This window comes from Lethenteron reissneri, chromosome 2 (genome assembly GCF_015708825.2).
Source record: "Lethenteron reissneri isolate LAM-NWPU_2019-01 chromosome 2, ASM1570882v1, whole genome shotgun sequence".
Lineage (NCBI taxonomy): Eukaryota > Metazoa > Chordata > Hyperoartia > Petromyzontiformes > Petromyzontidae > Lethenteron > Lethenteron reissneri.
Window position 1 is genome coordinate 11380166 of NC_083780.1, and position 121896 is coordinate 11502061.

Below are 121896 nucleotides of genomic sequence, written 5' to 3' on the forward strand. Positions count from 1 at the left end.
GAGGGGGGGGGGCAGTTGAGGGGGGGCAGTTGGGAGGGAGGCAGTTGAGGGGGGTAGTTGGGAAGGAGGCAGTTGGGAGGGAGGCAGTTGGGAGGGAGGCAGTTGGGAGGGAGGCAGTTGGGGGGGTGGCAGTTATGGCGGTTATTGGTGGTTGGTGGTTGATGGCTGGTGGCGGTGGGGGACCTATGAATATTGACGAGTCGAGTCGTCAACCTTTGGCAGGAGTGGTGGCCTGGGGCTCTCCGGGTGGATGGGGGCCCCTGGGTGGTTTGGGGCCCTCGAGTGACAAACAAAGCAGCGGCTGCTGGCACTGTTCCGTGGCGCCCATTCCCCTCTCTGCCACCTGAATAGCGCCAATACGCAAATCAGCTGCGCACTGTGTCCACCAGACAACGCGCCACGGGCACAAACAACACCAAGGCAAAGATCCCCCGCGCAGCCTTAACAGGCTGTGCGGGGCAAGTGCCGTTAGCGAGTAGCACCTACGAAGGCCGGCATCGCACATTAGCGGGCGGGTTGTGTATATGCACATTCACACACGCAGCGACGCACACACACACATGCACACAGACACACAAAAACACACACACGCACACACGCACACGCACACACGCACACACACACGCACACACGCGCACATACACACGCACGCACACACACACACAGCGACGCACACACACAGCGACGGACGCACGCACGCACACACACACGCACACACACGCACACACACACGCACACACGCACACACGCACACACGCACACACGCACGCACACGCACACACGCACACATACACACACACGCACACACACACGCACACACGCACACACACCGCATATGGCATCGGTTAATACAGAGCACATACATCAGGATTTTCATTAAGAGCCAAACGGGGTCATGTGATTTGAGATGAGGTCCTGGCGTGCTGATGAGTGAGGGGGTTCGGGGATGTGGCGAGGAGGAGGAGGAGGAAGGGAAGGAGAGAGGTAGGTGGGTTTTTTTCTTTGCTAAACGTGTGCGTGTGTTGGGTGCAGATTTTCGCGGTCGTCGTTTGCCCAAGGACGAGATAAATCCCCCCCCCCCAACCTGCTCCCCCCATCCACCCCCCCCCCCAGACGGATGCCAACTCCTCCATGGGTTTTTATACTGCGGACGTACTGGTCCCCGTCACAGGAATGTGGAATTGCCCGACCAGGCCTATGGAGGTGTACAAGTCAGAGGCGTCACAGCCAGCGCCGCAAGAGATCCCGGGTTTTGAATCCAGACTCCCTAGATCATCATCATCATCGTCGTCGTCGTCGTCACCACGGCCATCGCACTCATCATCCACTGTGGTCGATCCACTGCTGGATGAAGGCCTCTCACACACGCCGTCACCATCCCTCACGGTCCTGTGATGCCACAAGCTGCCGCTGCTCCTGTGCATTTATTTGAGCTCATCAGCATCTTCATCACTCAATCATCAACATCATCACCACTACTCCATCATCATCGTTGTTCCATCATTATGAACATCATCACCATCACCATCGGAACCTCCTTTGCCAGTAAAAAAATATAATATTGGTTTTTTACCCTTTTATCTGGCAACAAAACTGACACCTTTTTTTACAAGGAGTCATGCTTGCATTGACCACAATACCTGCGGTCGGAATGCAAACAAAAAACACAACTCTGATAATGTATGCACTGTCAGTGAAATTGATTGGTCCACACCCGAGACAGCTTTTCTTAGAGCCAAGTCTCACACGGTGTTGGACCAAACATGGCTCCTTCTAAGAAGGTGTCAGATTTGTTGCCAGATAAAAGGGTAAAAAAACAATTATCATCACCATCGTTCCATCATCAACATCCTCATCGTTCCATCATCATCAACATCATCAGCATCATCATCATGGCTCCATCATCAACAATATTGCTCTATCATCAACATTGCCATTCCTCCATCATCAACATCATCATCATCGCCCTATCATCATAAACAACATCGCATCGCTCTATCATCAACATCGCTATAGCTCCATCGACATCAACATAATCGCCCCATCATCATAAACAACTAAGTCATCGCTCCATCACCATCAACAATCATAGCTCCATCTCCGCGGCAAAGATGCTCCTCTCTCGTGCGCTGCGCGTTCGATATTTCTCAGCGATCCGTGGTTTCTGATCGCCACGCCCAGTCAGCCGGCACGATGTCCTCCGCGGGGCCACATCGCTACGCCAACTTCAACATCACAAATTCGGGGGTTCCACTCACCGCGCGCTCTCGCGAGCTGTGCGTTCTAAGACTTTTTAAATCCTTTATATTAAGTTCGCTTGCTTGCTTAGGACCGTGCAAATCTTTCGGTCGTTTTTTAACCCACTTCCCGTGATCCAATCGAGCTGACATTTTCCACACAGACTCGTTGTGCATGACAATTAATGTTCGTGAAAAAATTTTTCCCAAATTTTACACTTTTCAGGACAAAAATATAATATTTAATTACCAATTGCTTAATGGTGCAATGCAATCATCTGACCCATAGGTGGCAGCCATCTCAAGCCAGAGGACGAGAGGACTCTAGCCGCCACGCATATAAAGGATTTAGAGTGAAAAACTTTGTTTTTACGGGTTATACTTATTTTTTGGTTTTCTCTTCATACCTCGCCAGTGGTTTGGCGCTTAAGAGTACAGGCCCGCTCCTGCTGCTGCCAACAGCATTAGGGTAATGCCTTTCTATCGCATCACAGCCCCATCGCTCGGCGGCTTGACAGGCGAACGCGGAATCGGATTATTGTTTCGCTGCGGAAAACCGATTGGCGGTCGACGGCGCCACGATACCGCACAAAAGGCGAGTGTCATTAGTCGCTCTCAGAATAATGTCCGATTACATTTTTTTGTTTTGCTTCATTTTCGTAAAATTGTGTCCGTCCGTCTTTTTATTTATTTATTTATTTTGGTGCTCCGACCGCGCTTTCGTCTCCGCGGGTCCCGTCGCGTCGCGAGGTTGGGAGCGGCGGCGCGCGGAGCGCTTCGGAGAGGAGCGTCGATGCATTGAAGACGAGGTTTCAGGAGTGCGACTGTGGCACCTGCAACCCAACTGCTGGTCATATAGTAAACTCAGAGATCCACAGAGATACATAGAGACCCATGGAGACCCATAGAGATACATAGAGACACACAGAGATACATAGACACCCCTATGGATGTCCAGAGATACATTGAAGACAAGGTTTCAGGAGTGCGACTGTGGCCCCTGCAACCCAACTGCTGGTCATATAGTGAACTCAGAGATCCACAGAGATACATAGAGACCCATAGAGATACATAGAGATACATACAGATGCATAGAGATACATAGAGACCCATAGAGATACATAGAGAGACATAGAGACCCATAGGAATACATAGAGACCCATAGAAATACATAGAGACACATAGAGATACATAGAGACCCATAGAGACCCATACAGATGCATAGAGATACATAGAGACACATAGAGATACATAGAGACCCATAGAGATACATAGAGATACAGAGACCCATAGAGATACATAGAGATACATAGAGACCCATAGAGATACATAGAGATACATAGAGACCCATACAGATGCATAGAGATACATGGAGATACATAGAGACCCACAGAGATACATAGACACCCCTATGGATGCACAGAGATACATTAAAGACAAGGTGCAGGAATGTGACTGTGGCCCCTGCAACCCAACTACAGATCATATAGTAATCCCATAGAGATACATAGAGACCCATAGAGATACATAGAGACCCATAGAGATACATTGAGACACATAGTTACATAGAGACATAAAGAGATACATAGAGACCTATAGAGATACATAGATAGACATAGAGACCCATGGAAGACACATTTTCTTATCATAAGGTGAGAAGAGAAATTAACTCCGGAGATGAACTTTTCGAGATTTTTTTTTGCGTTGCAAAAATGAGTAAAAACATCTTCAAACGGTGTTTGTCGCACAATCACGCGAACGACAGCGGCCGAGGTAGTGACTTTGGGCAAACAGCGGTGCCAACTGTAGAACGTCATCACTGAAGGCCTACGAAACAGAAGTTCCATAGGCACCTACAAGAACCTTAATCCGGCCGCGGCGGCTGCTGCAATCGTACGCGAGGAAGAAATCGCCCAGAACGTTCGATGTGCCGAAGTCTTCGCGTGCGAAATATTACGCGTGGCCGTCGTTTCAACTCCATAGAGATACACAGAGACCCATAGAGATACATAACAAAGGCTACACGTGGCCGTCGTTTCAACTCCATAGAGATACAGAGACCCATACAGATACATAACAAAGGCTCAGTTCTTTGTTATGTAGACTAGCCGTAGTCTCAAGCCGCACCAACCTTACCATAATAATACAAAATTAACCCGTAAAAACAAAGTTTTTCACTATAAATCCTTTATATGCGTGGCATCGGGGCGGCTAGAGTCCTCTCGTCCTCTGGCTTGAGATGGCTGCCACCTATGGGTCAGATGATTGTCTGCCACCATTAAGCAATTGGTAATTAAATATTTTTAAAAAATTCCCTAAACAGTGTAAAATTTTGGAATTTTTTTTTTTCACGAAAATTAATTGTCACGCACAACGAGTCTGTGTGCAAAATGTCAGCTCGATTGGATCACGGGAAGTGGGCTAAAAAACGACCGAAAGATTTGCACGGTCATAAGCAAGCAAGCGCGCAAGTGAACTTAATATAAAGGATTTAAAAAGGGGGCCTGTCCTGGCTCCTCCCCCCTCAACCACTATATATACGGGGTAGTAGCTCTTGGAATTTCTCATTTACTTGATACAGCAAGCGTGCTGTGACGGTTCCACCTGAAGACGAAAGCTTGTGTTGCCTCCGAAACGTCGTGATTTTTATTTTATTTTTATTTTATTTTATTAATTTTTATTTTATTTTTTTACCTACGTGACTTTACCGAAAAAACCTAAGAATATTTCAACTTCCCTCCTCGGCACCCCTTTTCATCCACGGTTGGTCAGCGATCGTTTCCCCCCAGCGTCCCGTCGCACTCCGAGATGAGACGGCGATTATGACCGCGCCTCGACAATTCACTTTCGGGTCACGGGCGAAGTTTCGTGCGTGGATTTGACCACTCAGTCGGGGTCATTGTTGTTGTTACCATTGTCACCATCGCCGTGGTCTTTAAATGTCAGCAGGTGTTTGCTTTGTTTATTGTCCGTTAAAGACACACAAGCAGTGCCCGAGCCACCGAGCTGGGAAAGTCGCCCTCCAAAACGCCTCAATGATTCTAGATTTGAAGCTTTCGTGACTGCAAGGATTCATACTCTTAGTTCTTTCGGTAAAGTCACGTAGGAAAAAAATGAAATTAAAATTAATAAAAATAAAACAATGAAAATCACGACGTTTCGGAGGCAACACAAGTCTCCGTCATCAGGTGGGACCGTCACAGCCAGATTAGCTCCGAAACGTCGTGATTTTCATTGTTTTATTTCTATTAATTTTAATTTCATTTTCTACCTACGTGACTTTACCGAAAGAACTAAGAGTACGCCTCAATCATGTCTCGCTGCCGTATTCTCCCTATCGCCGGTCGGCCCGCGTCGGTGACACGTGGCGACTAATTAGCGTCAGCCCTGACGAGAGGAAGGAGCGGGAGGAGGGATTGACAGAGACGTGGTCTGCCGGGTGATGTTGTTGTTGTTGGGGGGGGAGGGGGTGGGAATGAAATCCAAGGTGGTAGCCGCTGCCACAGCGATGCAACCATCCACCACCCACAGCGCCCGGCACAAGAAACGATTTCCATCGCTCCATCTCCGCTGTGGCGGAAGGTCCTCTGGGACGCGTTTCCACTCCCCTGGCCGCCACTCCGTTAGCAGTCTCGGCCAGGGGTTGGCTCCCACCGGCTCTGGAGCCGTATGGAGGCTCTTTGGACACTCCCTTGCGGCTCTTTGCCTGCCCCTCTCTCGGGCAGCCGGTTTTTAAATCCTTTATATTAAGTTCACTTGCTTGCTTGCGCGCTTACGACCATGCAAATCTTTCGGGCGTTTTTTTAACCCACTTCCCGTGATCCAATCGAGCTGACATTTTGCACACAGACTCGTTGTGCGTGACAATTTATTTTCGTGAAATTTTTTTTCCATAACTTTACACTTTTTTAGGAATTTTTTTTATATTTAATGACCAATTGCTTAATGGTGGCAGGCAATCATCTCACCCATAGGTGGCCGCCATCTCAAGCCAGAAGACGAGAGGACTCTAGCCGCCACGCATATAAAGGATTTATAGTGAAAAACTTTGTTTTTACGGGTTAATTTTTTTTTGTTTGACTGAATTCGCTCAATTCGCTTCTTCACACTCTAAAGCAGGGGTTCTGCAATCGGCGGCTCTTTAATGACTCCGCGACGTTATTGACGAAGGATCACCCGCCGTCTCGTATTCACCGCGTTGCAACTGCGGCTCTTTAAAATATTGCGTTTTGTTTTAAATGTATTGACCAAATTCGAAAAAAAATCGATGCAAAAAATTCGTTTTTCTTGTTATTTTGGTTGCCTGTCGACCCCCTAGGACTCAACCATCGCCTTTTGTCCCTGCTAGGCCGTGTCACCGTGACGCATCCTGCTCTAAAGACCCACTCGAACACTCTCAAAGCAGGAAGAAAAAATGGAGCCGTCACCCGACTGCGTTGCGTCTTCCAAACCACGTGCTCCTCTCTCCGTCGTCTCTCTCTCTCCGTCTCTCTCCGTCTCTCTCTCTCCACGTGCCCCCCAGCGTGCCTCTCTCCACGCTTCCTCCCCCCTTCTCCTTCTTTACCCACTTTTGTGTCGCCGAGCCGAGCCACACAGCCCGACTTTGTACCACGCCAAGCGCGCACACACACAGGGTCAGGGTTTATGGCAGGGCTGGTCCTAACCTGATATAAATTTGAGTATCATCAGCATAGCAATGGTATGATAAGCCAAGAATAATTTGAAGCTTTCGTGACGGCAGGAATCCATACTCTTTGGGTTCTTTCGGTAAAGTCACGTAGGTAGAGAAATTATAGATCACGACGTTTCGATCGCAACACAAGCAATCATCATCGGGCGGGACAACCACAGCATGAAAAAACTGCTGAAGCAGCAAGAAAAAACTGCTGAAGCAGCAAGAAAAAACTGCTGAAGCAGCAAGAAAAAACTGCTGAAGCAGCAGTTGTTTCTTGCTGTTGTCCCACCTGATGACGATTGCTTGTGTTGCGATCGAAACGTCGTCATCTATTATTGTTCTACCTACGTGACTTTACCGAAAGAACCAAAGAGTATAAGCCAAAATGTTGGAGCAGAATACCCAATGGTGCCATGTAAATGCTAAAAAATGACGGGCCAAGCACACATCCCTGCGGAACACCGCAGAGAACCGGTCTAATTGGTGACTTGAAGTCATCCCTCCTGACGAAGTACCTACGATTCTTTAAGTAAGAGTCTTGACCGGTCAAACGGAACACCACAAGGTTTCTGACCTCCCGTGGGGGACTGACATCGTTGACCATCAATCAACAAGCAAGGCGGACTAATTTTAGAAAGATGCAGAGGTGGAGCTCATGAATAGCGCTTCGATCTTGTCGGCATTTCTTAGGCACGGTGCATTAGGGGGTCTAAGAAAATTAAAAGGGCCTACGAAAAAAATGTGACCATGTTTTAGTTTTGTTTGTATGATAACAAATGCAACCAAGATATATTCTTGAATAAATAAATATATTTACATCACACGAATAGGCACGTTGTAGATACAAAGAGGCAGAGTCATGTCAATCGGTTTTTGTTCCCCCATACGGCGAGAGAAAATTTTACACCAGAATGAACATTTCGAGATTGTTTTTTTCATTGCAAAATTATCACGTAACTTCTTCAAATGGCGTTTTTTCGCACAATCTCATTCTCGAGAGGGAGCAGAGCTAAGGGAAGACGAGGCGCTGTTGTGCTCCGCGTGAAGCAAGCAGAGTGACAGCGACGGTAGAGCCACGGGGTAGCAGCAGCAGCAGCAGCACCAACTATAGAAAGTCATCACTGAAGGCTCACGAAACAGAATGGCCTAGAGCCTACGAAAACCTTAATCCGGCCCTGGTTTACGGGGGAGTGGGGGAGAGTAGGAGGAGAAGGAGGGGGAGGGCAGCACTAACGGAGTGCGTTTGGCAAAAAAATAAAAATCGCTCGACAATTAATCACCGCGGCTACCGATCCGAATGGTTAACAGCGCCTCGAATGACGGAAGCTCCGATTGATACGGGCACAACAAATCCATATTGGCCCGCGCTCTGTCCGGCTTCGCGAGCCCCGGCGTGGCGTACACAGCGGCGCGGCGCGGCCGCACCGAAGGAACCCGTGAGTTGGACGGAGGAGGAGGGCCAGAGCGGGGGGGGGGGGGGGGTGCCAACCTGTGGGTGTTGGTCTCGAACTAGGGGGGGGGGGGGGAGTCGGCAAATCTTCGGCTCCGGAACCGCACGCGGTGGCTCTTTTAAGGACTGCGCTTCGTGACCGTCACGTATTGAGGGCCGCCACCGTCTCTCTTGTTCACCGCGGTGCAACTGCGCGGGCTCGTGAAACGTTGGGGGTTTGGTTTTTTTTTTAAACAGAATTACAATAACAACAACAACAAAATGGCTCTTCTTGTGACAGTAATTTGGTTTGCCGACCCCTTGTGCTGTGGACCAACACCGGTTGTAATTATCTATCTCGATCGGAAGGCGGTCTGTTGTCGAAACGCGCGCAGGAGTTGCACTGCGATGGAGTTCCACGCAAGGCTGTTGGGGACTCGATCTGGGTACAAATCAACTGCTGCTGCTGCCACCCGAATTCGCAGACGCCGATTGCCGGGGCTGCCTGGGTTAAACCTGAACAGGTGGCAACCCTAGTGGCTGGATGAGAGATTGGGCGAGAGAGAGGGTGAGTAGGTTGGCTACTGAGTGACTTTGCAAATCAATGACTGAATGAATGGGTGGGTGAGCGAGTGGGCGAGCAGGTGGTGTTACTGAGTGACTTTAGGAATCAATGACTAAATGAATGGCTCAGTGGGTGAGTGAATGGGTGAGTGCATGGGTGAGTGAGAGAGTGGGCAAATAGGTGAGTCACTGAGCCCCTTGGCAAACCAATGAATGAATGGTTGAGTCAGTGGGTGAGCGAGTTGGTATGGCTACCAGCTTTTCCACTATAGTCCAAACCTAGATATCGGTTTAAATTGCAGTGGTTAGCGCCGTGCTACGAAACCAGCTGCCCGAGTTCGAGTCCCGCTCACGGCCACCAACACCCAGTGACGATTATCAGTACCGGTCCTGAGCACTCCTCTAGGTCGACTCGACCTCAAATGAGTAACCGGTGGGATGTGTAAAGCATCGCCACTGGGGAGACAAAGGCGGCCGGGTGTGGGCTGCCGTCGCGATATTTCTGGACCTTCGGGACATCCGTCGCGATATTTCTGAATCTAAAGACAAAAAAAAACCACTGCACGTTCCGTGCTGTGTCCCAAACTGCATACGGTTTATGAACGGATTGCGATGCATAATGCAAACACACACACACATAATGGCGGGGGGGGGGGGGGGCATGAATAATTGACGTTGTTGCGCGCACAGCACAACTACGTTCGACGTCTGCCCCATCGTCATCCGCTCATCGCCCATGACGATGGGCGATGAGCGGCGCGCCGGACGCAGGAGAAGAAGATCCTTCTAGATTTGAAGCTTTCGTGACTGCAAGGATTCATATTCTTAGGTTTTTTCGGTAAAGTCACGTAGGTAAAAAAAAATAATTAATAAAAGTAAAATAAAAAATAAAATAAAAATCACGACGTTTCGGAGGCAAGATCCTTGCGCATTTCTCAGGCAGGCCGCGGGGCCATAGGAACGTGGGAATTTCCCACAGCCGTTGCTGCTGTGGTTGTTGTCGTTGTTGTTGTTGCTGCTGCGGGCACAACCGTCGCTCAAATGCAGGAGGTTGTTTTTAAATCCTTTATATTAAGTTCACTTGCTTGCGTGCTTGCGCGCTTACGACAGTGCAAATCTTTCGGTCGTTTTTTAACCCACTTCCCGTGATCCAATCGAGCGGACATTTTGCACACAGACCTCGTTGTGTGTGACAATTAATTTTCGTGAAAATTTTTTTCCAAACTTTTACACTGTTTAGGGAAAAAAAAAATACTTAATTACTAATTGCTTAATGGTGGCAGACAATCATCTGACCCATAGGTGGCAGCCATCTCAAGCCAGAGGACGAGAGGACTCTAGCCGCCACGCATATAAAGGATTTATAGTGAAAAACTTTGTTTTTACGGGTTAATTTTTTTTCTGCTGCTGCTGCTGCTCGAATCGCGATCATCGCTAGCGAGCGTCACCGTGACCTCTGTGACCCCGACGGGCGCGAGCCGACGGAGCAAAGGGGCGCGTCTCGGGTGGTCCTGGGGGAGAGTCGCTAAGAGCAACGCAGCCGCTACGCTACACGGGAAAGAGTACGGTTCCACGTTGCGTCATCTTCACGAGCATTTGCCGTGACCCCCCCACCACCCACCCACCCCCCACCCAAGCCCCTCCACGTTACGGACAGACAGGAGACACCTGGGCAGACAGAGTTAATCGATTCACGTTTTAACGGCCTTATTTGGAAAGCGTTAAAGTAGCGAATAGTAATAAAAAATACAATTCAAATCACTTGAGCAATCTTCCTGTACTGGGAGGGGTCGTGATCCCCCTCCACGTTTCAGGCGGCCGGGCAGACAGACGGGCCAGACGTTAATAACGCGAATGCTTTATAGCTCTCAGCATCGCCGTGGTCGGCGTCAACAAAAAACAAACGAGGTTGCCGACCCCGACAAACATGCCAAGTTGGGCCAAAGTTTGCCTGGCTGGGTAGCTAGGCTGGCCGGCTGGGCTGGCTGGCTGGCTTGCTAGCTAGCTAGCAAGGAGATATAGTGTCAGACGGTCACGTCTAAAGGACGTGTGCGCTTCTAGTAAACGGCAAAACTGTTCAACTAAAATTGGCAGAACGTTGCCGCGTGGTCGCGACAGTCGGACTCACGTTGGCCTGATGTGGCATGCGGTCAGAACTGTTAGACCAACATTGGCCTGATGTGGCATGCGGTCAGAACTGTTAGACCAACGTTGGCCTGATGTTGACATGCGGTCGGAACTGTTAGACCAACATTGGCCTGATGTGGCATGCGGTCAGAACTGTTAGACCAACGTTGGCCTGATGTTGACATGCAGTCGGAACTGTTAGACCAACATTGGCCTGATGTTGACATGCGGTCAGAACTGTTAGACCAACGTTGGCCTGATGTTGACATGCGGTCGGAACTGTTAGACCAACATTGGCCTGATGTTGACATGCGGTCAGAACTGTTAGACCAACATTGGCCTGATGTTGACATGCGGTCAGAACTGTTAGACCAACATTGGCCTGATGTTGACATGCGGTCAGAACTGTTAGACCAACATTGGCCTGATGTTGACATGCGGTCGGAACTGTTAGACCAACATTGGCCTGATGTTGACATGCGGTTGGAACTGTTAGACCAACATTGGCCTGATGTTGACATGCGGTCAGAACTGTTAGACCAACATTGGCCTGATGTTGACATGCGGTTGGAACTGTTAGACCAACATTGGCCTGATGTTGACATGCGGTCGGAACTGTTAGACCAACATTGGCCTGATGTTGACATGCGGTCAGAACTGTTAGACCAACATTGGCCTGATGTTGACATGCGGTCAGAACTGTTAGACCAACATTGGCCTGATGTTGACATGCGGTCAGAACTGTTAGACCAACATTGGCCTGATGTTGACATGCGGTCAGAACTGTTAGACCAACATTGGCCTGATGTTGACATGCGGTCAGAACTGTTAGACCAACATTGGCCTGATGTTGACATGCGGTCAGAACTGTTAGACCAACATTGGCCTGATGTTGACATGCGGTCAGAACTGTTAGACCAACATTGGCCTGATGTTGACATGCGGTCAGAACTGTTAGACCAACGTTGGCCTGATGTTGACATGCGGTCAGAACTGTTAGACCAACGTTGGCCTGATGTTGACATGCGGTCAGAACTGTTAGACCAACGTTGGCCTGATGTTGACATGCGGTCAGAACTGTTAGACCAACGTTGGCCTGATGTTGACATGCGGTCAGAACTGTTAGACCAACATTGGCCTGATGTTGACATGCGGTCGGAACTGTTAGACCAACATTGGCCTGATGTTGACATGCGGTCGGAACTGTTAGACCAACATTGGCCTGATGTTGACATGCGGTCGGAACTGTTAGACCAACGTTGGCCTGATGTTGACATGCGGTCGGAACTGTTAGACCAACATTGGCCTGATGTTGACATGCGGTCAGAACTGTTAGACCAACGTTGGCCTGATGTTGACATGCGGTCGGAACTGTTAGACCAACATTGGCCTGATGTTGACATGCGGTCGGAACTGTTAGACCAACGTTGGCCTGATGTTGACATGCGGTCAGAACTGTTAGACCAACATTGGCCTGATGTTGACATGCGGTCGGAACTGTTAGACCAACATTGGCCTGATGTTGACATGCGGTCAGAACTGTTAGACCAACGTTGGCCTGATGTTGACATGCGGTCGGAACTGTTAGACCAACATTGGCCTGATGTTGACATGCGGTCAGAACTGTTAGACCAACGTTGGCCTGATGTTGACATGCGGTCAGAACTGTTAGACCAACATTGGCCTGATGTTGACATGCGGTCGGAACTGTTAGACCAACATTGGCCTGATGTTGACATGCGGTCAGAACTGTTAGACCAACATTGGCCTGATGTTGACATGCGGTCAGAACTGTTAGACCAACGTTGGCCTGATGTTGACATGCGGTCAGAACTGTTAGACCAACATTGGCCTGATGTTGACATGCGGTCAGAACTGTTAGACCAACATTGGCCTGATGTTGACATGCGGTCGGAACTGTTAGACCAACATTGGCCTGATGTTGACATGCGGTCAGAACTGTTAGACCAACATTGGCCTGATGTTGACATGCGGTCAGAACTGTTAGACCAACGTTGGCCTGATGTTGACATGCGGTCGGAACTGTTAGACCAACATTGGCCTGATGTTGACATGCGGTCGGAACTGTTAGACCAACGTTGGCCTGATGTTGACATGCGGTCGGAACTGTTAGACCAACATTGGCCTGATGTTGACATGCGGTCGGAACTGTTAGACCAACATTGGCCTGATGTTGACATGCGGTCAGAACTGTTAGACCAACGTTGGCCTGATGTTGACATGCGGTCAGAACTGTTAGACCAACATTGGCCTGATGTTGACATGCGGTCGGAACTGTTAGACCAACATTGGCCTGATGTTGACATGCGGTCAGAACTGTTAGACCAACGTTGGCCTGATGTTGACATGCGGTCAGAACTGTTAGACCAACGTTGGCCTGATGTTGACATGCGGTCAGAACTGTTAGACCAACGTTGGCCTGATGTTGACATGCGGTCGGAACTGTTAGACCAACATTGGCCTGATGTTGACATGCGGTCAGAACTGTTAGACCAACGTTGGCCTGATGTTGACATGCGGTCAGAACTGTTAGACCAACATTGGCCTGATGTTGGCATGCGGTCGGAACTGTTAGACCAACATTGGCCTGATGTTGACATGCGGTCAGAACTGTTAGACCAACATTGGCCTGATGTTGACATGCGGTCAGAACTGTTAGACCAACGTTGGCCTGATGTTGGCATGCGGTTGGAACTGTTAGTCCAACATTGGCCTGATGTTGACATGCGGTCAGAACTGTTAGACCAACGTTGGCCTGATGTTGACATGCGGTTGGGACTGTTAGACCAACGTTGGCCTGATGTTGGCATGCGGTTGGAACTGTTAGTCCAACATTGGCCTGATGTTGGCATGCGGTCAGAACTGTTAGACCAACGTTGGCCTGATGTTGACATGCGGTCAGAACTGTTAGACCAACGTTGGCCTGATGTTGGCATGCGGTTGGAACTGTTAGACCAACGTTGGCCTGATGTTGGCATGCGGTTGGAACTGTTAGTCCAACATTGGCCTGATGTTGACATGCGGTCAGAACTGTTAGACCAACGTTGGCCTGATGTTGACATGCGGTTGGGACTGTTAGACCAACGTTGGCCTGATGTTGGCATGCGGTTGGAACTGTTAGTCCAACATTGGCCTGATGTTGGCATGCGGTCGGAACTGTTAGACCAACATTGGCCTGATGTTGGCATGCGGTCAGAACTGTTAGACCAACGTTGGCCTGATGTTGGCATGCGGTTGGAACTGTTAGTCCAACATTGGCCTGATGTTGACATGCGGTCGGAACTGTTAGACCAAAGTTGGCGTGATGTTGGCATGCGGTTGGGACTGTTAGACCAACATTGGCCTGATGTTGACATGCGGTTGGAAGTGTCGTACCAACGTTGGCCCGACGTTCGCCCAACGTTCACCTCTGAGCCATCGTCGAGTTTGACGACGGCGGTACAGTGTACGGACGTAAGGCGCGTGGGGGTGGAGGAGGAGGAGGAGGAGGGGGGAGGGAGGGGGGGGGCCCCGCACACCGGGCAGCGTTACGGAAGTGCAAAAATACTCGGTGAGCGTCCGCGGGTATCAATAATTCAATACGACACCGCCACTGCAGATTCTATCCCGGCCGTACTGATGGAGCCGCACGAACGCATTGGCGGTAAAATAATAACACAAAGTAGCATAGAAAAATAACAAAAAAATCCACTTATTGTTTTCCACCATCCCCTGGCCAGACGCCACCCGTATCAACCCCCCCCCCCCGTCCACCCCCTCCCCACTGTCACTGTGTCAATACTAGCGACTGGTGCAGTTGCCGCTTCGCTGAACCTCGCGCCACGGCGATAAGTAAATAATAGCAGGTTACTTTGTCGAGAGAGAGAGAGAGCGATATTGCAGCGGGGCATTTTGACGTTATTGGGCTGACGGCGCGCTGACCGGGCTCGGCAAATCCCAAACGTTGCCCCCTTCGATTCCATCTCCACCGCCGCGCTATTTGCTATTTTATTTCGAATCATTTCCCCGCCCCCCCCTGCCCCCCCGGACCGATGGGCAGATGTGATGCGCACACACACAGGGGTGCACGTGGCATCGGCCGCGTACGCGGGTCTCTACGCATTACCTGTGCCCATCAGCGACGTGTTTCATCATCGGGTAGCAGCATTTGCGAGTTGTGGTTGATCATCATATTGGTTCTTTCGGTAAAGTCACGTAGAAGGGAAATAATAAAATAATAAAAATTAAGCATAATAAAATAATTATTTTATAATTATGTTTTAAATAATAAATTAATAAAAATACAACATAAGAAAGTTTATATTTTATAATTACTTTAGTATTTTTTATTTTTTTTATTTATAACTTTATTATTCTATAATTCTTTTATTATGCTTTATTTTTATTATTTTATTATTTCCCTTCTACGTGACTTTACCGAAAGAACCAAGAAGATGAATCCCTGCAGTCACGAAAGCTTTAAATCGAAATTATTATTTTCTCTTTCTACGTGACTTTGCCGAATGAACCAGGTGAAGAACAGGTCTTTCCGACAGGACGGCTGCTTGCGTTGTGGCCGAAACGTCGTGAGAATTATTTTATCATGTTTTATTATTTATTATTTTGTTATTTCCCTTCTACGTGACTTTACCGAAAGAACCAAGAAGATGATCAACCACAACTCGCAAATGCTGCCACCCTGCAGTCACGAAAGCTTTAAATCCAAATTTAAGGACTTTCAGAGTTTTTTTTGATCGTTTTTCGCAACGTGCCTCTGAAAGGAAACTGTGACTCGGCGTTGGCCACGTAAGATCCGCGTAACAGGCTTGCGCACGGCGCGGGCGAAGATCCAAGCCGATTGCCATTTCCGCCCGTCGGTGCCCTCGTTCTCCTATCTCTGCAGCCGAGCCAACTTGGAAATGCGTTCACGGCTCTCGCAGGCAATGTGACGCGCACACACACACAAAGATCCCCCGTATAGCCTTAACAGACTGTAGGGGCAAGTGCTGTTAGCGAGCACCTATGAAGGCCGGAACGGTACACGAACGAGGGGGTGGGTGGCCAGCACCACGCCCGACCGCCTTTGTTTCCCCAGTGGCGATGTTTACACATCGCACCAGATACTCATTTAAGGCTGAGTCGACCTAGGGGAGGTCCAGGACCGGTTCAGATAGCCGTGAGCGGGAATCGAACCCGGGTCGCCAGGTTCATAGCGCAGCGCGCTAACCGCTACACTACCGCTCCCCACACACATACACACATATATACACACACACATATACACACACACCGACAGACACGGCAGGTTGTGCAGGCGGTAGCGTAGTGGTCAGCGCGCTGCGCTAGAAACCCGGCAAACCCTGGATCGATTCCCTTCTCTACGGCCAACACCAGTGACGATTACTTGAGCCGGTCCTGGGCCTCCCCTAGGTCGACTCGGCCTCAATTGAGTACCTGGTACGGTGTGTAAAATTATCGCCACTAGGGAGACAAAGGCGGTCTGGGCATGGTGCTGGTAACCCACCCCCTCGTGTGCTGTGCCGGCCTTCATAGTTGCTCGCTAACAGGACTTGCCCCAACAGTCGGCTAAGGCTATACGGGGGATCTTTGTCTTGATTATAGAGAGAGAGTAGAAGCAGAACTCTATCCTGCGTGCACGCTTCTGCCCCTTCTCCCCCCCTGTAAAAGTAAAGAAGGAACGTCGGCGCCAACGTTGAGCCGACGTTCAGCCGACGTTCGCAAGCGCGGTCACGAGGGTCAGCTGGCGGCGCTGGGAGTGAGCAAAACAAGGCAAAAGCTCAGGCCCCCGCCCCCCCAAGTAGCTCAAGGGGGTGGGGCTCCCGGGATTCACGCCAGAAAACAAAACTAAACGGAGGTGAGCCAAATGTCAGCTGCAATTCGTGATCCCGTTAAACATAACGAGCGATATAAAAAACATAAACAAGCTCTCTCGTGTCGCTATCTTGTCTGAATCTTTCACCTCTCATCTCATTACGCCCATGTCTCTCTCTATCTCTCGTCTCGCCGTAACCCCCCCTCCCCCCCGCCTTGTCTGCATCTCTTCTGTCATCTCGCATCATCTCCCATCTCGTGTCCACGACTTTTCTGCCACCTCACGGGGTGAGTTTATAATCTAAAAGGGCCCCCCCCCCCCACCCCTCCCCCAACATTTTAAAATTTCTGCTTAGGGCACTCTCAACCAGAGGTCGCAATCGGGTTTTGATTCCTTACCCGCACCCGGCCGCACCAGGGTCGCAAACGGGTACCCGTACCCGTACCTGGCCGGGTACGGGTAGCCGAGTATCGGGTAGGGTACGGGTATCGGGTACCCGGTTGCGACCTCTGCTCTCAACCCCTATGGACCAGCACCACCACTGGTGACGACTGCGCAGGCTCTGTCTGCGAGCGCCTATTAACCGTGGCGGAACGTTCGTGCGGTGTGGACCAATCAACTTCAAGGACAGCGCATACATTATCAGAGTTGTGTTTTTTTTGTTTTCATTCCGACTGCAGGTATTGTGGTCAATTAAAACATGACTCCGTGTAAAAAAGATGTTAGCTTTGTTGCTAGATAGAAGGGTAAAATCTCAATTATCATATTTTTCTACTGTCAAAGGAGGTTCCAATGGTGTGAATGCTTACCCCGAGCTCGCATACTCTGATGGTGCATTGTCTTTGAGTTGTACACCTTTTGGCGTCATCTGGTCCAACACCATGTGAGACTAGGCTCTAAGAAAAGCTGTCTCGTGTGTGGACCAATCAATTTCAAGGACAGTGCATACATTATCAGAGTTGTGTTTTTTTTTGTTTGCATTCCGACCGCAGGTATTGTGGTCAATGCAAATATGACTCCTTGTAAAAAAAAGCTTTCAGTTTTGTTGCCAGATAAAAGGGTAAAAAAACAATTATCAGAGCATATTGTGTTTGCGTGTTCACCACAAGCACCGCGTGTGTGGTTAACGCAGTCACTTGGTTTCCTATTTGATGTTCGAACATCTTAACAACTCCCGTTTGATTGCCAGAAGAGAGTAAAAACCTATTCTTAGTTTGTTTGTCCACACGGCAAATTCTGTGCGCATCATCTCGCCGGCCTGTCTTGGGCACGGGGTGCGGCGCTGGTCGCTGATGAATTTCCAAACGGAGAGTTCCTTCATCTTGCAAAATAATATTTATAATTTTTTTAAAGTTTGGCTGGCTGGGTGGCTTAGCTGGCTGGCTGGGCTGGGCTGGCTTGCTTGCTAGCTAGCAAGGAGATATAGTGTCAGACGGTGTCACGTCTAAAGGACGTGTGCGCTTCTAGTAAACGGCACACAAAAAAAATTTCCTTCCCATTACACGACAGAATATATTACAACGAAACTTCATTCGCCAATAACACTGGTGCCACAGTGACCTTTCAATTTCCAATAATCTCAAGACGGCCGTGTAGAATTACGAGGCTGTGTGCTTCCAATGCCCCCGCGATCGCGTGGCAGGCGGAGTCCACACGAGGCTGTATTTTTATCCCGGAATACTGTCCGTTCCGTTGGGAGCGGTGGCGCAGTGCGGTTAGAACACCGCGCTGTGAATTTGGCGAGCCGAGTTCAATTCCCGGCCACCGCTGCGATGCCATCAGTGGCTCAGAGCGACATCTTACGCCGCGCCCTTAGGGGTCATCCATTTAGTAGGTACGCAAAAATCTGTCAAAACTTGACCCCTGTTTTTTTTCACCCCCCCCCCCCCACCTGCGTACATACGCTTGACGTACCCCCCCCCCCACCCCGAATCCTATAGAACGGCCGCTATCACTGCTGAGCTGCGTGATAGCTACAGTCAGGGGCACGGTGGCACACCAGTGACACCTCTCCCACAGTCCCACTTCTCCCGGCAGTACTTGCTGTCCGACAGCTGAATTGACCTGTGGCTCATTTGAAGGCCAATGTAGACTAATTATTATGGAGGCTGCATCCCCCCCGCGCCCCCTTTCCTATGCGCACATTGTCAGTAGACACCCCATACACAAGCGAACGCATATGGGTCAACCGCCCCCCTCTCCACTCCCTGCGTACGTACTCAACGGATGGCCCCTTAGGCGGCTGCCGCTCATTGGCCGGGCCCCGCATTGACCATCGCGGTGAAGTATGGTCAAACGCACCACAACCCCCGTGACCGACACGGGGTGATGTTTGCATTGCGGGGCGAGCGAGGGCACGGTGACGCTTGCGAGCGGTACCGTCTAAAACAGCGGTCGGGAACCTATGGCTCGCGAGCCATGTATGGCTCTTCCAGTGACGGCATATGGCTCCGAGACAATTTTGAATTGGAAAAAAAAAATCAGTTTGGAACCGATTTTAAAATACTTGTGATATTGCTTAATAATACCGTGTCGTTTTCAAGTAAACAGAAATTAGTTTTGAAGATAAATTTCACGGGTCACGCCTGCATGAAGCTCAACCTCACCACGTCGTATGAACCAGACTACAAGGCCATCAGCAAAACCATGCAGCACCAGAAGTCGCGTTAAAAGTAAGACATATTTAATTTATTATACGTTAAAAATACTATATGGCTCTCAATGAAATATATTTAGAAATATTTGGCTTTTATGGCTCTCCCAGTCAAAAAGGTTCCCGACCCCTGGTCTAAAACATCCGCTCGCTCCAAAGCTAAGAGGAAGAGCCGTTTTAAATTCTTGTTCTTCTTGTTCGGCAACAACAACAACAACAAAAACCCCTAAAATATTTCAAGCGCCGCAATGCATCGTGCACGCGCGAGACGGTGGCGGTTCCTTCTCGATGGATCGTGGACACGGCCACGAAGCAGTTCTCGTAAAGAGCTCGCGTCCCCCCCCCCGCCCCCCCCGGATCCGCAGGTTGCAGACCCACCCCCCGCTCGCAAAAAAAAATCTTGTCCTGAAATGTTTCGCAGTAGGGGGTGTGACGTTGCTGTGTATCCACCCCCCCACGCCCCGATCGGAGTAAACTGCAAGAGGGTTGGGCGGGTGGGGTGAGGACAGCATGACGTCACCACGCACGGACCCGGCTCAATGCTGTGGGGTGCGGGTGACGTCATCACGCACGCCAGCCAGGCAGACAGGAATCCAAGCGTGGATTGTTTTTATTTCCATTTGGACCGTGGGCCCTGCGCGTTCTCTTTTTAAATCCTTTATATTAAGTTCACTTGCTTGCTTGCTTGCGCGCTTACGACCGTGCAAATCTTTCGGTCGTTTTTTTAACCCACTTCCCGTGATCCAATCGAGCTGACATTTTGCACACAGACTCGTTGTGCGTGACAATTTATTTTCGTGAAAAATTTTTCCCAAAATTTTACACTTTTTAGGAAAAAATAAATTATATTTAATTACCAATTGCTTAATGGTGGCAGGCAATCATCTGACCCATAGGTGGCAGCCATCTCAAGCCAGAGGACGAGAGGACTCGAGCCGCCACGCATATAAAGGATTTATAGTGAAAAACTTTGTTTTTACGGGTTCATTTTTCTTTTTGAACGCGTGGACTCTCATCGCCCCTGGGTTCGGGTGCCACGGCTGACCCAGTTGCGATGAACTTGAATGCCGCACGGTCGGAGCTCCACGTAGCGGAGCGTGCGTCTCAAGAGGTTACGCCACGGCGCTTGATTTCAGGTTGAGCAGCCCTGAACACTGTTCCAGGATTTCAAGCTTTCGTGACTGCAAGGATTCATATTCATAAGTTGTTTCGGTAAAGTCACGTAGGTGTAAAATAAAATTTAAATTAATGAAAGTAAAATTATAAATAATAAATCACGACGTTTCGGAGGCAACACAAGCTGCTTGTGTTGCCTCCGAAACGTCGTGATTTTTTATTTTACTTTTATTAATTTTAATTTTTTTACCTACGTGACTTTACCAGAAAAAAACCTAGGTAATACTGTTCCAGGACTCATTTTAGCCACGCCCCATACATCTCGCCCCTATTTATAAACCTGTTCACAGCATTGTAGGAATATATCCGGGTCCAATAACATTTAATTTAGTGTACCCCCTGCCTCCGTGCCTCCGATTAGCACGGTTGGCTACGTACTTTGCCAAAGATGTTCAGCATACATACGTATTATCAACAGGCATACTTTGTACTCTAGTGGTAGTGCCTTACGCCAATATATCTCTATTCCAAGCCAGCCTTGACGGAAGCTATTGAGCGAGATGTATAGCCCTGAGTGCAACGCCCAAGACGATAGATGTTGGATGCGGGTCTCGCTTCTTCCGTTGTTGCCCGGCGGTTCTTATTGGCGCAACTCGCACGCGGCTGGGACTGATCGTCTCTACGAGTTGGCAACCTCGGTGCTAGAGGCACGCTTCAGGCCTAGCCAGGAACGCGACCCAGTTCCGAAATAAGTAATATTTAAAAATACTTTTTTTTTAAAACACGCTTTAATGAAATGTACCGTACGAGTAATGGCAGAACTCCACGACTCCAGGAAGTGGCCCCGAGGCTTGCCACAACGTAAGGGGCCGTGGTGATTTACAGACAACGTGAGTTGAGCGTGGACAATTAGACCCAAGCCGAAACATAAGATAGAAAAAATATTGCTTAAACCTTTTTTAATTTAATGATGGAATATAGTATTGTCATCAGTGTGACAAACGTATACCAAGTTTGTAGTCAATGCCACATTGGGAAGTGGGTTAAAATTGAGTTGCAAGATTTGAGGATACGACAACAGACATAGTTCAGACGCCGTCTTTCCGACAGACCTGTTCTTCACCTGAGGACGGCTGCTTGCGTTGTGGCCGAAACGTCGTGAGAATTGTATTTTTATATGTTTTATTTTTATTATTTTATTATTTCCCTTCTACGTGACTTTTACCGAAAGAACCAAGAAGATGAATCCCTGCAGCCACGAAAGCTTTAAATCGAAAAAGACAGAGTGAGTTCAATAAAAGCGTGTAAATAAAACAACGCGCACAGAGAAGCGATGCCCTAAGCAGGAGGCACAACCCAGGAGGTGACAATTCGACCCCAAAGGCCCCACCACGGCCTTGGGTCCCGAACAGGATGTGGGTGGACCGCTATTGACGCCGCTGTCCTCAAGCCCTTGAATGTGTAAAGGAATATTAAAACCGGTTTAGTGCAATCGATGTGACTAAGCTGCCGACTTTAACAAACAAAAAAAACCGGTGGGGAATTATTTGTCCGTTTCTGGAGAATGATGTAACATATAACCCATCTCAATTAGCTCCCCCTTTTTTTTTATTTGTAAGTGAGATGATGCGAGTCGGTCTAACCGGTGCGATGCCGCTACTGAGTGTGCAGGCGGTTAGACTGCGCCGGGGGTCCACGGGTCACAGGGCCACAGGCGTGTAGGAGAGTGTGCGTTGGTGTGTGGATGCGAATTGCGGGTGTGTGTGTGCACGTATGGGGAGCGGTGGCGTGATGGTTAGCGCACTGCGCCACGAAGCCGGTCACCCGGGTTCAATTCCCGCTCACGGCCAACACCAGTTACGATAGTGATCTGAACCATGTTCTTGGCCTGTCCCACCCTCCCCCCCCCCTGGGTCGACTCAGCCGTAAAATGAGTACTCGGTGTGGTGTGTATAAACATCAGCACTGGGGAGACAAAGGAAGTCGAGTGGACGTGGTCCTGCCGGCCACCCCAACCGCTCGGGGCAAGCGCCGCTCGCGAATTCGCGAGCGCCGCTCGCGAACTCGCGAACGCCGCTATGGGGGTTAGGGACATCACCTTTGTGTGCAGATATTTCCGGGCAATTCAAGTTGGGGAGTTTGTGGGGTGGCCGCTACGAGCGTGGGTTCTACGACTGCGCTTCTTCTTCTTCTTGTTTGTCCATCAAAGTTGATGATGACCATGGCACGTTTGTCATTTTGTTGGGTTTTGATGAGTGCGCAGATGGCTGAACAGGTCAACCTGTGCCCGGAGTTCTCTGTGGCGCACTGGACAGGTCAGGGAGGATGTAGAGCTCTGAGGTGCAGCCACACGTCCTTCCTTGGTAGATTTGCGCTGCTGCCTCTTCAAGATAGCACAGGAGCTTCTCCTACTCTCACGGAGGACTGCGCTACAAACCCAGTGACCTACCAACGGGGGTTTGGTGGTGAGGGGGGGTTTGGTGGTGAGGGGGGGTGGGTGGGTGCTCAGTTCCTCGGTGCGATTCGCAATCAACGCCGCCGGTGCACGGGGAGTTCGTCAGAGTGGCGGCGCGTCGAGAGGGTCTCGCGTTTCGCTGCGTTCGCTCGCTCGGTCGTTTATTTATTTATTTATTATTATTATTCGGCCGAGATATTTAGAAAAAAAAAGTTACGTGTAAGTTTCCGGCAGATCGAGACCGGTTGCTTTCAGGCCATTTCTCTGAAAATTTGCGGCACGTCACACAGATGCTGTAATCGGGCGGGTGGCAATCCTCGTGGATTTCGACATCGCAGACCGGGGGCTTTGGTTGGTGCCCTTGGCGGGCGCCTTCCAACGACTCAACGACCTTTCAGAATGTTACTTTTAATTCAGAATATTTATCTAGACCGGAGAAATCCGATGAGCTATAAAGCTCTTTCTCACTCATCCTCCTCCTCCTATTCCCCACCCAATGCCCCCCCCCCCCCCACGTCTGACTATCTGCGTATCACATCTCCCCCAGCGTGAGCTTCGTCGGAGATGTGCCACGGTTACCACCTAGCTCCCTTCTCAACAAAATCATCGTGATCGTGATCATCACACAGACTTCCTCAATCCGTTCCCTCTCAGCAGCGACGACTCGCACGCCCGTAATGGAACCACAAAAATGAATTTGTTCGTGAATAAAAATTTTTTTTATTTCATCTGCCACTCGAGCTACGATGGAACTTCCACCTCCACCCCCCCCCCCCCCCTTCTTGTGTCCCGACTTAACCTGCCCTGGAATTCCAGGCAGAGCCAGCCGGACTTAGACTTGGTGTGGACTCAAATCCCTTTTAGCCTCAGCCCCAGATTGAAGGTCGTAAACTCAGTGTGGAAAAAAATCTTTTAGGAAGGATTTTTTTATATTAAATAAAAAAAGGGGTATGAAGTTTAAAGAAAAAATCCGCGTGGGTTGCACCGCGAGCAACGCAAAGACAAAGATCCCCCGTGTAGCCTGAATCGAATTTTAAGGCAAGTGCTGTTAGCGAGCAGCACCTATGAAGGCCGGCACGGCTGACGAGTGGGGGTGGGGGGTGGCCAGCATCACGCCCGGCCGCCTTCGTCTCCCGAGTAGCGATGTTGACAACACACCGCACCAGGTACTCATTTAAGGCTGGCGCTTCAAACTGTATGACAGCCACGTGTTAAAGCATTCGCTAAATGCATAATTTTTTTTAAGGCTGAGTCGACGTAGGGGAAGCCTGGGACAGGCGTCATTGCAACGTCAGCGCCACTCAGTGCGTGTGTAAGATGTGGGGAGCGGTGGTGCAGCGGTTAGCGCTACACTGCGCTACAAACCCAGTGACCCGAGTTCGATTCCAGCTCACGGCCACACACACCGGTGACGATTATCTGAACCGGTCCTGGGCCTCGCCTAGGTCGACTCGGCCTCAAATGAGTACCTGGTGTGGTGTGTAAACATCGCCACTGGGGAGACAAAGGCGGTTGGACGTCGTGTTGGCCACCCATCCCCTAATGCCACCGTTCAGGCACTCCCTAATGTATACCTGGTTAGGGGCCGTCCATAAATGACGTCACGCGATTTTGGAGGATTTTTGACTCCCCCCCCCATTCGTCACACGGCGTCACAAAAAGTCAGACCCCCCCCCTCAAATATGACGTCACAAAGCTCTGCCCCCTCCCCCCCCAAAAAAACCATATTTACATTTTTAAAATAAAACATGCTTCAAATCGCTTTAACCTATTGTCATCGTAGTGCGTATTTAATGTGGCGCTGCACTCTGATGTTGTAGGCGAAAACATTTATCAAAAAGTCTATTTAATTAAGTAGAACGTGTTGTCTATATTTATTTAAAGTTGCGCATGTTGATGTGACGTCACATTTCTAACCCCCCCCCCCCACCTCGTCACACATCGTCACAAATGTCTGACCCCCCCCCCCCACCTCGTGCGTGACGTCATTTATGGAAAGCCCCATACGAGTTTGAATATTGAGTTTGTGCGCGTGCACTTGGTATGTCTTGTACCGAAGAGTATTGCCTACTTTCGTTTGATTTCTATTTAAAGCTTTCGTGACTGCAGGGATTCGTCTTCTTGGTTCTTTCGGTAAAGTCACGTAGAAGGAGAATAATAAAATAATAAAAATAAAACATAATAAAATAATTCTCACGACGTTTCGGCCACAACGCAAGCAGCCGTCTTCAGGTGAAGAATGAGACACTGCCAAGCTTGGAGCTTATATATAAGCTGGGTTGGAGGTGGAAGAAGAGCTCCTTAACAAAATAATGTGCATATCAAGAGGAATTTAGCATATTCGTGGGAATTGCGTAGGAGGTGGGCGGGGGGGGTTTCAGAGTCATATTATGCCCATGCATTATGCAGGATCAGCAGCATCAAAGGGAGGGGGTAGGGGTAGCACCAACAAAGGGAGGGAATGTCAATAGTATGTAGAAGCAATGAAACATGTCAATGGGAGAGCGGTGAAAGGAGACCCACAGCGGAGCAAATAATGCATTCCCCGTGGAGAACACAAGATACACAGTCAATGCCAGTGAGTGGACTGCGGTCTGAAAGTCACCGTAAACGTGAACAACAATCAGTTAAGATCCGAAATGGTTTATTACGTCCTTCCAATGATTGCGGAGCCAGAATCAATCTTCTCGGTTGAAATTGTCTTTGTGTTTGTATATGTGGATCGCCTCATGAACGAATCTCTCATGGTAGCCAGATGGCTTGCAGAGAACCTCTGTCTTGGAGAAGTCAATGTCATGTGAGCCCACTGAATTGTAACAGTGATCTGCCACGGCTGAGGTGTTTGTCCTACCGTGTTTCAGGTCTGCTTTATGTTCACGGATGCGGTCCGAGACATGTCGTTTGGTTTCTCCAATGTAATTGCTACTACAGAGGCATCTTAGTTTGTAGACGCCAGGGTACTGTATGTCTGGAACCATGTCTTTTACAGACGGGACCAGATCACGGATTTTATGTACTGTGTTGAATCGGACCTGAATCTTGTGTTTAATCAGGATTTTGGAGATCTTTTTTGTGACCCCAGCAATGTAGGGTAAGGTGATGGTTTTGAAAGGCTCCTCAACAGGATCTTTCTTGATGGTTGGAGTGATGGCTTTTCGGATTGTGTAGTCGGAGTAACCATTAGCCTTAAGAGCTTGGCGTATGTGTTTGAGTTCACTGGCAATGTGTTCCTGGTCGGAGATGCATTGGGCTCTATGGTATAGAGTCTTGATGAGGGAGTTCTTCTGGGATGGATGGTGGTGGGAATCCGGTTTTAGGTAGGCATCCGTAAGGGTGGCTTTCCTGTAGACAGAATGGCTCATTGAAACATCAGGTCTCCTTTTAATTAGGACATCCAAAAAGGGTAGCTTGCCATCTTTTTCGACTTCCATGGTGAATCTGATGGCTGGGTGTATGGAATTGATGTGGTCGAGAAATTGGTCTAGAGCAGGCCGGCCATGTGGCCAGATGACAAAAGTGTCATCTACGTACCTCTTCCATAAGGTCGGGTGTAGAGTGGCAGTCTGGATGGCGTCAGTCTCAAATTTCTCCATGAAAATGTTGGCTACAACCGGAGATAGGGGGGAGCCCATTGGGGTGCCCTCAGTTTGCTTGTAGAAAGTTCCATTCCAGGTGAAATATGTATTGGTTAAGCAGTGTCTCACCAGGGGGGGTACCCCAGTATTCAGTCCCTGATTAACCAAGTCTTCAATGATTGCGATGGTGTCAGGTACAGGAACTTTGGTGAATAAGGAAACCACATCAAAACTGACAAGCAGGTCGTCTGGGGACAGGGAAATCCCCTTGATTGTCGATACCAGGTCAGTAGAGTTTAGTACCGCAGAGGTGGTTTTTCCTCCCTTTGATGCTGCTGATCCTGCATAATGCATGGGCATAATATGACTCTGAAACCCCCCCCGCCCACCTCCTACGCAATTCCCACGAATATGCTAAATTCCTCTTGATATGCACATTATTTTGTTAAGGAGCTCTTCTTCCACCTCCAACCCAGCTTATATATAAGCTCCAAGCTTGGCAGTGTCTCATTCTTCACCTGAAGACGGCTGCTTGCATTGTAGCCGAAACGTCGTGAGAATTATTTTGTTATGTTTATTTTTATTATTTTATTACTTCCCTTCTACGTGACTTTACCGAAAGAACCAAGAAGATGAATCCCTGCAGTCACGAAAGCTTTAAATCGATACTATACACTACACTATGTACTACACTACACACTACTATACACTATACTACTATACACTACACTATACTACTATACACTACACTATACACTGTACTACACACTACACGTTGGGCTTAATGGAGGCCCGTCGTTAAGTGATTAGTCGCTAAGAGGGGTGGTCGTTAAGAGGGGTTCTACTCTATAGGCACTTAGGGGGTATGTTATTGCACGCGGACACTCGCAATATGCCTCGTCTGGCGAACCCACAGACAGCCCGACCCCGACGAAACCCGACATCACGAAACCTTCACCCGCGCTGAATCCGCGACGCATTCGGATCGCGACCTAAAGGCTCCGTTTGTTTTTTTAAATCCTTTATATTAAGTTCACTTGCTTGCTTGCGCGCTTACGACCGTGCAAATCTTTCGGTCGTTTTTAACCCATTTCCCGTGATCCAATCGAGCTGACATTTTGCACACAGACTCGTTGTGCGTGACAATTTATTTTAGTGAAAAAAAAATTTCATAACTTTACACTTTTTAGGGATTTTTTTTTATATTTTATTACCAATTGCTTAATGGTGGCAGGCAATCATTTGACCCATAGGTGGCAGCCATCTCAAGCCAAAGGACGAGAGGACTCTAGCCGCCACGCATATAAAGGATTTTATAGTGAAAAACTTTGTTTTTACGGGTTAATTTTTTTGTTTTTGAGGTCTCCGCGATAAGCCCCAACAGAACGCGATCGCCACGGCGCTGGTGCCATCACCGGTGCGGTGCCATCGCCGGTGCGCGGGAGGTGCCTCCGATCGCTCACTCAGCGGTGCTGGCAGTCGGCCGGTCGCTCGCGATTGGAAACGCACCAGCAAGCCTCGGCGATTCCACGCAAACGTGTGGAATGAATCTTGACTTGAAGCTTTCGTGACTGCAGGAATTAATATTCTTTGGGTCTTGCGGTAAAGTCACGTAGATAGGTTCAAATTAATAAAACATTATATTTATAAAATAAACAATAAAAACTATGACGTTCCGATCACAACACAAGCGATTGTCATCAGGAGGACATACGTGTTGTGATCGTTCAGAGGGGGTTCTCCTGTACCGAGCCGACGCGTCGTTGTTAAATCGCGATGTCGTAACCTTATGACGGCTACTGGGTGCACTTGAAGGTGGTGGCGTCGACTATTGGAGAGTTTATCATGAAGATCGCGCGTCGCGTTGTGCCAACAAGACGACACACGCACCACCGGCACTCGGTCGTGTGACGATGCTGGAAGATTTACAACCCAATTTGTTGAGTTGTTCTTCTTGTTTCTGCTTTGATCAAAGCATCCACCGCGGACAAATATCCACCATGGCCAAATATCCCCCGTAGCCAAATATCCACCGTAGCCAAATATCCACGGTGACCAAATATCCACCGTAGCCAAATATCCATCGGGGCCAAATATCCGCTAGGGACAAATATCCACCGTGATCAAAATATCCCACCTTGTCCGTCCGGTGCTCGCCGGAGCCGCATTGGCTTCCGATTCTGCCGAGCGCCATACCGTACGCGTTATGAGGTCGCACCCGTTACACACACACAAAGTGCTCGCCACAAATGAACCGCAATATCTCGCTGAACTCGTCAAGGAGCATAAACCTTGCACGCGAACTCCGGGCATCCTTGCAGCCAGCGGACAAAGACGGTCACCGCAGCGGCCGTCTGGAACGTTCTTCGTCCATTCCTACATCAGCAATACCACCGGGAGCGATGATGCGCTTTCGAATCTAAATTGAAAAATCATTTCTTTAGAGCCGCTTTTTGTGTTCAGTTTGCTGTCCCCCCCCGCCCCCCGCCCCCCGCACGGCCGATTAGCACGGTTAGCTACGTACGGTGCGAAAGAAGTTCAATATACGTACAATTCATCCCAGACTCGAGCCCGATATCGTGACATCTCAGAAGCTAAAAGGCTCTTAGCCTTGCACGAGCGACCCCCACCCACCCCTCCGTCGCGCATAAAACAGATGCTGCGATCAGCGCCGACATAACGACGTTAATTGTGCTATCCTCCAACGCCCACCACCGCCGCCACTGTCCAGAATGAGAACATCTGTTGTTTATTCTGGAGGAATCCGATGAGCTAAAAAGCGGCGGTCAAGTACGCTCCGAATAACTCCCACGACCCGCAAGACGCAGTGGGAGTGGGGGGGGGACCCGAGAAACGTCGGGCCGATGTTGGTTTTACGTTGAGCACACGTCAATCTCAACGTTGGCACGATGTTTGCATGTCTACTGGGGAGGTCTTCATCCAGCAGTTGAATGACAAAATGTGGGGGGGGGGGGGGGGTTTGTAAACCAGTGGGGTGACAAAGGCGGCCTGGTGTGATACTGGCCACCCACCTCTGCCGTGTCGGCCTTCACAGAGTGCTCGCGAACAGCACTTGCCCCAACAGTCTGTTGAGGCTATATATGTGTGGGGAGGAGGGGCGTCTTTGCCTTTGCTCTACGTACAATGCAACCGAGTCCTCTCGCTACACACAACGGGTGGTATGTTTGCAAGTGATTGGCGTGTATATGGTCTCACAAAGTTAATTGTAATTGGAACGGATGAATGTGTGACATTGATGCGATTTGAATTCATTCGGCGCACACGTGCACACGATCACGCTCAATTGCTTACGTGCCCAAAGACAAAGATCCCCCGGGTAGCCTCGAGCAGACTGCTGGGGCAAGTGCTGTTAGCGAGCACCTCCGAAGGCCGTCACGGCGCACGAGGGGGTGGGTGGCCAGCAACACACCCGACCGCCTTTGTATCCCCGGTAATCATTTGAGGCCGAGTCGCCATAGGGGAGGCCCGCGACTGGTTCAGATAATCGTCGCCGATGTTGGTGGCCAAGCAAAGAGACCGAACTCGGGTCGCCGGGTTCATCGCACCCCCGTTTCTCAGTCAAAAGGCAAAAGCGCAGCCCCCGCAATTCCCGGCTCACGCCACTGCCGGCGGATGGCCCTCCGCTCGAGGCCTCTCTCACCTCGAGGGTCGTCATTTGGTGACTCCGCCTACTCTTCCACGCCGACCATGCGGACGTCTTGCAGGAGGTCTGGGTACCCCACACGTTACCACCCCCCAGCACCCGCGACCAGACGGTCTACTCACTGCTGTGAACCACGCCGGGAGATGGAATCGAACCGACAAACATCGAGGCTGCAATTGCGCTGCGCTGCGATGCCGTCAATAACACTGCAGCAGCAGTAGTAGCAGCAGCAGTAGCAGCAGCAGTGGCTGCAGTAGCAGCAGCTGGGGCAGCAGCAGTGGCAGCAGCGGCAGGGGCAGCAGCGGGAGCAGCGGCAGCAGGGGGAGCAGCAGCAGCAGGGGCAGCAGCAGCAGTAGCAGCAGCAGTGGCTGCAGCAGCAGCAGTTGGGGCTGCAGCAGCAGCGGCTGCAGCAGCAGCGGCTGCAGCAGCAGCGGCTGCAGCAGCAGCGGCTGCAGCAGCAGCGGCAGCAGCGGCAGCAGCAGGGGGAGCAGCAGCAGCAGCAGGGGGAGCAGCAGCAGCAGCAGGGGCAGCAGCAGCAGGGGCAGCAGCAGCAGGGGCAGCAGCAGCAGGGGCAGCAGCAGCAGGGGCAGCAGCAGCAGCGGCTGCAGCAGCAGCAGCTGCAGGGGGAGCAGCAGCAGCAACAGCAGGGGCAGCAGCAGGGGCAGCAACAGCAGGGGCAGCAGCAGCAGCGGCTGCAGCAGCAGCAGCTCCCTTCGTTTTCCAGCAGTTACGGAGCTGATCCGCGGGTAGATGCCGATCGCTCTTCGCATTCGCGTGCGTGCGGCAAAAACCAGGTCCGTAACCGGTTTTTTGTGTTGCTGTTGCTTCAATGCGGTTACCGGTACAGTACACACATTACAATTAATGCACATCCACGCGCACATGCAGATATACAGATGAACGCGCGTGCATTGTGCATACGCGCGCACACACACACAGTCGCACAAAGACAAAGGTTCCCCAGATAGCCTTTGCCAGACCGTTGGAGCAAGTGCTGTTAGCAATCGTCGACGAAGGCCGACACGGCAAACGAACACCGGTCGAGGGATGGATGGAGAGGGAGGGAGGGTGTGACGATCAGAACCACGCCCGGCCACCTTTGTCTCCCCAATGTTTACACACACACGCACACATCCGCCGAGTACACGTGCACACACACACACACACCATTCATAGACACGTCCGTCCATAACCGCGCAGTCACGAACTGCTCATCTGTACGGGATGCCACTGTGATTATAAATGAGTGTGTGTGTGTGTACGGCACACGCGATGCATACAGCGAGTATAGATGCCTAGTATTCCATTATGTGTATGCTACATAGCAGCATAATGTACGTATGCACGTGTGGTATGCACGATGTGTGCGCGTGTGAGTGTGTGTACACACAACGCTGTATATTCTACGCATATTCTGGTTCGGCGTGATGCTCCTACGTGCATCGGGTGGAGCGGTGGCGCAGTGGTTAGCAGCGTAACTGCGTTCTGAAAACATTAGCGGCCAGTGATGTGTAGTTTAGCCAGCTGGCTCGCAGCAAATGACCAGCGTGGTGAAGTATGGTCAAACACCCCATCCCGCAAATCCTCATGATCCAATGGTGTGTGGCGGGGATGGTACGCGTTCATCCAGCAGTGGATGGACGTATGGATGGACATTATTATTAAATAATTATACAGAGTAATAGTTGTGATATAGTGTAAGTGTGTACAGATTATATATAGTCTGTGTGTGTGTGCAAGACATCCTGTATAAATATATAATGCGTGCAAACAGCAGTCAGTGCCTATATATAGACCTGCAATTTACTGAGCGTGAGTGTGTGGTGTGGTGTGTGATGTGTGTGTGGTGTGTGTGTGTGGTGTGTGTGGTGTGTGTGTGATGTGTGTGTGTTGTGTACGTGTGGTGTGTGTGTGATGGGTGTGTGGTGTGGTGTATGGGGTGGTGTGTGTGTGTTGTGTGTGTGGTGTGTGTGTGGTTTGTGTGGTGTGTGTGTGGTGTGTGTGTGTGTGGTGGGTGTGTGGTGTGGTGGGTGTGTGGTGTGGTGGGTGTGTGGTGTGGTGTGTGTGTAGTGTGTGTGTGGTGTGTGTGTGTGGTGTGTGTGTGTGTGGTATGTGTGTGGTGTGTGTGTGTGTGGTATGTGTGTGGTGTGGTGGGTGTGGTGGGTGTGGTGTGTGGTGTGTGTGGCGTAGTTAGCGCACCGCTCTTGAGCTTCTCCCGAATATAACCTCAGTCAGTAGTGTGGGGGGATATAAACATCAACCACCGGGAAGACAAAGGCGGCCGGGAGTGGTTTGCTGGACCACGCGCACAAACACATGTCATAGGTGCTCGCTGACCGCACTTGCCCCAACAGTCTGCGGAGGCGATACGGGACATCTTTGTCCGATGTATGTGACGTGTGGTGTGTGTGTGTGTGCATACACGGTACTAAACGCAATACACGATGCATATATAAAACAATATACAAATTAGACATTTGATTTACAATACGTTGCTTCTATTTGCTGATATACTGTCCACAGTGTGCGATTGCACGCGCGTATATTATCCGATGCAATTTTGGGCCGAGTCTACCTAGGGGAGAGGGCGCGTGCACAATGTTTGTACCGTACGCAACATAGTGCTCGCTCATAGCACTTGCCCCAACAGCAGTCTGTACGTATGCCTACACGGGGCACCTTTGCCTTTGTGTGTGTGTGTGTGTGTGCAAACGTGCATTGTTTGTATGGATGTGCATATGTCAGTGTCCGCGCGTGCGCATGTCAATGTGTGTGTGCCCGTGCGTTTACACGCGTGTGAATGTGCGCGCGAGGCTGTGTGCAAGTTGTACTGTGTATCCGTGTGTGTATCCGTGTGTGTTTACACGTGTGCCTATGCTTAATAGGTGCCCCCGAGTCTGCGCAAGGCTGTATGTACGAGGGGTGATCGTAGCGCACACGCGTATCCACCCACGTACGTTCACTATGCGTGCCGACGTGTGTGCGCGTGTGCGTGTGTGTATATCTGCGTACGTATCGTGCGAGTTCTTCCGTGTGCGGACGGCGAGGCGAGAGAGTGTCGGGGTTGTGCGTCTCCTTCTACTCACGGATTGCTCGCTCCTCCGAGGAAGGCATAATTATTTCTCGCTCTCTCTCTCTCGCGCGCGCTCTCTCCTTCCGCGATGCACTCCTACTCCTCCTCCCTGCCTCTCTCTGTGTGTCTCTCCTCGTCCTCCTCTCTGCCGAGTGTGAGGAGAGCGGACGGGAGCTGCTGTGAGGAGTACGGTATTAGGGGAGGCGCCCTCCCTCCCCATCACCACCGCCCCCCCTCTCTCTCTCTCTCTCACACACACACACACCACACGCACACACCCACCTACCTATCAACCCACCCAAGCTACCCAACCAGCCACTCTCTCTCTCTCCCCCTATCTCTCCCCTCTCTCTCCTCCCTTCACCTCTCCCCACTTCTCCCCCCGCTCTATCACACGCGCACATAAATACAAAGACAAAGATCCCCCACCCCGCATAGCCTGCACGGACTGTTGGGGCAAGTGCTGTTCGCGAGCACCCATCCATGCCAGCCGGCCACGGCGCACGAGGGGGTGGGTGGCCAGCACTACGCCCGGCCGCCTTTGTCTCCCCCAGTGCTGACGTTTAGACACCGCAGCAGGTACTGATTTGAGGCTGAGTCGACCTAGGGGAGGCCCAGGACCGGCTCAGACAATCGCCACCGATGTTGGGCCGTGAGCTGGAATCGAACTCGAGTCGCCGGGTTCCGAGCGCATGACGCTAACCACTGCCCCACCGCTCCGCGTGTACACCCACACGTGCACATTGATGCATGCACATACATACATATAAGACAAAGCTCCCCCGTATAGCCATACAGATTGTTGGGGCAAGTGCTGTTTGCGAGCACCTATTAAGGCCGGCACGGCACACGAGGGGGTGGGTGGCCAGCACCACGCCCGGCCGCCTTTGTCTCCCCAGTGCAATGTTTACTGCACGCACAGTGATACGCAGGTACCCACAAACACGCACAGTACGCACACAGTACACACACAGTACACACACACAGTACACACACAGTACACACTACACACAGTACACACACACAAAGTACACACGCGCATGCACACAGTACACGCGCACACAGTACACGCACTTACACACTGCTGCACACACAGTACACACACACTACACACACAGTACACACACACACAGCAAACACACAGCACGCACACACAGCACGCACACACACAGCACACACACACTACACAGCACACACACACTACACAGCACGCACACACACAGCACACACGCACACACACACAGCACACACACACAGCACGCACACACAGCACACACACACACAGCACACACGCACACACACACAGCACGCACACACAGCACACACGCACACACAGCACACGCACGCACACACACGCACACACATACACACAGCACGCACGCACGCACACACACACACACAGCACGCACACACAGCACGCACGCACACACACAGCACACACACACAGCACACACGCACACAGCACGCACACACAGCACGCACACTACACACACGTGCACAGCACACACACAACACACACACACAGCACGCACACAGCACGCACACACAGCACACACACACACACAGCACGCACACAGACACACACACAGCACGCACACGCACGCACACACAGCACACACGCACGCGCCATACCAATGAGCCGCGTGCGGAGGCTCCGCGTCTCATCCACAGGCGACTCACGCGCACCGCCTGGACCTGCGGTGGGCGCGCAGCGAGCGAGCGAGCGAGGTGGTTTGCGAGCGCCTATTAACCAAACCACGAGGAGGAGGAGGTGGTGGTAGTGGTGGTCCTAGTGGTGGTGGTGAAACAGCCGTCACGATTTATCACACGTGCCCGGCCGCCTTTGTCTCCCTCGTGCGTGCGTGACCGCGCGTGACCACGTGCGTGCGCGTGCGTGACACCACGTGCGTGCACGCGCGTGCGTGACCACCAAACATCGATCGGGGCAGGGGGCTGCGCGGCCGTTGCAGTTTAGGGCTGAGCGGACGTAGGGGTTGGCGGCACGCTTAGTCCCCGGGTGCACATTGCCTCTGGGGATGTTTCTGGGTCGGCTGGGCGACGGTTCTCTCTGAGCGGGGTGGGGGCGGTGTGTGGGGGGTGTGTGTGTGGGGGGGAGTGTGTGGGGGGGGTGTGTGTGGGGGTGTGTGTGGGGGGGTGTGTGTGTGGGGGGGAGTGTGTGGGGGGGTGTGTGTGGGGGTGTGTGTGGGGGGGTGTGTGTGTGGGGGGGTGTGTGGGGGGGTGTGTGGGGGTGTGTGTGTTGGGGGGGTGTGTGGGAGGGTGTGTGAGGGGGGTGTGGGGGGTGTGTGTGTGGGGGGGGGTGTGTGGGGGGGTGTGTGGGGGCGGTGTGTGGGGGGGGGCGGTGAGGGGGGTCAAGTACGGCGGTGGAAGAGCGGTGGCGCAGTGGTTAGCGCAGAGCGCTACGAGCTGGAGAAAGTGGCTCTTAACCTTTGCTGCAGACGTGCACCGCTTTTGGTTTCGCGATCGTAAATATGTACTTTTTATAATGTGAATAAATACGTCGGGTTTAATGAAACAAAGTAAAATTAGATTCAAAGCTTTCGCGACTGCAGGGATTCATATTGTTGGTTCTTTCGGTAAAGTCACGCAGAAGGGAAATAATTCAATAATAAAAATTAAACAATAAAATTCGCACGACGTTTCGATTGCAACACGAGCAATCATTATCAGGTGTGAAATCCACAGCAAGAAATTTTGAAAAAAGTGATGCTGATTGCTTGTGTTGCAATCGAAACGTCGTGCGAATTTTATTGTTTTATTTTCATTATTTTATTATTTCCCTTCTACGTGACTTTACCGAAAGAATCAATAATATGAAGCAAAGTAAGTTGATTACAAGTGTACCCGTGATTGATTTGTGTTTTCGATCATTTACCTTCTAAAAGAAAATCTTGCCGCGTCTCGCACTGCCCCCCTCCCCCCCCAGAAATGTCATCTCGCATCCCCAGGGGGTGCGTGCCCCCCGGGTTAAGAAGAAGAATAACCACTCTGATCTAGACTCTCCATTCTAGAGGGGCGTTACAATCGCGTGGGTTTTTGTTGTTGTTGCTTTACCGATGACAGTACGTGTGTTAAAGAGAATAGACGGTTCAAACCGGTTTGCGTCACGTGTAGAAATATCCAGCAATAAAACATCGCAGTTCGCGTCTTTGTCCGTTTGTTGTACACGCGAGTTGCACTGAGAAACGAAGGGGAGCTGAACTGTGTACGTTGACGTCACATGTCTGTGACGCGTCTGTGACGTATCTGTCACGTGCACGTGCCGTGTCTGTGACGTGTCTGTGACGTATCTGTGACGTTGCTGTGACGTGTCTGTGACGTGTACTGGCTGGCCCACGCACTTCGATACCAAGACGCTTAATGGCCCAACTTTTATCCGCCCCACCCAAACACGTCCTTTAAATGTGTTGGCTAATTAATGCGTTGACCCGGCAAATTGAACTCACTCTGACCACCTCCCCCCTCATTAGACGCGGTTCTGTCGATGCGTGCGCACCGTGAAAGTTCACCAAAGTCGGAATGGGATGGAGTTGTTGTTGTTGTTGTTCTAAATAAAAGTGAGCACACACGAGACGAGTGTGAAGGCGTCGCGGAATATAATTGGTGAAGGCGTCGCGGCGTGTGGGCGAACGATGCGAGAGCGTTTCCTGGACAGCACAGGGTGAGCAACTTGGAGGTCGTGAATAGGGATTAGGAGGCGGTTGTGGATGGTGGGTGGGACGCGTGGAGTGCAGGGTGGGGGATGGGGCAAGCGACTTGGAGGTTGGGAATAGAAGGAGGAGGTTGTGGGGGTGGTGATGGGTGGGATGGGTGGGACGCGTGGTGTGCGGGGTGGAGGATGGGGCGAGCGACTTGGAGGCTGGGAATGAGGATGAGGTTGTGGTGATGGGTGGGATGGGTGGGACGCGTGGTGTGCGGGGTGGAGGATGGGGAAAGCGACTTGAAGGTTTGGATTGGGAGGAGGAGGTTGTGGTGGTGGTGATGGGTGCGACGCGTGGTGTGCGGGGTGGAGGATCGGGAAAGCGACTTGGATGTTGGGAATGAGGATGAGGTTGTGGGGGTGGTGGTGATGGTGGGTGGGACACGTGGTGTGCGCGGTGGAGGCCATTGCCCCCGTTGCAGTACTACCGAGCAGTGCTCTTTACAAATTCATGAACGAGGTTCCGATGATGCGGGTGATGGTTCCACCGCTGTGTCTGTGAGGAGGAGGATGATGAGGAGGAGGGAGTGATCGTGGTCAGGGTGAGCTGTTCGCCGGATGTCGTCGAACGCGTTCCGCCGTCTGCTTCCGCCGTGGACGTTCGAGACCCTGTGACGTCACTCGCATAGAGCCGGCCATTTTGTAACCGTCATCACGGGCTTCAGATTTTTTTTTTAAATGTTGGTCAACAACGAGGGTTCGATCGCACAGCGCAACGCAGATCGCTCAACTCGGGATCGCAAACACGGCAGCGGCAGCAGGAATCATTGCCCCCCCCCCCCCCCCGCATCAATGTCAAATCTTCATCCGTTCCAATTACAATTAACTTTGTGAGACCATATACACGCCAACCACTTGCAAATATACCACCCGTTGTGTGTAGCAAGAGTACTCGGTTGCATTGTACGTAGAGCAAAGACAAAGACCCCCCCCTCCCCCCACATATGTAGCCTCACCAGACTGTTGGGGCAAGTGCTGTTCGCGAGCACTCTATGAAGGCCGACACGGCAACACAGCAGAGGTGGGTGGTCACCACCACGCCCGGCCGTCTTTGTCACCCCACTGGTTTACAAGCCCCCCCCCTCCCCCCCCCCCCCCCGCCGATTGCAGCAAAAATCTTGGCAGGACCCTCTTGAAAAGAGTGGTCTTGAGACTAGGCAAGGCTCTCCTATCGCTAAAACAAGAGCGATAGCCTCTGAACGCGATTAAACTAGAAACGTATTTTTTATTTTACCAGGTAAGGTCCACTGAGCTATGTAGTAGCTCTTTTTCAGAAGCGATCAATCACAAATGATGGCTCGGCGAAGTGGCTTCCCGTATGATCACCGCGTGACAATTTATAGCAATAACCGACGACTCTAAACGCGCGACGTTGAGTCTAAATGTGGAGGGGAAAACCGGAGGGCTCGGAGAAAAATCGACGCGACCACGGGCAGAGAGAGAGAGACACGCAAACTCCAAATATACAGCAGGCATCGTCAGGGCTTGGATGGAACCCAAGACCACCTGTATACCAGGCGAGGTAGTTAACATCTCCAAGCCACCGTGATGATGATGAGAGAGACACGCAAACTGCGAATATACAGAAGGCATCGTCAGGGTTGGGATCGAACCCACGACTTCGTGAATACCAGGCGAGGTAGTTGAAATCCCCTAGCCACCGTGATGATGAGAGAGAGAGAGAGACACGCAAACTCCAAATATACAGCAGGCGTCGTCAGGGTTGGGATCGAACCCACAACTTCGTGCATACCAGGCGATGTAGTTAACATCTCCTAGCCACCGTGATGATGATGAGAGAGAGACACGCAAACTCCAAATATACAGCAGCAGGCATCGTCAGGGTCGGGATGGAACCCACGACCACCTGTATACCAGGCGAGGTAGTTAACATCTCCTAGCCACCGTCATGATGAGAAAGAGAGACACGCAAACTCCAAATATACAGCTGGTATCTTCAGGGTCGCGATGGAACCCACGACCACCTGCACACCAGGCGAGGTAGTTAACATCTCCTAGCCACCGTGATGATGAGAGAGAGACACACAAACTCTAAATATACAGCAGGCATCGTCAGGGTTGGGATCGAACCCACAACTTCGTGCATACCAGGCGATGTAGTTAACATCTCCTAGCCACCGTGATGATGATGAGAGAGAGACACGCAAACTCCAAATATACAGCAGCAGGCATCGTCAGGGTCGGGATGGAACCCACGACCACCTGTATACCAGGCGAGGTAGTTAACATCTCCTCGCCACCGTGGTCAGCCATGATCTATCCACTGCTGGGCGAGTGCCTCCCCTAAAACCGTCTCGCAATGATGGCTTTATGTCCCCTTACGCCCGCGCTGATCTCAGTCGCTCCATCTCTTTTTTTTTACGATCAGTGGAAACAAGAAGATGCTCGGTGTAGTCGGCACTTTGCTTCGTTCATCATTTCGTAATTTTTTTTTCTTTATGTAAACCCCCACCTCTCGCTCCGTCTCCGTTGCGGCCGTTTCTCAGCTACGAGGGAAGGCCCATTGCGCGAAACGTCGCCTTTGTTTTGTTATAATCCACCTGCGTATAGCAATACAAGCGTCGACTCAGAGCCACGGTGTCACTTGGCGAAGGCGTCGAGCGTTGTTTCGTGATGGCTACGGTCGTGGGTCTGCTTCAGCCTATCGCCGGCACGACGTCGTTCATCTTGCGAGCAGCGACACGAGAGAGCGAGAGAGAGAGCCGCACGCAGCTGCCTGCCAATGTGTAGGCAAATTAAACAATTAATTACGCTGATAAATAGATACTTACCTATCTATTTATCAGCGTAATTAACATTTTTTGTTCCTGGGTACTAAGTCTTGTTTTTTTAATTGCTTATGGTTAAAAAGTATAGAAAATGGGTTTTATTCTTATAAAAAACATTGCTTTTGTGACCCAGGCTTTACGTGAAGGAAAGAAACACATGCACACGTTTTCTCATTGAAAACAGGTGCATTTTAAAATATCACTGTCCTGGTCACAAAAGCAAAGTTTGTGGGGACTAATAGCCATTTTCTGTACCTTTGAGGCATAAGCAATTAAAAAACAACACTTAGTACCCAGGAACAAAAACATTCTGTTTTTGTTACACAGTGTTATTGCCCCGAGTTTGCTAGCTGACTTGCGTGTTGACATCACGTGCTCAGTCCGCCCTTCGTTACGCTGGGCAAATATACACAAACACCATCATCATCACCACCATCATCATCATCACCACCATCATCATCACAACCATCATCATCATCATCACAACCACCATCATCATCACAACCACCATCATCACCACCACCATCATCATCATCACAACCACCATCATCATCACAACCACCATCATCAACATCACAACCACCATCATCATCACAACCACCATCATCATCACCACCACCATCATCATCACCACCATCATCATCACCACCATCATCATCACAACCACCATCATCATCATCACCACCATCATCATCATCATCACCACCATCATCATCATCACAACCATCATCATCACATCACCACAACCAGCATCATCATCACCACCATCATCATCATCACCACCATCATCATCATCACCACCACCACCACCATCATCACAACCACCATCATCATCACAACCACCATCATCATCACAACCACCATCATCATCACAACCACCATCATCATCACAACCACCATCATCATCACAACCACCATCATCATCACAACCACCATCATCATCACAACCACCATCATCATCACAACCACCATCATCATCACAACCACCATCATCATCACAACCACCATCATCATCACAACCACCATCATCACACAACCATCTCATCATCACAACCACCATCATCACATCACAACCACCATCATCATCACAACCACCATCATCATCACAACCACCATCATCACATCACAACCACCATCATCATCACAACCACCATCATCATCACAACCACCATCATCATCACAACCACCATCATCATCACAACCACCATCATCATCACAACCACCATCATCATCACAACCACCATCATCATCACAACCACCATCATCATCACAACCACCATCATCATCACAACCACCATCATCATCACAACCACCATCATACATCACAACCACCATCATCATCACAACCACCATCATCATCACACCACCATCATCATCACAACCACCATCATCATCACAACCACCATCATCATCACAACCACCATCATCATCACAACCACCATCATCACATCACAACCACCATCATCATCACAACCACCATCATCACATCACAACCACCATCATCATCACAACCACCATCATCATCACAACCACCATCATCATCACAACCACCATCATCATCACATCCACATCACAACCCACCATCATCACAACCACCATCATCATCACAACCACCATCATCACATCACAACCACCATCATCATCACAACCACCATCATCACAACCACCATCATCATCACAACCACCATCATCATCACAACCACCATCATCATCACAACCACCATCATCATCACAACCACCATCATCATCACAACCACCATCATCATCACAACCACCATCATCATCACAACCACCATCATCATCACAACCACCATCATCATCACAACCACCATCATCAGCATCACAACCACCATCATCATCACAACCACCATCATCATCACAACCACCATCATCACATCACAACCACCATCATCATCACAACCACCATCATCAATCACAACCACCATCATCATCACAACCACCATCATCATCACAACCACCATCATCATCACAACCACCATCATCATCACAACCACCATCATCATCACAACCACCATCATCATCACAACCACCATCATCATCACAACCACCATCCAAGCATCACAACCACCATCATCATCACAACCACCATCATCATCACAACCACCATCATCATCACAACCACCATCATCATCACAACCACCATCATCATCACAACCACCATCATCATCACAACCACCATCATCATCACAACCACCATCATCATCACAACCACCATCATCATCACAACCACCATCATCATCACAACCCACCATCATCATCACACCACCATCATCATCACAACCACCATCATCATCACAACCACCATCATCATCACAACCACCATCATCATCACAACCACCATCATCATCACAACCACCATCATCATCACAACCACCATCATCATCACAACCACCATCATCATCACAACCACCATCATCATCACAACCACCATCATCATCACAACCACCATCATCATCACAACCACCATCATCATCACAACCACCATCATCATCACAACACCATCATCATCACAACCACCATCATCATCACAACCACCATCATCATCACACCACCATCATCATCACAACCACCATCATCATCACAACCACCATCATCATCATCACAACCACCATCATCATCACAACCACCATCATCATCACAACCACCATCATCATCACAACCACCATCATCATCACAACCACCATCATCATCACAACCACCATCATCATCACAACCACCATCAATCACAACCACCATCATCATCACAACCACCATCATCATCACAACCACCATCATCAACATCACAACCACCATCATCATCACAACCACCATCATCATCACAACCACCATCATCATCACAACCACCATCATCATCACAACCACCATCATCATCACAACCACCATCATCATCACAACCACCATCATCATCACAACCACCATCATCATCACAACCACCATCATCATCACAACCACCATCATCATCACAACCACCATCATCATCACAACCACCATCATCATCACAACCACCATCATCATCACAACCACCATCATCATCACAACCACCATCATCATCACAACCACCATCATCATCACAACCACCATCATCATCACAACCACCATCATCATCACAACCACCATCATCATCACAACCACCATCATCATCACAACCACCATCATCATCACAACCACCATCATCATCACAACCACCATCATCATCACAACCACCATCATCATCACAACCACCATCATCATCACAACCACCATCATCATCACAACCACCATCATCATCACAACCACCATCATCATCACAACCACCATCATCATCACAACCACCATCATCATCACAACCACCATCATCATCACAACCACCATCATCATCACAACACCATCATCATCACAACCACCATCATCATCACAACCACCATCATCATCACAACCACCATCATCATCACAACCACCATCATCATCACAACCACCATCATCATCACAACCACCATCATCATCACCACCATCATCATCACAAACCACCATCATCATCACAACCACCATCATCACAACCACATCATCATCACAACCACCATCATCATCACAACCACCATCATCACAACCACCATCATCATCACAACCACCATCATCATCACAACCACCATCATCATCACAACCACCATCATCATCACAACCACCATCATCATCACAACCACCATCATCATCACAACCACCATCATCATCACAACCACCATCATCATCACAACCACCATCATCATCACAACCACCATCATCATCACAACCACCATCATCATCACAACCACCATCATCATCACAACCACCATCATCATCACAACCACCATCATCATCACAACCACCATCATCATCACAACCACCATCATCATCACAACCACCATCATCATCACAACCACCATCATCATCACAACCACCATCATCATCACAACCACCATCATCATCACAACCACCATCATCATCACAACCACCATCATCATCACAACCACCATCATCATCACAACCACCATCATCATCACAACCACCATCATCATCACAACCACCATCATCATCACAACCACCATCATCATCACAACCACCATCATCATCACAACCACCATCATCATCACAACCACCATCATCATCACAACCACCATCATCATCACAACCACCATCATCATCACAACCACCATCATCATCACAACCACCATCATCATCACAACCACCATCATCATCACAACCACCATCATCATCACAACCACCATCATCATCACAACCACCATCATCATCACAACCACCATCATCATCACAACCACCATCATCATCACAACCACCATCATCATCACAACCACCATCATCATCACAACCACCATCATCATCACAACCACCATCATCATCACAACCACCATCATCATCACAACCACCATCATCATCACACCACCATCATCATCACACCACCCATCATCATCACAACCACCATCATCATCACAACCACCATCATCATCACAACCACCATCATCATCACAACCACCATCATCATCACAACCACCATCATCATCACAACCACCATCATCATCACAACCACCATCATCATCACAACCACCATCATCATCACAACCACATCATCATCACAACCACCATCATCATCACAACCACCATCATCATCACCACCATCATCATCACAACCACCATCATCATCACAACCACCATCATCATCACAACCACCATCATCATCACAACCACCATCATCATCACAACCACCATCATCATCACAACCACCATCATCATCACAACCACCATCATCATCACAACCACCATCATCATCACAACCACCATCATCATCACAACCACCATCATCATCACACCACCATCATCATCACACCACCATCATCATCACAACCACCATCATCATCACAACCACCATCATCATCACCACCATCATCATCACAACCACCATCATCATCACAACCACCATCATCATCACAACCACCATCATCATCACAACCACCATCATCATCACAACCACCATCATCATCACAACCACCATCATCATCACAACCACCATCATCATCACAACCACCATCATCATCACAACCACCATCATCATCACAACCACCAATCATCATCACAACCACCATCATCATCACAACCACCATCATCATCACAACCACCATCATCATCACAACCACCATCATCATCACAACCACCATCATCATCACAACCACCATCATCATCACAACCACCATCATCATCACAACCACCATCATCATCACAACCACCATCATCATCACAACCACCATCATCATCACAACCACCATCATCATCACAACCACCATCATCATCACAACCACCATCATCATCACAACCACCATCATCATCACAACCACCATCATCATCACAACCACCATCATCATCACAACCACCATCATCATCACAACCACCATCATCATCACAACACCATCATCATCACAACCACCATCATCATCACAACCACCATCATCATCACAACCACCATCATCATCACAACCACCATCATCATCACAACCACCATCATCATCACAACCACCATCATCATCACAACCACCATCATCATCACAACCACCATCATCATCACACCACCATCATCATCACAACCACCATCATCAATCACAACCACCATCATCATCACAACCACATCATCATCACAACCACCATCATCATCACAACCACCATCATCATCACAACCACCATCATCATCACAACCACCATCATCATCACAACCACCATCATCATCACAACCACCATCATCATCACACACCACCACCATCATCATACACCACCATCATCATCACACACCACCATCATCATCACACACCACCACCATCATCATACACCACCATCATCATCACAACCACCATCATCATCACAACCACCATCATCATCACAACCACCATCATCATCACAACCACCATCATCATCACAACCACCATCATCATCACACCACCATCATCATCACAACCATCATCATCACAACCATCATCATCATACCACCATCATCATCACAACCACCATCATCATCACAACCACCATCATCATCACAACCATCATCATCATCACAACCACCATCATCATCACAACCACCATCATCATCACAACCACCACCATCATCACAACCACCATCATCACACACCACCATCATCATCATCACCACCATCATCATCACAACCACCACCATCATCATCACCACCATCATCATCATCACCACCATCATCATCACACACCACCATCATCATCACAACCATCATCATCACCACCATCATCATCATCACCACCATCATCATCACAACCACCATCATCATCATCACAACCATCATCATCACAACCACCATCATCATCACAACCACCATCATCATCACAACCACCATCATCATCACAACCACCATCATCATCACACCACCATCATCATCACAACCACCATCATCATCACAACCACCATCATCATCACAACCACCATCATCATCACCACCATCATCATCACAACCACCATCATCATCACAACCACCATCATCATCACAACCACCATCATCATCATCACAACCACCATCAGCATCACCATCATCATCACAACCACCATCATCATCACAACCCCACCATCATCACAACCACCACCATCATCACAACCACCATCAACATCACAACCACCATCATCATCACAACCACCATCATCATCACAACCACCATCATCATCACAACCACCATCATCATCACAACCACCATCATCATCACAACCACCATCATCATCACAACCACCATCATCATCACAACCACCATCATCATCACAACCACCATCATCATCACAACCACCATCATCATCACAACCACCATCATCATCACAACCACCATCATCATCACAACCACCATCATCATCACAACCACCATCATCATCACAACCACCATCATCATCACAACCACCATCATCATCACAACCACCATCATCATCACAACCACCATCATCATCACAACCACCATCATCATCACAAACCACCATCATCATCACCACCATCATCATCACAACCACCACCATCATCATCACAACCATCATCATCAACATCACAACCATCATCAACATCACAACCACCATCATCATCAACATCACAACCACCATCTCATCATCACAACCACCATCATCATCATCACCACCATCATCATCATCACAACCACCATCATCATCACCATCATCATCATCATCACCACCATCATCATCACAACCATCATCATCATTTCCTGTCTTCGCTCAGTCGCCGTTTAAACTAAACTAGAGCAAACGTGACCGGCTGACATGTTTACAATAATAAGAACAATAAACACATTTTAAAAAAGATAGCGTCAACAACTTGTAAGACTGCCAGCACCGTAGCACCGTATTCTCTCCTCGCTATCCTAGAGAGAGAGAGAGAGATAGGGGGGGTGGGGTGAGAGGGAGGAACGGGAGGGGCTGGAGCCCGTGAAGACGTTCACACCGCGGAGTTGGGAGCGAGGCACGAATCATCTCACGCGCGGCAGGCGCTGCTTGTGGGATTTGTTTTCACGCCGTGACCGGGGAGATGGCAGCGGGGAGAGATCGTGGGAGCTGCTTGTCGGATAGCTGGCCACGATGATAATTATACTACTACTTTTCGATTTAAAGCTTTCGTGACTGCAGGGATTCATCTTCTTGGTTCTTTCGGTAAAGTCACGGAGAATGGAAATAATAAAATAGTAAAAATAAAACATAATAAAATAATTATCTATCTTGTGAGAATTATTTTATTATTTCCATTCTACGTGACTTTACCGAAAGAACCAAGAAGATATACTACTACTATTATTGTTGTTATTAGTATCACAAGTAATTGGATTGGGGATATTTTTTAAATAATTTATTTAGAACTGCTTTAGTGTTTAGTTTGTTGCCCTTTCGCCCCGCACCTCCGAACGATGTGAAATAATCTTGATTTGAAGCTTTCGTGACTGCAGGAATTCATGCTCTTTGGTTCTTTCGGTAAAGTCACGTAGGTAGAATATTTAGAGATCACGACGTTTCGATCGCAGCACAAGCAGCCGTCTTCAGGTCGCGTGTGACCGTGAAGACGTTCGCTTGTAGTTGCGATCGAAACGTCGTGATCTATTAATTTTCTATCTTTGTGACTTTACCGAAATAACCAAAGAGGATGTGAAATAAGTTCAACACACGTGCGTACGAGATACCACGCCCGACCACCTTTGTCTCCCCTAGTGGCGACGTTTACGCACCGCACCAAGTACTCATTTGAGGCCGAGTCCACCTGCGGGAGGCCCATGACCGGCTCAGATATTTGTCACTCGTCTTGGTGGCCGTGAGATGGAAAGAAACACGCGTCACCTGGTTCGTAGCGCGGTGCGCTAACCACTGCGCCACCGCTCCCCCCTCCCACCCCACCCTACACGCGCGTCACATCATCGCCGACGAGTACACAAATTTGGCAGCGTCCAAATCGCCCCTTCACCAAACGTCATAAACATATGAACCGGAGCGCTGCCGTCCGTTCAGGGTGAGGATGTCATTTGTCAACAGCGATGGGGAGGGAGGGAGGGAGGGGTGGGTGGTGATGGGAGAGGCGGGAGGAGAAAGAGAGGCGAGCGGAGAGAGTGCGGGGAGAGGTGATAGGGCAGATGGATAATGCGTGGGTGGGATGCGACGGGATGGGTGGATGGAGGTTGCTGCTGCTGATGATGATGGTTTAGGTGGTGGTAGGAGCTTGCGCCACGGAGCCGGCCACCCGGGTTCGAGTCCCAGCTCACTGTCACCACCGGTGAGGATAATATGAACCGGTCCTGGGTCTCCCCTAGGTAAACTCGGCCTCGGATGAGTGGCTGGTGTGTAAACATTGCCACTCGTAAGACAAAGGCGGAAACGTACGTGGCGTGGCGTGGCGCTGGCCCACCCCACACCTCCACAGGTCGTCTGTAAATACACAGAAGCGACGTGATTTGACTCTCAGCGCGGGATGGAATCTCGCCAAATTAAGGGCAGAAGGAAAATGTAGTGCGACGTCTTCCTGCGTGCAGCCGGTGGCCACTGGGCCGAGAACCATCGACTCGCCGCGTCCGGCAGCCCGATTTTCATCGCCCGTGGCTGCCACCTGAGGATGGTGTCGAATTCGGACTCTCAGCGGTACCGGTTCGAGCGCATCTGACCTGCGTGCGTGCGTGCGCGTGTGTGCGTGTGTGTGTGTGCGTGCGTGCGCGTGTATGCGTGTGTGTGTGTTTGTGTGCGAAGCGCCGGGTGGCTAAAGCACAGCAAGTTGGCACAGTAGGGGGCACAGGTGGTGCATCAGCCAGTCATCTCGGTCATCTCGGTCAGTCGACCCGTGGCACCTGCTGGGTCTACCCCGTGACCTCCTGCCAGCGGGCGTTCGACACTTCACGTGGTAGCCTCAAGGCGCACATGGCCTGGCACAAGCAGCGTGGTGACGTCACCGCCACTTAGTGGCGAATGGCGGTTGTTGTTGTGTGTGTGCGTGCTGACCAACACCACGCCCGGCCGCCTTTGTCTCCCGAGTGGTGACGTTGTTTTTGTTTCGTTCTATACGCATCGCTCCACGTACTCGTTTAGAGGCCGAGTCGGAGGGGAGCTAGAGGGGGGGGGGGCTGGAGGGGGGGGGGAGCTGGGGGGGGGGGGCTGGAGGGAGGGCTGAGCTGGTGGGGGCTGGGGGGCTGGAGGGGGGGCTGAGCTGGTGGGGGGGGAGCTGGTGGGGGCTGAGGGGCTGGAGGAGGGGCTGAGATGGTGGGGGGGCTGGAGGGGGGGGGGGAGCTGGTGGGGGCTGGGGGGCTGGAGGGGGGGCTGAGCTGGTGGGGGGGGGGCTGGTGGGGGCTGAGGGGCTGGAGGAGGGGCTGAGATGGTGGGGGGGCTGGATGGGCAGGAGCTGGTGGCTGGGGGGCTGGAGGTGAGGGGGCTGGGGGGGGCCCACCTACCCACCTACCCACCTACCCCGTCGTGCAGGCGACCTTCCGCGTTGTTTGTAAACAAAAGGACCGACACCCACGAGCAGCGCTGTCAAAGGACTACAAGCCGGGGAAACCAGTCCGTCGAGTGAGCCTCGGTATTGTTCGCGGAAACTACTTACGCGTTTGTGTGCGTCTGTGTTTAGCCAAATACTGACCCGTGCACTCATTGACTCACCTACTCACTCATCCACCACTCGCCTATTTACTCATCCACTCACCCATCCACTCGCCCACTCACCCACACACATTTGCCCACTCATCCATCCACTCGCTCACTCATCAACTCGCCCACTCACCCACCCACTCGCCTACTGACCCACCCACTCGCCCATCCACTCGCTCACTCATCCACTCGCCCACTCACCCATCCACCCACCCACTCGCCCACTGACCCACCCACTCGCCCACTCACCCATCCACTCGCCCACTCACCCATCCACTCGCTCACTCATCCACTCGCCCACTCACCCACCCACTCGCCCACTGACCCACCCACTCGCCCACTCACCCATCCACTCGCCCACTCACCCACCTACTCGCCCACTGACCCACCCATTCGCCCACTCACCCATCCACTCGCCCACTCACCCATCCACTCGCCCACTCACCCCCCACCGCTCCCCCCAATCCCCCCCCCCGCTCCCCCCCACCGCTCCCCCCACCGCCCCCCCCCCCCGCTCACCACCCTCACCCCCACCGCTTCCCCCCTCCCCTACCCTGCTCCCCCCACCGCTCCCCCCACCCTTCCCCCACCGCTCCCCCCGCTCACCACCCTCACCCCCACCGCTTCCCCCCTCCCCTACCCTGCTCCCCCCACCGCTCCCCCCACCCTTCCCCCACCGCTCCCCCCGCTCACCACCCTCACCCCCACCATGCCCCAGCCCCCTCTAGTCCCGCTATCTCACGGCAGAGGCAAGACGACTGCCCCCCCCCACCTCCACCCCTCCCTCACACGCGGCACGCGCTCGCACGCCCTCTGCTCGCAGCACGCCGCCGCCTCCTCCTCCACCCCACGCGTCGATTCGCGCCTCCGCTGTCGAGTGTCGGGCCCGCGGGAGCCCCCGAGGTCCCTGCCACCTCGAACAGAGAAACCCGCTTTAGGCGGCCCACTCGACACACACGGGCCGAGTCGATGTCGCGCGCAGCGAGGTCGAGACACCGGCAGTGTGGAACCCTCGGGGGCAGAACCGCTCCGACAACGCCGAAAGGCGTGGAACATTCGCCTCTTGGCGTCGTCCTCTGGTCCAACGCCGGGAGTGAGACGAGGCTCGAAGGCAGCGGTCCCCAACATGTTTGGCACCCAGGGAGTCGGTTTCGTGGAAGACAATTTTTTCACGGACCGGGGATGAAGGGGGTCATCATTGGGTCTTTCCCCCTTTTCAAAGAAGCTCTCCGGCGGCGTTATTTTTTTTACTCATTGTGGCTACTAGGGGTTAGAGCTTGTGAGCTCACCAACACGGTGACTGGGACGAGTGCGCAGTGCGGGAAAGAGGCGCGGATGGAAGTGGTGAATAATGAAATCATGGGACGGGTTCCACGCGCGGACTCACCGCTCACCACTATGCGGTGTGTAAAGTGTGTACACACACGGACTCACCGCTCACCACTATGCGGTGTGTAAAGTGTGTACACACACGGACTCACCGCTCACCACTATGCGGTGTGTAAAGTGTGTACACACACGGACTCACCGCGATCACCTCCTGCTGCTGTGCGGCCCGGTTCCTAACAGGCCACGGACCGATACCGGAGCTGAACATACAAACTTCACTCACTCACTCTTTGCAGAACAGGTGCTCAACATACAAACTCCACTCACTCACTCACTCTCTGCAGAACAGGAGCTGAACATACAAACTTCACTCACTCACTCTTTGCAGAACAGGTGCTCAACATACAAACTCCACTCACTCACTCACTCTCTGCAGAACAGGAGCTGAACATACAAACTCCACTCCACTCACTCTCTGTAGAACAGGGGCTGAACGTACACACTCCACTCCACTCACTCTTCCCCACCCTCCCCACCCAGCCCCTCCCCACCCAGCCCCTCTCCACCCTCCCCTCCCCACCCAGCCCCACCCTCCCCACCCAACCCCTCCCTGCACGACGGACGGACACAATAATCCCCTGTGGGCTGGTGTAACCAGGAGGTTACTATCAATATAAGTCCTTATATTGCGTATATGTATATCTCTATATATACCTATATATATTAAATACATGACAGTGGAGGCAAGGATTAGTCTGCAGACCTGCTAACGCTTGACTAGGTTCCGCTAAAGCGGAATAACCAGTTGGCCTCAACTCAATCGCCTTTAATCGCTGAGCACACTTGCACATTGTGTTCGTCCGACGTACCGTGGCCTATAACCCTGCGAATGTTCGCTTCTAAAGCAAATTTGCTTCAGCCCCTGAAAAGCGACTCGAGCGAGGCATCCCTGCGACTGACCCCCAAACAAAACGTCTGGCGTCCGCGTGGCACGCGGCGGAAGCACGAAACAAAGCGGAGACATCATCTCGGTCCCTCCATCAGTCGCGCGGCCTTCTGGGATTGATTCATCGCAGCAGCAGGAGCATATCTCTGGACCGGTTTCGACATTCAATGTCTAATTAGCAGGTGTACCGGCCCAGTGTGTTTGGTTGTTGTTGATGTTGTTGTTGTTTTTTCACAAGTAGTACTAATCACATACCTGCATTTCCCATAAATATGCTAAATTCCTCTTAATATGCAAATTATTTTGTCAAGGCGCCCTTCCCCCCTTCCAACCCAGCTTAAATATACGCTCCAAGCGTGGTGGTGTTTCATTCAGACAGCTCGTCTCCACGACAGACCTGGTCTTCACCTGAGGACGGCTGCTTGCGTTGTGGCCGAAACGTCGTGAGAATTATTTTATTATGTTTTATTTTTATTATTTTATTACTTCCCTTCTACGTGACTTTACCGAAAGAACCAAGAAGATGTTTGTTGTTGTTGCTGCTTGTCTTGAAACAATGCGTCTGAAAAATATGCGCATGACGGGAGGCCGTGGGGCAGTTGGATCGTGCAAATAAAACACCGTGACACATACGGTCGAACAAATAGATGAATAGCTATCCGCTTGTCCGTGTTGTTCATAACATTGTCCACAACAACGCCAATGATTACACTATGCAACACAAGTTTTGTTCCTGGGTACTAAGTATTATTTTTAATTGCTTCTGCTTAAAAAGTATAGAAAACGGCCATTATTCCCCAACAAACGTTGCTTTTGTGACCACGACTTTACGGGAAGGAATGACACAAATGCACACGTCTTCTCATTGAAAATAGGTACATTTCAAAATATCACTGTCCTGGTCACAATAGCAAAGTTTGTGGGGAACAAAAGACATTTTCTGTACTTTTGAGGCATAAGCAATTACGAAATAACACTTACTATCCGGGAACCATATTTGTTTTTGTGACACAGTGTTATTTTGCGTAACACTGCAGTAGATGTGTAGGCTGTGTCTGTGTGCGTACACTGTGTGTCAGTGTGTGCCCAGATTTGAATAACTTTATTGACAGCCTGGCACAAGTGATCGATAATATAGTTTTTTTTTGGGGTTAGATTGCGTAAATATAAATGTGTCGTTAAACCCGCCACCACCCGACACAGCCAATTAGTAAGGTTTGTCACATTAACAAAACGTGCCAATTCGTTACCAGCTCAGCTGGTTTACAATTCGAGTACGACGTTTCGCCAGCAATTGCAACTAGCATCATCAGGCGGACGGACAGTGCCCTATTATCCCAGTAGCAAAAGTATCTACACATGTAGCTACGAGCCCTGTACTTTCAAGGGCCCCGCGCTAAATGCTTTCAAGCTATCAATTTCGGTTGAGTGATTCTGCACTCGCTCTATTACTATAGTACTATACCGCCTTCAATTTTTATGAACGACTGGGTGTTTAAGGTTAGCGATTTGTCGTAATATCCGGCTGTATAGCAAATGAAAAAATACGATAACTTTACTATGCAAGTTAAACATTTACGTGTTGTAATATTTACGTGTTATTTTTAAATTTTAGGGCCCCTTTATAACATCATGCTACAGGTCCCGCAACTAGCTTCATCCGGCATTGGTTGGATAGTATTGGTCGCGCAAGCCTACGCGCTCAAAGGGCGCAGGTGAATTAGGGCTGCGTTTTTCTTTACCGCAGTGCCTTACGATGATTATAATCTGGAGATTACGGTCAACCTGCATGCTTCGCGTTTGCTTGGAAACCCGTCACTAGACACATCCTTAAAGCACGGGGCGTTCCATCTCCGGAGGTTTGCCAGGTGAGATAGTTTAAATGTCAACGTATATATGTCGCACTCAGACAAATCCCTTGCGAGAGAATTTCTCGCGAAGCAGCCCACGACTTCGCGCACAGCTGCAGTGTTGTAAACGTGAATGATGATCAGTTTAGCACGTGGGCTTTCGCGATCACGTAAACAGAACGTGGCCAATTCGTCACTAGTACAGCACGCCGGTGTGTTGGAGAGCCAAGACACAACATTGAAGATGTTGTAAATGGTGTGGCTTGGCTCATTGTAAATGTTGTGGCTTGGCTCTCTAACACACAACCGGTGGTGCTGTACTCGTGACGAATTGGGCACGTTCCGTTTACGTGGCAACCCTTACCGGTTGGCTGTGTCGGCTGGTGGCGGGTTTAACAACACATTAATATATTTACGCGATCTAACCCCTCCAAAAAAGCACTCTTATGGATGAATGATGATAACAAAACATTTTACATCTTGCATGGGCACAAACGATTGCGTCCATACAAGATTTTTTTTGTTTTTGCGTACGTACGCACTGTGCGTGGCTATCAGCAGAAAGCTACTGCTGCTGCTGTTTCACAGACACTGCGTGCAGGATTCTCACAGCAGGTGGCGATGCTGCTGCTGCTCTGTGTGATCCCAATTGAGCAATTGATCGTATTGGCGGTACACCTGCGGTGCGCGGTATATTAAAAAAAAAGCTAAGATTTTCGCAAGAATTAATTACTTTCCCGGGATTCGTAAACCCCCGGGTAGAAAAACATCTTGCGGCGGTGGTGGTGCGTCAAAGTCAGTTCTCGTGATGTCATGGAAGCAGTTTGAAGAAGAATGTCAACTGTTTTCGCTGTGGTGGTCCCCACCTGTTGAAGGACGCTTGTGTTGCGCCCGAAACGTCGTGATTTAATTTCACTTTTTTATTTTATTGTATTATTAATTTCACCTACATGACTTTACCGAAAGAACCAAAGAGTAAATTTCGATTTAAAGCTTTCGTGACTGCAGGGAGTCATCTTCTTGGTTCTTTCGGTAAAGTCACGTAGAAGGGAAATAATGAAATAATAATAAATAATCAAATAATAAAAATTAAACATAATAAAATAATTCTCACGACGTTTCGGCCACAACGCAAGCAGCCGTCCTCAGGTGAAGAACAGGTCTGTCGGAAAGACAGCGTCTGAATGAAACACCACCAGGCTTGGCAGCGTTATTATGTTTTATTTTTATTATTTTATTACTTTTATTATTTTATTATTTCCCTTCTACGTGACTTTACCGAAAGAACCAAGAAGATGACACCCTCTCACTGTCGGCATATTCAGATCACCTTTCATCCTCCACGCGGGCTGCTGCCGCTGCCGCCGTGGGCTGTCCATCCGCCACTCTCCGAGCTCTCAGATTTCCACATTTTGTTCAAAAAAACAAAATTAACCGGCCCGTTTTGTCAATTTCCGCCCAATCGTCGTGTGCCTTCCCGGCGTACTGCTTCGTGTCAGCCCTTCTCCCTGTCGGTGGCCAGTGAAGCATCTAATTAAACGTAATTTACCGTTTTGACGGACAGCTGGGCTCGTGGTGACCCCCACCATCGCCTTGTCTCACCCCCGGGCCCGGCTCTGTCATGCGTGGTAGTGGCGACGGCCTTCCGATGATTTACTTTACCCTGGCGATGTAATAATAATAATAATGATATATTTTTGGGGGAGGGTATTTTTTTTTTCTCCTCGTAAAATTTGTATTACGAATGTGCTGTCGATGCCATCCATCCATGGTCGTGAGGCGAAGAGTGCATTTGGAACTCACACAGAAAACTACGTCGCCCCCACCCACCCACCACCGCGTTAGGGAATACTACGGTCCGTGGAAGTGGACATTACGGAGCAACCATTGAAATCCTCTCACGCAACCACCCCACTGGCGCACTCACTCATCAAATCACCCACTCATCCACTCATCCACCTACACGCCTGCTTACTCATTCGCGCACTCACTCAATCACCCACTCATGCACATACACGCCTGCTTACTCATTCGCTCACTCACTCATCCAATCATCCACTCATGCACATACACGCCTGCTTACTCATTCACTCACTCACTCATTCAATCACCCACTCATTCACCTACACGCCTGCTTACTCATTCGCTCACTCACTCATCCAATCACCCACTCATGCACCTACACGCCTGCTTACTCATTCGCTCACTCACTCATCCAATCATCCACTCATGCACATACACGCCAGCTTACTCATTCGCTCACTCACTCATCCACTCACCCACTCATGCACCTACACGCCTGCTTACTCAATCGCTCACTCACTCATCTAATCACCCACTCATGCACATACACGCCTGCTTACTCATTCGCTCACTCACTCGGAAGAATGAGTAGACGTGTAAATATTAAAGTATTCTTGCTACACATTTCAGCAGCCAACGCACGGCCTCAATGGGGGTGCATACTTTCAGTCGAACCCTGCATCAGTTTTGACATACAGTGCCTCATCAGCAGAGTCAGGCTTGCCCGAATCGATGCTGGAGAATTGCCATATGTTCAAAGGCAAGGAGGACCCCCTCTGTTAGATGCAGTCTATGAGCCAGAGCAGAACATATGAACACGGATAAGAGTAGATCTTACCCTTTCTGGCAATGAAACAGAAGGTGTTAAGATGTTGAAACATCAAATAGAAAATATTTTGCAAGGAATCCGAGTACTGCACGTACTTGTGGTGAACATGCAAACACAACATGCTGTGATAATTATATATATGGCATTGCCTTTGGAACTGATTGGCCTGCACGAGAGAAAACAGCCTTCTTTATGGGGCCGCCCATAAATGACGTCACGCAATTTTGGACGGATTTTTACCCCCCCCCCCTTTCGTCACACGGCGTCACAAAAAGTCAGACCCCCCCTCAAATATGACGTCACAAAGCTCTGCCCCCCCCCAAAATAAAACATGCTTCAAATCGCTTTAAACTATTGTCATTGTAGTGCGTATTTAATGTGGCGCTGTACTCTGATGTTGTATGAGGAAACATTTATTAAAAAAGTATATTTAGTTAAGTAGAACGTGTTGTCTATATTTAATGAAAGTTGCACATTTTGATGTGACGTCACATTTTTCAAACCCCCCCGTCCCTCCCCCTCGTCACACATCGTCACAAATGTCTGACCCCCTCCCCCCCCCCCTAGGTGCGTGACGTCATTTATGGACGACGCCTATTGCCAGAGAACGCCAAAAGGCAATGCACTATCAGGGCATTTATAGCTCGGGGTGAGCAGCTACAACATGGGACTTTTCGTTTGTCAGTATCAAAGTATGAAAAAAAATCTTATTTTCTTTTTTCAAAGTATGAAAAAAAATCTTATTTTCTTTTTTTCATACTTTGATACTGGCAAACAGAAGAAAAAAAAACCCCGCCAAAGGTTGAGCAGCACCGATATTGCTCTTTGCACGGCTGAATAACTCGAAGAGCCCCACTCGTTTCCAAGTGCGCATCGCGCAGCTCACCGCGATTGACCCCGTACTCAAATTTGAATCGGTGGAAGTCGATGCCACCTTCAGAGTGAAAGATCTCGTCTGGACCTCGTGGATTGACTGCATTGGTGGCACAACATTGGTACTGGTAGGAACCTCCTGGTTACACCAGCCCACAGGGGATTGCTGTGTCCGTCCGTCCGTCGTGTAGGGAGGGGCTGGTGGGGAGGGAGGGGCTGGGTGGGGAGGGGAGGGTGGGGAGGGGAGGGTGGGGAGGGTGGGGAGGAAGGGGAGGGTGGGGAGGGGCTGGGTGGGGAGGGGAGGGTGGGGATGGAGGGGAGGGTGGGGAGGGTGGGGAGGGTAGGGAGGGGAGGGTGGGGAGGGGCTGGGTGGGAAGGGAGGGGCTGGGTGGGGAGGGTGGGGCTGGGGTGGGGGGAGGGGTGGGGCTGGGTGGGGAGTGGCTGGTCACCCCGTGGTGCCCTTATAAAACTCAACGTTTAACCTACTCACGCCGGCTTGTGCCCGCCCTCACAGTCGGTCATATTTGCGGAATACACCACGCCGCCGTTGACCCTGGCCATTGACCGAGCAACCCAACGTTCCTACCAGCTCCCTCCGCAGGAATGTGTTTGTCTTCGACCGGCGGGCGGGGTGTCATTTGTGCGTTGCGTCGCCCCCTAGTGGATACCTGCAAGGCAGAAAACTTTTCACATTCAACGTAAGAACCCCCCCCCCCCTCCCCAAGGAGTTCGTTGTTTGATCCATACTTCACCACACTGGTCAGTGCGGGGATTCTGTGAAGGCAGCAAGCACATTCTGTCTTGCTCGCTTTGCTCCAGAGGGGGAGTGTTGCTAACCACTGCGCCACCGCTCATTTTTTTTTTATCACTTGATGTGTTTAAGCTGTCGGCCTTCGTCCGGCAAATCCACTGCTGGATGAATGCCTTCCCCTGCAAATCATTTCAGTCACGGGAGTTGTGAGCAGGGCCGGATTAAGATGTTGTAGGCCTCTGTGCATGTACTGTGAGCCCCTCCCCCCCTCCCAGTAATATTTTCAAAAGGAAAACGAAGTTAAAGAAAGATAAAATTGGTATTTTTACACGGCTAACAAGAAATACTATTCGGCATTCACGAATGAAAAAACTTTCACTTCATTCTAGATTTGAAGCTTTCGTGACTGCAAGGATCCACACTCTAAGGTTTTTTCGGTAAAGTCACGTCGGTGAAAAAAGAAAATAGACATATAGATATAATAATAGAAATAAAATATTGTATTTCTATTATTATTTCTATTTATAGAAATAAAATATTTTATTCATATTGTATTTCTATTTATAGAAATAAAATATTTATTTCTATTATTTCTATTTATAGAAATTAAATATTTTATTTCTATTATTAGAAATTAAATATTTTATTTCTATTATTAGAAATTTAATATTTTATTTCTATTATTATTTCTATTTATAGAAATAAAATATTTTATTTCTATTATTAGAAATAAAATATTGTATTTCTATTATTATTGCTATTAATAAAAATATAATATTTTATTTCTATTATTATTTCTATTTTTTTAAATCCTTTATATTAAGTTTGCTTGCTTGCTTGCGTGCTTGCTTGCTTGCTTACGACCGTGCAAATCTTTCGGTCGTTTTTTAACCCACTTCCCGTGATCCAATCGAGCTGACATTTTGCACACATACTCGTTGTGCGAGACAATTAATGTTCGTGAAAATTTGTTTCCAAAATTTTACACTGTTTAGGGGAAAACAAATTAAATATTTAATTACCAATTGTTTAATACTGCAGACAATCATCTGACCCATAGGTGGCAGCCATCTCAAGCCAGAGGACGAGAGGACTCTAGCCGCCACGCATATAAAGGATTTAGAGTGAAAAACTTTGTTTTTACGGGTTATACTTGTTTTCACTTCATCTCTGGAGGCCGCTCCATCTGACGACGGAGGCACCTCTTGGGCTGTAGCCCATAAAGCCCCCCCCTCCCCCCCTACACCTTGATCCGGCCCTGGTTGTGAGACCATCCCTCGCCACGCTAATCAATGAGGTTGTTGGGGGGCCGTCCATAAATGACGTCACGCACCTAGGGGGGGAGGTCAGACATTTGTGAGGGGGGGGGGGGTGGGTGAGAAATGTGACGTCACGTAAAATGAGCAACTTTAATTAAACATAGACAACACGTTCCACTTAATTAAATAGACTTTTAAATGAATGTTTTTTCCTACAACATCAGAGTGCAGCGCCACATTAAATACGCACTACAATGACAATAGTTTAAAGCAATTTGAAGCATGTTTTATTTTTGGGGGTGGGGGGAGGGGGGCAGAGCTTTGTGACGTCATATTCGAGGGTGGGGGGGGTCTGACTTTTTGTGACGTCGTGTGACGAAGGGGGGGGGTCCAAATCCGTCCATAATCGCGTGACGTCATTTATGGACGGCCCTATGGTGATGGAGGGGTTGGTGGGGGTGACCTCACAGCCGCTTATCGATATCAGCGGCTGCGAATCTTGAGGTTTTAACCCTCTGGTCTGACACCGCTAGAGATTTGGCGGCAAACCATCTCGCGTTTGGCGGTCAAACTTAAACGGATGTTTAAAAAGAAAAACTACTCACAACCACGTTGCTTCTTCTAAAATAAATAAATATATAATAGGCGACGTTCCGAGCACCGGACCTTGGATATTCCACGTGCTATGAAGAAGGGTCCCGTTGCCCGAAACGTCGGATTTTAAGGTTGTTTTCTGAACTGCACTTGGCGTACGACTGCCAACAACGCAGCATCAGCAGAAAATTAAAATTCTGAAACACAGTAGCGAGTAAAGCATAGAGCAACCCACTAAACATTTAGTAAAATCCTCCAGCGCTGAAACGTATTGATCTAGAGGTGAACCCTCCAGACTGGCACCTCACTGAAGACAAGGCGTCCACTAATGCAGTTCTTCAGGAACTGGTGGTGGGGTGTTTGTGTGTGTGTGTGTGTGCGATTAAATTTCGATTTAAAGCTTTCGTGACTGCAGGGATTCATCTTCTTGGTTCTTTCGGTAAAGTCACGTAGAAGGGAAATAATAAAATAATAAAAATAAAACATAATAAAATAAAATATTTTATTATTTTATTTTATAATGTTTATTTTTTATTATTTTATTATTATAATAAAAATAAAACATAATAAAATAAAATATTTTATAAAAATAATAAAATATTTTATTTTATTATGTTTTATTTTTATTATTTTATCATTTCCCTTCTACGTGACTTTACCGAAAGAACCAAGAAGATGTGTGCGAATTGTTTAACATCCACTCATAGAACACGACAATAGGAGATCGAGAGGTTCGTCTTCTGCCGCTGTGCACGATGGCAGCAGCGAGATGCTCATGAACTCGATGCCAGTGTCAAGGGTCTGTGCAGGGCACGACGAGAGGGCTTCAAATATATTAATATATTACTGGTGGGAACCTCCTGGTTACACCAGCCCACAGAGGATTATTGTGTCCGTCCGTCGTGCAGGGAGGGGCTGGGGGGGGAGGGTGGGAGGGGTGGGGCTGGGTGGGGAGGGGAAGGTGGGGCTGGGTGGGGAGGGTGGGAGGGGTGGGGCTGGGTGGGGAGGGGAAGGTGGGGATGGGTGGGGAGGGTGGGAGGGGTGGGGCTGGGTGGGGAGGGGACGTTGGGGAGGGTGGGAGGGGTGGGGCTGGGTGGGGAGGGGAAGGTGGGGCTGGGTGGGGAGGGTGGGAGGGGTGGGGCTGGGTGGGGAGGGGAAGGTGGGGCTGGGTGGGGAGGGTGGGAGGGGTGGGGCTGGGTGGGGAGGGGAAGGTGGGGCTGGGTGGGGAGGGTGGGAGGGGTGGGGCTGGGTGGGGAGGGGACGTTGGGGAGGGTGGGAGGGGTGGGGCTGGGTGGGGAGGGGAAGGTGGGGCTGGGTGGGGAGGGTGGGAGGGGTGGGGCTGGGTGGGGTGGGGCTGGTCACCCCGTGGTGCCCCATGCGAGCTGTCAAACCACCACCACAACCCAAGACAAAGATCCCCCGTGTAGCCTTAACAGACTGTAGGGGCAAGTGCTGTTAGCGAGCACCTATGAAGGCCGGCACTGTGGCACACGAGGGGGGTGGGTGGCCAGCACCACGCCCGGCCGCCTTTGTCTCCCCAGTGGCGATGTTTTACACACCGCACCGGGTACTAATTTGAGGCTGAGTCGACCTAAGGGAGGCCCAGTACCGGTTCAGATAATCGTCACTGGGTGTTGGCCGTGAGCGGGAATCGAACTCGAGTCGCCAGGTTCGTAGCGCGGCGCGCTAACCGCTCCACCACCGCTCCTCACCCCCCCACCACCCCCCACCCACGACCAGAGGGAAATCCTCCGCTATGACACCGCCCGTGTCCTCGAACCCTAAGAAACGCACCCTCCCGCCCTCCCCCACGTGGAAAGTTCGCGAATTCATTCCGCACGCTTCCCCTGCCGCTCGTCAAGAATCCTCACCATGGTGAGTCTCCCTCTCTCTGTCTCTCACCTCCCCTCTCTATCGCTCACCGTCTCTCTCTCTCTCTCACCCTGCTCACCAACAACGGAGGCAATCGCCACGACGGCTGTCGAATTAGTGATCGGCCCCGAAGCCGGTCAAGGCCTAGCCTAGCCTAGGCCTGACGCCGTCGGTTCGAGTGAGGGGGGTGGGGAGAGAATTGTTATCGTTCTTAACGCGCGCACGGATGATTCGTGAGTGTCGACGTTTAAACTTGATCGTTCTGGTGTTCGCCGGCAATAGATTGACTCGGTAAGGGGGTTGGGGGGGGGGGGTTGTGTGCTTCGTGAGGTCTGCGCGCTGAATGAATGGGCGTTGCTTAAATTTTTTTAACAATACCACGATTTTTTTTCACGCGCTGAGGCTCGCGTTTAATTGTCACGCGTATTGTATGCGCGGTGTTTTATTTGTTTGCACTGCGTCTAACTGTTGAAATTCAATTTGGGCTTCGCTTTTGTCCGTAACGGCGTGTGAAATGGCGTGGGTGAGATTCTTAGGGTTCTCTGCACATGGCCATAGATGGTGCCTGTGACGGCTCTGCACCGTTTGAGGTTCACGATGGCCATGCCAGGTTCCAAGTGGCCATGCCAGGTTCACGATGGACGAGTTGGGTTCATGATGGCCATGTCAAGTTCTCAATGGCCATGCCAGGTTCACAATAGCCATGTCAGGTTCACGATGGACGAGTTCGGTTCATGATAGCCATGCCAGGTTCACGATGGCAATGCCAGGTTCACAATGGCTATGCAAGGTTTACAGTGCCCTAGTTAAGTTCACAATTGCCATGCCAGATTCACAGTGGACGAGTTGGATTCATAATGGCCATGTCAGATTCTCAATGGCCATGCCAGGTTCACAATAGCCATGTCAGGTTCACGATGGCCATGCCAAATTCACAATAACCATGCCAGGTTCACAGTGGACGAGTTGGATTCACGATGGCCATGTCAGGTTCTCAATGGCCATGCCAGGTTCACAATAGCCATGCCAGGTTCACGATGGCCATGTCAGGTTCACGATGGCCATGCCAAATTCACAATAACCATGCCAGGTTCACAGTGGACGAGTTGGATTCACGATGGCCATGTCAGGTTCTCAATGGCCATGCCAGGTTCACAATAGCCATGCCAGGTTCACAGTGGACGAGTTTGATTCATGATGGCCATGTCAGATTCTCAATGGCCATGCCAGGTTCACAGTGGCCATGCCAGGTTCACAATAGCAATGCCAGGTTCACGATGGCCATGTCAGTTTCACAATAACCATGCCAGGTTCACAGTGGACGAGTTAGATTCATGATGGCCATGTCAGGTTCTCAATGGCCATGCCAGGTTCACAATAGCCATGCCAGGTTCACAGTGGACGAGTTTGATTCATGATGGCCATGTCAGGTTCTCAATGGCCATGCCAGGTTCACAATAGCAATGCCAGGTTCACGATGGCCATGTCAGGTTCACAATAGCCATGCCAGATTCATAATAACCATGCCAGGTTCACAGTGGACGAGTTGGATTCATGATGGCCATGTCAAGTTCTCAATGGCCATGCAAGGTTCACATAGGGCGAGTTCGGTTCACGATAGCCTAGGATCGTAATGGGCGTTGTCAGGTTTGATGGACATGTCAGATTCATATTGATGGTTATGTCAGATTCATATTGATGCCTATGTCCGGTTCATACTTTCCAATGTCCGGTTCCTAATGGGTGCGTCAGGTTTATGATGGACGTCACGTATTGACAATGGCCAAGTAAGGTTCACAATGGCCAATTTTATTTCATGATGGTTTTGACAGCTCCTAATGGGGGCGTGTCAAGCTCACAATGGCCAGGTTCACCATCGCCAAGAGAGGTTCATAATGTTGGTCATTTACATGGAAACTTGAGCCATATTGGGGCATAACGGGTGTGTCCCGAGTCATCGTGGCCATGTTAGTGGAACGGAGCCGGCATCGCTGAGATGTTGGATTCAAGCCCTGGACCTGAGTATCCAATTCACATGCATAATGGCCATGTCATTCGTAATTGTCATGTCAGGGACATTGAATTGACATCCCTGTTATTCTAGGATTATTCCTCGTGTCTGTGTGTGTCTATTTTGTATGACAAGGGGTTGATAATGGTTGTGCAGAGACTGAATCAGCATGACTCTGATCGAGGCTTCACTCCCAAGGCATGGTTAACCCAATTCGAAAGAGGTGGTTCATAATTTTTCCGTAAGTTAATTTTCCTCTGTTTTTAAAAGTAATTTGTCTGATCCAATTTTCGTTACAGGATATTTATCTTATTTAGTATTGATTCATGTTTGTGCATAGTGTTCCGATTGCTTCTGTGATGCCGTTGTTTATTTTCTCTGATTTATTTATGTTGTTTTTGCTCTTATTTCAATTCGGTTCTTTTTTATTTGCTCTTTTCATCTACTGTATTTTGCATTAGTGCTTTTGTCATTAGGTGACCCAGGTCACCGTTTATATGAGACACTTCCTGGTTTCTTGCGTTCTCAGCTCAATCAAAACGTGAACCCCCCCTCCCCTCAAAAGTTTCTGGGTTCAGTCTCTGGTACTGGGTGCCTCTCTCTACTCACTGATGGTTGCTGTCAGTCCATCTAACTCACCGATCGATGTTGCTGGCCTGTCTACTCGCTGATTGTAACCCCGTGCATTGTGTTTGCAGGTGTCTCTCGCTCCAATCAACATCTTGAAGTCAGGGGCCGATGAAGAAAAGGCGGAGACAGCTCGGCTGGTAAGACTCATCTCCAGAATTATTTGGTCAAAAGTAAAATGTGACTTACTAAGGTGCCAATCAGGAATTTAAAATATCTTACTGGTAGGAACCTCCTGGTTACACCAGCCCACAGGAGATTGTTGTGTCCGTCGTGCAGGGAGGGACTGTGTGGGGAGGGAGGGGCTGGGTGGGGAGGGAGGGGCTGGGTGGGGAGGGGCTGGTCACCCTGTGGTGCCCTTATACAACTCAACGTTTAACCTACTCACGCCGACTTGTGCCCGCCCTTCACAGTCGGCCATATTTGCGGAATACACCACGCCGCCGTTGACCCTGGCCATTGACCGAGCAACCCAACGTTCCTACCAGCTCCCTCCGCAGGACAATGTGTTTTGCGGGCAACCATAGACATATCCACCTTGTATAGCTTTTTAACAAATCGTCGGGGCAAGTGCTGTAAGCAAGCGCCTATGAAAGGCTGGCACGGCACACAAGGGGTGAGTGACCAGCACCACGCCTGGCCGTATTTGTCTCCCCAGTGCTGATGTTTTACCCGCCGCATCAGGTACTCAAACGGAAAGGCTGAGTTGACTTTGGGGAGGTCCAGGACCGGTTTATATTCGCCACTGCAAGAGGCCCTTAGAGAGACAAAGTAACTTGAGGCGTGCAAATATAAAAAATTGTGTTGCCATGCCAACAACATATTTCCCTCTAGGACCCGATTAGTGCTGCTCAGGCTTTTGTGGCGATGGGTTAAATATTGCGTGGGCCATTTTAAAGCCTCATGGCTACAGGCCATACCCAGACTATGGAAAATAAAATCCAGTAAATTTAAAACACTAGTGAGTGTATAACATTAAAAAGCTAAACATTAGCATCCAGTTACAACAATTAACACAAATGATTAGTAACTTATAAATAATTTTTTTAAATAAATGGGTCGTTTGACAGTACTTCACGCTGATCAGATCGGTGCAAATATCACTCGCGACTGATGTTAGGTCCATCCATATGCGGAGCTTTCCGGACAAAGATGCAAAAAAAATTATGTAAATACATACAAGAATATAGATTCGTCGCTCATACGAATAACCATTTCTCACTGGTTTGATCCGGCTACAAGTTGGAGACATTCTTAAAATATAAATTCTGTCTGAGCCCCATTGTGTATTTTGCAGTCTCCAAACTATTATTCAATCTCTGTGGCCTGTTTCTTGGCTGTGGAGAAGGTCCGTTTCCTGGAATGTCACTTGTTTCATCTATATATTTAGGGCAGTGTTATTCATGAAATTGTTGAGTTTTAGCTAAATGTGCCAATGCAGTAAAAGGCTAAAGGTACAGCCCTGCAATTTCCCGCTCATGACACTGTTGTCGGAAGGCCCTCGGCTATAGGGAGATCTAGAGATCCTACAGAGTGTATTTGGCCTCCTCTTCCACCCTCACCAATCGTCTTGGAAGAGGTGGCCATTCTCACACTTTACCCCACCACACAAGACCCTCTCATGTTCAAGTTCATTGATTAGGTATAGCCCTGTGAGCCATTCGGCTCTTGAATCGGGTGCAACCGCAACACACAAAAAAAACAAAAACATGAACAAATATACATCTTAAAGTGAATATGTGACTGAGTGCAAACAGAAAATCCAAGAAAAGACAGCAAAATATTGCAGAAAAAAACACCGTACACCAACGCTGTGTGCAAAAATCCCAGTGGGATGCAAGTCAAACAACCAACATCGACTTAACCGTGGTGCAGCCGTATACGTGGTGCCGAGTGGACCGACTGTTGCTCTTTGGAAAGAGGAGGCATGGATAGGGGGTGTTGGTGGTGGGGGGGGGGACATGGAATCGAACCGGTGACCCTTGGATTGCAAGTCCAGAGGGCTCAACCATTACAACCACAGCAGCCAAATGCAGCATCAAAAAACATTGATTTTAAAATTTAACTGAGAGCAGCGAAGCAAATTCTTCCTCCCGTTGCAGCGAAACAGCATCAGCGCCTGGGTGCACGGCATTTTTTTTTCGAACGGAGCTCTTTCTGCGGGGAGGCGGCTGACGCAGGCAGGCACTGAAGCGTGCGCGTGATGAGTGGGGTATGATGTGAGCGTCGCGCATCGCTGAGCAGAGCAACGGTGCAGCGCACGCGTTAGCCGGCGGACTCACCTCTAGGGCTCTGTGACATATAGAGCGCGATGGTGGCCACGGCAGGCGGTTGTGGCGGTGAGCAGCGGCGCGCCGCGCTTGCAACCCAGAGGCCGCTGGTTCGATTCCATCTCCTGGCGGGGCAGTCGAAACGACGCTGTGAATTTCTGAAATTCCCTCCGCTGCCCACAGCAGCGCGGGCGGTTTACAGCACCGTCTGTGACCGGCAGGGCGCGTGTGCTGGTGAAGTGTGGGCAGCACACTCCGTTCGACGCGTCTGGTCAGCGTGAAAAAGTTCCAATACCCTCAAAGAGTTGGCTTTAGGTGGGGGGGGAGACCTTTCTCTGCCAGCAGTGATGTGAGTAAGCACTTGCAGGTCTGCCCTCTTTACCTTAAACTTTACTTGGCCGTTGCTCGTCTGTGCGCACGCACTTGTAGGGGTCAACAAAGAGGACCGCTTATTCCAGCAAAAAACAAACTAATTTATAACCGGCATCATCGTTGACCGGCCATGGCTGGAGGGCGACCTCCCCAAGCCCTCGGGATGTCCCTCGTTCTCGCGGTGTCACAATCCGATCTCGTGCCCCTGCCACTCCCCGCTTTGCAGCACAACGCAGGGAGCCGAGCCGATTGGTGTTGGGGGTACAAAGATAGCCAGCTGAACCCCGCTCGCCGTTCAGTCGGTTCAAAGTGGGTTTCGAAGGTTTCGATTCTGGTTCAGCCGTTTGAGAGAGAGAACCGTTCAGAACCGGGTAAAATTTGCATCTTAGCTCCAAATTGGCGAGCTAAATGCCCTCCCGTGTGTGTCTTTGATTGCAGGGTACGGTAGAGGCTACACCTGGGGACCTCTTCGTGTTGCCGTTTTCTCGCCCATTTACTTGCAAATAAGCAATGTTTATTGCAAATAAGCAGTGTTTTTATTGCTTATTCGCAACATCAAACACTTCTTTCTCTGTGTGTGAGGTGGAGTCGGAAAGACAAAGGGAGATGCTCACACAAAGAGAGATGCCCAAACAAAGGGAGATGCTCACACAGAGGGAGATGCTCAGACAAAGGGAGATGCTCACACAGAGGTAGATAAACACACAAAGGGAGATGCTCACACAAAGGGAGATGCAGTAAAAGTCGGAAGATTGCTCTTTGTGGGCGCCTATAGAGAGACCTTTTAAACACTAAAGTACAGTACGTACATTTTGTACTGTACTTCAAGTATAACTTAACGACTGTTGTAATGACGACTTTATTCATTACCGTGGAGGAAACACATCGGTTCACACCTTAAATTGACTTTTAAATATGGATGGGAAATCGTGTTATATATATCTCATCCGCGCGAAAGTGCTATTAACGAAAGCTTCATTTAATAATATTTCCCCCCGCCGATTTCGCTGACCTAAAAAGAACACATTTTCTCTCCGCATTGAACAGGAATACTCAACTCTTTTGTTGAAGGGGTGAAGCTTCGGCGCTTCCTCCGTGTGAATCAATAAAGTTGTGGTTAAATTGTTGGTGGAGGAATGCTGTGGGCGATGTTTATTTTCCAGGTTCTATTGCTTAAATCGTGTTTGTATTCATGCATGCACAAGCACGTGTAATAATAGACAATGCCCAGCATTACTGACATATACTTTCTAATGCATTCGAATTTATATTCATATGGACGTCTAAATGCAAGCGCGTGGTCCGGACGCGTCGCAGGGTTAAACATTGTTGTTCGGCGCGCTGCTGCTGTGCCCGCGGAAACAAATGGGGCCTTTAGGCTGAACTTGAACAATGGCGGCAGCGGAGTCTAAACCTCGCCGGAGGAGTTGAAGCGGGGAGGGAATTCCAGACAGCGGGAGCAGAAGCTGAGAAGGAGCGACCTCCTCCCGCTGGATGAAGAAGTGTTGGCGACCGTGGACGACTTTTGTTTACGGGTTTTGCAGCCCTTTTTAAAGATAGATCTGTTACCATCCAAGCTTGTGATGCTTAATATTTATTCGTTATTGAACCCATTTGGAACCGCGAACCTCGGTTTGGTTCCGTTCCCTGATGCATTGCGTCTTAGTGCACGACAGAGGTCGCAAACGGGTTTTGATTCTTTACCCGTACCCGTACCCGGCCGCACCAGGGTCGCAAATGGGTACCCGTACCTGGCTGGGTATGGGTACCCGTTCCCTACCCGTACCCTACCCAAAATGAGTGACAAACGGTTACTCACTAGTGACTCACGGCCTACCCGTACCCGGCCGCACCAGGGTCGCAAACGGGTACCCGTACCTGGCCGGGTACGGGTAGCCGGGTATCGGGTAGGGTACGGGTATCGGGTACCCGGTTGCGACCTCTGGTGCACGAGCGTCCGAACCAAATGCCGCCTGCCGCATAAACAGTCGGCGTGCGTGAAGGGCAGAGGAGAAGGGGAAAGGTGGCCTTGAGGCCGGACTAGACCAAGGACAGGAGGTCAACGGCACTTTGATGCCTCTGGCAGCAGCAGGAGGGGATGAGCGACCCTCGCGTGAACTGGTCTTGCTGCGCCAGCGTGCACGGTTGTGGTTGCCCTCGCGGGCCTCTGTGCCCTTTCTTCCTTCGCCTGCCACTCCAGTCACCCTTCTACTCCACTGGCCCTCAAACCCCTCCAGCAACGCGACGTGTACTGCCTAAGCCAGCTTGTGTTCACTCAATTCACTGCAAAGTTTCGTGATTCTAGATTTGAAGCTTTCGTGACTGCAAGGATTCATATTCTTAGGTTTTTTCGGTAAAGTCACGTAGGTAAAAAATTAAAATTAATAAAAGTAAAATAAAAATAAAATGAAAATCACGACGTTTCGGAGGCAACACAAGCTTCCGTCTTCAGGTGGAACCGTCACAGCACGATAGCTGTATCAAGTGAGACAGACGGAGCAAATGCATAGTTTTTTGATCCGTGCTTTTCTCTTTTTCTCTCTCTGTGCAATCTTCACTTAATATTCTTTCCCATTGATTGTGTTCACGCTTACGGTGACTTGCAGACCGCATTCCATTTTTCTGCTCCCCCCCTCCTCTTTTCCGAACATAGATGGACTCGTCCATCTGGCCAACTGCCAAATCGCTCTCCGTGGTGCTGACGTCAGGAACAAACCGCCACTTTTTTTCAAATTTTCTTGCTGTGGATTTCACACCTGATGATGATTGCTTGTGTTGCAGTCGAAACGTCGTGAGAATTTTTATTGTTTTATATTTTTATTATTTTATTTTTTCCCTTCTACGTGACTTTACCAAAAGAATCAAGAATACGAATCCCTGCAGTCACGAAAGCTTTACATCGAAATTTCGTGCCATTGTTCGTCCCATTGTTGATTGTCATGTTTCCGACCAAATTTAGTTTTGTGATGTTGAACACCTCGAGTCCTTTGAATAGAGGTGCTTTATAAATGTAATTTACAATTCTTATTTTCTAAAAGCATTACCTGAATTGAACACTCTCCTCTTGAAGCGCATCGGTATGTTCTTTCATTATCTAAATCACCCGAAGCCTACCCTAAATCACGTGACCTCTGTGTGGCCACTCCCACTCTGAACCCCTCGCCGCCGCCGCCCCCTGTGAAAACGGACATCTTTCCGTGCAGCAGCGATGAGGCCCGAATGTGTAGCCTCATCCTCCCTATCCTGTAACACCTTCATATATAGAGGACTTGCAGAGCTTGGCCAGTTGTTGGCACTCCTACTCATCACGTGACTACTGCTGCCTTCCTGCTTGCCAATGGTTGCTCGCGCCTCAGAGTCGTTCTCTCGCGACGAGAGCAAGCGAATGGAGTGCGTGTTAAACGTAGAAATAATAATTCTTTACAAGCGTTAATCCCTCCCTCCCCGAACTCCCCGTGACAGACAGATGGAGCAAATGCATTAAGGATTTGGTGCTTTTCGTTGTTGAAAAACGATAAAAAAAACGTACAAAAAAAAAATAGCTTGCCCGAGCGTGGAGTGCTTACATAAGCCGCCGCCAACAACGACGAGTCCGTCGAATTTAAAAACGCGTGAAATTATCGAGGGCTGTAAATCACCGCGCTTTTTTCTTCGATGTTGGCTGATTGCGCGAGGCGCCTCATTATTCCGCCGAGTAACAGATTGGAAGCCGATTACGGTAATTGCCTGTTGCGGCCACTGATTGAAGCGTGGCGAATTGTCCGTCCGTCCGTGCGTGCGTTGCTGCTGGCGGTTTTTTGGGAGTGTCGCGTGCGGCGAGAATCGGTTCTCGTTACGTTTGCCAAGAGGTCGGAGGCGCTGAGACGTCGCCGCTGAGACCCTGGGTTCGAACCCGGGTTTCAGTCACTGCCTGCGATTGAACCGGGTTCTCAGGTGCGGTGAGTTGACGGTTTCAGCCCGGTCACCGATTACTGTGCAAAAAAAACAAAGAACGGTCGCGTTTTTAAAGTTGATTTTGCATTCCGCTCGGATGAATTCCAGCTCTGCAAAGTAATGTGCCGCTTTGATTGTCTTTTGACGAACATTACTCTCCTGTGGCAGGGCGAGTGGGAACGTGGTGCCCCTCTGCTCGAGTGGACCAGAGCTCACTCGAAATAGGAATATCATACTCTTAGGTTTTTTCGGTAAAGTCATGTAGGTAAAAAATATAATTAATAAAAGTAATAATAGAAATAAAATAAAATAACAAATCACGACGTTTCGGAGGCAACACAAGCTTCCGTCTTCAGGTGGAACAGTCACAGCACGATAGCTGTATCAAGTAAAGAGAAATCCCAAGAGACCCGACCTTGTATATGTACTGGTTGAGGAGGGGAGGAGCCAAGGTAGGCCCTTGGAGAGGAGTTTTTATGTTAAGGTTGGTACTGCTGTGGCTACTGCTGGGACTGAGCCTTTGTTACGTAGACTGGTTAAGCGTAGAGGAGCCAGGGTGGGCCGCGGGAGAGGAGTTGTTATATGGTTGGTGCGGCTACGGCTGCTGCTGCTGCTGCTGCAGCTGCTGCTGCTGCGACTGCTGCTATAGGAATATCAGCGGTAGCCCTGCGGTATCCGCTTCCTCGTGCCTTTCGGAATCCCTTACTACCGCTCTCGCAAGGAATTCGGGTGGGCACTTGATCTCGCGATGTTAGCACAGTCGTGCCAACGCGTTAGGCAGTAGAGATAAATGTTTAAACGATCCGATGGAGGGGTGGCCATCTGGCTTAGAAGTGAGAGCACCGAACTGGCACCAGTGAGATCCTGTGATGAAACCTGGAGTGGCCCTCAAGGGCAGTGAGTTGGTTGATTTAATTTGTCTGTGCGTACGCATTTGCTTGTGCCAGGTCCTACTGCTGCAAAGTAGACGGAGAGGAGATTGTTACTGGTAGGAATCTCCTGGTTAAACCAGCCCACAGGGGATTATTGTGTCTGTCGTGCAGGGAGGGGCTGGGTGGGGAGGGAGGGGGGAGGGTGGGGCTGGGTGGGGAGGGGCTGGGTGGGGAGGGTGGGGGGTGGGAGAGTGTTGCTGGGTGGGGGGTGGGAGGGTGGGGCTGGGTGGGGGGTGGGGCTGGGTGGGGAGGGGCTGGTCACCCCGTGGTGCCCTTATAAAACTCAACGTTTAACCTACTCACGCCGGCTTGTGCCCGCTCTCACAGTCGGCCATATTTGTGGAATACACCACGCCGCCGTTGACCCTGGCCATTGACCGAGCAACCCAACGTTCCTACCAGCTCCCTCCGCAGGGATGTGTTCAGCAATTGGCGGCCTGATTGTTGTGGCTGGCTGCCCTCTTGTCACCCCCGCCCCAATGAAATGGGCGTGCGCGCAAGAGGATGTTGCATTGACTGGCGTGTTGGCCAAGCGCGGGCTAAAATCATCTTGTTTTTTGCTGTGGTTGTCCCACCTGATGACAGAAGCTTGTGTTGCTTCCGAAACGTCGTGATTTAATTAGATTATTTTAAAACATTTTATTTTATTTTTTCACCTACGTGACTTTACCGAAATAACAAGAGTATGGATCCTTGCAGTCACGAAAACTTCAAATATAGAATTAAATCATCTCGCCACCGTCTCTATCCTCTGTTGGATCTAGGCACCTGGTACACAGGAGGGTGGTGGTGGTGGGTTCGATCCCAACCCTGATGCCCTGTGTATCAGGAGTTTGCATGTTCTCCCTGTGGTCGCGTGGATTATTCTCTGGCTCCTCCAGTTTTTCTCCTCCACGTTTAGAATCGACGTCGCGCGTTTAGAGTACTTTGCTGCTATACATTTACACGTGATGATAAGCGGCGACTTCATTTAGGCTATCGTTTGTGGTGGCCAGGCCGCTTCTGAAAAAATAGTTTTTGTTAGCTTAGTGAGCCTTTACTGGTCAAATAAAAAAAAACACTTAAAATATAAAAAAAATATGAAATTCTTGCCATCCACTCATGGTCGCACGATGCAACAATCCATCTAGCTCCTCCACACCGACTGCTTTCGTTGCTCCATCTCCGCGCTGGACGTCATCTCGGGGCGTGTTCCCTCCTTCCGGCTGCTGCCACTCCAGCTTTAGTCTCGACCACTGGCCTCATCGTGACTCAAGGCCGATGGTTGCGAGTTCAACTCCTGGTTCCCTCTGTGGTCGGTAAAATGTGATGGGTGCCAATGAGCAGCGCCTCGTGGAGAATCCCAACAGTGGTTGCCCGATGGATCGACTTGCCCCTGGCATAGGAATGTGGTATTTATAGCAGTGGCTCAGGGCTGTAAACATGCAGTGAGCAACCGCTTCGATGCTCATTTGAGTGCGATGCATTAAGAGTTGGAGCCGCAACCGAGTTGAAAATATCCCTCCACCCGGAGGCTCGGTACGCAGCGTGCGGTACATCGCCTCACCGATTTTTGACGTCAACTCCCGTTGTCACGAGCGACAGGCACGGAGTGGCTCCAACATCTCGGACATGCGCAGCTCGTCGTGCGTGTGCGGTGCTGAGCCACCTGCAATTCAATTGATGCCCCAGTGGTTTGTGGCCCTGTTTACACGGCGGGTGGTGTGCGTTCCCGGTCCCTGGCGTGCACAATTTGTAAGGGGCACCCGTGAAGTAATGACCACGGTCGCACACATCCTGTGCACACTCGCCCGGTGCTTGGGTCTGGCTCTCGGTGCAATCCCCCCAGATGTTATTACAACAGGGCTCTTGAACGTAGGCGTTTGAATGCGGCAACAAGCTAGTCTTGTGTTTTTATTTATTACGGAAGCCTTTCCACAGCATCCAGGGTAGCCGAGTGGTTAGAAGGTCCTTTCGCGTCACTTAGTAGTGGATGGCGGTTGTTGTTGTGTCTGTTCGGCTGCATTGTTGTTGTGTTCACTGATGCCATGGATGTTTACTCTTTCGTCTTTTTCCCACTTCCCTCCTCCCTCTGCCAGTCTTCCTTCATCGGCGCCATCTACATTGGAGACTTGGTCAAAAGCACCCTGGGCCCCAAGGGCATGGTGAGTCACCCAAACTAGACTTGTTTGTCCCTTCCCCCAGTATTATCTAATTTTGCACTGTCGGCCGCGACGTTGTCACGACGGTGGAGAATTCCGTCGGCATCTCTCGGGAGAGCCGGTGCAATCCGTCGTCGCGTTGGAGAACGGCCCGCAGAAGCGGACGTCACAGGGCTACTCTGGAGATCCCGTCAAATTGACTTCTGGTCAGAGGTCGCAAACGGGTTTTGATTCCTTACCCGTACCCGGCCGCACCAGGGTTGCAAACGGCTACCCGTACCCGTACCCGGCCGGGTATCGGGTAGGGTACGGGTATCGGGTACCCGGTTGCGACCTCAGTTTCTGGTCCGCGCGACAGTCGAGGGCATCGCTTCCCCCACCGTACTTGCGCTGCCGAGAGTAGCGTACTTCGCACACGGCGGTCAATCGTGCGTACAATGATTGTCGGAGCTGGAACTTAGCCGTGTTGAGTGAAAAAGGAAATGTGGGCCCGGGATCTCGGTGGTGCCAGTTCAGTGCTGTGTGACCCCCTGACCTCTGAGCCACCGGGCCAGATTCTAAACACAGTTTAGGCGACTTGCTAATCGATAACGTTTAAAGTCTTCGCTGATTAACAATCACTGCAGATGATGGAGCGAAATTGGCATAGCGTTGTCATCGCGCTTTAAGCGATCGATAAGTTACTCATCTGACCTTGCTAGTGTTGAGCAATACCAATTATCATCATCATTATCAACAACAGCCATGATCAGTCCACTGCTGGATGAAGGCCTCCTGAGTCTCGCAACCTTGTCAGAAATCTGACAATCGTTTGGGGGGGGGGGGGGGGTGTGTGTGTGATGTAGCCGAGTAGAGGGGTGCGGTTTGAATCCGGCAGGCTGCCCTGGATAATACCGTACGTGGTGCCGTCTGCGGACGTTAAAGATCCCCTTTGCCATAATTCAAAATGAGAATGCGTCGTCGCGGTAAGTAAAAAAAAATCCCATTACAGATGAGATGCAAGCCACTAAACGCGACGGCGTAAAGGGGCACCCTTTCAGAAGCAACTCTCCATCATTACGGTTATTATCGCGGGAAGAATTATCGTCAAAGGCGGCGAGGGATTTGGGGAAGGAGTGAGGAGGGCGCTGCAGGAGGAGGAGGAGATGCGAAGCGATGAAGCCGTGGGCGAGGATCTCGTGCGGCAGAGGAGACGTGGAAGTGGCGGTTGCGAGAGAGACGGCGGTGGAGGCGGTGGGTAGGAGGTCTCCGTCTCGGTTGATGGACGTGGGAGGAAAACGATTAGGTTTTTCCTGCTCCGTTGATACTCGGCGTTTGACACCGCTAATCACGAGCTCGCCGCGAACACGTTACAGGGCGCAATTAGCTCATCAGAAATAAACCCCGCATTAAAACGCGCGGCATTAATTCCCCGTGTGTTGATCGTTTCGTCAGAACGGGCGAATGCACCGTGTATTTATTCGTGACAGGCTACACGGGGATACTCGGCACTTGAGAAACGAACACGCCCTCCCCCCCCCGCCTTCCCACCCACGTCGTTCTGCCGTGCCAGAGACTCCCGCGGGGCGTGCTCGCGCGCGCGCGCACGCGTGCGGGGCCGTCTTCTCGGTCCGCTCCGCTGCTGGATGAGGGGCCTCCCTCACGCCGCGCTCTGGGCAGTGCGGGTCGTTGGAGGCGCGCGGAGTGTAGCCTTTGCGGCAGCATTGTGCGGCGTAACAATGCGTTTGCTTCGCTGCCCACAGTGGCTATTGTTTTACGTGCCAATCCAAGCTCTAGCAGGCTCAAACCCGCTGAGCTTCTGAGATCCGTTGGCGTCCGACGCACTCGGCGATTTGATCTCAGGTATCTGTTATACAGGAGGTCGTGGGTTGGAACCCGACCCTGAAGCCTGCTGTATATTTGCTGTATAAGTTTGCATGTTCTCCCCGTGGATTTTTCTCCGGGTCCTCAACATTTAGAATCAACGCGCGCTTGGAGTATTTGGCTGCTATCAATTTCCACGCGATATGCCACTTTGCTGAGCTATCATTTGTGGCCAGGTCGCCTCTGAGAAAGCGTGATATAGCTCAGTGGGCCTTACCTGGTAGAGTAAAAAATAGTTTGTGGTTTAAATGTATCTGAAGCGTGTGTTATACTACAGTACGACTTAATGTGTGGTGTGATTATTCAGTCGGTTAGTACTTCAATTCGACCACTCCACTCTCAGTCGGAGGGTCGCAAGTTCAAATCCCAGTTGGGGAGTTGTCGTCAACATTATCATCATCGTGCCTCTCAAGGTTTAATAAAATGAGAGCCACTTTGTGGGACATGGACGGACAGTGACTGTTCTACGGAGAAGCTGTCCCCTGCCCATGGGAACGTGGAATTTCCACCACCGGTTTGTGAACATCGGTGGGGATGAGCGCCGCTTCATTGCTCGTTTCAGCAGGGAAACCGACGCTCTCTATCCCTGCGAAGTGTAATTTTTTTAAACTTTAAATGATTGTAAATCCTTTGTTTTACACGGGGCGGGTCTCGCTGAGTCTCAAGACTCGGTTTAAATGTTTCCCTCCAGACAGGTCTTGGGAACAAAGTGTTTTAACAAAATAATAGCGACACCCTAATTGTATGTGTGCAAGCAGCATCACCGAATAGTTTCGTGGGTCTCCTGAGTAATTGGCCCTCAAAATTTTGACACCCGCCTTGCGAGTTTTTTTTTTTGTAGCAGGCGGTAAAAAAAAAAACCAACCCAAACACCATTACCTTGAGGTGACGTGTCATTCTGATGAACACCGGTGCTAACGCTGCTGCTTGGTTTGACCACTAGGGCCTTGTACCCCCACCCTCCTCCCCCCCACCTCACACCTGCACCGCTCACCGCCACCCAGACCACGTTGTCCGCTCCTCCAGCCCGCCCGTCGACGCGTCGCCACAAAGCGGCGCGTCTCACCTTGTGGGATCGCCGAGCCGCACGGCTCGTAACTAAACGGTGGCGGTGACGCGGGGCTGGTCGTCGCGTGACGCCCGGCCACGCGGTGCAGAAATTGCTGCGGGCGTTTTAAACTCAACAACGCTACCCACCTCCCACCCTCTGCTTCAGAGCGGACGTTACAGATCCTATTCTTGGTTCTTTCGGTAAAGTCACGTAGAAGGGAAATAATAAAATAATAAAAATTAAACATAATAAAATATTTCTCACGACGTTTCGGCCACAACGCAAGCAGCCGTCCTCAGGTGAAGAACAGGTCTATCGGAAAGACAGCGTCTGAATGAAACACCACCGGGCTTGGAGCGTCTATTTAAGCTGGGTTGGAGGGGGTTTTATTTTATTATTACCCTTCTACGTGACTTTACCGAAAGAACCAAGAATATGAATCCCTGCAGTCACGAAAGCTGTAAATCAAAAGTTACACATCCTGTTACGACGTCGTTCGTAAAGAGTGGGCCATTGTGTGCCGGCGTCGTGCTCCGAATTTGCCGATTTTTTTTAAATCAATTTGGAGTCCACACAGTGGCATCGCCCGCCTGCTGTGAAACCACTGCGTAATGTCGCCGCGAAACCAACCCTTAGCGCGGTAGGCATGACGGCACGAATACCAAATGCGCATAATAATAATACTGCTTATTGTTGATTGTTAAACGGAGCGTGCTCGCTCGCTCGCGCGCGTTCCCTCTCGCTCCCCGTAGGACAAGATCCTCCTGGGCTCGTCCGGCTCGGGGGAGGCAATAGTGACGGTCACCAACGACGGCGCCACCATCCTCAAGTCCATCGGGGTGGACAACCCGGCCGCCAAGATCCTAGTGGGTGAGTGTGCCCCAGAAAGACGAGGACGACGACACTTTCAACGTTTACATCGCGTCCAAAGCCGTGTGCGCACCTGAGCAATCGGTCACGTGACATGGGCATGCAACCGAATTGCTTCTATTTGGATGTCTCCGCTGTCGGTCGAGAGCAGTTGTGCGCACTGCCAGTTGCAAGCGGTAGAGGCAGACTCGACTTGAAAGCATCGATCTGCTTCGTGGTGTTTTACGGCAGCGGCGCATTTTATCGCCGAGTGGCGTATTAACAAGCTGTGATTGGTCGTTACAATCTTGATGGTGGGAGACCACAATCACTCCCTCGTTGCACTCAAAGGAGAGGCCTGTTTCATCGCACAAAAACACAACACGCTCATCAATAACGCGGCCTTGAAAGAGAGAGAAAATACATGATAGGTGACGATGTGGATAATGGCGGAGACGACCATCAACTCACTCGTTACACTCAAAGGAGGCCTGTTTAATCGCAAAAAAATCCAACACGCTCATCAGTAACAGCCTTGGAAGAGAGAGAAAATACATGATAGGTGACAAATGTGTATGTAATGGCTCTTCTTCGTAGCACTCGTATCGAGAGAGGTCAGAAATGTCACCCGATTTATTCTACATTTGTTTATAGATTTTCCAATTTTTTTAAGCCGGTGTTGCCGACGAGTGCCAGCGCAGCATCGCCAAAATATTTTCTTGGAATCGCAGGCAGCGGCTGAAACTCGAATTCGAGACCGAGGCTGTTTGCGGTTCTGGCCCGGCACTCCGAGCTCCGAGCCCCAACCCCCAGGCGTGGCTAACGATGCCACAAATCGTCGTCGTGTTTTCGTTCACGCTGTCGCTCGTGTTTATTTTTGTGAAGTAACTCGCTCAGGACTTGAAACGTCGGAGCAGCAAGATTCATTCGGTTGCGTACTGAACGCCAAACCGTAAGCCAGTTGTCCTGCGCTCCTATTAAACTGGCAAGAGGGGTACACAGCCTGTGTATTGCGTCTATTCTGCACTGAGATTAAGTTTGCCGCATATCCTGACTTACCAGCACAATTCTGCACAGCTCATTTGCATACCATTAAGACTTGGATGTATAATAATAAAAACCCTATTGGGCTACGCGCACACACTCAACACTCTCCCACCCTTGGCGGTCTCATTAACCCTTTCTCGTTCCGTCTGCAAGTTTGCAGAGTGTGGTCCCGTTCACTGCTGAATCTCGGAACGCGGGCTCGGCTTACATTTTTTTAATCGAGATGCGTAGCGTCGTCGTTTTTAAAAGACGTTGTACTCAACCGCAGCGACGTGACCGCCGCACTCTACCATAGCAGCTGGCGCCAAACTGTGCCATGCCCTCCCAGCATGGCCTTGTCGGAGCCTCGGTACCGATATATATTCTTTTAGATTCCGTTGCGATGACTCACGTGCACGTACGTCATCGGAATGGTGAAAGGGTTAATACGCGGCGGCCGCTGTTTGCTTTGTCGGGATTTCGCCCCCTGGGCGACAAAACCCAATTTTTTTGTTATATTCGTGGCCGCGCGTTCAACGTTTTTTTTATCATCAACATCGAGAGCCGCTGCCGCATGCAGGCCTCCTGCCCTAACCCGCCGCCGTCGCCACCTCTCGCGATCCCGCGATGCGGCGGCAGGCCACCCAGCACCCGCTCGCACGACGAGCCGATCCCGCCATCGCTCCGTCTCCTCGGCGGACGTGAAACCCTCTGGAGCGCGGTTCCATCTGCCGCCGCCCCACCCCCTCCCCGACCGTCCGCCGCTCCTTTGCCATTCTTGTCGGTCGTCCCTCGTGGCCGCGACTCGTCCCCTGCCTGAGCCCCGCTCGGCGTTTCGTAACCGTTTTGGCTGAAGTCGGGCCGCTAATAAATTGGGCGCGTCGGCGACGTCGCCTGCGGGCGCGCCCAGCGAGCCTGGTCCCAGCGAGGGCGGCGTGCCAACCGTCGACGTGACGGATGGCGCCGCCGCGCGTGACGTTCATCCTCGGGCTCTCGCGTCACGGTCTCTTGCGCAAGAGAGCTGCCCCCGCCGCTTGCCAGCTCAATTTTTTGGAAGACTCCGACATTACCCGTTGCCGTGCGGACTGCCCTGTAAATATCGCCCCTCCACGTCGGAGTAATTGGTCCGTGAACTAATAGGCTGGCTGCTCCTTGCGTGTAAATCACGCCTGTTTTTTTTTTTATCTGCAGACTTTGTCTCCGCGAGTTGGATTAATGGCATTAAGTGGCAAATAGGCCTTCGTTCCCATTGCCTTTCTAGCCGTGCGCGAGACCCGGTTTACTCTTTGATGCAGTGCAAGTGCGCTAACGATTCGTTGATTGCGATCGATTCTTTGTGCTGGCGACGCGCGTGCCCGGCGCCGTGTGCCAGCAGGGGCGACGTTTTCGCTCGTCGAGAATTTGAACGGGACTGTGTTGCGGGGCGGGGGGGGGCGGGGAGGAGGGGTTTTTTGCGCTTGAACACCTCGCGGCGAGCGTTTGGTAACGAACGAAGCAGAGCGAATGAGGCTTAGGGGGTAAACAATGCAGGCGGTACGCAAGAGACCTGAGAGCGCCTTCGAGCGGGTGTGAAAGAGAGAGGGACGCACGGTACAGATGACACGGACAATGCACATGGGACTGGCAATGTGAGTTTTCCTCGCTCTATATGCGGGTTTCGTTTGTGAGATTTTGCAGTCGTGCACGCGGCCATCCTGTTACTCCCCGGCATTCGCTCTGCTATTGCGGTTTGGATTCGCTCTGCACGTGGCTACGCTGACGGACGTGGGGACAGCATTGTGTGCGCGCAGCTGTCTCGAGACGCAGAAGAAACGGGGAGGCTCATGGGTAGTGGGCGGGGGAAGTGAGTTGGCGCAACGAGCGCACGGAATGCATAGATACCCAAAAACTCTCGGCATCGCGTTCCGTAGCGCTAACGGGAATCGCTGGTTTCTCAACTTGACCAAGTGCCTAGTGGAAGGCGGCATGGACCAGAGAAACGCGTGTCTCCCGAGATACTAAACCTATTGTTGTGTATATTTACGTGCCTGTTTCTCTGTGTGCTTGTCTCTGTTTGCGTGTGTGTGCTGCGTGTCTGCGTGTGTGTGCGCGTGTTTGTTTAGATATGTCCAAGGTGCAAGACGACGAGGTTGGGGATGGAACCACCTCCGTGACTGTGCTGGCCGCTGAGCTGCTGAGGGTAAGAGCACCGGCGATGTCGCAGTGACGGCGATCCAGTGATTCGAATTAAATGAAACACATTCCTGCGGAGGGAGCTGGTAGGAACGTTGGGTTGCTCGGTCAATGGCCAGGGTCAACGGCGGCGTGGTGTATTCTGCAAATATGCCCGACTGTGAGGGCGGGCACAAGCCGGCGTGAGTAGGTTAAACTTTGAGTTTTATAAGGGCACCACGGGATGACCAGTCCCCTCCTCACCCAGCCCCACCCGCTCCACCCAGCCCCACCCTCCCCACCCAGCCCCTCCCCACCCTCCCCTCCCCAACCAGCCCCTCCCCACCCTCCCCACCTGGTGGAACCAGGTGGTTCCTACCAGTATAATAATTCATTTTCTTACACTCGTTTAACCAGGAGAGCCATACCGAGTCTCAAGGCTCTTTTTCAGGTGGGGCCTGCCAGTGCTTATGTTTACTTACCACACCAAGTACTCATTTAAGCCTGGGTCGACCTAGGGAAGGCCCAGGACCATTTCACTGGTGTTGGCCGTGAGTAGGAATCGAACCCAGGTTGCCGGGTTCATAGCGCGGCGCGCTAACCGCTGCACAACCGCTACCACCCACCCACAGACACACATAAGCGTGCGCGCGTACGCACAAACACTTGCAATAACCGGGTGACATTTGTGTACGGAATGAATCTGCGTTGAGTGGAATTGCATGCTAATTCGCACACACAAGTGCAAGGTCTCGTGACCGTTTATTATTCATTGTAATAACTTGTGGTGCAACGCACAAGTGGGTCCGTGCTTTGTGTGCGGGTTCGTTTGCGCGTTTCTTCTTAAAAGTAGCCGGGTGACGGCGAAATCGCCAACACTGCGCAAATGTTGCGGAGCGATATTTGCTAAATCTCTGACTCAACTGTACGGCGTCTTTACATGCAACCGCATTTAAATACACGTGTCGTGGAAGCTTAGACATAGACTTGCATAGAGACCCATCGACTCACAGAACCATGAGGTCGCATAGATACGCATTGACTTGCATTAAGATCCATCGACTCGCATTGAGACCCATTGACTCGCAGAAAAACTCAGACTCGCACCGACACCCATAGACTAATCACGGAGACCCATAGACTCGCACAGAGACCCATAGACTAATCAGAGATCCATAGACTCGCACCGACACCCATAGACTAATCACGGAGACCCATAGACTCGCACAGAGACCCATAGACTAATCAGAGATCTATAGACTCGCACAGAGACCCATAGACTAATCACAGAGACCCATAGACTCGCACAGAGACCCATAGACTCGCACAGAGACCCGTAGACTCGCACAGAGACCCATAGCCTCACACAGAGATCCATAGACTCGCACAGAGACCCATAGCCTCACACAGAGATCCATAGACTCGCACAGAGACCCGTAGACTCGCACAGAGACCCATAGACTAATCACAGAGATCCATAGACTCGCACAGAGACCCATAGACTAATCACAGAGATCCATAGACTCGCACAGAGACCCATATACTCGCAGAGCAACCTATGTGCAGCGTCTTGAGAGGCGGGTTGCTATCTCAATCGCTGCCGTTGATTGGCCCGACAGAACTATTGTTTCACTCCATCCCCGTTTTTGTGCCAAGTGTGCCATGGTCTCTCACGGTATATAATGCGTTGCTGGTGACGATTGCCCTAAAATTGCCCGAGTGGATCCATGGCCTCGAGCGTTCCAGATAGGGTGAGGCACAAACGAAGCGGTGGCGCCGCTGGGTGGGATGGGGTCGGGCCGGTTATTTGATCCGTACGGAGCTGCCAAAAGCTCTCTTGTCCTCTCGCGACCAAATGAGACATCGTCACAGGCTAATTCCCGTTTGTGAGCCGGTAATGGTCTTCGCCAAACAAGTCGGCGACCCAAAACAAACAAACGAGCACTCGCGGACGGACCGCGACACGCCCTCGCGCAAAATCACAGATGCTGCGTGCCCGGCATGTCGCGTTCTCGCCGCGTTGCTCGGCTACGGTGGAGACGAACGGAAGCCTTCGCCGCCTCTGTGCCCACGGTTGACGGCGTAATTGCCAAGGCCGCTCGCCAGTGGCGCTTTAATCACGAGTTTTGTTGCCCGTTGCGTAACCGCTGGGCACCCGGGCACGCTCTGTTTTGTTCTGGGGGCTGGCGGGGGTGTGTGGGGGGGTGGGGGAAAGGATTAATTAAAATGTTTCTTCGTGGAGGACTTTTCACGCACGCCGGGATCGGTCGCGCCTCGAGTTTTAGCGCTCTCTCGTCTCTCGAACGGGCTGGGATAATTGGTGATAAGGGAAGGTGTGAGGGGAGGGGGAGGGCGATGCTGCGGGTCGTGTGTGTAAGGTGCGGGACGTCGCAATTCGCTTTTACTGGCAGAGAGGGGGATGGACCTTGGAACGATTTGAGCGGTCTTGACGATCGCCGCTGCGGTGGTCTTTCGCCATTACACTCTTGTGTATCCCTCCGATGTGCTTTCGCGGTTGTGCCGTACGCTCGCCCTTGGGCACGATGTCCGACGTTTCGCTCCAGCCGCGGGGAGTCGTTTTTAGACGTCTCAAACTGTACTGCCATTGCATGGGAGGAGGTGGGGGGGGCGGCGGCCAGAGCCGTTGCCCCAACAATCGCCCAAGCTTTGTGGTCCTATATCGGTACGTCAGTGAGTGTCCGTACACGTGGCAGAGGAGTGCCTGGAGAAAAACCCGCGCGTGCCGAGGGTGGAGCGACGCTCGATTTCCTCCCCCCCCCCCCCCCACCGTCATTTTGTCTTTTTTTCTGCTTTTGCTTGCTCAGGAGGCGGAAATCCTCATCGCCAAGAAGATTCACCCGCAGACGATCATCACCGGGTGGAGGAAGTCGACCGCGGCGGCTGCGAAAGCCCTGGAGCTGGCGGCAGTGGACCACGGGTGAGCTGTCGGCACGCGGGGGGGGGCCATCTCTCTCTCTGTGTGTGGTTCCTTGGTTTTTTTCGTGGGCGGGGGGTGAGAACTCCCAAGACGACGCCAGGATGGAACGTCCGTTGCTCGGGTGACCTGGATCACCGAAATGTAGAGGTCGCAACCGGGTACCCGATACCCTACCCGATACCCGGCTACCCGTACCCGGCCGGGTACGGGTACGGGTAGGCCGTGAGTCACTGGTGAGTAACCGTTTGTCACTCATTTCGGGTAGGGTACGGGTAGGGAACGGGTACCCGTACCCGGCTGGGTACCCGACTGGGTACGGGTACCCATTTGCGACCCTGGTGCGGCCGGGTACGGGTAAGGAATCAAAACCCGTTTGCGACCTCTGCCGAAATGACAAGAGGCAGTCGGAATACAAGAAAAGCTTCTTGTTGCTGCCGCTGTTGTTGACAGTGCAGCGAGATAGAGAGCGGAGCAAAGTAACAACCGGAACAGAGGTCGCCTCAAAAGGAAACCGGCGTTACGGGGGGAGGGGGGCGGGGGGGGGGAGACGTTGACAACTGACGCTCAAACGTGCGCGAAGGATCGAGGAGTAGGTGGGGGGGTCCCCATTTGCTGCTCGGCTGACAGTGACAAAAGCCAAAGTACAGCAAGGAAGCAAATAGAAGTCGGGCCAAAAGCAATTTGCCGTTAAGGAGGAAAATACAAGGCCGCATAAGCACACATCAATATTCAATGAAGTGCTTATAATGTGACGTCAGCTTGGACAGGTCGCTTTTAAGCCCGTTGGTAGGACAGTTTAGTTTGAGAAACGTTGAAGTGAAACGAGGGTTATAATCGTTACAAGCGTGTGTAGCACAGACCATGAGTGAGCAGCTCATCTGTCCGGGTGGAGTTGTGGCACAGCGAACGGTCGCGCCAAATAATCACGACGAAGGAAGCCGTCGATCGTTGGCCCACGGCGACCTCTTGACCCCTGGCCGCCCTCGGCGTCCCGTCCGGCAGGCACGACAAGGAGAAGTTCCACTTGGACCTGCTGAACATCTCGCGCACCACCCTCTCCTCCAAGCTGCTGACGCACCACAAGGACCACTTCGCCAAGCTCGCCGTGGAGGCCGTGCTGCGCCTGCGCGGAAAGGGCTCGCTCGAGGCCATCCACGTCATCAAGAAGCTGGGCAGCACCCTTCTCGACTCGTACCTCGACGAAGGTACGGCGGCTACGCCCGGCGCCTCCGATTATACACTGGTCAACAAGAAAAACATCTTCTTGGTTCTTTCGGTAAAGTAACGTAGAATGGAACGCAAGCAGCCGTCCTCAGGTGAAGAACAGGTCTGTCGAAAAGACAGGACAGAGTCTGTCTTCTCGACAGACCGGAACGGCTACACCTGGCGCCTCCGATTAAACTGGTCAACAAAAAAAAAACATCTTCTTGGTTCTTTCGGTAAAGTAACGTAGAATGGAACGCAAGCAGCCGTCCTCAGGTGAAGAACAGGTCTGTCGAAAAGACAGGACAGAGTCTGTCTTCTCGACAGACCGGAACGGCTACACCTGGCGCCTCCGATTAAACTGGTCAACAAAAAAAAACATCTTCTTGGTTCTTTCGGTAAAGTAACGTAGAATGGAACGCAAGCAGCCGTCCTCAGGTGAAGAACAGGTCTGTCGAAAAGACAGAGGACAGAGTCTGTCTTCTCGACAGACCTGTTCTTCACCTGCAGCTGTTCTAGACTAATTTCAGGGTGCCAATTCCAAATGTGATCTCAGATTTGCTTTATCACATCTCATTTTGATGCTATCGGCATACCCCATTTTCATTGATTTTACCCGAAATTAACTCTGTCACTTATGATTGCAAGTTGTTGCGAGTCAGTGACTGCTTTCGTGTTAAAATATGGCGCTGTATTTTTAGGATAGTGTGTTTATAATATCATTTTATGTAGATATCTACATTTATTTAATGTTTTTCTTCTGCAGTTTTGATTGAAAATGCAATATTTGATATCTCAAAAACCTGATGTGATAGACAAAAACTGATGCCAGTTTAAAAACCGTTGGAATACCTTGTGGCAGAAAAAGTGTGTTGACCAGTGTTAGCACGGTTGGTTCTACGTACGTCCGTCAGTCGTCGCATCCGCTCTGCCTCTTTGGCCTTTCTGTTTGACGTGATCAAGGGCCATTTGCCCGCTATGGTTTTCTTCACTAATTTTCAGAGAGAGGGGGGCCCACTTTCGCCGATAAGACCTCACCGGTGTGAGGGCCGCCACACCGCCTTCAAGGGGCGTCTCCCCATCTGCGTATTGCTGGCGGGCAGCACGTCAGGGGCCGCCAGTGGTCCCGTGGGCTTTGCAAAGAAGAGCACTGACCTATTGTATGCTTAATTATTTTCAAGGACACACACACACAAAGTGTTATTTTACGGGCGTGTTGAGTTGTTAATTGTGCACCACTGCCAACGCAGCAGCAGCAGCATCGCCAGATCACTTTGTTTAATCACAGGCGGCTCTAAACCCGATATTCACACCCCAGCATCTCTGACCTCCGGACCGCGCGGCCTCCTCTCTGGTCCGTAGCGTTGCCCATCGTCACGTTGTGATCTCGTCGCCCCGCTGCACTTTCAGGCTTCCTGTTGGACAAGAAAATCGGCGTCAACCAGCCGAAGAGGATCGAGAACGCCAAGATCCTCATTGCCAACACGTCCATGGACGCCGACAAAATCAAGGTGAGCACTCTCTCCCGCCGCCGTCCGACGACTCCCGCCCGGAGATTTCGAAGAGCGCGGCCGTCAAGTTTGACGGCCGTGAAGTTTGACGGCCAGTGCGCGAGGCCAGCGGCGTTCCTCAGAGGTCACAACCGGGTACCCGATACCCGTACCCTACCCGATACCCGGCTACCCATACCCGGCCGGGTACGGGTAGCCGCACGTGACTCACCCCAATCAATGAGTGAGAAGGCCGTGAGTCACTAGTGAGTAACCGACCCGGCCGGGTACGGGTAGCCGTTTGCGACCCTGATGCGGCCGGGTAAGGGTAAGGAATCAAAACCCGTTTGCGACCTCTGGCGTTCCCCCACCGCGTACCCTCCCCCCCACCGCGCGCGATTGACTTGAGCGCCGAGGTTGTCGCAGCGGACGTTACGTTTCGTGATTGACGATTGGGTTCGGACGCGTAGTTCGTTATCCGGGCAAACTCGCGTCGTGAAAAGAGACCTCCGCCACCCGACGCGGCCGTGCAAACGAAGGCGTCACGGCGTTGTAATGGCAACGCGACCCGCCGTTGCCGTTTCGGCTCGACAATGCTTCTCAAGATTTATTCCGCAATTGGAAGCAAACGCGTGAGAATAGGTTTTTCCCCCTTTTTTTCTGGCAACTAAACAGGTGTTAAGATGTTTAAACGCCGATCTGGGGAAAATCTATTCTCATATTTTTGTACTGGCAAAGGGAGGTCCCATGATGGAAGCAATGAAACTACGTCAAGCGTCATCGGGAAATGAGCCGGATTTTATTCTGTTGATGCCTTTGGGGGTCTGTGTGTAAGTCTGTTGGCTCTCCTATAGAATTTTTATTGGAGATTGCGTTTTGAGTTTTTGGGTCCTCTGTAAGCCTAGGGATCTCGGTCAATCCGTCCGTGCATGTGTTGCTTCCTGCACATTTATCTTGTGTTCAACTGTCAACCAGACTGTTTCATCTCAACCACACTGTTCAACCACCACACTGTAGGCCACAACAAACACACTCAACCAATCACACACTCGCCCACTCACCCGCACATAAAATCACCCATCCACTCACTCGCCCACCGACTCCCTCGCCGCAACACTGCTTTGCTTCTCTCATGCTGCTCCACTGTGGAATTCCCTCCTCCCACCACCATCATCATCATCTCTCTTCCCCCAAACCCATAAGAACAACACAAATCAAGAAACTCGTTACGCTCTCTGCTATTGCAACATTGACGGCGCTGTTTGATGCAGGACCCTTCGTGATTTGGGCTTTTGCTCAGCAACTGTGTTGAGTAAGTCACAGAAACCAACCCCAGAATTGTGGCCCTCTTAATGGCCCATCTTTGCCGGCTTGTTTGAACACACCAGCTGTTGACAAGCCACTCGCACGTTGAACGTTCATCTCCCCGCTGTTTCAGCACGGGTGCCGTTATTATATTCAGCGGCGCTATCGAACGGAAACAGCTGATCCCGTAGTCCCGGCGGCCATGTTCCGACCGATTAATTCAATCCTCGTTTAATCGTTAATGCGGTTAATATACTTAGCGACGCATTGGGAGTGGTGGCAGTGTGTCGCGCCCGCATTGTACGGAGACCACGAGCCTTTTGTTTGTAATTATAGGATGAAGGGCCTTAAACGGGCGCTTATTCGCAGAGAGTCGTGCGCGAGCACTGGCAATTAGGGGAATGCAAGTTTTAGGTCAAATATATTTTGTATTAAATGATAAAAAAAGAAACGATTGTTTCTTATTCATCTGGTAATTACTTGTCTCCCAATTAATTAGATTTTTGTTCAAATAAGTGGCAGTACGCTCGGTTAAGAATTGGTCTGTCGGACCGCCAGGCTGGCTATAAAAGCGTTTTGCGTCCTTTGCGGGAGAACTAATCTCAGCATGATAAAAACAAAAGCACGATTCATTTATAGATACCTCACTGATTCTGATGACACACTTTCAATTCCTTAGGAACAGCCGTTGACTATTGTGCAAGCGATGGCCTCGTTTTTCTTACGGAGGAGAGAGCGCCGAAAGGTTTAATGCGTGCGTTGAGATTGGTGGGACTCGTATCGAGGCTTTTAAATCCGACAATTTAAACTGTAATATTCCATCCCTGTTAGCGTAGTGGGGCGTCTGTAAATGGATCACCCTGAATTTAATCAAATTCAATGCGTTCAGGAAGCACTTAGTGAGGTTTCAAGTTGAAATAAGCTGCACGTGACAGACTCCTTCCAATCGCAAACGGCTACCGTAAAACAAAAGCTGCCGTAAAATTGAAGAGCTCTGCATCATCGGTGGCCAGGTTGTCGCCTGATGATGCTGGTTGCAATTACTGGCGAATCGTCAAAATGTTGTGGGTTTACTCTCCAGCACACGCATGTGCGCTGGGGTAGTAACTAATTGGCACGCTTTGTTTACATGACGCACCTTATCGATTGATTGGCTGTGGCGGGTAACCGACACATTTAGATTGGCGTGATCCAACCCAACAAAACCAAAAAAACTTTATTATGGGTAAAATTGGTCTCGAAAGCCTGCACGTTTTACAGACGTTCGTCAATAACGCTGTGGCCTTGAGAAGAATGAAGTATATAATAGGTGACTGTGGACAATGAGTCCCTCTTCACAGCACGTAGTCCAGGGAGGTAAAGTGAAAATGGACAGACAGCCAGACCAGACCATGGGCATGCCGATGGACAAACAAACAGATGGACAGATGTACGATGAACTGTACGTCTGTATATTGAACTTATTTCAGCACTGTACATAGCCAACCGTGCTCATCGCAGGTACGGGCGGGGGAAGGACAACAAACCGAACGCAAAAAGCATTTCTAAAGAAATGAGTTATCAAGACGGACATAGACAGATATGGACACATCTGGACATAGACATAGACGAAATCAGACTTTGCGATCCCTCCCCGTGGATTGCGAGTGGGAGCCGTCCTACATCGGGACCAGGCTGCCGGCCTGCGTCGCGTGGCCTGGTCCAAGCGAGCGCCGCATGCGCCCCCCCCCCCCTCTGCCGCCCCCCCCACCCACACCCCCTCTCTCCCCATCTCGCGTTTGCGCCCCCCGCAGATTTTCGGCTCGCGCGTGCGGGTGGACTCCAACGCCAAGGTGGCGGAGATCGAGCTGGCGGAGAAGGACAAGATGAAGGACAAGGTGGAGCGGATTCTCAAGCACGGCATCAACTGCTTCATCAACAGGCAAGGCCGCTTATTGCCATCGTGCATCATCGCCGTCGGCCGTCATCAAATCAACTGCTGGATTAAGCCCCCCTCTCCCTTCCCGCAAACCACCGTCGCTTCCCACGATGCAGCAATCCTCCAAGCGCAGGCGCAGGAGCTGATGCTCGTCCCTCCATCTCCCGGGAGACGTCCTCCCTGACGCGCTCCATTCCTTTGCTGCCATTCCGTCGCAATGCTTGCCCCTTCGTCCATCATCGTCGCTTCCCGCAGCGACGCCTCCCGCACGAGCCCCCACTCTCGCTTAACAGTTGGGTTCGATGTCGTCAAGCCGAGTGCCTTCTCCAATCCGCGTGTTCCTCTTCGTGCGTCTCAATGCGATTCCGAGGCTGCATCCCTCTCCCAACACAAATTACTAATCAAATTGTTTCGCTTTGCAACGGAGGTTGAAAGTGATAATGCGTTCGATCTGTCTGTCTGTTCATCCAACTGTCCTTCTGTTGCGTGCCGGTCCGTCTGCATTCTTGTTATTAGCCTTTACTTTCTGTATCACTCACCCGTTCATTAATCCCCTTGCACAACCCCCGTGTGGGAATATGGATCGTGCCCTTCAGCTAATATAATGCACTCTTGGCTGTTGCTCTCTCTCTCTCTCTCTCGTGTTATCACTGACCGGCTGCCTGGAGCCAGCACTAGAGCAGCGAGTGTCATGTTATTGATTTATTTAAGTGAAATTCGGATTTGGGTAGAGCGGTGGTGCAGTGGCTTCCAACGGCCAGCGCACTCCTTACAGATAGAGTCAAGAATCCAGTTGGATGTGTCGGAAGTATGCAAGCACCGGATGAATTGATGCGACGTTTAAACGATTCTAAACGATCTCTACATCTGGGCGCACACATGAAAGAAGAATCTCCCACTCAAGTGTGGACTTTCCTGGGTAAATAAGCATAGTGTGCCTGCTTAGCCGTGCCAGCTACAGGGCCGTCTCTCTTCCTCCAGCACCCGCTGACACCGAACGCACGCGCTGCACTCCACATCCCTTCCCTCTGCTCACGGGAAAACTCAAACGTGCAAATGTTCCGTGCGCACGCACACACGTGCTAGAGGGAGAGACGGAGAGCTCCCATAAATAAGGCGTTGAAACGCTGAGCCAGTCGATGCATTCCATGAGCGCGGTTCTGGAATCCAGCGCTATGGAGGCAGCGAGAGGTTGGCGGATCACGAGTGTGGGATCCGTTACACAAGGGGGGGGGGGTTGCGTCTCGTGTATAAACATTGATTCGTTCCATTGGAACCTCATTTGCCAGTAAAAAATATGATAACTGGTTTTTTACCCTTCTATCTGGCAACAAAACTGAGACCTTTTTTACAAGGAGTCATGTTTGCATAGACCACAATACCTGCAGTCGTAATGCCTTTTGGCGTCATCTGGTCCAACCCATGTGAAACTAGGCTCTAAGGAAAGCTGTCTCGTGTGTGGACCAATCAATTTCAAGGACAGTGCATACATTATCAGAGTTATGTTTTTTGTTTGCATTATGACTGCAGGTATTGTGGTCTATGCAAACATGACTCGTTGTAAAAAAAAAGGTCTCAGTTTTGTTGCCAGATAGAAGGGTAAAAAAAAAAACAATTATCACTGATTCGTTCGTTGAGTTGACCAAACATCCCCAATGTAGGACCGCAGACCTTTGGCAATTGCTGGTGTCCATTCTAGCTGCCCTTCGCGCTTGTCTGGTTTCCCGCACCCCTGGATAGATTTCTCCCTCTCGCTCTGAGAGTGAGATGAGAGGGAGGAGAGTGCGTGGAGGGGAGTAGAGATGAATAGGGAGATGTAGGAGGGGGCTAGAGTGAGATGAAGAGAGGGGGGAGGCACGTGCAAGTCCACGGAGGATCTTCACAACGGTGAAGTGCGATCTTGAAATAGATCTGGGACTGAATTGGGACCGAGTCTGTGCAGGAAACGGACCATTGGGGAATGAGCCTTTAAAGTTAACAAGTCTCTCCTCGGTGCTGTGCAGGGAACACTGCGCTGTGTTTGCCAAATTAGTGGAGCCCGTTGCATTGTGCGTCTTGTATCACATACGCTGCGCGGCTTAAATGTAGGTCGTCATCGTGAAGTCTGGAACGCTTGAGTTTCTCTGCATCTGCTCTCTCTCTCTCTCTCTGGTTCATGCCTTTGAATCACCGCCATGAGTATTTTGCGCGCACTATAAATGGTTCACGTTTGGAATATTCGGAGCCGACGGTGAAGGCGATGAATCAGTTACATTATTAAGGAGCCCGAATGGATATAATATCGTGCGGCGGAGAATTAATTGACCGGTTGCGTATCCCTTGATTTTTTATATATATTTTTTTTAAATCCACGCGTGCAAGTCAGTCCTGCTTGCACTTCCCTCCTGCCGTGGCTCCTGTTCCAACCACGTTGAGAACCCGGGCCTCCAGCAGAGACCGTCAGTTCTGTCTCAGCCACCACACTCTGTTCAACCACCACCACCACAACACTTCAGCTCGCAACAACACTCTCACACTCGCCCACCCATTCACCTGCTCATTCACCCACCCACTCATTCTTCACCCATCCATCCACCCACTCATTCACCCACTCATTCATCCACCCACTCATTCACCCACTCATTCACCCACTCATTCATCCACTCATTCACCCACTCATTCACCCACTCATTCACCCACTCATCCACCCACTCATTCACCCACTCATCCACCCACCCATCCACCCACTCATTCACCCACTCATCCATCTACCCACTCATTCATCCACTGATTCACCCACTCATTCACCCACTCATCTATCCACCCACTCATCCACCCACTCATTCACCCACTCATTCACCCACTCACCCACCCACCCATTCATCCTCCCAATCACTCACCACAATGCTGATCCACCTCACTTCTCCTTCTGCTTCTTCCCTTGCACGGCTCCACTCTGTACTGCCCGCCCATCATCTCGCTTGGCTCGGGGGGGGGGGGGGGGGAGACCTTCATCCAGCAGTCAGTGGATATATCACGGCCGATGGGTAATGAGTGATACCAGAGCAACGTCCGCGGTGACGCCGTGTGTGCCCATCGTACCGAAGATCGTCGGCCACGATCAGTCCACTGTTTGATGTGAAGTTCTCCCCAACTCCGCCACCAACTCTCGCAATCCTGCGATCGAAGCGTCCGCCCGGCGCCTGCACACAAACTGATTTTCACCCGTTCAACTGGTACAAAAACTGACACCTTTATACAAGGCATCATGTTTGCAATAACCACAACACAAGCAGTCAAAATGCAAACAAAAGGAAACAATTATGATAATGATATGCACTGTCCTTGAAGTTGATTGGTCCACACCCGAGACAGCTTTTCTTAGAGCCTAGTCTCCATTGGTGTTGGACCAGATGACGCCAAAAGGCGTACAACTCAAACACAGTGCACTATCAGAGTATTGAGAGCTCGGGGTAAACATTTACACTATGAGACCTCCTTTACCAGTGGCAAAATATAGTAATAGGTTTTTACCCTTTCAACTGGTACAAAAACTGACACCTTTATACAAGGCATCATGTTTGCAATAACCACAACACAAGCAGTTTGTACCAGTTGAAAGGGTAAAAACCTATTACTATATTTTGCCACTGGTAAAGGAGATGTCTCATAGTGAGTTTCACCTCTCTGTCTCCTCCGCGGTTGGGCGTCCCCTCGGACGCGTTCCGTTCCTTGGCCGCCGCTCCGATCTCGGTCTCGACCGTCATCGTTCCATCGTCCCTCGTCGTTCCATCGTCCCTCGTGGCCGTGACGCGTCTCGCCTAATCCCAACCCCCGTTTACCGTTCTCAATGGCCAGGTTGGGTATGGTGTCACGAGCCTTCGCGTGTTCTCTAATCGACACGTCCCCCCCCCCACCTCTCTCCGAGTCACCGCGTGATTGCACCCGTGAGCGTGCCGGACACCCAAAACCACAAAACGGAAGAACCCGGTCGCTGCAAGTTCAGAAATCTCACAAATCTCACAAATCGCAACTCGCCCAAATGCAATCCGGGCGCTTGCCTAGCCGGCCTCGTGCAGTCTGCAAGGCCGGCGCTCGCGTACAGTGTCCCACGGTGCCAGTGAGACGAGGAGGAGGAGGAGGGGGGGAGGGGGGGGTTGGGGAGGCTCTTTCATTTTCCGCTCCAGCAACCCCAGCGTCCAGAGCGCGAGCCTCTTAAGGCACGGAGCCGCGACGTGATGTAGATTATTTAAAAATGATTCCCTGCCGCCCGCCCATCCACTCACTTCCTTCCGCAACCAATCCCGTTGGGGGCGTTCTGATGGAAATATGGAAACTAGCGGGGGGCGGGCGCGAGGTGGGGCGCGGTGGGTGTGGAAGAGCGGATGCGCGCGTAGTCGATGTGCGGACGAGTGCGGGTGGATGCACGTTACCAGCGCTCGGCACAAACATTCAAACTCGACGCATTTCTTCAGGAACACTGTTGCCGTCAACGGAAAGAATGTCTAATCGGTGACGTCTCGGGAAATGTCCCTTCTTCACAGCACAACTTGCGCCATAGCACGCAAATATAAAATAGGACCGTTGCCCACAATGTCGCCTATTACGTAGATATTTATATTTTCCGTTTCATGGATTTATTTTATTTTATTCGTGTGCTCCTTGACCAATACCGCGAACGGTAAAGGCGCAGCCCTGCAATCGCTTGCTCACACCGCTGCTGCTGGTGGAACGAAAGTTTGTTCGAGGGCGAGGTGCGTCATGGAGAAGGGCTAACGGTGATGGCTGGCGGTCGATTTTGTTACGTGGAGTCGCGGCCAAAGGAGGGGGGCGGGTCCGCCGCAGAGATGGAGCCGGTGCCGAGCGGATTGTGTCGTCACGAGACTGCGAGAGGTGGCAGGTGTTCAGGGTCACGGTCTTCTCGCCGTCCTCCGGTACTCGGAGGATTGAGAGGAATCTGCTTTTTTATGTCGTCATAGAATGCCAAGACCGCACCTCCGGTTAGCACGGTTGTCTTTCGTACTGTGCGAAAGAAGTTTAACGTACAGACAAGGCATTGTATTGTGAGCTTTTTGTTTGTTATATATTCTCTAGGATTCAACAATATTCTGGCAAAATAATTACTTTTACAGGAGCACAAACTCTGAAGTTAGAGCGATCTTAAAAGTTCCGAGTCGTCTGTATTTGCGGTGTCACCGTCGCTCATCAAACGTCTTCCGAGCTTCTTCTTCCGCCGTCTCAATGCAATGGTTTTGGTTTTTACACGAAAAATCCCTTTTACCCAGTTAGCCCGCTAGTCACGTTGGCAGCGGCCCGCAGCAACCACTCGCAACAGAGTCGGCGTTGGGGTGGTGGTGATGGTGGCGGTGTGGTGCTCATGTGGTGGTGGTGGTGGTGATGGGGGTGTGGTGCTAATGTGGTGGTGGTGGTGATGGTGGTGGTGTGGTGCTAATGTGGTGGTGGGGGTGGTGGTGATGGTGGCGGTGTGGTGCTAATGTGGTGGTGGTGGTGATGGTGGTGGTGTGGTGCTAATGGGGTGGTGGTGGTGGTGATGGGGGTGTGGTGTTAATGTGGTGGTGGTGATGGGGGTGTGGTGTTAATGTGGTGGTGGTGGTGATGGTGGTGATTGTTGCGGTGTGGTGCTAATGTGGTAGTGGTGGTGATGGGGGTGTGGTGCTAATGTGGTGGTGGTGGTGATAGGTGTGTGGTGGTGGTGGAGATGTGGTGCTAATGTGGTGGTTGTGGTGCTAACATAGTGACGGAGATGTTAGAAACTCGAGGCGTTAGATTATTTTTAATCGTCCGATTTGTTTAAAAAAAAATTTACACCCCGCGGCTTGTGTTTCCCTTCCTCCAGGCAACTCATCTACAACTACCCCGAGCAGCTGTTCGCCGACGCAGGGGTCATGGCCATTGAGCACGCAGACTTCGAGGGTGTGGAACGGCTGGCTCTCGTCACAGGTAAAGCCCCTTTGCGTCTAAGCGGGGAGCGTTCCTCTTGTCCGTCGTGGTGGGGCAGGAGCCAATCGGTGGTACGGTGGCTCCCCGATAGGAGGAGGTGCCCAAACTCCGTACGTGACTTTAAGGCACTGGTGGAAATTCCACATTGCCACGGTCGGTGCCAGTTGTTTGCTCTCCTGTACACGGCGTGTTGCCGATGCCGGGAAGGCCTTCATCCAGCTGTGGAAGAGTTGGAGGAAAAAAATATCCTCTCGAGATTTTCCCCCTCTCTCTTGCCTGCTCGCAAACAGCGCTTGCCCCCCCCCCCACTTCAGGCTACGCGGGGGACCTTTGTCTTTGTTGTGGCGCTGGGCGCGAGCCGTTCTGTATTCCGCGCGGATACGACGGAGTGCGAGAGTCACGCGCCCTTGAAGCCAAATGTCAGGCCCGTCGAGGGACGGTTTTTCAGGCGGAGATGTCCCCCGATAAAAAGTTTCAAACGCTCGTCGGCGGCGGCGGTGCTGATAGGGAGGGCGGGCGGGCGGCGGCTTGCGTTGCCGTGCAACCGAGCGAAAGCGTTTTGTGTGCGTCGGGGGTATTTTTTTTTGTCTACAGAGCCGATCGGTTGTTCACGGGTCCAGCGTGACCCGGCGGGAGAGTGCGTGGGTAAATGAGCGAGCGAGCAAACGAGCGAGCGAAGAGTGGCTCGTGATGGGAAGTTTGAGGATCCGAGTCCTGGTTGACTCGGTCAATCGCCCGTCCGGGGGTTGATAAAATAGCAGCGGGTTAGGTCGATGGGGAGACTCAGCAATGTGGAATTTCCACCGCTGTGCTCACGGCTGTGGACAAGGTAAAGCGCACGATGCCTCAATGCTCATTTCAGCAGCAGCTTAATTTTGACTGGTAAAAAGAGCGTTCTTTTTATCATTCGCATAGCGGTGGCGCTTTGCGCGGGCAATTGCAGGGCTGCGCCTTGTACTCTGAAAGCCGCACGGCAAACGCAAAATAAGTGGCGGTGTTTTTCCGTGCGTGCTGTGGCGTTACGTAAGGTGCGCGTCTGACCCTCTCCCCTTGTGGGAGGTGGTTGTGCAGTGGGGGGGGGGTGCGAAGGGCAGGGGGGGGGAGGGATCGAGCGTCTGGCTGCCACACGGAGCGACGCGTTTCACTAAAGCTCACGGTCGCTGTTGGCGCTCGCCCGAGTCCGGAGTGTCGCGTCGTCGTGCCGGGTCACCTTGCCCACGCGCCAGACGCCAGCGCCAACGGCCACGCGCCAGGTTTGCCGTTGTTTAACCGGCTCGCCAAATTACTTTCAAAGAGTCACGGTGACTTTGCCCGCGAATCGGCATTCAAGGCGCCGCTCGGCACCCATTTCGAGCCCTGAGCAGCCGGCGTTGGAAATTCCACTTTCCGTCGACCTCAGAACGGAGGGCTGAAGGACCGAGTGAACCACTTAACACTCCCCCAACCATTAATTGAACTCGCAACCTTCCAATTGCGAGCCACCCTGGCCGTATTTAACTGAGCACGGCTTAAAAGACGGTCCCATCCAGTTTGGCCGTTGAGAGTGTTTGACCTTTACAAGGACTCAGCTTCTCCGTTAGTCCAGCTCCACTCACAAGGCCTCAACCACCCGGCGCTCCGCTCGTTGTTGTGAGCGTCGCTCCTCCGCCCTCCGTTGTTGTTGGAGGGCGACTGCCTCCAACTGCCCAGTAGCGTCCTTCACGAGCCTCCTCCACAGAGGCCGATCTTGACACCGCTGGTACCAGTCATCGGCAAGTCCACTCAGCTCCACATCCTCCTGTACCACATCACTCCATCTCTTCTCTAGCCCGTGCCGCGCCCATTTAGCCCCCTCGATCCGCCAGAACAAAAGCTGTTTTAGGCATGCGGTGGCTGGGCATGCGGGCTACATGACCCAGCCAACGCAGCCTTGCCTGCCGGAGGAGTTCACCGATGGGACTTTGCCTGATAGCCCAGCTCCACTCACAAGGACTCAACTACTCCGGTAGCCCAGTTCTAATCGCGAGTGCTGTCCGCTGTCCGCAGGAGGAGAGATCTGCAGCACGTTCGACCACCCCGAGTTGGTGAAGCTGGGCGAGTGCAAGCTCATCGAGGAGGTGATGATCGGAGAGGACAAGCTGCTCCACTTCTCCGGCGTGCAGATGGGTGAGGCATGTGGGGCTGTGGTGCCAATATGGCGATGGTGTGGTGCTAATGTGGTGGTCATGGTGGGGGCGTGGTGCTAATGTGGCGGTGGGAGCGTGGTGCCAATATGGCCGCGGTGATGTTGGTAGAAATGCGACGGTGCCGCTGATAATATTGAGGTGGTAGCGATGTCGCGGTGGTGGTGCGGTGATGATGTATGTTCACCGGTGGTGGCAGTGGCGATTTGGCGGTGGTACATTTGCGTACGTAGGGGAGTCGGGCAATGCTCACGTGCACCACTTTCTTAGGTGTGTGTGTGTGCGAGTAGTGCAGTGCTCACCCACCACCACCACCGCCCCGCCCCCCCCCCGTGTGTGCGGTGTCTCGGCGAGTAGGGGAGGCGTGCACAGTGGTGCTGCGTGGTGCCACCCAGCAGATCCTGGACGAGGCGGAGCGCTCACTGCACGATGCGCTCTGCGTGCTCTACCAGATGGTGAAGGACACCAAGACGGTCTACGGCGGAGGTGACGCACCGCTACCGTGACATGCCTCGACCCGGGGAGTCTGATGGCTCCTCCTCAGGAGGGTCCTGCCGAGTGCTTCGCGATAGCGGAGGGGTGACGTTGCTGCTGCTGCTGCTGCGTGTGGTCCCAGTTGTTACATTTGTGTTGTAATCCTTCAGCTTCGATATGTTTCGGCCAAAGCCCGTTACATTGTTCTGGCCTTAAATAGCTGTGCAGTCACCGGTGACTGGGCCGACAACTTCAACTCGCTTACCCTCGAGAAATTCCTGCTTGGATCGCAGGCAGTGGCCCGAACCCGGATTCGAACCCCGGTTGGCTGCGGGAGCGATCACAGATTTTAGTTTTTTTAATGGCACGACACGTGACGTCCTTGGGAACGTGTCAACAGATCGTGCCAAATGAGATCCCGAAATAAATGGCCCCGTTATTCAAACGAATGTGTTTCGCGGCGGTAATTAAAGCAGCAGCACTCGCAAGATTTTTTTTTCTCGCGTGCCCTACTTTGGTTTCTCCACACACACAATGCCAATTAAATTTTTACCGTTTTTTTGTTAATTCATCACCTGGCTGAGTATACGCGCCGCGTTTTAACGAATACACGCATTTCGTGTTTTTTCATCTCTATTTATTTTATATGTAGAACACGGGGCCCTAGTTTCAAACGGCTTGGTGCCACTTTTTTTTTTATTACCTTTCATGAAGGTGGCAAATCCAAAACGTTCTGTTCATTTAAATTGGGGTGTCAAGTCCGTTGGTTGCGCGCTACCCTCGGAGGAGGTGTTGCTGCAGGGATTTGATCGTCGTGGTGGGTCGTTTGTCCCGAGTTCTCTCCGCACGTGGCAGCACCCTCCTCAAAAAGCGGGGAGTCTTGAGACTCGGCGACGCATTCCTGGATCAAAGATGTCATTTATGATGCTGGCAATGCAATTTGTAATGCGCACGATGTTACGCAGACGTATATTCGACGAATATACGACGAGGGATATGCTCCCCGTTTTTGGACTAGTCTGCAAAATCAGAAAATTGGGCCTCGATGTGAAATGTTGGGTGATCTGAGAATCTTCTTGGTTCTTTCGGTAAAGTCACGTAGAAGGGAAGTAATAAAATAATAAAATTAAAACATAATAAAATACAATTCTCACGACGTTTCGGCCACAACGCAAGCAGCCGTCCTCACCTGAGGATCCCTGCAGTCACGAAAGCTTTAAATCGAAATTTGATCTGAGAATGTTTCGTTTCGGATTCATCCCAATAGTGAGCTCACCGTAAGTGACGTCGCTTGCGTTCCGTCACGGTCATTGGTGTGTCGTGGATGTAGTGCCACAGGAAGTGACGTCACTGGTGTAAGTGGCATCGCGCGTGGCACCGGGTGACGTAATGTTAAATGTCCTCACATCCGACAGTCATTAACGCTTTAGTCAATAACGCGTTGGCCTTGAAGTGAAAGAGTTTATGATCGGTGATGTTTAGCGCAATGGCCCTTCTTCACATGGCATACATAAGTCTAGTGAAATCGCCAATTAATATCGAGCAAATCCAAAATCAGAAATGTTTACGTTCCTTTATCACCGCCAATACACACTGCACAATAGCCGACCATCTTCTTGGTTCTTTCGGTAAAGTCACGTAGAAGGGGAATAATAAATAATAAATAATTTACATAATAAAATACAATTCTCACGACGTTTCGGCCACAACGCAAGCAGCCGTCGTCCTCAGGTGAAGAACAGGTCTGTCGGAAAGACAGTCTGAATTTATTATGTTTAATTTTTATCATTTTATTATTTCCCTTCTACGTGACTTTACCGAAAGAACCAAGAAGATGAATCCCTGCAGTCACGAAAGCTTTAAATCGAAATAGCCGACCAGGTTATGAATGTGTTATTCATGCGATAATAATGGCGTCGGTACACGTACACAAGACAAAGATCCCCCCTATAGCCTTAACAGGCTCTTGGGGCAAGTGCCGTTAGCGAACGTCTAAGAAGGCCAGCACGGCATACAAGGGGGTGGGTGGCCAGCACCACGCCTGCCCACCTTTGCCTCCCATGTGACGATGTTTACACACCGCACCAGGTATTCATTTGAGGCCGAGTCAATCTAGGGGAGAACCAGGACCGGTTCGGATAATCGTCCGCCGGCATTGGCCGTGAGCGGTGGTCGAACTCGGGTCGCCGGGTTTTTGTAGCACTGCGTGCTAACCGAGGCCGCCACCTCTCCTCGCAGACAGACACGCATACATGTGCACACGCAGGAGCATTGTAGACCTTGAAAACCGCTCGTTGGCTTGTGTCTGTCGCCATCCAGTGGCAGAACGTGTTCACTGCATGTGTGCACGGCTGTCTGCTGCGGGTTTGTGTCGGCTTTGGGGAAAACGTTCGTGCAAAGTGTACACTGGCTGATGGGTGCCAACGATGATTGGAGAACCGACTGGCTACGTAATTGCTCTGCCCGGGCAAAATTATGTTCGTCTGTGTGTCTTTCTCACCGCGTCGTGTCAATCTGTCCGTGTGTTCATCTCTGCAGTATCCGGAACAGCGTTGGGGGTTTTCATTTCTCTTCGGTTCTTTCGGTAAAGTCACGTATAAAGAGAAAATAATAAATTAAATAATTGCGCACGACGTTTCGATTGCAACACAAGCAATCATCATCAGGTATAAATGAAAGAGAAAAAAACCTAGTAAACTTAGAAATATAATGCAATACAACACAGAGAGTCAGCTAACATTACAGTCAAACACCCTGCCTGGTTGATTATTTCCACTGGCCAAAGCAGTGCTTGTAAATGTGGAGATCACGAGGGTTGGTGGATTACCGCACAGATGTCGCGAAACTCCCTTCCCGTGGGGTGGCAAGGAGGAGCCTTCTCCCTGGCGGGTCAGCAAAAATGTTGACTCCACCTCTCCAGTCTGTGTGGGATAGAGTGTTTCCCCCTCGCACGCACGGGTTTTAATTGGCCGATAACATGTTAATATATATAGAGGAACGCAGAGCTCGGGCAATTGCTGGTAGTGCCGGCTCCTCGCTGCGTGGCTGCTACCTTCCCGCTCCTCGTCTGTGGCTCCTCTCTCGATGAGCAAACACACTGTGCAGCAGCGGGGTCACGTTACAAGTTGACATCGTTGTTGTTGTCGTTATTAAATATCGTTATTAAATTCGAGGGTGCCCGCCCCCCCCCCCCCCCCCCCGCTCTGCGTTGTTGCGTGCGGCGGCGCAGGTTGCTCCGAGATGCTCATGGCCAACGTGGTGTCGATCGAGGCAGCCAAGACTCCCGGCAAGGAGGCGGTGGCGATGGAGTCGTTTGCCAAAGCTCTTCGCATGGTGAGACCTTCCCCGCTTTCAACATCGTCGTCATCGTCGTCATCACGGTCGCTGCCATCAACCACCATCGCCAATAGATCCCCCACATTGCCCCCAAACAAGAGGCTGTTTGGGAAAATTCCTGTTTGCGAGCAGCACCGATGAAGGCCGGCACAGCACGCGAGGGGGTCGGTGGCCAACACTACACACCCACACAAAGGCCACGATCCCCCGTATAGCCTTAAGAGGGCAAGTGCTGTTAGCGAGCACCTATGAAGGCTAGCACTGCACACGAGGGGGTGCGTGGCCAGCATCACGCCCAGCCGCCTTTGTCTCCCCAGTGGCGATGTTACACGCACCGCACCAGGTACTCATTTGAGGCTGAGTCGACCTAGGGGAGGCCCAGCACCGGTTCATATATTCGTCACTGGGTGTTGGCAGTGAGCGGGAATCGTACTCGGGTCGCCGGGTTCGTAGCGCGACGCGCTAACCGCTCCACGACGGCTCCCCAATGCATACAAACACCCACCAACACAACCGCACGTTAAATTGGACGCAGTCGAGATGACGGGCAGAACAGCTGACGGCCTGAGAAGTGGCACGCGTGGGTTGAAAGCTCCGGCGTTGTGAGTTTGCGCACTGGCGCAACGTTAAAATAGCGAGGTTGTATCACTGGTGTGCGCGCGTGTATTTGTGTTATATAGTGGGGAGCGGTGGTGTAGCAGTTAGCGCGCTGCGCTATGAACCCGGCGACACGGGTTCGATTCCCGCTCACTGCCAACACCAGTGACGATTATCTGAACCGGTCCCGGGCCTCCCCTAGGTCGACTCAGCCTCAAATGAGTACCTGGTGCGGTGTGTAAACATCGCCACTTGGGAGACAAAGGCGGTCGGGCGTGGTGCTGGCCACCCACCCCCTCGTGTACCGTTCCGGCCTTCGTAGGTGCTCGCTAACAGCACTTGCCCCTACAGTCTGTTAAGGCTACACGGGGGGTCTTTGTGTTTATATAAGGTGATGCTTGTTTTGTGTGTGCCGGAGTGTGTGCGTGCGTGTTACAGAGTTTTAACAAATTAAAAATCACGTTGGGTTATAAAAGTGGAAGCCACGTCTCTTAGCTCTGCAGAACAGACGGTTGACCATATTCTTGGTTCTTTCGGTAAAGTCACGTAGAAGGAAAATAATAAAATAAAACGATAACATTCTCACCGAAATAGCTGTGCCTCGGTTCAATATCTGGCACAGTATTGGTTGTCTTTTTGTTCCCATAACAAAGCGTTTTTGCTGACAAGGTCCACAACAGGGGGGCATATTTTATGAATTCGTATCGAAAAGCCACATTACGAAATAAACCTTTTCACGTGCGATTTGTAACATTTTAAAAGCAAAAAAACGCGAGCATAGCGGCGTGCTTCACCGCACACTCGCCCCCCAACGTTCCGTTATAAGCCGTGCGGGGGGGACCTTTGTGTGTGTGTGTGCGTGTGTGCGTGTGTGCAGCTGCCCACGATCATCGCAGACAACGCTGGCTACGACAGCGCCGAGCTGGTGTCCCAGATGCGCGCGGCGCACAGCGAGGGCAAGAAGACGTACGGGCTGAGTAAGTGCACGCCCCACAAACCAAACGCGCCCTTCGCCACCCAGCGGCCGCGGACGGCAACGCACGCGGCGCTTGCGCCAGGCCCGTGTGCGCGGCGCGCTGTCGCGAGGACGCCGTGGCTGGTCGCGTGTGACCCGGCGGGGGGGTGGGGGGGTGGGGGCAAGAGTTGGTGGACCGCCGCACAGATGTCACGAAACTTCTCTTCCTGTCGTTAATCGGCTGGAAACTTCTCCCAAATGAAAACCCAATGCGGCGGCAGGACCCTCCTGACAAAGGGTGCCTACGACTCCTCGCTGTGTGGCTTTCCTGGATGCAAAAGCACACTCTCGTAATTCAACGCCGAGCGGAAGCGCCAGGCTAGGTGCGTCGGCCGTTGACGAATCCGACCGCGTGCGCAGACATGCAGGAGGGAGCGGTCGGGGACATGGTGGCGCTGGGCATCACCGAGTCGTACCTGGTGAAGAGGCAGGTTCTGCTGAGCGCCTCCGAGGCGGCCGAGATGATCCTGCGTGTCGACAACATCCTCAAGGCAGCGCCCAGGTGGGTGGCTCGGAGCAATAATAATCATGATAACAATCGTAGCGATAATCATAATCGTACTACTGTCTGCTGGCTGGGCTCCTTTTCCACCACGGCAAAATAACTCCGCAACAACTGTTGAACGTGCTGGACTCCCAAGGCAGCACCACTGAGATGCTGCTGATAAGATGCACTCCCAGAAAGCCGTGCGGCTGCTGGGATATTCAAATGTTTTTTTCTATACATACAGTAGTCCCTGGGTTAACCGTTTCAATCCGTTGCACGAAAACTACTGTTGTTAACCGAAATAACTTTTAATCGAATTCACTTATAAGTTGAGAAATACGTAATCATCACCAAGTCTCCAAGAGAGCTGCTTTTCCACTGCCAAAACAGAAAACGTAATGTTAACAAAGCCATTCGAGGTCTAAATGCTCACCTGATGACGATTGCTTGTGTTGCAGTCGAAACGTCGTGAGAATTTTTATTGTTTTATATTAATATTATTTTATTATTTCCCTTTTACGTGACTTTACCGAAAGAACCAATAATATGCTCACAAACGGCTGAGGGACATGGCTTAGCCCCACTTACAATTGCTCGGATTGGCCAAAATTGTCTACGTTAGTCCAAACCACGGGGTCCTATGGAAGGCGAAACGTTCACCGAAAAACCGTTAACCGATGTCACCGTTAACCCGAGGGACTGCTGTATATAAAATGTGCTTTTCATGCGGACACAAATTTGGGATTTGAGGCCTCATTCATTTTGTGTTTGTTTTGCAGGAAACGCAAGCAGGACAACATGCCCTGCTGAGCGTGCGTGTGAACCGCCAGGCCTCCCACGCATTTCACGACTGTCTGTGCACAAGTTTCATCGCAGGGACACGGCTTAGCGCATGCGCAAACGCGTTGCCCAACCTCCTGTACGTCCGACGTCCATTGGGAAAGTCCTGTGGCCTGGTAGAGATGTTGTCACTCATTTTCACACGGTCCCTTTCGGCAGATTCACTTGGTCATCATCGTCGTCGTCATCATCAAGGCGTGAAGCTCATGCTAAAAATTACTGTGACCGTAGCAGTAAAAGGGTTACGAGGAAGCGACATGAACGCGGGGGGAGGGTGAGCTTAAGTGAATCTATATCGGAGCACTCGCTAACGCAGCTTGCTTTTGCGTTGTATTCTATAAAACAGTCGGGTAGCAACTAGGGCACTGGGGACTCCACCTCTGGGCAAATTTACGAAGTGAGGCGCAGTGACATCGTGCCTGGGCGGTGGTGCGTTCACCGCTTGTTTTGCCGAGGCTTTGCGGCTGGAGCCCAGGTGCCACCCTGGTTAATACTTGCGGTGTGAATCCTGCTCCGCAACTTCTCTGCATCGCAGTGGACGCCAGAGATCCCCCGTGACGCTATTCCAAAAAGAGTAGGCCATGTCTTGCCAGCGTTGTTGACCAAATTTGAAGAAAACTAAATCTGAAATTACTGTTAAATTTGGAGAGAAAAAGAAACTAATTGCAACATCGCCCTCTACTGGCCAGTGCTGTGTTCACCTTAGATTGCACAGGGACAGCTTCCATCAGTGGTCTCCCCCTAGGCGCATAACAAATGCAAGTCGTAGTACAAGTGCCGGAATGGAAAGCCTGCGCTTGAACTTTAAATTATCTTGTTTTATCATTAACTCGGCTTGAAACTCGCGTCAGCCAGCATTGTAATGCGCAGCCTAGGAACGGACGATACAAGAGAAACATGTTTTATTGGCTTGTCTTCCCTGCAGGATGTTTAAAGTGCTCTGTTTATATTAAAGTACAGTTGTGATTGAAGTCTTAATGTGGCATGAAGCTTGTGCACCCTCAGTTTAAGCTGTGAGTAATTGTCCAAATAGAAATAAAACTTTCCCAGCTCGAACCACTTTGATTGCGTCTGCTTCAGTTAGCGTCTTGGGGTTGCCGGTGTTGGTAGCACGGTGGCAATGGAATGGCTCGTGACGCACAGCAAGGAATATACGCGCGTTCAATTCCTGTCTCGGGCGCCTGTCTCTGTGGAGTTTGTATTCTCTCTCCCCTCCTGTTCTGCATGGAGTTCCTCTGGAATCTCCACTTACCTCTCGTCGCTACGAACAGTACAGATGTCATTGGTGATGACCAAATATCCCGATGTAACGGGACCCTCCTGGTTAGGTATTGGGGCTGTGTGTGGCTTTTCTTGTACAGTGAGCAAATTAGGTTTGTGGTTTATGAATTTGCAGTGTTGGTTCACGACAAAATAGTAATTTGTGATGGAGTGACATTAACACCGGAGCGCATGCGTCGACATTTTAATGAAAAAAAAAAATGGAACGCACAGGGCTTGAGACTTAAAACATTAGACAAAATAAGCGGACAATATCATCTTCATATCTGTTCCGCCGCATCAACACTTGCAAGTGTATTCTTTGGGTCTTTCGCTAAAGTCACGTTGATATAGGTTCAAATAAAATAACAAAAAACTACGACGTATCGATGCTAGTTTTGATGACGACCACTTGTGTTGCGATCGAAACGTAGTTTTTTGTTATTTTCTTTAAGCCTATATCCACGTGACTTTACCGAAAGACCCAAAGAATACGAATTCCTGCAGTCACGAACGCTTTAAGTCAACTTGCAAGTGCTTTTACACATCCGTGTCAACCACAAGGCCACTCCGGGCAGTCGTTGAGCCCGGCAAGCATTGCTCCCACGGGCTGTTGTTGTGGACGAGTTCGAGATCAAGAAGACGACGAGGAGAGTGGACCGCCACCGCAGCACGCCAACTTGTTAAGGAGATCTTCTTGGTTCTTTCGGTAAAGTCACATAGAAGGGAAGAAAATAATAAAAATAAAACATAATCCCTGCAGTCACGAAAGCTTTAAATCGAAATTCTTCAGAAGAGGCCGCCAAGGGGTTGGTGGGTCCACCGGGAGATTTTGTGAGGCTCGCGGTCTCGCTGGCCCGCGGCGTTGTGGCGGCTAGTACAGCAAGTAGGTTCGTGAGTGACCGCGTCTGTGCTGCTGAGCTGCTCGAGTTTCCATCCCCTCGGACACGGCGTTGTGGTGCTTCAGATTCCTTCTAGATTTGAAGCTTTCGTGACTGCAAGGATTCATACTCTTAGGTTTTTTCGGTAAAGTCACGTAGGTAAAAAATAAAAAAAATTTTTTACTAAAAGTAATAATAGAAATAAAATAAAATGTATTATTTAAAATAAAATAATACATTAAATTTATTATTTTATTTCTATTATTGTAGTAATTTTTAATTTTATTTTGGAAATAAAATGTATTTTATTTCTATTATTTTTAGTAATTTTTTTACCTACGTTACTTGAGATTCCTCCCACGGATTTTCAGATGCACCCCACCACCACCACCCCGTGTGTTTTAAAGCGAGACTTGGGGTGCGTCTTATAAATGCGCCAGCGGTGGCTGTGTGAGTGGCCGTATCTGTACAACTTTATTGACATTTGGCACGAGTCTTGGGGGGGGGGAGGTCTTATAATCCGTGGATCTGCATTGCTGCGCGTGGATCTGCATTGCGCAGAAGAGGCAGAACGTTAAAAAAAACGCCGGACATCCAGATATCGAAAGATAGCAAGAAGACATCTTCCAGAAGAGGAATGTTCTTCCAAATATTGAAACCTATTCCAGAATAGGAAGATTTCTTCCAGAAGGGAAATGCATCTTCCGCTTCCAAAAGAGGAATGTATCTTCCATAAAAGGAAGATATCTTCCCGAAAATTATAAAACATTCCAGAAGTGTGGGATGTTCCAGAAAGAAAGGGAACTTATTTTCCGGAAAGGGAGGATATTAACTTCCAGAAAAGGAATATTTTTTTCCGGATCGGGAATATTAGCTTCCAGAAAAGGAATATTTCTTCCGGAAGGAGCGGGTGGTTACTTCTTCAAGAAGCGAAATATATCTTCCAAAAAATGAATATATCTTACTCTTTGGTTCTTTCGGTAAAGTCACGTAGGTATAAAATAAAATACATCACGACGTTTCGGGGGCAAAGTTACACGCGTATATTATCAGAGTGTGTTTTTTGTTTGCATTTTGACCACAAGTATTGTGGTTAATGCACACACATGATTCCTTTTTAAAAGGTTTGAGTTTTGCCAGAAAAAATGGGGGAAACCCCTATTATATTCTTGACTTTACCGAAAAAAACAAGAATACGAATCCCTGCAGTCACGAAAGCTTTAAATCAAAATGAAAACCCTATTTATTAAAGTCGCATACGACTTCCATAAAAGTGAATTTATCTTCCAGAAGAAGAAGACGTAACGTCTTCCGGAAGAGGACCACGCGTCTCTTCCTAAAGCGGAAGACGTCTTCCGGAAGAGGACCATGTGTGTCTTCCTAAAGCGGAAGACGTCTTCCGGAAGAGGACCATGCGTTTCTTCCGGAAGACGTCTTCCGGAAGAGGGCCAATGCGTCTCTTCCTAAAGAGGAAGACATCTTCCGGAAGAGAACTACGCGTCTTCCGAAAACGGAAGACGTCTTCCGGAAGATGCTAGCGGGCATCGTTGCACACTGAAGCAGCAGCATCAGTACCACGAGGCGCGTTGTAGTCGTCGTTGTTGTTACCTTTGTGGTCTCACTTCGCATCGTCCTTTCGTTCGCTCATCCCCCCTCATTGTCAGCCCCCGAGGAGCAGAAGAAGACGAACTCGTGGCTCTGCAATGTCGCTCGTTCGTCAGAATTTCAGCGAGGAGTGCGAGGCGGCCGTCAACCGACAAATCAACCAGGAGCTGTACGCGTCGTACGTGTATCTGTCAATGGTGAGACTCAAGATATTTTGTTTTTAAATATCTACGTTTGAATTAACAACGCAATTGCTTCTCGATGGTGCTTTTTCACTGAAGACGTGTGTTTGTTTGTTTGTGCTTTAGTCACTTTGTTTCGTGACGTGTCGCACTAGCTAACGGGTTTAGTGGGGCCCGTTGCTTCAGTGGTTTGTCGCTGTCTGAGGTAAATCTTTACGGGACGTGTTTATTTTATTTGTTGCAAAAATGTAACGGGTTGTTACGATGAAAGTGGTAAAATATTGGCGTTAAGCAAACGACAAAAACAGAAAATGTTTAAAATGTGTACTGTATATACTGTAACAGTGTTATGCGAGAAGCCAGACATTTTAACGTAAATAAAACCTCTTTTTAAATATTTCCCGGGGATATTTGTAAATATGTTTAAATTAATCGAACATAACGCAACCAACACGTAAAACGATCACGTTTAACCTCGTAAAACTAGCTACATATACCGCAATTACGCAAGATTATCCTTTCCTATAACTTTCCACTCCGGTTTATTTTTATTTTTTCTTTAAAAAAACAACAAAAATAACTTCATGGCTCATTGAATTTCTCCGGAATAAATACATTTTAAAAATTATTCGGTTGTGGAGGTGTGTAAAAAAAACCTCTGATCTGGCAAGACACTTACTCTTTGGTTAAGTCACGTAGGTTTAAATTAAAACAAATCACGACGTTTCGATTGCAACACAAGGAACCATAACCAGGTGGTAAAACCACAGCAAGAAAAAAGTCACGAAAAGCTTCAAATCTAGATTGGCAAGAGGCTACTATACTCTTAGGTTTTTTCGGTAAAGTCACGTAGGTAAAAAATAAAATTAAAATAATAAAAGTAATAATAGAAATAAAATAATAATAAAAATCACGACGTTTCGGAGGCAACACAAGTCTCCGTCATCAGGTGGGACCGTCACAGCTAGATTTGCTGTATCACTTGCTGTATCACTTGATACAGCAAATCTAGCTGTGACGGTCCCACCTGATGACGGAGACTTGTGTTGCCTCCGAAACGTCGTGATTTTTTATTATTTTATTTCTATTATTTTATTTATTTTATTTTTTACCTACGTGACTAAGAGTATGAATCTTTGCAGTCACGAAAGCTTAAAATCTAAAATAATACTCTTAGGTTTTTTTCGGTAAAGTCACGTAGGTAAAAAAATAAATAATAATAAAAATAGAAATATAATAATAATCTAGAATTGGCAAGAGACTCTTTGGGTGTCAATCCAGGCCAACGTGGCCCAGACGTTGCCATCAAAGGGGTAAAAGCGCAGCCCAAGCAATGGCCTTCTGAGAGCCCCTGCTTGCTCACACAAGCTCCCTACACAATCGGCATACTTATTTATACCGCAGACGTTTATTCGGGGCGGGTAAGCACGTTACAACAACAAATAGTACAAGAACATTATCGTAGTGCAAAGTACAAGAAAGGTAAATAAATCGCACAAACACATCCCAATAACACGAAAGAATCCCCCATCCTACCAGACAAAGTCCACTGAGGTATTAACATATCTTTCTATTTTTATTTAAAGCTTTCGTGACTGCAGGGGTTCATATTCTTGGTTCTTTCGGTAAAGTCACGTAGAAGGGAAACAATAAAAAGATAAAAACATATTTTATTAAAAATATAAAAAACATTGTATTATTATTTTCTCTGGTCTTTCTGGTTTCCTCGCATATGCTAAAACAGACATACAATGTAACTGGTATTGGGCAAAACATTTCTTGCTAAAACATTACCTGCAGATTAAGCAATGGGAATCACACACACAGCAACTGCATCGGCCCCCTGCTGCAAAATACTTGGCAGGACTCTACTGAAAGAGAGTCGTTTGACTCGGCAACGCTTTCCTGGGTCATCAGCATATTGGCGCGATGTTAAATACCTCGCCTGATATACAGGAGGTCGTCGGTTCGATCCCAACCCTGACACCTATATATTTGGAGTTTGCGTTTCTCTCTCCATGGTCACGTGGATTTTTCTCCGGGTCCTCCGGTTTTTATCTCATTTAGAAACGCGCGTTTCGAGTGTTTGGCTGCTATAAATGTCCACGTCATAAGTCACTTCGCTGACCTATCAATTGTGGCCAGGTCGCTTCTGAAAAAAAGAGCTATGAAGCTTAGTCACGTAGGTAAAAAATTTAAAGTAATAAAAGTAAAATAAAATAAAAATCACGACGTTTCGGAGGCAACACAAGCTTCCGTCTTCAGGTGGAACCGTCACAGCACGATAGCTGTATCAAGTGAGAGAAATTCCAAGAACACAGTATTTGTATAAATACTGGTTGAGGGTGGGAGGAGCCAAGCTAGGCCCTGAATATTATTTTTGTGAATGGAATGTGTGGGGTGGCTTCTCTCCCTTCTCTCCTCTGCCCCCCACCTCATCATCGTCGTCATCCTGCCCCCTTATGTGGGGTGCGTAGGCCTTCTACTTTGACCGCGATGACGTGGCGCTGAAGCACCTGTCCAAGTTCTTCCGCGAGCAGTCCCTGGAGGAGCGTGGCCACGCCGAGAAGCTCATGGGCTACCAGAACAGACGCGGAGGACGCATCTTCCTGCAGGACGTGCAGGTGGAATCCCCTCCTCTCCCCCCCCCCCCCCCCGCCATCATTGCCGCGGTGGCTAGGAGATGTTAACTACCTCGCCTGGTATACAGGAGGTCGTGAGTCCGATCCCGACCCTGACGCCTGCATATTTGCCGTTTGCATGTTCTCCCCCTGGTTGCGTGGATTTTTCTCCGGGTCCTCTGTTTTTTCCCTCCACATCGATATAAATTTCCACATGATAAGCTACCTCATTGGGCTATCATTTGTGGCCAGGTCGCTTCTGAAAAAGAGCTGTACATACAGCTCAGTGGGCCTTACCTGGGGGATGCGTGCCATTTTTAGATTGATGTTGCCAGGAGGCCAGATTGTACCGAACGCTGAGTAAGCAGGCACGAGAGTTGAGCGTAGCGCAAATGGCGATTACGTATTCTGTGGATTGTAATCCACACACATTTCCCCCCCCTGTATTTAAAAGCAAAATCTGTGCTGTGTGGGTATGTGTGTAACTCTGTGTGTAAGCTGGCACGGGGAGTGGTAGGGTAGCGGAGTTGCACACTGTGAACCTGGCGGCCCGAGTTCAATTCCCGCTCACGGCCAACACCAGTGACGGTTATCTAAGCTGGTCCAGGGGGCCCCTCCCCCAAGTCGACTCAGCCTCAAATGAGTACCTGGTGCGGTGTGCAAGCATCGCCACTGGGGAGACAAAGGCGACCGAGCGTGATGTTGGCCACCCAACACCTCGTGTGTCGTGCCGGCCTTCATCGGTGCTCGCTAACAGCACTTGCCCCAACAGTCTGTTAAAGGCTACATGGGGGATCTTTGTATCTGTGTGTGTAGCTGCACGATCTGTAGCTGTGAATGCATCTCTGTGTATATCTCTGTGTATCTCTTGTGTGGGTCTCTGTGCTGTCACATAAGCCTGATCAGGATGATTGGGTGTCATGCTGTAAGAGATTGGAGCTGTCTCGGTAGCACAGTCACAAATCACTATTTAATTCTATCAAAAATGTAACTTTCAGCGCCACATCAATTACAAACCTTGAGGGAAAGAATGGTGGCCCGATCGTTTGACCCCAGAGGTCGCAATCGGGTACCCAATACCCGTCCCCTACCCGATACCCAACTACCCGTACCCGGTCGGGTACGGGTATGGATACCCGTTTGCGACCCTGGTGCGGCCGGGTACGGGTAAGGAATCAATACCCGATTGCGACCTCTGCTTGACCCCCAGGGACAGATTGCAGGCTTGCTGAGCATTTCTGTGAGTTCTTGAGGAGGGAGGTAAACTGTGCTGGGGCTTGTCGTGCCTAACATATTTGTGGAGGAAGTAGCCACTCTATGCGAGTGGCTGCCTGATGTTGCACCTGTTGAGGAGGTGTGAAGGGCGATCAGGAGCCTGCAACCAGGTAAAGTGGCAGGCAGGGACGACCACTCAAGTGAACCGCTTGAGGGAGGGTGGTGATTGCACAACCGTCTAGTCCACAGGACAGATTTCACAAGATTGGAAGGATGCCCCACACTAATTGAAGCAAGTATTGGGCATCTCCCTTCTCAGTGTGAGTCTGGGACATCGCCTAGCAAGAATAATTATATAATTATAAGGAGAATTATTCAACTACTTGCCCCCTTTCCAGGCATGACGAGGCTTGCGGAGTGCCAATGTGGTTTCAAAACAGCACAAATGCCATATTCTATGTGTGTCTGCTACAGCATCGGTGTAGAGAATTTCAACAGGACCTACAGGCAGTCCCCGACTTACGGAAGACCCGTCTTGCGGAAATCCGACTTTACGGAAACGCTCCCATACATAATGCTAAGAAAACATCTATATGCGTAAATGTTTGCGTTAGTTACGTAAGTGCAAATAGTGCAGCGCGGTTAAGTTGCGGATGAATACCACGGAGCGAGCGTTGAGGCGGGCCGCCTTACGCAAGACGTAGCCTTACGCCGCATTCACCGAGCCGAGCTTCACTAGGGTTAAGGTAAATATAATTGTTTGTAGCGTTACGTAATCATTTTCTTTTTGTAGCATTACGTAATTGTTTTCTGTACAGTATGTACTGTGTGTGTTTGTATGTGTGTGCGCGTGTGTGTACAGGTGTGTGTACAGGTGTGTGTGTATAGGTGTGTGTGTCTTTGTATGCATGTTGGGAGTGGGAGTGTAGTGGTTAGCGCGCTGCGCTATGAACCCGGCGACACGGGTTCGATTCCCGCTCACTGCCAACACCAGTGACGATTATCTGAACCGGTCCCGGGCCTCCCCTAGGTCGACTCAGCCTCAAATGAGTACCTGGTGCAATGTGTAAACATCGCCACTAGGGAGACAAAGGCGGCTGGGCGTGGTGCTGGCCACCCACCCCCCGTGTGCTGTGCCGACCTTCATAGGTGCTCGCTCACAGCACTTGCCCCTACAGTTTGTTCAGGCTATACGGGGGATCTATGTATATGGTAATTGCTGCTCACTCAGAGGAAGAGTTGGAGGCGTTGCTGCTGAACCTGGAGTGTGCCACTAAGAGGTGGAGTCTTACCATCAGCCCCACCAAAACTAAGCATCTGCCTGGGTATTTTGTGCCACCAAACACCCCACCCCTCAGTTCCCCATAGGTGATAGAGCAGTTGTGGAGAGAGTGGAGAGTTTCCCATACCTGGTCTCACTCTGAATCCGTCGGGCGGTATTATATTTTCATCGCCTGAGCAATGCTGTGTGGAAGCTACCCAGTCTGTCGCTCCGCTCGAAACTTCGGGTCTTCTCGGCCATAGTCATACCCTCTCTTCTCTATGTTTCTGAAACGTGGACCCCTCTAATGGCACATCTACGCCAGTTTGAAACATTCAGGCTGGCATACCTACGATCCATCCTGGGTTTAACCAGGATGGATTGTGTGAGGAGCTCACAAATCCTTGAAATATCTGGACACATTCCCATCACTGAGCTCCTCGGGCAGGCAAGGCTGCGTTGGCTGGGTCATGTAGCCTGCATGCCTAACCACCGCATGCCCAAGCAGCTTTTGTTTAGCCGCATAGAGGGGGCTAGATTGGCACAACATGAGCTAGAGAAGAGTAATGGAGTGATGCGGTATGGGAGGATGTGGAGTTGAGTTGACTTGCCTATGACTGGTACCAGCGGTGTCAAGATTGGCCTCTATGGAGGAGGCTCGTTAAGAACGCTATTGGGCAGTTGGAGGCAGCCACCCTCCAGCAACAGTGGAGGGCAGTGGAGCGATGCTCACAACAATGAGCGGAGCACCGGGCGGCTAAAATGCAGCAAGTTGGCACAGTTGGGGGTACAGCTGGTGCATCTACCGGCCATCTCAGTCAGCCAACCCATGGCAGCTGGGTCTGTCCCCTGACCTGTCAGCGAGCCTACGACACTTCACATGGTCTCAAAGTGCATCTGGCCTGGCACAGGCGCCGTGCTGATGTCACCGTCACTCAGTGGCGAATGGCGGGGTATTGGTATGTATGTGTGCGCGTGTGTGTACGCACGTGTGTGTGTTAACGAGCCAACTTCACCTTGGTTTTTGTGAGCATGTATGTACGTGAAGTCTGTGCTTAGCCGAATGCATGGTAAACATTTGGAAGTGACTGCTTTCTGTTAACAACTTATATTAAAATCAGCAATTGGATACTGTATATGTTCCATTAGTTTAATAGTGTTAATGGGTAGTGTTAGGATAGATATTTGTTCAAATGAAAGTATCATAAAAAGTGCAGAGCGTATGTACAGCGATACGATATTGGTACTGAGAGAAACGGTGGGGGAGGAAGAACTGTTTCCGGATGTGGGATGTTATCTTGATTTTGGGGGAAAATTGTTCAGTTTACGACATACGGAAAATTCGGGTTACGGATATATCTCAGGAACCTAACCCGGGGACTGCCTGTATATCTGCGCGTACCTCTGTGTGTATCTGTACATCTCGTGTGTTATCTCTGTGTGCTCGCAGAAGCCGGAGCGGGACGAGTGGGGTAACGCTCTGGAGGCGTTGACGCTGGCGCTGCAGCTGGAGAAGAACGTGAACCAGGCCCTGCTGGAGCTGCACGCCCTCGCCACCGAGCACAACGACCCTCAGGTACTCGCTGAAACCCATACTACACCCCTCGCTCGCTCACTCACTCACTCACTCAAACCCATACTACACCCCTCGCTCGCTCACTCACTCACTCGCTGAAACCCATACTACACCCCTCGCTCGCTCACTCACTCACTCACTCAAACCCATACTACACCCCTCGCTCGCTCACTCACTCACTCGTTGAAACCCATACTACACCCCTCGCTCGCTCACTCACTCACTCGTTGAAACCCATACTACACCCCTCGCTCGCTCACTCACTCACTCACTCAAACCCATACTACACCCCTCGCTCGCTCACTCACTCACTCAAACCCATACTACACCCCTCGCTCGCTCACTCACTCACTCAAACCCATACTACACCCCTCGCTCGCTCACTCACTCACTCGTTGAAACCCATACTACACCCCTCGCTCGCTCACTCACTCACTCAAACCCATACTACACCCCTCGCTCGCTCACTCACTCACTCGTTGAAACCCATACTACACCCCTCGCTCGCTCACTCACTCAAACCCATACACCCCTCGCTCACTCACTCACTCACTCAAACCCATACTACAACCCTCGCTCGCTCACTCACTCAAACCCATGCACCCCTCGCTCACTCACTCACTCAAACCCATACTACACCCCTCTCTCACTCACTCACTCAAACCCATACTACACCCCTCGCTCGCTCGCTCACTCACTCAAACCCATACTACACCCCTCGCTCGCTCACTCACTCAAACCCATACTACACCCCTCGCTCGCTCACTCACTCACTCAAACCCATACTACACCCCTCGCTCGCTCACTCACTCACTCAGACCCATACTACACCCCTCGCTCGCTCACTCACTCACTCAGACCCATACTACACCCCTCGCTCACTCACTCACTCAAACCCATACACCCCTCGCTCACTCACTCACTCACTCAAACCCATACTACACCCCTCGCTCACTCACTCACTCAGACCCATACACCCCTCGCTCACTCACTCACTCACTCAGACCCATACTACACCCCTCGCTCACTCACTCACTCAAACCCATACACCCCTCGCTCACTCACTCACTCACTCAAACCCATACACCCCTCGCTCACTCACTCACTCAAACCCATACACCCCTCGCTCACTCACTCACTCACTCAGACCCATACACCCCTCTCTCGCTCGCTCGCTCACTCAAACCCATACACCCCTCGCTCACTCACTCACTCAAACCCATACACCCCTCGCTCACTCACTCACTCACTCAAACCCATGCACCCCTCTCTCGCTCGCTCACTCACTCAAACCCATACACCCCTCGCTCGCTCGCTCACTCACTCAAACCCATACACCCCTCGCTCGCTCACTCACTCACTCAAACCCATACACCCCTCTCGCTCGCTCACTCACTCAAACCCATACACCCCTCGCTCGCTCGCTCGCCCACTCAAACCCATACACCCCTCTCTCGCTCACTCACTCACTCAAACCCATACACCCCTCGCTCGCTCACTCACTCAAACCCATACACCCCTCTCTCGCTCACTCACTCACTCACTCAAACCCATACACCCCTCTCTCGCTCGCTCACTCACTCAAACCCATACACCCCTCGCTCGCCCACTCGCTCACTCACTGGCTGGCACGCCGTTTCTCTGGATGCCTCCCACCAGCCCCTCCACGCTCCTTCAGAGATCCGCATGGCCACTCATCCTCGGGTCCCCCCTCACTCACACACTGTCTAATGACCCTGGTCTTGTGCAGTACACAGTTGTTTCACTGTCATCAATTATCGGTTATGATCGATCCATTGCTGGATGAAGGCCTCGCCAAATCATCGTCGTCTCGCACAGTCCTGCAAAATTTGATGGGGGCGAGACCCTGATTTTTTTTTGTGAAATGTTTCTCTTCTGGAAGTTGCCACTAGATGGCAGCAACAGCACATACATCATCGCGTGTGTGTGTGTTTTGATCCGAGTGGTAGGGTAGCAGTTAGCTCACTGCACTACGAATCCAGACAACCGAGTTCGATTTCCACTCACAGCCAACATCAGTGACGATTATCTGAACTGGTCATGGGCCTCCCCCTAGGTCGACTCAGCCTCAAATGAGTACCTAATGCGGTGTGCAAACATCGCTACTAGGGAGACAAGGCGGTCGGGAGTGGTGCTGGCCACCCACCCCCTCGTGTGCCATGCCAGCCTTCATAGGTGCTACTCGCTAACAGCACTTGCTCCAACAGTCTGTTAAGGTTATACGGGGGGATCTTTGTCTTCGGTTTTGTGTGGCCCAAAAGTCTTTGTGGCCCGATAAAACAAAACCAGCATTGCCCCTCCTGACAATCTGAGGACCACAGAAAGAGGGCATCATCGTCATATGCCACGTATACACCGTGAAACGTGAAAGGGCGAATCACTGTAAGGCCCGTATTCTTAGCCGCGGCTTCGCCTCAGGCTTGGGCTCCGGCTCAAGTGAGGAGGCTCACTGCCGTGCTTAACTCGCGCCGGGCACTCGAGCATTGCTCCAGCCGTGCTCGGTATGTTTCCACGAGCCGAGCCTGAGCCGAGCCACGGCCGAGCGGCTCGCCCGCCCGCGCGTTCTTCGGAAGCAGCACACCTGAGCTGAGCCGCCTCAGAGGTCGGGCCGGATCCGAGCCGCAACCGAGATCACGGCCCATGCCGTACGTGCCGTGCGCTGACCACCTCATCGATGCGTCCTCCGCTTTCCCCCACACCCCACAGCTGTGCGACTTCCTGGACTCCCACTACCTGGAGGAGCAGGTGGAGTCCATCAAGAACATCGCCGACCACATCACGAGCCTCAAGAAGATGGGCGTGCCTCAGTCGGGCATGGGAGAGTTCCTCTTTGACAAGTTGACCCTGGGCAGCGAATAAATGGGTTGTCAGAGGGGATTAGAGGTAGGCAGCACGGGCAGTATCCTCCGCCCCCCCTTCCTCCCGCTAGCCTCGCTTGGTCAGCAGCTTTTCAAAGGCGCGCCGTTACCGCACGCGTAGAATTGTAGCGTACTTGAATCCCACCGAGCGTGCGGGTAGTTTCCATTAGACGGCAATTGACGCACAGAGCCGTCGACTAGCGATCGCTTTGTTCCGTGTAAGAATAGACCGTGCAAGAATAGACCGTGCGTGTAAGAATAGACTGTGTACGATTTATCCCAATTGCGCATTCATATTGCTTTTATACTAATGGAGCGCAGGAAACAATATACACAAACGAGGCAGAGGCGACGGGAAACGACACGATCGGCGATGAAAACGAACCGAGACAGAATAGCTTCTTGAATGAAGTCGTGACTGTTCGTGGCATCGCCGCGTTGGCGAACCAGCAGCAAGCCTCGTCGATTTCCAGCTATTCCCTGCGGTCCTCTTATTTCATATGGCGTTCGAAAAAAGCAACAGGCTACACTTGTTATTTTCATATTGTCAGGCTGTCGCACGAGTAGATGAGTGGAGCCCGATTTGTTCCACCAGAATTTCGATTTAAAGCTTTCGTGACTGCAGGGATTCATCTTCTTGGTTCTTTCGGTAAAGTCACGTAGAAGGGAAGTAATAAAATAATAAACTAATAAAACATAATAAAATAATTCTCACGACGTTTCGGCCACAACGCAAGCGGCCGTCCTCAGGTGAAGACCAGGTCTGTCGGGGAGACAGCGTCAGACGTAATAAAATAATAAAAATAAAACATAATAAAATAATTCTCGCGACGTTTCGGCCACAACGCAAGCAGCCGTCCTCGCTTGCGTTGTGGCCGAAACGCTGCCAGGCTTGGTGGTGCTCATTCAGACGCTGTCTTTCCGACAGCCCTGTTCTTCACCTGAGGACGGCTGCTTGCGTTGTGGCCGAAACGTCGTGAGAATTGTATTTTATTATGTTTTATTATTATTTTATTATTTCCCTTCTACGTGACTTTACCGAAAGAACCAAGAAGATGAATCCCTGCAGTCACGAAAGCTTTAAATCGAGATTGCACACGCGTAAAAAAAAAATGTGCCTGAAATGTGCGTCCGAAAATTGTGGAAACTGCCCAATTACGATTGTGCGAATCGATTCAATTGGGGGCACAAATGGTGTTTATTTCAAAGGGATACCTGCCTCTAGATAATTTGCTCAAAGTGTTTGACGACCACGAACTAACAACAACACCTCTGCGATGTCTTATAAGGAGCCCTCTTGGCGCCAGGCACTTAGGACACACATGTACTCGTGGCCAGGGACTTGCTCCTTCAGCTGTCACGGGCAGTAGGCGCGCTGTCGTTTCTCTGCGGCACGAATCGGTCTTGAGCCGCGTCAGGACGCACCGATGTGTTAGCGGAACCTTTTTACGCGGGCGGGCACTGACGATCCCACGCGCGCCGCAGCCAACAACCGCCACCGCTAATCGTAGCGACTTGTATTTTCATAGAGCGGCAATTCCCGCTGCGTTGTAGCACGTTGCAATAAATCCCTTAGAAACGTGGTCAGCGTTTATCATACACGTGTTTTGTACGTAGCCATGGCTTTCTTTCTCGCTCTTATTACACTGGTCAACACACTTTTTCTGGCATAAGGTTTTCCAATGGTGATAAGGTAATTTTGGGGTGCTGATTCCAAATCTGGCATCAGTTTTTTGTCTATCACATCAGGTTTTTGAGATATCAAATATTGCATTTTCAATAAAAACTGCAGAAGAAAAATATTAAATAAATGTGGATATCTACATTAAATGATATAAACACACTATCCTAAAAATACAGCACCATATTTTAACACGAAAGCAGTCACTGACTCGCAACAACTTGCAATCATAAGTGACAGAGTTAATTTCGGGTAAAATCAATGAAAATGGGGTTTGCCGATAGCATAAAAATGAGATGTGATGGAGCAAATCTGAGATCAGATTTGGAATCAGCACCCTGAAATGAGTCTAAAACAGCTGCAAAAGTCCAGGCCAGAAAAAATGTTTTTTTTTATTGACCAGTGTTATCGAGAACGCTGCTGGCAGCCTTAACAGACTTGATGCAAGTTCTTAGTTATATCGGCGAGCATCTGTGAAGGATGGCACGGCACGTTGGTGGGTGGCCAGCACAACGCCTGGCCGCCTTTGTCTCACCAGTGCTGATGTGAACATGCAAACTCCACTCGCAAACACACACTGCGTTATAAGACGCACACCCAATATTTGCTTTAACATGGGCAGTGGGGGGGGCAGTGTGTCTTGCAATCCAGAGAATACCCAACACGAGTGGTCCAGCAATCCACTGGCTGCACTTGCAGCAGTGTGCCTGTTGGGTCGGTAGGGGCCGCTCTGAACCAAAAGGTTTTGGGTGATGCAGAGAGAAAGAGCGATGCGCGCTTGCCATTGCACCGAGAGACCGCAAGACAAGAAACAAGCACGGCTCAGAGAGTGTACACAAGTCCACGACTTGTAGTGATTGTAAGGGGGTATGGTGGATTGTCATGGTGGAGGGTGGGTGGATAGCGATGGTAGAGGGTGAGGCGGCTCGTAATGGTAAGGGGTGGGGCGGATGGTGAAGGTGGTGGGTGGGGCAGATGGTGAAGGTGGGGGGTGAGGCGAATGGTGATAGTGGGGGGTGGGCCGCATCGTCATGGTGCGGGGTGAGGAGTACAGTGATGGTACAGGGTGATGCGGATAGTGATTCTGGAGGGTGGGTATGAATAATGGTGGGAGTGGGGCAGATAGTGATGGTAGGGATGGGGTTGACAGTGATGGGGTTTGGGGCGGATGGAGATGGTGGGGGGCAGGGCAGATAGTGATGGTGGGGGTTGGGGCTTACTGTGATAGTGGGGGGTGAGATGGTCGGGCAGGATGAAGGGGACGAAAATCTTCTCTCCGTGGCAGCGATTCTTGCTGATTGAAGGCCTCCTGCAAAAGTCGTTATAACACGAGAGGTTGACTGTCAGGTGGCTTCCTACTTCGTAGACCTGAAGACGATGACGTCGTCGAGATAGATCAAGCAGGAATCCCATTGAAGACCGGCCAGAACCAGTTCATTTACTTGATACAGCTGTCGTGGCTGTGACGGTTCCACCTGAAGACGGAGGCTTGTGTTGCCTCCGAAACGTCGTGATTTTTATTTTATTTTACTTTTATTAATTTTAATGTTTTACCTACGTGACTTTACCGAAAAAACCTAAGAATAAGTTCCATGAATCTCTGGAATGTTGCTGGCGCGGAGTGA

At 50.5% G+C, this 121896-nt stretch overlaps 3 protein-coding genes across 3 annotated transcripts in view; 2 read left to right on the top strand and 1 right to left on the bottom strand.

Annotated features, from left to right (window-relative positions):
- The window catches only part of SYT7 (synaptotagmin 7), a 232036-nt gene extending 198464 nt beyond the window's left edge, over positions 1–33572 (bottom strand). Inside the window, exon 1 of the mRNA XM_061552781.1 lies at positions 33415–33572. Coding sequence (XP_061408765.1) covers positions 33415–33442 — 28 coding nt within the window. The 5' untranslated portion in view covers positions 33443–33572. The remainder of the gene's footprint in view (positions 1–33414) is intronic.
- A 28483-nt stretch (positions 33573–62055) lies between these two features.
- On the top strand, positions 62056–106166 carry CCT2 (chaperonin containing TCP1 subunit 2). The gene is made up of 16 exons (XM_061552954.1): positions 62056–62182; positions 64889–64957; positions 74403–74468; positions 78132–78249; positions 81357–81433; positions 84231–84343; positions 85346–85548; positions 86957–87057; positions 90135–90262; positions 96096–96199; positions 98225–98344; positions 98719–98847; positions 102065–102168; positions 103646–103745; positions 104144–104285; positions 105050–106166. Exons 1-16 carry the CDS (start codon positions 62180–62182, stop codon positions 105078–105080), a joined length of 1608 nt encoding a protein of 535 aa, XP_061408938.1. The 5' UTR covers positions 62056–62179; the 3' UTR covers positions 105081–106166.
- Positions 106167–108771: 2605 nt separating this feature from the next.
- LOC133343898 (ferritin heavy chain, oocyte isoform-like) lies at positions 108772–120174 on the top strand. Its single transcript, XM_061553882.1, has 4 exons — positions 108772–109053; positions 111516–111662; positions 115586–115711; positions 118439–120174. Exons 1-4 carry the CDS (start codon positions 108955–108957, stop codon positions 118589–118591), a joined length of 525 nt encoding a protein of 174 aa, XP_061409866.1. The 5' UTR covers positions 108772–108954; the 3' UTR covers positions 118592–120174.
- The last annotated feature ends 1722 nt before the right edge of the window (positions 120175–121896 follow it).

What these genes read in the sequence shown, in the direction of transcription:
- CCT2 (XM_061552954.1), top strand. An exon ending in CTGGCGGCAGTGGACCACGG is followed by an intron (nt 84,344 to 85,345) that starts GTGAGCTGTCGG and finishes CCCGTCCGGCAG; the next exon opens with GCACGACAAGGAGAAGTTCC. An exon ending in ATCCTCAAGGCAGCGCCCAG is followed by an intron (nt 104,286 to 105,049) that starts GTGGGTGGCTCG and finishes TTTGTTTTGCAG; the next exon opens with GAAACGCAAGCAGGACAACA.
- LOC133343898 (XM_061553882.1), top strand. Translation starts at nt 108,955, where the DNA reads ATGTCGCTCGTTCGTCAGAATTTCAGCGAGGAGTGCGAGGCGGCCGTC. An exon ending in TCTTCCTGCAGGACGTGCAG is followed by an intron (nt 111,663 to 115,585) that starts GTGGAATCCCCT and finishes GTGTGCTCGCAG; the next exon opens with AAGCCGGAGCGGGACGAGTG. An exon ending in CCGAGCACAACGACCCTCAG is followed by an intron (nt 115,712 to 118,438) that starts GTACTCGCTGAA and finishes CACACCCCACAG; the next exon opens with CTGTGCGACTTCCTGGACTC.